This window comes from Thunnus maccoyii, chromosome 3 (genome assembly GCF_910596095.1).
Source record: "Thunnus maccoyii chromosome 3, fThuMac1.1, whole genome shotgun sequence".
Lineage (NCBI taxonomy): Eukaryota > Metazoa > Chordata > Actinopteri > Scombriformes > Scombridae > Thunnus > Thunnus maccoyii.
Genome location: NC_056535.1, coordinates 5,171,239 through 5,293,134, shown reverse-complemented (window position 1 = coordinate 5,293,134; position 121,896 = coordinate 5,171,239). Strand labels below are relative to the sequence as shown.

The window sequence follows — 121,896 nt, the reverse complement described above, 5'->3', positions numbered from 1 at the left end:
AAATCTACAGTAAGAATATTGACCAGACTCATCATGTGCAATTTATGTGTAATTGTAGAACAATGAGGACATGTCATCAGTAGTGACTGTACAGCTCTGAATGCAGCAGACTGTGATTTAAATAAGTGTGATGTTACAGTGTGAGGTTGAAAAGGATTATTTTCATAATCAAATAAATATGTTAATTATTTTTCCAATTATCGTTTGATCTACAAAATGTCAGAAAGTACTATAAGAGTTTGCACACCCAAATCTATCAGAATGTTCTTTCAAGGTTTTGTGTGTTTGCATCCATGTTCACCACAGCATATTTCATCTGTGCCTTCTTCAGTAAGAGCATTTCTGGTAGATATGTGCAAAGCTTTTTTTGCATGTGTTGGACTTTAAGTAAAGTATATAGTTATATACATTGTAGCTGCCTTTTTGTCTTTCGTAATGCAATTTGTATCTACAAATGTCCTTAAATAATGAAAAATGTCCATCTCAAGTTCCCAGAGCTAAAGATGATGTCCTCAAATTATTCAGTTTCAAACAACCCTACCAACTAATTTTTTTTTTTAATGATAAATTGTTTTGGCACTAGTTCTGCTGCATGAATTTATTTCCAGTGTGTAACACGATATTTAAGTGTACCAGTGGAGGGTTATTCATGTGGTGTAATTATGGTCTAGTCATGCCTAGGTGAGTGAAACTAAGATGCTGTCTTTGTTTAGGCTGTCAGGTGTGTGACAAGTGGTGAGGTCAGGGTGGGGAAAGGTATTTCCGCTGGGAGTTGCTCAGTTTCCTTGGAAAAAAAAAATCACATTTGACTTTCAAGTGACTGTATGTTTGTGGCAATGGATGGAGTCAGATTAAATATCAGGAGTCATTTTACTTTTTTTTGTTGCTGCTGCCACACAGGTAGTGAGTCAGCTCCACTTAAGCTTCATTCTGGTTAAGGTGCAAATTGAAACCCACCATGACTCATTCAGGACTGTTATGGTTTGTTTATGTCACATTTCAGCAAAGCCCTAAATCCCTGCAGATGATATCATTTATCTCCAAAACCCGCAAACCCACTTGTATAAGCAAAATCTTACTGGGCATTACATTACATTTCATCTGATGATCATTTATCAGACAAGATGGATTGCTCAGTACTGTCTGTGGAGGAACGTTGAGAGAGATATGGTTTGTAGACTACAGTATTTTGTGGCAACACTTGATATGTCAGTATCAGTAAATACTGAGCTTGGAAAGCTGTGATCCACTTTTTGTAATGTCAAACGACCACAGCGCCAACATTGGCCTCACTTCACTGTGAAAAGCACTTCATTGGTACTGTACAGTCACACACACACACACACACACACACACACACACACACACACACACACATGCGGTTGGAGTGTGTGCACAAAAAGGGTGGAGTCGGTGGATTGGGACTTTTTTTCACCCGAGGGGATCAGATCTAGACTTGATGCGCCGGAAAGGAATCTAAGGTGAGGTTACCAGAGAATTACGCTGCAGCCCAGCGGAAAGCGTTTCAGTTTAATTCAAGATTGAAACCATATCCGGTGCTAATTCCTGTGACCAGATTTTTATTTGGTAACATCTAGAGGAGAAAGTCCATTTATGTACAGTCATGGAGCGCGCCGCATCGGCTCTGCAGTGCGTCCAGCCTTCGCCGCGAGCAGCGCGTAAAAGCGAGTGGCTACGGAGCGCACTGGCCCATCACCACTGCCCCGATCCCGGCGTGGAAAACGAAATCGTCGTCTTGGCCACTGGAATAGACCAATACCTGCAGGAGGTCTTCCACCACCTTGCTTACACCAACCGGGACGATACAGTGTCGGCGGAGGATTTCACTGCGCTCTGCGCCGTGCTGGGGCTCACCGGAGCCGAGAAAGGAAAGAGGACTGTGGATGGAGAAACTGGAGATGTAGAGAAAGATGAAGAGGACGAAGAGTTTAGGGATGTATGTTCTGGGTTGCCCTGCCAGCTGTCCTTTAAAGACTTCCACTCGCGTCTGTGTGGGTATTTCCGTGTGCGCAGTACACGCAAAGGCACCGGGGACTGTGCCTGGCGACTGCCCGTTACAGAGGACACGGAGCTGGTGGAGCGACAGATCCGGCTCCGGTGGCCGCGAGTCAGGCGGAGAAAATGTGTCAGTTTTGATCTTACGAGGGATCAGAATGGACCAGTTCACAGATTTATTAAAAGTCGAACCACAGAAGACCGTGAGTCAGGTACTGATGTGTGTTTTATACTGTATGTCTTACTGTATTTAAATGCCTCACAAAACATTGAGGGTTAAAATATCACTCATTATAATAGGACATTGTTCAGGGATGGTTCTGTTGCTACCTTATTCCAGCCGTAGCCTGGAACTTATTGTGGCCCACTTGCAATTTTGGACCGTGGACTCTGGGTTACACCCTAGTTGTAAAAGATAATAGTCGTGTTCTTCTTATTCATAAACTAATTTGACTGCCTACCTGTAATCTACTCGTTATTTATTGATTAGAGATACACAGAGCAGTATCAGTTGTCTTGAGACAGTGTGTAGAGGGTGGAGGGAAGAATTAATACTCGAATCAAATACAGAAACTTATTTATTTATTTTTTTTAGCAACACGTTACTTTCTCCACTTTATTTCAGTTTCACTCCTGATTTATTCTCCTCTTCCATCTCCTGCTCCATCTGCTCTACTGCAGTGCAGTATCACATGCTCTGAAAAGCACAGTGGTGGAGGATGAATTCAGATCATTTACTAAAGTAAAAGTAGCGGCATAACATGTTTAAAAGGCTCCATTACAAGTAAAATCCCTGCAGTCAAAAGGTCACTTATGTGAAAGTATTCAACATAGAAAAATTACTCTGTAATCTACATTATGGTGTTTTTGTCACTACATACTATCACCATATGTTTTGTATGTAAATTAATAACCAGTTACTACAGCTGCCAGATAACTGACGTGGAGTTTAAAATGCAATATTTCCCTCTAAATTGAGTGGAAGTATAAAGTAGCATAAACAAGTGAAGCATAAATGCCTCAAACTTGTACAGTACTTGTGTGTAGTACTTGAGTAAATGTACTTAGTGTCACTGAAAAAATAATATAAAATACTTAAGTTAACCACTGATGGTTTATTGAAGTATTACAGCTGGGACATAAACGTCAGAGCACAGAGAATTTGCTCTCATTTAAAGTCTGATCCTGTTCTGTGTTATTGTGTTTAACTCAATATTTATCCTAGAAAAAACATACATACTTAAGATGAGCAGTGATTTGGTTTCACTTTCACCACAAGTCTAACAGTCTCTTTCTTCTCCAGAGGAGGCAGCAGCTCTGAGGGAGTTGGTGGAGGACCTCCGCTCGGCGCTGCAGGGGAGCGATGCTCGCTGCCTGGCCCTGGAGGTGGCCCTTCGACGGGAGAGGAGCCGCACCCTCCCCTCTCCCTCCGGTTTTAAATCCACTGTTTCAACTCCTACAACTTCCATCACCCTCGTACAGGGAAAACTGGTGCCAACTCTCAGAATTAAAGGACAGCTGAGTGCTGCTGGAGGAGACGGGGTGAGGAGGTTGGTGAGGAGACGGGATATGAGAGACCCCCTTTTAAGGGAGCTGAAGCTGATCCGCTCCTCACGTGATGGGCAGCTGGAGGAGGCCATCAAATTTAATGAACGTCTAGAGGAGGAGGTGCGATGGGCATACCAGGAGGTTCGCAAGCTGCAGGGGGTGGAGTCTGCACTGAGGAAGGAGAACGCTCAGATCAGGTTGGAGTTAGCATTTATTACAGAGAGTTTCATAAAGTTGACTGGATGATGTTCGAATGGCAGAATATATACATATTAGAGAAATAGTTTGATGATCTCGGATGGTCTCCATCAGGAGGCGAGCGGAGGAGGCCAGGGAGGCTCTGAGCTTGGGGCTTCAGAGGGTTCGGATGATCCAGGAACAGGCCCAGTCTGTGCCGCAGCTCCAGTCCAGGATCACCCAGCTGGAGACTGAGCTGCACCAGTACAGGTACAAACACTGTGTGCGGTCTCATGCAGGAGTGTGTTTGTGCATCTATTTACACATCATTTGCCTCTGTGCTCTACTGATTTGAAATTCAATACACTAAAACCAACAGGTTAAGTTACACTCAATCAGAATCGGAGTGTTGAGATAAAAGCAGATGGAGTTAATGTGGTTTCCAACAAATACCACTGCATTAATGTTTAACAAAGACTCTCTGTCTAAACCTGCACAGTGACCAGATTGTGCTCAGATTCGACTCATTTACACCCACAATGCATCAGAGATAGTTCAAACCTGCACTGAAGAATGCCAAAGAAACATTTGACATAAAAGAAACAAATATTAAAATAGTCAAAACCTCCCCTCAACTCTACAGCTTGTTTCTGGCATCTTTCAGCTTGTTGTTTTGGTTTTACAGCCTTTACTGTTTTGGTTCACTCTCACCGCTCTCATCAACCTTGTGTGAAGCTGCAGGCAGATGTTTGAGCACCCAGCAACAAACGGCTGACAGACAAAGTTAGCAACTAGCTGGTGAACATAGTATTAAGCAGCTAAAGAGCCAGATATTTAGAATCTGGAAGGAATTAAAGTCACTTCAGAGTGTGTTGAATTCAATATATGTCCTTCAGATCAAGAGCTTGAGTTGGTGCGTTTTAATGTGCAAAACATGATACGACAAGTGGCAGATTATATTCTTACTAACAGATTAGAAAGGGTAAACACATAACAGCACCCAGTGTGTGTTTCAACGACTAAATTAGCTTTCCATCACAGGGCAGTCTCAGGACGGGATCAGAATACATTATATTAGCCTGAAAATGGCCTGATCCAATGGAAAGTTGTAGAATTTAATCTCATGTAGTGTGTCGTGGAAGACAGCTGATTCTAAATGTAGGATGCCCCATAAGGCTCAGATGGAAAGATTAGCATGTTTGAATATTTTACCTTCTCCTGCCTAGTTTGTCAACATCTACAACATACTCTGTGACGCTTCAGACACCATGGTTGGTCACCAGTCAGAAGTTTGTCTCTGGCCTCTCTTGCCGCATCACCTTTGCACATCATACAGAAAAAACTACAAGCTATGACTGCTTTGTAGTCTGACATGTTTCTCAGTTAGGGATGGGTTCTGATAGCCGTTCCATTTTGGGTCCAGTTCACAGCAAAATACCTGTATTTGTAGAGCTCTGATGCTAATGAAGCTCTTCATGCTTTTATTAGCAAAGAGCAAATGGAAAGCACACAGGTAGCAGGCTTCATTTTTAGCCAACTGTCACTGTCTCTGGTTAAAATGACAGACATCACCAGCATATTAGATCAGCTGTTGCTAATTAGTTAATTCTGTAACAACTAAAATAAAAAGTTAGCATGTTGTCCGATTAATGTGCTCTCTGCAGCTGGTGTCTGTATTCAGACAAAGATTGTTTGTGAGTGAAGAGACACATCACTCTGTAACACCACTGTACAACCGTCACAGAGTGGAGACTCATGATCAGCTGATCACCTCAGTCACTTTAAAAATCTCCCATTTAAACTTTGACTCATCATTTATCATGTCAACATTTGAATCTGATGAGTTTCATAATTCTGAAGCACTGCGGGCTAGAGATGCTAATTAAATGTGTCAGATACATTTAATTAATACTTCATGTCTCATGCTGCTCATCTAATTTTCAGATTGTAGCTACAGGTTGTGAACGTTTATTAGGCTGCCATTAAAAACTGTTGTGTTTCTGCCAACAAACAGTGAGTAGACATATTTGAGTTGTAGTTATTCTAACCATTAGCTACCTGCAAATGTTGAAAGGTAAACCTAATAAGATTTGATAAGGGATTCGAAAGGATTCGAATTTGATAAGTGGATTTGAAATCTGATCTGAAACATCACCGGTTTTCTCCTGTAGGACAGGCTGTATGTGTGTGTGTTATTATGAGACGGTAGCCAAAATAAAGAACAAAGCTGGGGTGTTACATAAAAAGCGTTTGCTGCTAGCAGCATGAAAAAGGGAACGCTTTCATCAGACAGGCCCGAGCCTGCAAATCGAGCTAAAGGGAGTACGCACACATGCATCAATGAAGGAAAATTGGTTCAAAGTATTAGATAATTGGCAAGATATTTAAGGAATATTTTCTACCTTTACCACCCTCAGATCCCTCTGCACCTGCATCCCTGATCCTGCCCGTCAACATACTTACTCAGTCGGAGAAGAGACCTGCAGCAAGACAGGTGAGTGATTGGAAAACTGATTAATGACTGCTAATCACAGCTCAGGAGTGTGAACTATAGTTTTTCTCCCAATAGTGCGCAACATTTTGCAACACTTGTTGCAACACACATTTGCTCATATTCGGCATGTTTGTCATGGGTGACTGATATATTTCAAGCTTTGCAGTAGGAGACACAGAACATTTTTCATTCACTAATGCTTTGCAACAGAACATTAAACCACTGCTAATATTTTTTTACAAAATACCAATCTACACCGGTACACATGTGAGGAGTCTTGTACACTAAGTTGTCGTTGGAGAGCAAAGGCAAAAAGTTGGTTTGTTTGCAGATGCAGAGTGTCTGCAGAGAGCAGTGGAGGGGAGAGCTGCTTCTGATGAAGAGGAGGATGACAGGGGGATGAAGGAGGAAGGACAGTGCTGCCTGTTGGAGGTGAAGAAGCACATCAGCCGACTGCACAGCTGTGGCAAAGGGTTAGCTGATTTCTAACACATATTACTACTTAACCGTAAAGGACTATTCTTAGTTTTTGGTTGTTTTGTAAACTGATGACCTCATCAGGATATGTAGTATTAGTATCAAATCATCCCCGGATATCCAGTAGATACCTTTAGCTCTCTGTGCTAACGTGTGATGGAAATTTATACTTTTATGATATGACTATGTACACTGTGTGACACTTTTCCTTTGTTTAATCCTTGTGTGAGAAGCTCCTCAACTGCTGATTCCCAGCAGGTGTGGAAATATCAAAGGCGAAGCTATGATTCAGCCTTCAACTGTTCATTCCCAGCAGATAGAAGCAGAGGAAGAAACCGCCCCCTGGAACGAAACATACAGCAGATTGAGCAATGAATGAACAAAAGTATTAATTAAAATATAACTGTTAGTCTCTGAGGTTAACAAAATACTCTTTGATGTGTGAGATTGTATGTACAAATATGATAGCTGAACTTCATTACAGCCATTTCTCAGCCTAGCAAGCTGGAAATCCATTTGCATTTTTTTGCACTTTCATTTTTATTGCAGAAACAATTCCCACCTCACATGTTAACAGGACCACAGTATCCTAGCTGCTACAGTATATAACCACCATTATGTTAAAAGTGAGAAAATGCAAACTTACAAAAATCCAAGATTTTCCAAATAATCCACTCACAGACACCTGTAACTCTCCCCTCTCCTCTTCCAGATGTCAGAAGCACGTAGTCCATCAGCTGCTCTCTCAGAGCCGCCTGCATGACAAAAACCTCATCAGCACTTCTAAGGACAGCAGGGAGCACTGCAGCTGGAAGGAACCAAACCAACAGCATCCAGAAGGCTGCAGAAGCTGTGAAGAGGAGAAGGTGGGTGAAAGAGACAATAATGAGAAGCTTGATTAAAATGCCTGGTTTATAACCATATCAAATGGGTTTTTGTGGGGACTGAGGCTATAAATATTGTTGAAGGCAGAACAGCCCTGGAGGCATAATGTCAGATTAAGAATTAAATAATAATAATTTAATAACAGAGAATAAATTCTTCTTGTCTGAGCAGCAGCCTGATCAAAGAAAACTGTAACAAACAAGTAAAGTCCATAGTTCCCGGAACACCACTTTAATGACTAATGTGGTTTATCAGATTAGTCATTTAAAGATAACACTGTCAATTTTACACATCAAAGACTGTTTACATGTGTTTGGGAGTGCTATTGCATATGTGAAAAAAGTTATATAAAGCCTTTGTGTCTCCAGAGGGAGCTGTGTGAAAAGAAAAAGAAAAAAGTGAGTTAGTGGAGTTAGAAAGAAGTGAGGTTACCAGACCTCGCAAGTCCAATAATGTTATAATGTAATGCTAAATCAGTGGAGTCCTCTTTTAAAGAACCTCATTGTTTCATATTATGGTACATTGTGGTTAATTTAGCTGGATAACCTAAAGTTTGATTGATGCCTGGCAAAAAAAAACAAACAAAAGAAAAACAGTCAGGAGTGGTCGTAGATGAGGAGGATGTGTGGCCACATGTCCTTGCTAATAACTTGAGTTTATTTCTTTGACCTCAACCATTTTAAATCAACCATCATCATGTTTCTGCCTCCAGAGCAGCTGTCATATCTCATAAATGTTGAACTCCATACTCCTTTCCAATTATTTTCTTTCTGGACCAACTCAGAGCAAATTCTTTATATATTTTGATTTCATCACTTTCTTCTCTCTGATTAACATGTCAGTCAGTGTGGCTGATATAAACATGTTAGGTCCACAGAATTGACAGAAACTCAACTTTTCAGGAACTGTAACAAGTGATTAGTTTGTCCTCTGAAATGTGTAGTTTTAGACTGCGCTCATTAATCTGTTAGTGGGCTATTGTGTTGACAAGGTCATAAAATGTTAATGTGATGTTTGTGGAGTACAGTACAGAAGAAAGATTTAAAAACCCACTTGACTCCTGTTACCAGAGGACAGAGGAAGAGGAGGACAAGACAAGGCTGGAGGAGAAAGAAAAGACCCATCTGTCTTTACTGGAGGAAAAACTCAGAGACACTCTGACATTGCTGCTGCAGCTACGCAACAAGGTGACATTTTATACCATTCACCTCACTCACACACATGCACCTCTACAGTGCCATCTAGTGTTTATTCCATCCATTGATTTTCTGCTGCTTATCCAGGTCACTGTAATGTATTGTTGGATGCTTTGGGCAGCAGGCTACACCCAGGACAGTTAGTCAGAAACAGTCACATTTACAACATGATTTTAGCTCATTATTCCTCTTTTTTGCAGCAGATTGTAACATTATAGAGCACCAAACAATTCCAAATCCCCTCTTTCTCTCTCTAGAACGTGTCCCGCAGGGTGCTGGGGAAGATTGTGATGGACACTCTGGATGTGTACAGTAGGAGTGGAGATGGTAGGTGTGTTTTAAATATTTCAGTTGTCCAGGTATTCAATGTTTTAGTGTTGCTCACTGCTTAGCTTTCTCTCTGTACTTTTTTATTTCCCTACTCAGCTCCATCTCAGGTCCTGCAGGTAGCCGACGCCCTGTGCATGCGCTTATCCTCCAGTGATCTCCTGGCAGACGAGGAGGATGATGGAGGGGGAGAGAGAGGAGGGAACCTCCTGGTTCCACCTTCAGGGTGTCAAACCAGCGGTGTCAACCCTCTGCTCATCTCCTGTTAACTAAGCTACTACTGTGGTACCTACAGTATCTATAATGGTACGGAACAAGTGCTGAAGTGCTCTTTTCTCTGTTTCTCCATTTATCTCTTTAGCTATTTTTGCACCCATAGAAGTTCTACAGTTCTATATCCCAGATTTTGAAATTGGTTAAATGTATTTAAACGTAAATTTTATATTCTTTAATGTACTAGTGTTCTATTTTGTATCTATTTAATTGTATTGATTAAACGTTTTTGTCCAATTCTTTGCTTTGTGCTTAACAACATAGACATGATAAAACATCTTGTCTTCAGCATCATTGTTGGAGGTCAAAGTCTTATTTCACTGTCTGCAGACTCTGCAGGTTTCTGCTACATGGTGTTTTTCTGGTCAGACCAAACACTATTTCATGTCTGCAAAGCCACACACAGTTGGATCTGGAAACACATATGTTGCAATAAATATATACATTGTAAGTGGATGAACTTTAAGGTCTAACCAGAGACTGACAGTATATAAATTTGGGGATTTTACATGGGAAATCTACACCGAGGCAGTGACTTAATAATGTGTAAAATTGTATTTTGAGTGAATGGGAATTATAAAGGAGGGAAATAGATAAAACACACAATGCATTTTTTTAATTTATTCATTTATTTTCATAGTTTTTTGGTACAATTTCAGATTGTCATCTCTTAAATATAGCCCAAATCTTTGAAATTATAAATGAAATTAGATGAAGACTGAAACCAAAAGTTTGGCTATGAGCCTGATGTTAGTCATTATAACATGGTGAGTGGACTATGTGGACTACAAGTTTTCTACCAGCTCTTTTAGTTTCATCCAAATATCTGCCTTCATGCCTGGTTCATCTGTATTAGATTAAAATGAGTAAAGTCATGTGAATACTTCTGGTGCAAGAAGGACAAAGACATCAAGTCTTAAGAGAAGAGGGCTCTGCAGTCTTAATTTGATGTAAGTAAGTGTCAAAATAAGTCGAATTACCTTCATCAGGACAAATGTGTAACAAATAAGTAAATCAAATAGAGTTCATCTGTGTTTGTTCATACACAGCATTCCATGTTGTAAGCTCCCAAGGTCAAAATACATAGGAAGCTCCACAGGTACAACATATCACAGGACTGAGGATAAAAAAGGGATCGAGGGATAAAAATAATATAAATACACATGTGAAGTATGTAAAGAAAAAGTGGCGTCCTTCTCATAAAAGTCCATATTAAACCCACAGGATGTAGGGAGCATACAGTATAGCTGTTTTTTCTGTTTCCTGCTGTCCCACCATGTTTTTTCCCATATCTCTGCAATATTTCCCTCAGTTTTCTGCTTATTTACTACATACTTCCCTTTATGATTTACTGATTCTGATTTATTCTGAGTTTCTGTGATTTGTTGTATCTGTGGAGCTTTCTATGCATTTGGACATGGCATGTGGATATGTCTAATGTGATAAATGTAAACAAATTGCTGTGTTCGCATGTAAAAAACATTATATAACGTCACAAGTTTGTTATGATTTACTGCTGTACATTTAAAGACCTGTGGTCTACAAATTAAATGGAGGATAACCTGAGCAAAGCCTGAGTAAACTCAGGTGCAGACATCTCATCAGATTATCTGCACACTCAGAAGAAACAGACAGTACCAGAGAGGAATGATATGAAATAATATAGTCCTTTATTTCCAGCAATTTACAAAGTCCTGCAGGGAGAAAGCCTTCCTCCAGCCTCACAGAGGGAGGGCTTTTACAAGAAGAACACACAGAGAATGCAAAGACCTCGGCCCCGGTGACACTGCACATGTTTTTACATCATTAATCATTACATGCAGCAGATCTGAGGGTGACAGGTGGAAGTCAAAGCTTAGTGTCTGAATCAAAGGCTCAATCTCGATGTGGATGTCGGCAGCCTGAGGATCATCCTGGTTCCCTGTGAGTTTGAGGGGCTTGGGGGTCTGAAGCACTGAGGTTAACAAGGCAGTAGATGGGTGAAGGGATTTAAAGGCTGGGCATGTTAAATACAAGGGGAAACCTCTGGAATCAGAGGGAGTGACGCTGCATTTTTGTCATGCTGCACTTGTTTTTGTTGTTTCTGGGGTGTGTTTATGGGTTGAAATCTTACTTCTGTTGGTGCTTAACTTGACTCCAGACTTTTCAGATGCCCTGTAAACCCAACCTGTTGAGGTTTCTTTCAGCCTTCAAGTCCTCATTTTTGCAAAAATGTGTGAACAAAAGCTTGCAACTGATGCTCCCAGCCCTCCTCTCCACCACTGCATCATATAAAGTCATTATTACATTACACATCATAATCAACTCACTGTACATCTTTTATTAATCAAAGCTAATTAAAGAGACGCTACTCTGTGGCGAACCAAGCTCCTGATTGGTTACTCTGAGTTGAGCTTGGCTCTGATAGGTTAAGGCCATTCTATGTCTTATAAGTATGCTTTCCCTGTGTGAAACAGGGTGTGTGTGCATATGTGTGAAGTGTGTATTAGGCACCGTGCTATTCATTTGCCTCACCGCCATTCTATTGCGGCAAGCGCCAAAAAAAGCTCTACTGGCCTTTTGCAAAGAAAAGAAAAACATAAAGGAGAAGAGAAAAAGGACAACAACATGGTGACACAGAAACGGAGTCAAAATGAAATGACAAAATAAACAACCTTATATATAGAATAAATATAGTATGTACAATTTGCTTTGTGTGCTCCTAAAAATAAATAGACAAAGCATTACCTGCCCCCTGACAGAAGTATTCACAACTTTCCATTGACATAGAGGCAGAATGCTGGCACCTGGTCAGTAAGAGTGGAGGATACAGACTGAGAGTGAACAGATGGAAGGATGCAACTTTTACAACAAGTCAAACGCTGTAGAAAAGAAGACAAAATAAATGTCACACTGAGTGGACGTATATATGTTGTTTTAAATCCAGAGGACACAGAGATGCACAGAGAAGTAGTACAGTTAAAAGAATCCCTGCGGTGCCCTCTGGTGTCCGTTTTATAGATTACAGTACTTTGTACATTTGACCAGCTCGGAGTAGTTGCTTCATCTTTACAGTGGTTGTCTTCTTGATGATATTCATGACACAAAACAATAATCACAAAGAGTTAAAACGATTAGGGAAAGGAGGAAAGGAATAGAAAAAAAAAAAAATCACAATTTGAACATAACTGACATATTTTTAAAAATCAGTCACATTCACAACAAAAGATTTTTAACATAAAATAATCACGTTTTGCACATTCACACTATGTGCCCTGCACATGCATTCTGCTGGCCCCTTCGAAACAACACAGAAGTCTGACAAGCGGCAGATAAGTCAAGCATCACATGCATGTTACTCCTAACACACTAGGCTTTGCCTCTGGGCCGACATCTGTACTCGGTACAGTCTGTCAAAATGGCTGTTTGCAGTTTCTTTCACTCACAACTTCCTTTTCATTCTCCTCCTCACCTGTAAGTCCTCAAAAACAGTCAGCTCAGGTCAGCTGAGTTTCAAAAAGACAGGTGGCAGATATGTGTGTTAAAGGGCACGTTAGATCAGTGCCTCACTAAGATTTAGCCCTTTGATTAAACATTGTCCAATAACGGTCAGAATCCCCCACAACCAGATATAAGTGTTATTATTAGTTATTTTATCATTTTTATGTGTGATCAGAGAAAAAAAGCACATTTTTTGAGAATTTTACACGAACTCACTCTACAGCGTCTGAAAAAAATCCCTGTAATGAAACCCACCTCAGCCCAGCCACACCAGAAACTAGTACTGTGAAATTAATTGTGCATCCTCGAGAAGTAGGTGAAGCTTGCTGACTGTTGAAGAGCAGAGACGTATGAAATTAGATAGTGTAGCATGGCTAATATGACAGGCACCTCCCTGTCGCTACACTACTGTCCAAAAGCATCATGCCAAAGTTCATCAGATTTGAAGTCAACACGAAAGGTATGTGGCCTATGCAGATAATGCTGGCTAACCGGAAACATACTAGGACAAGTAAGTCACAATAGCTCTTACACATAGTTTCTTTCAATTTTCTCTGTACTGGTCCACTTAATTCACCTTGGCGTTTTGTTACCAGCATTATAGATAATTCTATTAAATAAAGAGTTACTTAAGGGAGATAAAAGCTCTCCAACTGTCAGTTAACAATCTCTTTAGCTTGGTCACTAACAGGACAATAAATTCATGAGGTTTATTCAAAAGACCTATTCTTCCATCAACTCCTGTCTGTTAATGGTCTGCAAAACATTCCTCTTTTGTGAAGCTGTTTATACTCTAACTGAGGTTAAGTAAAAGTGGATGGTGCAACACAGCTAATGGTAGCTTCCTCCATTTTGGCCTCTCTATTCCCTCAAAGGTCAACACTTTCAAGACGGCTTGACAAAAACAATTGCGCCCCTGCAAGCGAATCCACTGATTGTGTTGATTCCACTTGAGTGAACTGATTTTACTGCTAATGTTGCTGTTTTGAACACTGGTGTGACCGGGCCTTTATCAGTGCTGGTTGACTGGGCCCTCAGACAGCTTCAAGAACTACACTGATCTTTGAATAAAAAGCAACACTGGATACTTTAAAGGTTTACCACAACTTCCTCTGGTCAGATAATGTGACTGTTAACCAACCTCAAATTTAGAGTTCAACTTTGTCCTAAATGCTTTGTGAGAATCAAAATGGTCAAATCATAGATATAAAGATATCAAATATCCACACAAATTATCAGCGATCATTTCAACCTTTCATCTGTATCAGTTGAACTCTGGTGAGCACATCCTGGCTAAGGCCACTTAACACACTTTCACACCATGTGTGAACACAATGCCGTTCAGTTGGCTGAGCTCTGCAGGGTTGTTCCAGTGCGTGGCAGCATGTTGAGCCTCTTGTCACTTACTGTAAGCCTTGCTTGGGCAACAAAACAACAACAACAACTAGCCTGCTCCAGTAGAGAGTTGGAAGATGGTTTCAGACAGGGGGACTGGTGCTATTCTCACCTGGAACAGCCCGCAGCAAAATAAGACCTCTCTAACCTCCTAGTGTCCACAAAAAACCCCACAGTGTGTTGCAACAGTGAGGTGTGGGTTTTTGTGTGTCAGGTACAGTGACACATTCCTAACCGACAGTTGTCTGGCCATTTTCGACATACTATTTTCCACCGTTTCTGTTTCTGACTCCGGACATTTCAGAATGCCAGTATTTAGTAGATTGGGCCAAAAAAATGGAAGTAGCGTGACCTTTGTGGACTCTAAAGGAAGTTTAAAGGATAAAAGACAGGCTATTGTGTGAATGAACACAGAAACTTTTAAATAGGCTTTAATAGGCGATTCTCAACTGCCAACAGAATCAGAGGTAAATCCGTTCCTGTAGTGGTTGACGTAAGCGTTTGTTGGACTGCCATCTGACCTCAGGTCTGATCTTCTAAATTCTCAAAGGGCGGGAATTCCAACCTTGATTTCCTGTCCCTGTTCCAACTCAAATTAAACCACCCGCTGATGTGAGCTGCGCCAAAAAGGGATTTAGGTTGTTACGTTTGTGGTCCAGTCCCCTGTAGTAACACCCCTCAACCCTGTTTCCTGCTGTCGCAAGGCCAAAGCAAAACAGAGAGAACAGCTACAGCAGCCCTATGCACTCTACTAAAGAAATGAGACATATTAGATTTGCAATTCATAGAATATTCATTCTGTATATATGACATAGCACTTGGTGATTAAGCATTCTAGGCATGTTTGGGTGTATTTTTTTTCTGTGTTTTTGTTGTCTTGGTTTCAAGTGTTAAAAGTTGATCTTTACAAACAGGAGGGCTAGTGTCCCCATTGAAAATAATGAGGACTGGCCCCTCACATAGAACAGATATCGATTCATATCAAATGCATTATTCACCAACAATAATAATCATTGTCAATATAACAAAAGTAGTAGGACTCTGTTATTAAGTAAAATAAAGGAGGAGAAGTGGAGTCTGTGGGGTTGGATCCATCATAGGTAAAGTTTTGTTCAGTGGTAGAGGTGGAGATATGTGTGTTTCCATCCTTTCTAAGGTGAAACGTAGATACTGCTGTGGTTCTGGGTTGCTGCTGTGGTGCATCAGTGTCCTGATATCCTGAAGATGAAACACTACTGCCCTACAAGAGCACTATACTGTCAATCAGAGTCCTTCAGGAGATTAGCCCTTTCATTTTAAATGTTGTCCAGTTTCAGATCAGGTTCAGGCATACAGGTGATATTTGTCACTGTCCGTGCGTGCAAGCGAATGTGATTTTTTTTGTGTGTGTGTGTGTGTGTGCGTGCGTGTGTGTGTGTGTGTGTGTGTGTCTGTGCGTGCATTCAGTTGCCCGCGTTGCTGTCTCTGTCCCCGATGAACCAGCGCATGTGGAAGCAGAGGGCGAGGAAGCCGGTTCCTAGCAGGTCACCCAGAGCAGTCAGGTAGGGGATGGAGAAGTTGTCAGGGTCCATCCCGCGGCCCCACATCCAGTGCACCATCCAGTCTGCCAGGTAGAGGAGGATGATCACCTACAGGACAACAGCAGACATTATGTAAAGGATCCACAGAGGCTTTAATCTTCTCAGAAAGCTAATGAATGAGAGATTCATATTACTGACTATGCAGACAGGTCAGTTTTGAGGGAACGTCTCTGAATGCAGATTGTGAGCTTATAACCTATAAAACAGTTCCTTCCAGAGTTCACGATCTTGCAATCAGAAGAATTAATGCAAATAATAAACAATCCCATAACGTTTGCAAGTTCTAGCCATTCTTTTACATCCTTAGAAATTTTCTGCAAAAAAACTGGAAAAATGCATGCTATTTGAAGCAATATTATATCATTAACTTTTGAAAGAGGAAATAACATAAGTATTTCTCTTACTGATGAAAAGTTGAACCATACACTATAACTCAGCCTTGCTCAATTCAATACACTTTGCTGCTACAACCTTATTTGTTTTGGTATGACCAGTAGCCCATGGTGGCTAATGATACCTATTGTTAACAAAATTAAGTTCGCAACTGCCATGTAACTGACATTAGTGAGCCTGTTCAGCAACTTGTCGACTATTATCTGTGCTACTGTTACACTATGTTTTAGCATTTACCATTATCCGATAATTGTCACTTGTGGCCACAGTGACCACAGTTCAGGAAAAATTATACAGTCTTTCTTTAAAGCACTGCAATCATTTGGTTTAAGGAGCTTATTGTCTGCCCGACATGGCACTGTAAGAAGCACTAATGTTACCTCATAGGTTGCATTCGGGGGGGGGAATTTACTGAAGCATGTTCAACTTCATGGCTAGCTAAATGCAATAGAGGCTACTGACAGAAATGCCTACGGAGCTTCATCCTGAGATGCTACTCAACCAATTTTAACCTCACTGGGAGCTAACTTGCATATTATGAGTATAAGTAGGTTCTTTAAACAGTTTTTTTCTAATATCAAAATTGATGCAGCAGAATCAGAGAAATCATCTCTTTTATTCCATGCATTCCTTTTTCTTGTCAAAACATGGAACCTACATCACCCACAATGCAACGATTCTGACCTGCAAGTAAGGAACCAAAGGTAAGTGTGTGTGTGTATGTGTATGTACCTGCAGTAGTGCAGCAGCCAGGTAAAAGGTGATGAAGATGGGTGTCAGGGTGGTGTGTCCTCCCCTCAGGGAGTTGATGGTGTAGAGGAAGACTAGGTGACCTGGGGCAACCAGCAGGAAGAGCACACGAGCCGAACGAGAGTTCACACCTGGAAGAGAGACAGGGTTTACTTTTTAACATGTCAAATACCTTTACTTCAAAAAAGGAATTTGATAAGATGTAACTGAGTTAATTCTGCATTTGAGATAAACTAAGGTTGTGTTCTTTTACTTTAAAGCTCCATTCAGCAACACAATTTACATTAAATCAAATGGTTCACTGTTAATATCCACTGTGGTTTTTGCTAAACTCAATCAGTCATGCCACTCATGGAAAGATCTGTTTTTATTAGATAAAACAGGGAGAAAAACGGCGGAACATTCCGCAGCCACCCAAAAACTTACTGGAGCCGAAGAATGAGGTGCAGGGTGTGGGGCACTTCCTGGGGGTGGGGTTCGGATCCCCCATGGGTAGACCATTCATGTGCAGATAGGTGGAGATACGACTGGCCTGAACTGCGACCAGGTTACCTCCCACACCTGGCACACACACACACACACACACACACAGGGTGAAAACATGGAAAATATTGTTAATACAAGTTCCAATTCTGGCTGTTTTTTATTTTTGAATGTGAAATAAACAACATGAACAGCTATAAATACAAATTTTACTACTAGGACAGATTTTCTTTCTGTAGCTTATTATGTTCTCTGCTGCTGTGGCCACTTTCCCCAAAGACATCATTAAAGTTTCATCTAAATCTAAAATCTACTCACCGTTGATGACTGGAGTAAAGACAGCCATGCCGACATAGTTGGGGTTGGTGACAGTCTTGTCAAGGATCAGACCACCAACACTAAAAGACAGACAAGAGTGAATAACTGCAACCACTGTTTTCCGTTGAATGTCATCTATACACAGGAAATACATTAGATCCATCACACAATAAAGAACCTGGTACATCTGCAGGAAATGATGTGTAGATTTTGTTTACTTGTATGATTTTGAAGTATAACATATATATGATATTTTACATAAATGCAAAAACAATTGTTTTTTTACTTGTGGTATTTTTGAAAATACCTTAGTTTGCATAACTGACATACAGTATGTTGATAAGCAGTGGAATAGTTTGTTAAAGCCTGAATGTCTGAGTTCTGTGACTTCTGATTTCATAAAGGTAAATAACATGAATAGATCCCTGTGTGATCTACCTGCTGATGGCCATGGCGATGATAACGGGCTCCCAGCCGGAGTAGAGAACTTCTCTGGTGGATGGGATCTTCCTGGCTATCAGCACCCATAGGGGGCACAACGCCACAAACACTGCACACACCAGCGGGTTGGCATAGTCGTTGAACTCTGTATGGGAAGAACAGAAGGTGGATTTACACACTGAACAAAGAAAATTGTGGATAATTTCTTTAGATGCACTCTTACTGTATACTTCATCTGTGATTATTTGATGTTTCTGTTTTGTGCTGTGAGTCATTTTAACGTCACCTTGCAATTTCCATGTATAATCAGCAGCAAAAAAATGAAATCATGGTCAGGATAATTGGAAATCCGTATCCCACAGCAGTAGTATTTGTCAGTATTAGTGTACCTCAAAAGTAGGACTGCATGTCCCATAATTCCTGTTGTTTCTTGCAAAGAAAAGCAGTAGATTTCCTGCCAAATTACACTTTGTGTCACGCAATGGAAAATGTAGCACTGAAGCCGAGAATGAAATCTCATTTGTCTAGTAATTGTCCAGATTTTATGAAAATAAAAATAAATAATTTGATACATAACATAATAATGTAATATAAGAACAATGTAAAAATTTACGTATGAGAGCCTCAAATGACTTAAGTCTAATATAAAAGCACCTAGTAAAAACTTTTGAATCTTGACTATAATACAAAAACAGTTTTAAGTGAAAGGAATATAGTGTAACTGAACAGGACTGTGGTTGGACTGACAGTAAGTCCCTGGTCTAGCCTCTAGGAGGCAGTATTACTGCTACATGGACACAACAGGAGAACTGATCCACCACAAACAAAACATTTAAGTAGACAGACTGTGTACATACACCCAGACGACCGCTGTGTTTTTGAGCCAAAATAACCCAAATAAGCTCAATATAATACCGCACTGTGGTATTTAAATTGAGTAAGACTGCAAAGTTTCCAGACAGAGGGAGGAGTTATGTAATTACTACACACTCTGGTGAGGATGCTTTCATTGCTCACTGTGTGTAAGAGTTTGTCAGCGTTGCCAGATGTATGATAATTATCATATTTGTACAATAATTTTGCCCTCTGTACGATGTATAATCAATGACGCTAAAAGTCCCATAAAGTACAATAATTTGATCATTTTGTGAAATTTAGTATTAGTACAGGGCAACCTATGCGTGCTATGTCCCGCAAGTTGCATCTATTGCTGCCTTCTAGTGCTGTGGGAAATTAAAAACTCACATCTACAGCACAGAGGAAAGACTCAACATATTGAACAGTAGCCTAGATGTCTAGAGCAACATCTAAACATCATATTGTCTAAATAGCTTCTAACATGCATGTCTTTTTCTCCGATATGCCTCCTTTGATAATATATTTTACATCAGTAATTTAGAAATGTTTTTTGAGTCGTATTTGTGACCATGCATCTTCAATGTGGGACTTAATGGTGCATCCATGAACGCAGCAAATATTGCAACCAGCGCAAGCAGCAGCAGCAGACAGTGTTTTCTGAAATTAAACATTTATACCTATTTGTTCTCTTGGTTATGACTCACGTATGATAATTTTCCTAAAATACAATCATTTTAAGCCTCTGGTATGATAATCTCTCTCTCTGGCAACTCTGGTGTTTGTCCATCTGTGTGTCTGTGGTATGGACGATGGAACAGTGGGGAGTTTAGGGAGGCTGGGTGTGGTGGTGGTGGTGAAGATATTATCACATACTGTATCTAACAATAGAGCCGAATAGCTGTGGAGTTTCTCGCCCTGAAAACACAGTAAGCTTAGGTGTGGGCGGCTTTCATCCTTATTTACCACTCGCAGCCAGATGCAGAGTCACATTACACACATTTCTACACGTGCCGCTCCCATTTATGATAACATCTTTCCAAGTAACAGATGCTTTTGAAACTGAAATCTAGTGACTGTGATGACACAATTGAGTTATTGGTGTATGACTTTTGTGAAGATTATTCTGTCTCTGATTGTAATTTGGGAGTTACAAGTAGTTAGGAGCTTGTTGTTGTGACTGCTGTGTTTGTGACACCACATGAGTGAAAAATGTACTGTTCTTGTAATTAATGTGAATGTAGTGAAGACCAAGGATATTACATAAATTGAAAACTGTTGACGTACAAAACTCCAGTGAGCCCTAAGCACATTAACTGAGCATTACATTACATACTAAATGTATGTCAGGTGATTTGTGAGTGTATTATTACCTAGCTCCTTGTACAGTGCTGTTGAGATGCCTGCCAGCAGGGACAGGGTGATCAGGTCTCCGAGGCTAGCAGCGATAGGTGTGGCCACGTTGTCAGGGTTGATGCCGACTTTCCTGGATGCGATGATCACACCGATCATGACAAGACCTGTGGGATGTCAGGTCAGAAACATCTCAACATGAAGACAGCTGAAGACCCTTTCACTTTCATAAACTTTATTCCATATTAATATGTGATGTGATATGCAATGGTCTACAATGTAACCATCTACCATCGGTGTTCCAGGTTAACCTTGTGAGGGAGGGAAAAAAAGACTGAATGAGTGGAAAATGTTGTCTTCAAGGGAGTTTTTCTAGAAAAATGGATTGGAATTTTTTTTGTTTTCCATTAGGAAAGTTGGAACAGGCAAAAACAAAAAGTTGAAGGCAGGAAACATATAAAATAAAGTGAGAAGAACAATAACAAGAACGATGATTAAACTAAACCAATTTAGCACTGCACTCCAATAACACTGTTGGACAGGGTCAGACTGGCACAAAAAAATGGCCCAGGTCTTTTCTTTTACACAGACCAACATGGCCGATGGGTGTTGGGTGGGGGGAGGGGGGGTTGGGGTTGCTACTGCTGTTGCTGGGCCGATGATGCATCGCTCTTGCTCTTGTTTTTCTATACACTGCTTAAGCGGCTCACATAGCGAACGGCCCACCAGGATTTCTCCCGGTGCTCCCGATGGCCAGTACAACTCTGTTGCACAGTTTGAAGAAAAAAAAAGTACCAAAATCGATACAGCAGAACCAGACATATCTTCATTTTTATTCCACACATCCTTTTTCCTTCTCAAAACCTGGTGCCCTCAATTCTCACAATGCAACTTGAACAACGACAGTGGGGTCGGAAATTCTGGTGTGTTATGCTAGTAGTAGCTAATGTAGCCTGGAGCTGCTAACCTCAAGCAGAGATGAGGAGCGGTGGGCTACAAAGGTCTGGTAACTTCACTTCTTTCAGATTTTTTATGTTTTCAAACTTGTAGTCTTCAGCCTCAACTCACACTGACTCAAGTGACATCACTTGAGTCAATTTGTCAGACTTTGCGCAGCTCCCTCTACAGCCTCAAAAGGCTTTGTACTACTTTTTTTCACACATGCAGTAGTCCTCCTTTACACCTGGAAACACACTTTGATGTTTAAAATCAGTGGAATTCCCCTTTAAGGCTCAACATTTTTGCAGTTTTTGCAATTTCTCAGAAAAAACTGGATTTTTGAGAGGAAGATATTTGTTCTGGAACAGGGAACTATTTACTGCAGTTTACAATGAGTAAATCAAGTCCTCTCATGGTGAGGTCAGCTCAGAATGTACAGTACATCTACTAATAGAAAGTGATGCAAAAATATAGGGAGAACATGCAAAAGACTGGCTTTTGAGTCAATGGAAGTCATTAAACACATGGTGATACTACAGAATGTCTGCATAGCAAACAGTATTTTTCATCATCACAATTTCAAGTAGAATTTTGAAGAATTGATTTTTAAAATCAGATTTTGACCATTTTTTCATACAGTATTCAGAATGAGCCCTGAAAATACCAACACTTACAAATGTTGGAATCGGGCGAGCCTGGCAGAATATCAAATAATAATAATAATAACTCTATTTGTGGCTACACACATGAACTTGATCTCATTTACCTGGATGGCTACAGAAGGTTAGAGAGCAGGTTTGGTCAAGTGGCATTTATCTTGCAAGATTTGGAGTTCAGGTTTGCTAACTTTAGCACTGGTACAGAGAGTCAAATGAAACCCAGACATGCCTGATGCCTGTTTACACTGTGAATATCCCTCACAGCCTGTGTAGTGGTGTACTGTACCTAGCAGCAGAGAGGCGATGAAGGCAGTGGCCACACTGGAGGCACACAGCAGTACCGCGTGGCCCAGCCTGAAGTGTCCCTCTGGGATCCAACCGAAGATCACAGCAGCTATGGAGGCCAGGAAACCCACGACTGTGGCCTGGACCTGCATACAAACACACATGGTTTATGCATCTATAGATTACAGTCAACATGTATACTCCAGATGAATGTGAGATATCGTGTTACACCTACTCAGTTTTAAAATTCAACACACTGTTGAAGCTTACATGGCCTTTATGCATTTAGTTTTATTTACAGTTACCTATTTAACATCATGGACCCCAGAAAACACCTCATCCATTAACTTACTCACAGTTATTGGCTTTTAATTCTAGGGGAACACTAGGGGAACACAGTGTCACAGCGTGACAAATATCAAACTACACAAACATGTAATAGATACAAAGCTTCAGAAGCTCCAGTGTATAACGCCCTTAATGAAGCACCAGTGTGACCCAGCGTGAATGCACGCTGACCCCAAATAGGAGGTTGAGTCAGCACCCTGCCAGCACTGGTTTATAGTGTTCCAGGAACTATAGAGTCGCCAAATATTACATAACAACCAGCCCACTACAAATGGTAAACCCTGAGAAGAGGTGACTGATCCACTGAGACCAAACGGAGGGTTAATTTGGCGAAATGAAATATTGATCAAATACAGAGGATACATATAGGTATGTAGATAAAGAAATATGAACAGAAAACAAAACATAAAATACAAGGTGTTTGATGAAAAAGTTGTATATCTGTAATTTACAACTTCCAGTCTGCTTCATCTACTAGTTATTTTCAGCCTTTGCTGGACTGACATCTCCTCCTCTAACAGTTTTATTGGAGGAGATGTTTACCACCTGTTACAATTTAAATTGATATCATTCTGAAGGTCTGGTCAGATCAGGCAATAAATAGAAACACATGCAGGTGATTTGTGGGTGTGTAGCGACTTTAATGATGTTTTTCCCTTTGAATTGTGTGTCACTTTTTGAGTGCTGGTCTGAATGCTGTGTTCCTCCAATCATTTGCAATGAGAGTTTGCGTTGAGGAGCTGTCATATAGTATGTGAGTGTTACTAGGGTGTGCAATAATGATCAGTCACTATGTTTACTGTACACACAGCACACAAACCTGATTGTTCCAAGCTTTTGGCAGTAATGTGACCTCCTGAAATGTCTTGTAAATGAGAAACTTTCCTTTGTTGAGTTAAGAGATGAAGAGAAACCTGAGTAAAACAGGTTGAGTTCTGCAGGAAAAACATGATTATTTGGCCGTGCAAACCCATTAGGTTTTCAAAGGTTTTTTGATGCATGTGCAACAAGGTCGGGGATAAGGATCACATTTCCAGGACAGAAAAGTGATGGGAAACATCATTACTAGTCGTGTGCATCCTCATATACAAAATATTTGAACTGAAACCAAAGAAACCTCCAAAGAAACCTCTCACTGTGCCGTCAGTCAAAATTCAAAAATTCAACAACAGGGATAAATGGGGCACGAATGTAGGACACAATGAAGTCAGAGGTTCTTCAACCCCCCAAAAAGTACAGATATGTTATTTTCTTAATTTATATACTTGTAAACTTAAATAAAATTAATTAAATTGGTTATTATGCGTTCTGTAAAAATGGTACTAAAAGTCAAGTAAATTGCTGTATTATAACACACATATAAAATCAGCGTATAACTTCCTTGATAAAGACCTTCATGATAAATAATGTTATGATGTAGACCAAAAAAATCAAATAACTATTTCAAATGTCAACAATGAACCTTAAAACTCAATAAATGTTTTATTTCAATCTTTACTACAAGAGCGCTGTCTTTTACTGCATTATCTCTGACTTCTGGCATCTGTAAGATTAAATTAAATTTGAAAATGCACAGGATGTAAAGGCTTTTTACAGCCCTGAGTACTGTCTGCAGTCTTCCTCACTGGCAGCATACAGCCCAAACAACTTCCACCAGGATGAAAGGGCTGTGTGTATGTTGCCTGAGAGGCAAAACTCAGGGCAAAAATATTCAGTCAACTAAGGACATCTCTCTTCTGGATTTTGGTGGCTGGGCAGTGAGAGGACACTTGTTTGAGGTATTTTAGTAAATGAAACAAACTGACACTGTGAAATTAAAATGGGGAGTAGAGGTGAAATTTGATTACTAACCAACTTCATGTAAACCGAGTTTTTGAGTAATTAGACTATTGAATTAAAGCACATGTAAGCTTGTTTCTCTCCGTAACCTGGTTTGCTAAGTGCATGTAAGCATGGTCAGAGGTGCTCTGTGACACTGGAGTTGAGAGTATCATCCTGTGCAGATGTGATTCATTTACCTGGATGAGGGCCAAGTTCCCCATGATCATCTTCCACATGTCCTTGGTTGTGTCCATCTGACCAATATTAGCCTGAAAGACAGACCAGAACACATAAGGTCAACACAGTGTGTGTGTGTGTGTGGGTGGGTGTGTGGGTGTGGGGGTGGGTGGGTGTGCAGCGTGTGTACATGCTGTTGCCTCTTGGTCCCATCAGAACAATACGATGTCAGTTCTCTAGACAAAGATACTCTGATCTCTGATCCCCCACCCTGCGGCCGACTCCACTTATCTCATCTCCCCTCTTTCACAAACACACACTGATGGTCTCAAGTGTCAAGTGGCTGTGGCTACAGTGGGCTACTGTGTGTCCAGAGCAATGATCCTAATGCTCATCCACAGTGATAGGACACAAACAGAGGATCCCCTCTTCCTCTCTGCCCCCAAACATTTACATATGCAGAGGGAAGGGAAACATCTGGACAAATGAAAACACATACAAGTCTGCATGTGAGCATATCCGTTTCATGCATGGGTTAAATAAACTGAGTGTAAGAAGTGAACCACACAAGATGGAGGTAGAGTCTGTAACTATGAATAAATACATATAAATACATATGAAATTATTTCTGTGGTTTGAATGTTTCAAGGATAATTTGGGTCTGTTTCTGTAGTTTTGCCCATCATTTCTATCATTATAATATCATTATACTCACCAAGGTAATACAGTAACTGAAGTATGGGAACAGAGCAACATATCCAAACTCCAATGGGGATAAAATTGAAAGTGAGCACAACTAAAATGTTGGTAATAATCCCTCGTTTCACAGGAAAAGTGTGTAATAAAAATAAATAAATTTGGCTAAGCTGTTAGGTTTGTCATGTCTCTTGCCCAATTTTCTTTTTTGTAGCAATGTCATCATGTTCCTATATGTCAGCTTAATCTGGTGAATACAAAGTTATTATTGCTGATAGAGATATGGCCAAAGCTATTGGAAAAAAAATATTGTAATAAACCCAGAATTATCCTTTAAGTCACTACGGTAAAAATATCCAAAAGGTTAGTGTAGGTTAGTGTGTTTAGTCACTATGCCTTATTTTAGTAAACAAATGAGAAAAAAAGTTTTCAGTTTAACATACTGATTTACAGATGGCTGACAAGGCAGGTAACGTTAGCCAATTTCAGCAGAAAAGCTCTGACCACAGTATGCTACCTGCCTATCCCCAGACTAGCTAGTAAAGAAAGTCCAACATTTAACGTTAGCAAAACTGAGCTAAAGGTTAAGTGAATATTGGACTTCAATTTGTCTGCAGCCTGAAACAAATCCAAATGAATGACAACGTTGCTCTGTGTTAGCTAGTTGTGAGAGTAAGCAACAGCTAACATGTTAGCCACCCATGGCTGTCTCTTAGCTTGATTTTATTAATGCAGCTTCCATTTAATGAATTTTGCTTAAAATGAAACGTTGGGTAATCCTTCTAAACCAACTGTATTTAATTTTTTGGGGGGTATTTACTTATATTCTCCAAATTACAAATGCAACAAATAAATATTAAAAGGATTAGAGACACTAAGGTAGGGCAAAACATGCTGTTATCATCAGTGAAATAAGAACTATCAAGACTGAAACAGAACTTTTTTAGAAACAACCCATTGCGCATATTATACATAAAAGTTGATAAACTGATAAACTGAAATTATTATAAGTATAGAAAAACTACAAAGGTTAGGCTACAGAAGTACTGTCAGAGCTGAATAATAATGAAGAGCAATAAGGGGATGGTCTCAATGACTGGGTGTTAATATTATTTTTTTCTATGAGTGTGTGCGTGTTCTCACAATCTAGCACCATTCCCACATGACAAATATAACTAGCAGCACGCTCACAAGACTGATATTACCATAACGTGTGTAGGACTGTAACTTCCGTATCTGCCAGATAAACAGCATTACAACCACGCAAAGCCATCAAGGCCATGTAAACGTGTGTGGATGCCTCCTGCTATGACAGTCGTGATGTTGTTCAGTGAGGGCACAAATACAGATAAGAGGGTTTAAGGCAGACAGATAAGAGAAAGCCAAACATCTGTGCAGAGCACTGGGGGCATCACAGACCCACAATAAACTCCTTATGTAAGAGAAGCATAAGGTTCTTTCAGACAGAACTTTTAAAGGAGTCATAGTTTTATACAATAACGGCTGAACAGCTTATGCAACTTGTAACATTTTTTTTCTTTTAGCGCAACATGTGAACCAATTCAGTTCACAGAAAGAAGCTCACAGATTCATAGAAATATCGCGTGGTATTATGTGATGATGTGTGATGATGATGCCAAATTCACTGCTTGGGTGTGTGCGTGTGTGTGTGTGTGTGTGTGTGTGTGTGTGTGTGTGTGTGTGTGTGTGTGTGTGTGTGTGTGTGTGTGTGTGGGCGACTGGATTAGTGGTGTTTGGATCATCACAAAGATGGAGCACAGCGAATTTTGTGAAAGTGAATCATAGTTGACATAAGTTGCATGAGAGGCTAAAAAAGCAATAGATTGAAAAGCATCACTTCATTTTCCAGTTGAATAAAAAATGTTATTCATTTTCAACTTGTGCAACAAAGAGCAAATCTGTTGTTTACAAGGTTGGAACCCGAACATACCTGAATGGTGTATGTTGAAACCTCTAATACACAGAAAATGAGGATAAAGTAGGCTTTTGTAGTAATAGTAATCTCTGATTACAGTGTGATCTATACTGAGTTTTTTTTTGCAACTCAGAAACAGTTGCAATGTAGGTGCTGCCAAGTTTCAGTAATCCACAAAATATCATTATCCAAATACGCACAATCAATTAGGCTCAATTAGTTCACTCTTATGAAAAGGGATAAGACAAAATTGAGAAAACAACTACTTATTTCAGATAAACGATGTCAGATAAACAATATAAACAATGAGGACGAGCTTCATTTCAGTGAAATATTCAAAGACAAAGGAGGTTAAAAAGACCAAAGAAAAAAAATCAAAAAGGAAACACGGTCATGTGAACTAAAAACTCCTACAGCCAGCCAGTACTAGGGATTACATTATTTTTTTCAGTAATAAGCGCATTAGGAAACTTACAGTGGTCTTAATCTTCTCATAATTAGTGGCGGCGTGGAAAGAAACGTGGTCCTGCTGGGGCCAGCCAACAGAGAGCTAACAGTAATGTCTCAGGACAAGCTCCAGACTCTGGCCTACTTTGTGATGATGGATGTGAGAATCATTTTATGCGGCACTGAAAACTATGCACATTGACAAAAGCTTCTGGGACCACAGCAAAAAATATTAATATTAAAAATTTGTTCTGCTAATAAGTCTTAAAATAACACTTCTTCTAAACACAAGTTGTGGCAATGTGGTTTAACAATTCCATGGGAAACCAACTTATTTATTAATTTGTATAACTTGATTCAATTTAACTGTTACTTATTGTAATTACTTTAAACAGTTTCTAAATTTCTAAATTTGCTATTTTAGCCAGATTTCATCCCACAGCTGACACATGGTTAAATCAGTGTTGAAACATTGTTGAATCAACCTCCCAATCTGACATTAATTCACCATCACCTCTGCACCCTGAATTATTATCAAAACAACACGGAAATTAAAAGGTGCAATATACAACATTCAGCCACTAGATGTTGCACTAGAGCACCAGCATCTCAGACCAAAACAAATGTGCGCGTCGTTTACTCAATAAAGTTGGAAAAAAAAGAAAGCAGCATTTGAACACACACTGCTCATGAAACTCAGATCAAACTGTCAAACTAGGCAGTGTTGATCAAATATGGATTAAGATTTGGTTACTGCATTGCCTGTTTCTTGTCTCAAATGTTTTCAGAAACATGTTTTAGTGTACTGTGTAGCTGTAATGTGAGAAAGTAATATTTTCAGTTTTGTAGTATAAATGTGGATAATATGTCAACTTGCTGACAATCATGCAGCAATATGGCATTCATCAAATTCTATAATGGTAGTCATAATTACTTCACTAATACACAACTAAATTGACACTAAAAGGAACTGGAAAATTGGTGGGCAATGTGGTCGTAGTTTAGAGCCGAATGATTAGCGTGCAATAAAAAATTTCTAAGACAAACTGCAATTACGAAGACATAAATGTGTAGTATTTGATCCCTGTGTTCTCTTGTTTCAAGACTTGAAAAGTAATTCTAAATGTCTTGTTAGAATAGATTACTTTTGAAGTGTGAATGAGTTGAGCTCTCCATGTCGGGTGGGTCCCTGCTAGTAATGCTAATAAGCTTCGTCACCTGTTTCCCACAGGCCAGTGGAAAGAATGTGAGGATTGCTGTGCTTAAGAGCAATACTGGGCTAATTCTCTTATGGCTTCATAAATGTAGTGTGTGCTGCTATCCTCTGGTTAGCAATGCTGCTAGGTCATTGACCTCGCAGGCAATACAATGGACAATGGTACTGTTAGCTCAGAGAGCAGCATTATAGCCAAGAGCTCAGTGGAAATGTAAAAATGGATAGCCAGCTGGATATCGAGCTATAATTATCCATGAACCTCATCATAGTCGATTCAAGAGAACATGTGATTTGAAAAAGCCAGTTAAAGACATGATGCCTGTTCTTCTTGCTAACAATAGCTTATAGGCCTACTAAGACCTTCAATATCTGCTTCAAGCAAACAAAGTTAGCCTTTTACAGGAACAGACATCATGAATGTGAGAATCTAAGCCAAAAAAGCAGCAGCCCATTTTTATTTTATTCTCTACTTTAAACTGTTTGTCAGCTACAACAACAGCAAGGCCTTTAGTTTGGCTAAACCAGCAAAAAGCAATACATTGTTCCAATTATTTATTGCTACTCTGTGAATGTCTGAAATGAGTGACATCTTCAGAGAAAGGTTTTAGAGAGGGAAAACTTTAGATACCTCCTTTTAGGTCAGTTATGAACAACTAACAAGCCTGCGTGGTCAGGTGAATAGGCTGGGCAGGTGAAATGTTGAAAGACAAAGAGGAGTGGAGGAATGTTGCTATCACTTTTTTGAAACCCAGGTCACATTTGGCAATATGACCTCTAACCCCAAGAACAATCAGCTTTAATGGGCCTGACAGTGTTTGGGTTGCCAGGTAATGAGACTACATAGATTGAGCAACTTTTGAATGGGAAACACCTTACACAGTCACACAGTCAACAAAAACTCTGGAAATTCTGCAAGCTGGAATTAGACAATGAATTTAGTAGTTATACAGAAATACCCATCACAAGTCACATACATTCAAAGGCAATTTGAATAAAAAAAACTATAGACAAGACTATTTTATTGACAGGATTATTTTATATAGAATAATGAAATAGAATACAGTCTTTGGCAGCTGTAGCTGGACATACGGTAAACTTGGGACTTCATAATGGCTACCCGTGATGAAGGTAAGACCAAACCAACAATCAAACACACACACACATCTCTTACCGCTGTGGAAAGTCTGGAGGCCAGCGTCATCTCCAGGTTGCCTTTGAGCCCCAGTAGTGCTGGAACCAGGATGAACACCTCTGACACCTCCGTAAACACTGTCCAGTGCTGCAATGACCACAATGTAATATCAGCAACACAACATCAATGTAGTGAACACACTGCCATATTGAAATGGGATATATCAGATTCACAGAGACATGGTACACTGTCACCTATACAGATATAATTGTCCTTAGTTGGGTGCAGGTCTCTGTGACCTTGATTGAATATTGATTCACTGGTGAAACCAGACCTTTATGATGGACCAGATAGTCTGTCTCTACAGACTTTTCACACAATGTATCATATCAGCTCTCCTTTAACAAGAACAAGGTCAATGGGACTTGCTGAAATGATTTATCATCCTCCGTTTCTGTTCCCATTCTCCCCTTTCCCTTGTGGAATCCCCCTTTCACCTTTACCTACCAATCGTCATCTACAGCAGCTTAAATACAAGGACCCTGAGCTGTCTAATATCTCACTATAATCTCCATAGTATGTATACTACACATCAACAGTAATGCTAAAACTGTTATTACTTAGACAAAGATTAATATTTCTGTCAATAAACGTGGGTAATATTAATGTGAACTCTACATCTTAACTATTAATGTCAAACTTATTGTACCACTAGAATTCAAAAATCAAATGAGACTGTCTTACTGACTTACCATGTAAGTATTAAGTTCTTTTCATTTCATATGGTTTTAGAGTTTTGTAAAGTTTCTTGCCTGGTTCCAGACCTCTGCATTGCCATCTGCATATTAAATTAGTTTAGCTAACCAAATAGCCAGCTTACTAACTTGCTACCTAGCTACAGCCATATCTTTTTGATGGTCATGAAAACAACAGCAACAGCTACTGCAGCTTTCATGTAGACTAAAAGTTCCATTGTCAGAACTCCCACTTTCCAAACAGAAATTGGTTAACATCATGTCAGGTTGAATGAATGAAAGGAAATGAAATGACAATTTAATTTTATTATTTACCATTAGAGTTTCTACATAGTGGAAATAAAAATGAATAAATCCAGCAGCCTACAATATGACATATACTTTATCAGTACCCTGTGCCTCAGGATGCTTCAGCATCAGGAAAATCATCACCCATGTGGCCATACTGCCCAGCACCTACCTCCTACCTAAGTTTTTCTGTACGCATTACCTCCAGAGTCAAAGACATAGTGTGAGACTAAGTCAACCAAGAGCTAGGACAGCTAAATCTAAAGGACAACCTGGCCACTTGGTGACCATTGCCTCAGAGACATATAATAAGCAACAAATTATGTTTAGCACATGCAAGAGAACGTGTCTGCTCATGCTTCTGGTCTCTAGTGGATGGCCTTTAATGAAATGTAGAGTTGGTGACATCAGACCTGACCCTCGATAACCTCCTCCTTGGCTGCTGTCCAGCCCTTGAGAGGTGGGTTCCCTGTTAGTCCCTGGGCTTGTCACTGTGGTGAAGTGCCTCTCTCTACTGTGCCTCAATTAGAGTTCATGCAGTGATAGCAGGTTTGTGGTCCACTGTGGCCAGAAACAAAGCTATTGCTGAGGCTGAGGCCATCGATCTCTCTCCAGTAAAAGTGCTTATCTTTGGAGCCAGTCCCACAGGCCCCCAGCACTTACAGTCCAGTCTGCCCAGAGCTGAATCAATATTCACCAAGGCTGGCACAGAAAAGAAAAGAGAAGGAGAGGAGAAAATAGACGAGGGGAAGAAAATAGAAGAGTAGCTGACATTGAAGCTACATACAAACACTGTTAGCACGCATTTCCCTCACTAACAAGCTGTTAAACTCTGTTGCTCACACTGTGCATCCAGATGTACAGGACTGATAAGGTACAGTTCAGTTTTTTGTAGTATCAGTAGGTGTGGCACGAAAACTCCAGTGGGGGTTAAACTACTTCTGTCTATCCCCTTGCTGTCATCAAGCCAAGCAGAACTCCTTTCAAACAGCCAGCCTCTCAGCTTGGCTCTCTGCCTTCTGCCAACCCAGCAGCCTTGTGAGCACCTCTGTGAGCACTCCTCTCTTCTTTCACAGCCGCATGTTTTCAAGCTTACTCTCTCTCTCACTCTACTTCTGTCTCACTCCCCTATCTCCCTCTTTGCCTCCCCTGTGGTGATATATGTTGTTGTCTCCATGGAACACTGGCTTTGAGCCAAACAAGCCCTCCCTCCTCATGGCCACCTCCTCGGTTCTAGGAACTCGACTGGACAACCCCAGTACCTCTGTGTACAGACCTATAGGAGCTCTGGTATGCAAGCCCCACAAGGGTCAGGTTGCCCAGTTAAGTAACATGGCCCCATTTTATTTGTGATCACTGTACTTGCTGTACTGAGTGGGAAGCTAAAGCTCATGGCATGCAAGTCAACGTAACTCCAACAGCATCACAGAAACTACATGAGGTGGTGCCTATTTCATTTTCCTGGGTTTGCAGCATAGATTGTACAGTTTGGGTCCAGCCTCATTCAAAAACACATGCCATGGAGGGTCAAATTAATGTATTTATGGCCAAAATTATTGGACATACTGAAGTCGAACCTGAAAAATGAACATCAGCTATACAACAAGATGTTATTGGTCTGAAATTGATGAACAAAGGGGAACAGGATTTTCTGATTTCAACTGGGTTCTTTCAGTTGTGTTGGGGGATAAGAAGAGGTCAAATTTCCTAGTGCCATTAAAATTCTAAAAAGTTTTCAGACACAAAGTTGTCACTGCAGTTCCAACACATGCACACAAAAAGCACAATCCAGCCTGAGAGTCCTAAAAAAAGCCTGAGATGTGAACCGTTGGTGTCCCAGGACTAGATGAAGGTGAAGGCAGGGTAAAGCCGGAACTATCTGACCAGAGGGAGTGCAAATAAGCAACCTGGGACCCTCCAAGGGTAAAAGATTAGCCAGGGCTTGGGGCAACACAAAAGCATTCTAACCCACTAATCCTTTCAAACTATATCAATCAAATCCTAACCAAGTAGCTGTCTCAAATATTGTCAGGTGTTAATAGCTGTGGTCTGATATGTTGTTAATGATTGTCAGGGCACAACATCTTTGGTTGACGGAAACGACAGACCAATGTGAATAGCATGTCTCAATCAGCACAAAAGGAAATACAAACGGTTGAATAGCACAAGACTGAAAGTGGAGGGTTTTAGAAATGCACTCAGAGATTGTCATTGTCCAGTAAACAGAGCCAGGATTGAAGGCCAGTAGTTGAAATGATGATTCAGTTTGAGGGAATAAGCCCACGCTCTGGTTTCTCAGTGGCTCCTGTGTGAAAACCAGGCAAGTGGATGTGGTTGGACCAAAATGGTGTCTGGTGGGCAGAGAGGGCTTGGCTGGTGTTAAATCTTTGTGTCGACTACGATTTCCTGTTTACTGGTGCCAGTATTTTTAGAATGTTTGTTTTTGAGGCTGAAGCTGTGTCCCACTTCTTTGCTTTATTTTGGTGTTTAAGTCTACGAACTCCACAGCATGGGACAGGCAGCTAGACTCTGAGGCAGACAGATACTAACACAGATGGTGAGGACAATATACTGTACCAATTTTTTTTGCATTCTGTGGTTTGTGGTTTGACAGAGGAAGGAACCATGTGTGATATAATATGATACTGTGTCTTGTGATTGATAGCCAATCATTCATTTGTATTTGACACTGGCATTCCCAAGAAAACTTGCACTACATGACCTTTACAAAGCAAGTGTACCGTTTAGTTCAAGTGAGCTGGTCACCCTCAGAGTACAAAGTTTCTGGCCCTGGTGGTGAGAGACAGACAGTTTTAGGTTTTTCTGCTGCCAAGTCACTAAGCAGAACTATGCAGAAGTCTCACTCCTCCATACCAGCCTGGACAGTCCTTTCTGGGCCAACCTCGAGTGGGAATGAGGCCAGAAGCTCAGTGTGTATGTGTGTATGTGTGTGTGTGTGTGTGTGTGTGTGTGTGTGTGTGTTCTGTAGATAGTCAAAGTGACCAATGTTAAAGAGTTCAAATTTCAAAGAAGTCTTATGGAGAGTAACGCAAAAAGCCATGTCATGCACCAGTCCAAGCCGCAACTTCTAATCTCAGGCCAGGGAGACACTTAACTAAAGGCTCCAGCACATTAGAATTTTCAAGATTACTTTTAGCAAAGGAACTGGCGCAGCCTGATTAAACCAAAGAGAGAGAGGGAGAGAGACTAAGAGAGAGTTAGACAATTACCTTCCTGCAAGGACAGGGGGGATTAGCTGAGTTAGCGTTTCACAGTGTCATGGAGGGGGAATTAGGCAGCGAGACAACCTGCTAGACGCTCACCCGAACTTGCTAGAAAAGTTGCTTCAGACTGACCGTCAAGCCTCCCCTCGCATCTCACCACAAGCATTTCTTCAAGATTTGCCCATGATACAACTAGAGGGGAGGGATAAGGCCCTGTACCTTCTCTGTCTCCTCTTTTCCAGCCTCACCTCTAAAGCAATGGTGTGCCGAGTGTTTTGGAAATTAGAGAACCACAGCAGCATGGTGCCTAATTTGAGGCAGCGTGAAAAATTTTTGACCTCAAGCCTCTGCATTCCTGGTTTAGTGGAGATACCTAACCAAACAGTAATGGAGGCTTTGACACTACATTTTATTTTGTTTTCATTTTGACACTAGCTCAACTGTAGCGTGCTGCCATTCCAGGTGCTTAAAGAAAGTACACTTTTTCTTTTTATTCCCCAGCCTCTTTCCCTCCTCTCTTGTGCTGAGTTCCTGGGGTCCACCATGTTGGCATCAGTATGCATGTACACAATGTGCCCGGACTGGTCTCCTGGCAGCCTGACACCTCCACAGCTTTATCTGCATCACAAGCTGACTTTAAAGAAATATGTGACCTGTCAGCATGGCTTTGGCCTGCATTTCTACACTGCACATACACAATATAAAGCACACAGTGGCATAAACTCTATGATATAATCAGAGTACGAACGCAACTACAGTGAGTCAACAGGAAAAAAGGGCAGGAGAGTGATTATAATTTAAGATAGGCTATATTCTTTTCTAGTAGACAGAGTGGATCAAGCAGCTCTCTGGCTGCACACTGCACTAGAATAAACACTGTCTATTCTTGTTTCTATTGTACCAAAATATGTCAGATTTCAAATAGAAGGGTGTGTGACGGATCATTAGAAGACACAATGTTTACCAGCATGTGCCCAGCCCTGGGGACAGGCAGGCAGGCAGGTAGAGGAGAAAAAGGTTATATAAATACCCTCATGGTGTCTGACAACTGCTCCATCCGCCCATCCTCAAAGGAATGCCATCAGATAGGGCGACAGCACAATGACAGACACATGCTAAGGCGAACAGGGCTTGCTAAACCAGTTAATTCAAATGCTCCAGGGGCAAGCCCATCCCTCATTGTGACTCAGTACATATGGTCTGCCTGGAGCATGCTCTGCTCAGGAACATGACTGTAAGATGAACTTTACAGTAGGCTTTTTGGGAGTAATTTACACCGACAAAACTCTTTTAAGTGATACTGGTGGATATCAAAGGCTGAGGCACCTATAAATGAAGCCCCTGTCGTTTTCCAAAGGTCCCTGAATAGTAAGAGAAGGGGATAAAGTTTAACTAATTAGATTAATGTCTGAATGAGTGTTTCTACACATTTCAATCCAGATTATCTTGTGATTCTGTTCTCCAAATAAAGATGCGAATATGTTGGCCCATAATGTTCCCAACATCCCATCAGTTTCAAAAGGAACCAAAACCTTCAATCATTTTTATAAATATATGCTGTGTGTTCCCACTATGTAAAGAATATGTTGGAATTGCTCACCTGGACAATGTCTAACACCATTCCCGCTGCCACTGTCCCAAACCCGGCCAGCAGGAAGGGGAAGACCACCTGCAGGCCAATGGAGAAGGAGGTCTCCTTGAGAGGCGCTGGTGGTTCTGGGCTCTGGTCGGTGCTGGTGTCATCGCTCTCATTGCTCTGGCTTGCATTCTCCAGGAGAGCATCCTCCTCCCGCTGTCCTTTGGCATTGGCCCGGCAGTCCATCGTCACCACAATCTCCGACCTCTCCTCATCCTCCCCAGTCTCACTGGGCCTCTCTGTGAAAGATGCGACCTCTGTGAGCTCAAGCTCGCCCCCAGTCCCTGGGCTCACCTCCTCAGGTCCCTTGGTGAGGATCACTGGGTGGACAGAGCAGTTGGAGTTGAGGAAGGCCGGTGTCAGGGGGCCTCCCTCCTTCATCTCAATAGCCCCAGAGGACATGTCGATGTCGGGGAGTTTGTCTTGTTCTTTCGACCAAAGTACCATGCGGAAGCCTTTGGAAGACGGTGGGCTTGACAAGAAAAGGTCAGGTTGCCTTGGCCTTACAGTTTTGGGGAAGTCAGAATGGAATTGACCACCTGATCTGGTTTTGGACCTGATCAGTCCAAGTGATTTATCCCATTAAAGAGGCTTACAGGGTGTGATGGTCACTATCAAAGACCAGGAGAAAACTGCTCTGTGGGAAAAAAGCTGCAGCAAGGCACATGCAGCCGTGCGTCTGCAGAGCCCGTGTTCCTGTCGGTGCTTCGGGAGCAAGACCAGTATGTTCTCCATTCACTGCAAGGTGCTTAGGGTAGGCCGGCAAAAAAAAGAAGAAAGCATACTAGTTCAAAACAGAGGGGAAAAGAGAATGATTGGCTCAGGGACTCACCACAGAAATCCCCTCCAGTCACTTGTAAACAGTCCCTTTTCTTCTTCTTCTAAACAGCTTGACTTTTAGCTAAGGGGAAAAAAAAGTCAGAGGTCTGAAGTGGCCAGATTGCAGTGCAGACTGGTCAGGCTCTCAGTCCACTGATCATGTCAGACTGGTCGGTGTCTCACCTTACACCACGTGGATGCTAGGAGGTTTTTTCAAGGGAGATATTTAAAGATCTGCAGTACGAAGATTGAATTACCGGCTGCTGAAAAGTACCTCTCCAACCAGAGTGGGCAGTCACCTAGGAAAAGAGCAAATCCATTGATTATTAAATGTAAACATTCTCCAGCCCCATTCCAGGTTTATTTCTAAATCAGTAGCTGACAGTCCAAGGCTGTTTCCTGACAATATAATTCTGATAAATGTGTCTATCCATAAAAAGTAGCCTATTAAATAGCAAGACAATCTTGAGTAGTGATAGTATTAGTAGTAGTGGTAGTAGTAGTGGTAGTTCCTATTAATTAACAAAAAAAGAAAATTTTCCTTATCAGAAAACCATAATCCTCCATGAATGTAGGCTTAAATGCACATTTTACAACAAGCAAAAAGTCTCTGAATGTAACTGAAACATCACAGCAAATTTTTTTAAAGGTCAAAAAGCACCACAATAATGTCATTCAAATGCCAGAATCTTGAAAACAAATATCTGGTATCAGCGCAGTAGATGATGGAAAACTCCTTAAGCACAAAGACTTCACTTTGTAATAAACTGTTAGAGTATTTAAAAACCATTAAACAGCACTTCACTCTGTGCTGATATTACGGCAAAGGTGAACAGTGACCGACAGTTTCATTCAGCGCCAAATTTCCTCCCGGCAGCTAAAAATATTCTACCATTAGCCGACGTGCTGCTGCGTACATCCTCTGGAAACGGAGTCCCACTATTGTCAAGACCACAGCAATATAAAGACAGCAGTTCCTGCCATACCTTTCAAAATAAACACCCCTTCCTTTTTTTTATGAGCATCACCTTCGTTCCAGTTCCAGGAAGAGAAACTTATAACTAATTTTAAGAACAATTGCAGTGAACATAAAAGGTCAGTTTAAGGAAGCAGCAACACAAACATATCCTTTCCACATTAGAAAACAAACATACACTACACAAACAAACATCATGCTTTAAACTTCATAACAAGAGACCAGTTTCCAGACTTTGCCAGTTCATAGAGCCTACTTGGTAGCCTACAAAAAAATTACACATACACTTTTAGTTTCACAAATCTTAGCTGTAACCTGTCACTTCCTTCTATATAAGCAAAAATACATTGGCCTACATCCTTACCTTCTAGAAATGGATTTAAACTGCAATCAGAGGCACAGTCCAAATGAATGTGATTAAAGATGGGGAAAAGCCGCACAGTTCAGGAAAATCTGTAACATCTTCATGCAAACACGACCCTGGACATTTCAATTCAATAGGCCTATAGAAAACGGTGGTGAGTCTAGCACATTACCTCTTCTTTCCTTGATTCCATTCCCTACGCTGCAGAGAAAACACAGTCATTCACCATAAAAACTTCTGAGGTTTGTTTAACCTTCAGTGGGTGATGAGGTGAGCAAAGTGTATTGACCAGTAAACATCGTTTTGATTACAGGTCAGGTACAGGTGTCCCATGCACCTGACTACATCAGTGTGCACAACACTTTTATTTTCCCCAGAATTAATTTTTAAAAAGCACTTTTATTTTGAAGGCCAAGCTACTTGCTTCTAGTCTTATTGTTGCAGACTTGACGCAGCTTTCCTCCGCTTGCATGTTGCGACATCCACACAGACTTTCCCCGCTGAAACAATCCTCTGTTTAGTAGTCAGGACCAATACCACCCGAACCCAACATGGCAAAGGCGTAAATTAGTGCTCCCCTGGTCAGGATTGAATAGACGAGCCCTCCTTTTCTATTCTACTGCTCATTTCATCAAGGGCAGAGGGCTCTCTGTTCCAGCACCGGGCTAGAGCCCATGTCACTGCCACTATCACCACGAGTATTTAACTCATGAAAATGAAAGACAACGCACTATAATTTTTCATTCTTAATCATTACCACACAAATATACCCAAAGACACAAGCTGTACTTTAACAGTCTGAGTCGCTAAGTGATACATTCCGTCAGATAAAGGCATTATGTGAATATCACAGCCGGTCACTCATTGTGTTATATGAAATTACAGCACTAATGTCCAGCAGGTAGTCAGATAAAAAGCTCCTCGGCGGTGGTTACCTTTTAGTGTCAGCGGTCCAGAGAGGAGAAGCGGACAAACCGGTGTGAGGATCAGTAACTGAGGAAGGACTCCGTGTGGCTGCCTGGCTGCATGTATTCTCCTCTTGGTAACGCGCTCAGGCTGAGGCGTGGACGCCGGTGCGCACGCCTTATGTATGGTACCGGCTCCGCACAGTTGCCTTAATGGTTAATGGTGGTTAATGGTTAAACCCTCCCTCCCTTCCGCGCGGTTAAGGCTGTGTCCCAGTCTCTCCCGACTCGTCACATTGCACCCGTCCTCTGGCCCCCGCCGCCCGGCTGCTTGGATGCGCATCTATAATACACCCGTCCGGTGCAGGGGGCCAGGAAGCCACAAGGCGGGCCCTCCCTACGATACATACCCCCCCCCCCCCCCCCCCCCCCCCCCCCCCCACCCCTCTCATCTCCCCTCCATCACCACCCTCCCACCCCTTCGTCTCCATTGCGCACAAGTACCTCTCCTCCCTCTACCCCATGCGTGTGGAAATTTGTGTCCGTGCGGTGCCACTCTCCTCCACAAGCCTACTAATTTACTACCAGCGGGATGAGACACATGATTAAAAGTTTTAATTTAACAGTAGGTCTAGATTCCTGAATGAATTGGCACACACGCATGTCTGTACAGTATAACTGAGCTGGGGCTGATTTTAGTCACTGATCCACAAACACACAGAATAAATAAATGCAAGTCTTACATAAGTGACTGTTGAGATTACGCCATGCGCCATGCGTGACCTGAAAACACAAGAGGTGAATATGGTCGAGTAGAAACTTTATGCACATTGCATAATTGCATTGACAATAAAGATAGAAACACATATTGATAATAATATTAATTTTACAACAATATTCCTTTAGGGACCTATAGTGAGTCCCTATTCATCAGAGTTTATCAAAGAGACCCAGTGACCTTGCCTGACTTTATAGGGTCTTCCCCTTATAGGGACTTTTTTGTTGCATTTGGTTTATAGTGGGTTTATAGACGTACCTGTGGAGTTCCCCAAAGCTCAATCCTTAGGCCTCTTTTATTTAACATTGATATGTTTCCATTAGGCCAAATGATGTAAAACAATTAATCATAATTATGCAGTAATTTATTAGTAATTTACTTTGCTGTCATCTAGGGACAGTTCCATAGATTCTCTCTGCAAGTGCATTGAAATAAATAAGGATTGGATGTACTTCCTTCGGCTAAATACAGACAAAACTTAATTATTTTCATAATTGCCTTTTTAGAATAAAGGTATCTCTTCTGGTCTCTGTCTTTGAAAACTAAAAACCAGTTAACTCTAACAAGGAGAACTGAACAAAACTGAACTGTCTCTGCCTCGCTCATGTGGTAGTGATGTGCTAACTGAAACAAAATATTGAAAAGTAGCACCTGTGCACCACAGAGCTGGAACAATTGCTTAGAAAATAGAAGACTTGCTCCGCCTTTGATTACATTAAATTATCAAATGAATAATTAGACTTTTTTTTTTTTTAACTTGCTTATTTCCTCTCTTGTCTTTTCTTCTTGTCTTTCTTGGGATGCAGTTAGCTTAGCTTAGCATAAAGACTGGAAGCTGGGGGAAACAGTCAACCCAGCTCTCTTCAAAGTTCAAAAATATGCCTATAAGCACCTCTAAAGCTCACTAATTAACACGTTGTACCACAGTTGTTCAATCCATACATAAACACAAATGTAAAATCAACACGTTTTGGTTTTAGGCAGATTTACAGAGAGTTATGTGCTGTTACTATGTCTTGGTGAACAGTTGCCAGGTGCAGTGACCTCTTTGGAGTCTCCTTTGGTTGCTTGGTAACCTCACAGTGAAGACAGGACATTTCAGCAAATGGGGGGTTTTTTTTGTTTTGTTTTGGGGGTTTTTTTTAACCAAAACTTCAAGCTATACATTTAAATGCAGTTTATTATATTAATTTTCATGTTTTTGATGCCATGAAAAAGGATATTTTTTATTATGTGTGCACAAGTTATGGATCAAGTTTGTTTTAAAATCATTTTCAGGAACTTCAGAGGCTCTATATTTAACTGAACCTTAAGAAATCATTGTTTTTTGCACTTACATGTTGACTTGTGTCTTTTTAATTTGCATTGTAAATTTTATGCCGTATTATTTTTTGTATTATTTACTATAGGAATACAGAAGTTTTTTTCATCAAGGGATTGCAAAGTATGTCAGTGTTTTGTTTGTGTGTGTGATGTGCGAGTTATCTAACAGACAAATTGCACGCTGCCTCAGCCTCCTCATGCTGTTCCTAAGAGAGCAGCAGCTCTAACAACGTCCCCAGAGGACCTGCAGCTTTATTGTGCTGTTCGCCTGTTGCTATACAGCCGCTCGGCTCAGCATCAGCAGCCCCTGCATCGCCCAGAGAGCAGAGGCTACAATCTATCCACATCCCCCCCATGCTGGCACTGTGGTGAGCCGAGCCAGTTTGCACACAGCGTAAACATCCAGTAATGACAGGGGAATGAGAATCAGTCACACTGTGGTCTGTGGGTGGATGTGTTTGGTGGTTTTTCCCAGACTTGTAGGGGAAAAGGAAGTTGTGATTTGCTTGCAGTTTGTGGTCATATAACTCACACTGAAATTAGGCTTATATTATTTTGCATATTCCTCCAACCTATACAAATATGAGCTGCACAAGAGCAGTGAGAGAAAAAGGTCAGGCAGAAGATGTGCTACTAGAAGTCGGAGTGTCTTTCTGAGGATCACTTATACATTGATGGATGAATCCTGTGGCTGACTGCCAAATGGTTTACTTGAAATAAATCTTAATGTCAAGCTGTATTGCACACAGGCTGAAGGACATCAAACTGCAACTGAACATTTGGATTGAGTATATACTCTGTGATAAATCATCACCTTTTACAAAGACATAGCTTGTTATTCATTTATTTTTTATGCCCCACTTGAACATGAGTGAATATTTACTATTGTTCCCTATTTCCAGATGTAAGAACAGGAAAGTCTTCCTGCAGCTTATTTTCTGTAGAGGATGTCTACATGCCGTACAGCCTGTTCCAAGAAGCAAGGGTGGTTTCACAAATGATTGTCATTCACAAATTGCAGATTACTTTGCAAGTCCTACAGGGCTCTCAGATGCTCATGTACAGTCTGCAGGTACTACTTTTGATTACTGAAAAGTGTCAGAATCAACAGGAGAGGAATATGTGTTTTATGTGGTGATGATGCAAGTGGCAGCTTGCATATTCAGTGAAACAGGGCCCAGTCATCAAAGACTTCCAGAGAACTCGGTAAAACTGCTTCCTGGAACAGATGTGAGTTCACAGAGTTAACATCACAGGAAAATAACACTGCAACAGAGGCGGATTACATATACATGGTGTCACGTCATTTCCAGTGAAGCAGTTTCAGGCCGATAACAGTATATTTAGGACAACACCTGTGATTTTTAAAATATTTTCTATCAATTTAATATCAATTGTGGCATGTTTATATACAACTTACACAATAAATATATATTTGAATCCATATGTCCAGTATCTCAGGCTCATTTATTTCCATTCAATTTTAAAAAAAGGTGACAGCAATCAAACACTGTGAGGGAGAATTTGAGCATTTTCTTTTGAAAAGCAAAAAAAAAAAAGGTTTTGATTGTAGTCCTCCTGTTTCTCGGTATTATAATGATCAACAGAGGATCCATGCTCTATTGATCGTTTTATTCTTCATAAAAGAGTTTTATGGAGATGTTTTTTTTATTGTGTGCTGTACAGACTGTAAAGCCCTTTGAGGCAAATTTATGATTTTGGGTTAAATGAATCAACTTTACTTGACATGGCTTGAATTGTCTTCACCAAACCACATTTACATTCATAACAGGAGATACTTTAAGGCACTTTTTCATATTCCTGCACTCTCTGGAGAACACAACAGGAGTTGAGACAAGATGAGAGGCCGTCACATTTCTGTTCTTTTTTCTTCTTCTCTGATCACTCCATATGATTTAAAACTATTTTTATTACTATCTCATGGTTACTGACAAAGACTGTGTATGGTTACATGTCTGTGATCTCCTTTATGTCTTTACTGGATTAAAAATACAGCAGTAAAGGTACAAATCTAATGAAAAATGAATGAAACCAGATCAGTTAAATTATAAAACCACTTTTTATTGGTTTTAGTTCGTGGATGTTCAGTAATCACTCTGTTGCAGTCCAGGATGGATTACTTTGAAATTTAATACATCGTGGAATCATAATGACTTTGTGGATTTGTATCTAGTGCCAGCAACAGCTCTGATTTATCAAGTGCAACACTTGAGTCATGACTGTAACTCGAAATCTTAAGCCAAACTACTAAGAATAGCAAAGTTGTGTTCAATGTTTCATCTATCTGATAACTTTGTTGATGATGGTCAATAAAGCTAAGCTTATCTTCCCGGGACTGAATCTGCTTTTTGCTGTAAAAATATTAACTCCAACACACACAATCATTTAACGAATATAAACGTAAAGTCACATTTGAGCTGAGACTCTGTCATTCATTGATCGGGCAGGATTTCTTCTCTTTTTTTTGCAGCAAAAACTTATTGTTTTACCAAAAAATGTTACGACATACATTTACTGGCAGTGATTCAAAGTCTAACCTACAGTTTTATGTCTTTTTAAAATTTCCCCTCAAACAGCAGCAGCACAGAGCTGAATGAATATATAACTAAATGAGGGAACATGGAAGAACAGGATGTGATCTGTCAAACTACATGGCAGTCATTACATCAAGCTGCCATCTTACTATACTTTCTTACATAATGTGTACAAGAAAGTTGGAAAAAATGCATTTCTCTTGTGTCTGTCTGTCTGGTCAACATGTTCCAACACTATTACATAATATTAAAGCCTAAATACGGAGTAATACAAAGCTCTTAGCATAGTTAGCTGTTTACAAATGTCACATGCAACCATGTCTGTTGATGACTGTCAGGATGATACACTATCATTTATTTTAAAATGTGTATTTAGCCATATTTTAATGTAAATATGAGTGTGTGTTACATATTAAGCATGCAGACAGACACAAGAGAAGTGGATCATGCTGTAGTGGTTTGAGAAGTTCTACAGTCCATTATTTCAGTACATCCAGACACCTCAGAATGTTTTATTGCACTTACAACAGGATGTCTGTGCTCCTAATCCATGGTTAGATTATTTTCACCATCGAGTTAGATTAAAGCAATAATCATTGTTGCTACCTGGCCATCTTTGCAGCATCAAAGATGGCATACTGCAGCATCAGCAGCAACACACGAAGTTCAGTAATGAGATGCACTTTGCTGATGATGCTGATGGTTTCTAGGTAATTAAAAAAAAAAAAAAGATTTTCCTGAAAGTGCCCAGAATTGCTTTAAAGCCCATAGATGTATGATTTGATAGTACGTGACAGTGTTGTCACATTGTCTTATTCTTGCAGAAACAAAACGCATTGTATCAGAATGATTTTAAAGATGATACTATAAATATCATTCTCATTAGGGTCTTAAGATATTCTGAGTGGAATGATAATTTGTGCCCGGTATGGATTTTCCTGAATAAAATTTATTTTATTTTTCATTTACCACATAAAAATCCTTAAAATGACATCTACTCCTTCTCCCTCATTGAAAAAAGTCCAGAATCTATGAATATGCAAACACTGTTCATCACAGAAGTTTAACTGCTGAACACAAGATGACTAATAATTCATTGTAGAGTCCACATATGTACACCGGAGGCTTCAATATTCCACATTTCACTTGAGTAAGTTGCATACTGGACCACGATTGGCTCAACTAGTTGTGATGTCACAAATTTTGCCTGTTGGTCTACATCTGAAATTCAGATCTAAGATGAACACAGAGATATTTTACCTCCTTCAGCAGATGAATGTGAAAACAAACTCTGCACATACATCATTCTGTAGAGTGAAGCACAAACATCCAACAAGAAGCAAAACACATTTTCGAGGGGGGGGGCTTTAAAATGGCTACTCTTAGCGACTTCAGGGCATGTGTTTCCAGATGCTATAAGGGCTTGGTGGAGCACATTGACTGTAGCCCTGCAGGAATGCAAGCTGGGAGTGTGGAGACTCACGGGTTGACCTTAAGAGGATTCAGGAGCTAAGAGGATTCATTCTCAGATTCAGTACACATGATACAGTATTTAGTAGACGAGGTGTGAGTCTTATTATATTCATCATTAGCATTTCTTACAAAACAAACAAACGGAATAAGTTACTGGTGAGATTAAAAGATGTGTCGTAAGCTATGGTTCACTATAAATATACTACAAGTTTTCAGTCTTGTATTGAGACACAACTCTTGTGCTTGCATGCACATATAGATTCAGGCCTTGCACAGGTAGTTGTGGTTCTGGCTTGATACATTAAAGTTAAATAGTCTCCAAAACCTCTAATACTCCTCTGACAATGGTCATTTGAGATCAGAGCAAAGCTTGAAAACAAAGACACAATATAAATCAGTTATAATTTATGAGTGTTTAGTGTTTATTTAGAAACTGGAGAAATCCTGAAACAATGGAAAATTTCCCAGATGGCAGCTTAAATTATTGGATTTGATTATTTTATAAACATTTTAGTGCTTCTTCAGAACACCAGAATTGAATCATTAAACCAGATCTTCCCATCATCAGTTAGAGGACAGTACTCATCCAGTGAGGAGATATACGTTTTATTCAAAAGTTACACTGTAAGCTGTAGTCAGAGACAGGATATGGAACAATGTGTGCCCTTACTCATTTGGCAACTGGTCCGTGTAACTACTTGAAATATCTTTTTTACAAGTGAAGAAATCTAATCTTCCTGACAACACTTGAATGGATGTTTGCTTTAGAGTGAAAAAAGTAGCCATATATAAGTAGGTATATACACAGGTATTTAGGTAACTGAATGGAGACGTGTCCTGAGGTCTGGTTACATGTGGACATACAGTGTAGTATGGGGCACTTCTGGTGGTTAATGATCCTCCAGCCTCCTTTTCCAAACCAGGAAGTGAGGTGAGAACGGACGACAAAACAGCGCTGGGCCCCAGCAACGCCTCGGCAGAGTGGCTGTCCCTGGCAACGCTGAGGCGGTCTGTGCCAGTTTTGGGCCACTTCTGTCCCGGGGCTTCTTTGAGCTCAGAAGAATGTCGGGGGGGAAGATTTGGAAACCTTCCCTCAGCTCAGGATGAATGGCTGTCCACCGACCACACTCCCCCCTCGCTCTCTCTCTCTCCCATCCCCTCTAACCTTCCTCCTTCACACACAGAGGACAGGCAGAAAACTGCGACAGGCCTAAGTTTAAGTTTTCACTTCTTCTCCTCATTCCTCATTCTCCTGAGAGTCATTACATCCCCTGGAGAAAGTGCTGCCACTAAACATCATCACATCATTCCATCAGATTCCTTAAGAACATTTCTGGTTTGTAGTTTTAACCATCATTCCTTCCGGTATTAATCACATTGCACTCAAGTTAATTACTGAGATCTGGAAACAAATTGCTAAAAAGAAGTCAGATGGACCAAAAAACACGAGCATTTAGGCAATCACAAAGTATCAAACAAACTCCAAAGTTAGCTAAATTATTTGCAAAGAAATATTCAAGGCAAACTGTAAAGTATCACCCAAACTGTCCATCACAGTTTACAGGAGACTCTCTAGGGACCACTATGACCTCTAAGCCATTATGACCTCTAAGCCGAGCCAGTGCAAGCCGGTACTAGCATTGCTAGCATATATACTGTAAGACAATCACTGATAGTTGTGCTAATAGTACTGTGTTGTTCTTATTACAGTAGCATTGTGGTTGGCAGCGTGCCCGTTAACGTAAGGGAAATTTCTGTGGTTTGTTCATTGAATGGGTCCTTAAATGTGGATTTCAAAAGCTGACTAACCAGAAGTTGTTTACATGAATATTCATGAAGGGTGTCATAATTTGGAGGGACATTGGCCTGCCACAAGTCTGAAGGAGGTTGGTTTAATTTTCTCATAAACATAATCTTAGCAGTCAAAAATTGAAATGCCGCTTTGTCAAAACTAAATTTACAAGTTTAGTGCCTTTTCACCCATTTCTGAAGTGTTTTACATTTTTTTGTGTTGCCATTTCTCTACAGTATATATTCGTAGCACAAATAGCTTGGCTAGCTAACAGGTGAAATCGAAAAGTAGTGTGATGCCTTCATCTGTCTTTTAGACCTGGTGTTAACATGTGATCTGTATCTGGATACATTATCTAGATGATGACATCTGATTCATGAGTCTTTGCATTTACACCTGGTGTTAAAATGTGTTCTTGTTTTCTCAGTTGTGCCCACTTTGTAATTGGATCTCAATACTCAAGTGAGGTGGTGCTGGCAGACTTGTCAGTAGACACCAAGAATGAATGTTCAATTTTTGCAAGGGAAGACTTGCTAGCTAACTGTTGCTACTTTTAGTTTTTGCTGGGCTTGCTTTAGCTGGTAGGAAGAAACGGAGCAAAGTGACCTTTCAACTTACTGGGACGATTTTTTTTCTTATGAATGTGGTCACGCTGTACAGACTGTATTTACACCTGACTGAGATCCAATCACAATCTGTGTAAAGGTATAAATGGAGTATAAATGGAGTATCTCTGTTTGTCATGTGACCCTCACTTTGCAGGTCATAGGAGACTTTCAATCTACTGCTACAAGAGTCACATAACTGACGCAGACAGCTAAAGGCATCAGAAGGCTAATTTTTATTGGCAGACAAATGTGCTGGTTTGTTGCCCATTAAAAGACTTCCAATGCCTCTGTTCAGAAAGTCTGGAGAAATAACAGGTGGCACAGTTCAATGCCAAAAGACAACAAAATGTCATTTTCACTTCCTACCAAAATGTGTCTACGGTAACATTTTTGTTAGTAAAAACTCACAAAACATTGTCATGATCACATTAGATAACACTGTAATCGCTCGCACAGTCAATGGTGGTAGTGTTAGTTTGGCTATCCCCTTCAGTCACATGACCCTCGCCTTGCAGCCTGTGGTGGTGGTCAAGAGTCTCTCCATTGTTTACAGACTGACATCCTTGTTCAACTTTGAATACTTTTGTATGCATGGTGAGGTTATGGAAAAGAAAAAAAACATGTCTTCCTGATGGGATATTGTTGGAAAATACAGTTGCAGATTGTTACTACCTATTCTAAAAACTCAGTGAACTTTGTTTAGGATCGCAGAGTTGTGACCCCGAGCTCTTGTAATGAATGAGCTGTGACCTTCCAAATGGTTGTACCAGCAGTGAAACATGACATACTGCCAATATTCCAGGTGGGAAGATGTGTACGTCAAACATAGTAGGAGCAAAAACATTACTTATTCAGACAGAAACTCTGCAGCAACGAGATCTCGCTGTCAATGGAAGAAAGGCGTTAGAGAGTAACAAACAGCCTCACAGATTAACTGCCTTGTCCTCATGTGTGCTGTTGTGTGTGTGTGGGTGGGTGGGTGGGTGGGTGAAGAGTAACCTCCTGCAGGCAGCACATAGCTCACCCATTAAACAAAACAGACATCATCATCACATCACAAAAATAGTTTGTTTCAGGTCAGAGAGAAGCATGACCTGCCTTGCCTTAAAAGACCATACCGGTCTTTAATGTGCTCTTTACACTACAGCATGAAAATGAACTTGCAGAAACTTGAATGCTGAGTTTGAGTCAAGTTTGAAGTAATGTTAATTTTAAGTATAATAGACAGAACATAAGCGAGAAGTTGAAGAAGTATTCAGATAATTAACTTAAGTAAAAGTACCAATACAGTAATGTAAAAATACTCCATTACAAGTAAAACTCCTGCATGAAACATCCTACTTAAGTAAAAGTACATAAGTATTATCAACAGTAAAAGTAGTGGTTTGGTCCCTCTGACTGATATATTATTATATATGACATCATTAGATTATTAATACTGAAGCATCAGTGTTAGAGCAGCATGTTACTGTTGTAGCTGCTGGAGTTGGAGCTAGTTTCAACTACTTTATATATAGTTAGCTAGTTTAGTCCAGTGGTTCCCAATCTAGGGGTCGGGGCCCTCCAAAGGGTCACCAGATAAATCTGAGGGGTCATGAGATGATTAATGGGGGGGAAAGAATAAAAAACAAAGTTCTGATACACAAATCTGTTTTCAGTTTTTGGACTTTTTCTCTAATCTTTGATTTTCGGTGAAATATTGGATCATTTGAACATTTATTGAAATGAAAGCATGTGAGAAGTTTAGAGGGAAAAATCACTATTTGGTGGAGCTGTTAACAACTCATAGACATGTGAAATGAGACCCCGACTACACACTGCTTTTTGTAAGACGTCAGAAGTCAAAAAGGTTGGAAACCACTGGTTTCATCTTTAACAATGTGTTGTATTTTAAAAGCTTGTTATATTATCCATTGTGTCAAATCTTCATCTGAAAAGTAACTAAAGCTGTCAAATAAATGTAGTGGAGTAGAAAGTACAATATTTCCCTCTGAAATGTAGTGAAGTTGAAGTATATAGTATCATCACATGAAATTACTCAAGTACAGTACAAGTACCTCAAAATTGTACTTAAATACAGTACTTAAATGTACTTAGTTACTTTCTACCACTAACATAACGTGAGACAGACATTGGAACATGGCTGGCAGTAATGTAAACATACAAAAACATCAGAACGACCTTTCAATCATATCAATAAGTGAGGGCTGATGAAGGGGTGGCTTTTAGCTGCTGTTGAGCATGGGTGTGTGCTTCCATGTGACCATTATTTATTTATCTTTGTGTATATGTGTGTGTATTCGAGTATCTAGGCTACTCATTATTGTTATAAAACCAGAGAGACTTGTTTTTCATTTGTGGATTGTTCCAAACACTGTATGTTAACATTTACATTTGGCAACATTACGAAAAAATTTTATGAAACATTACAGAATATGTAAAATATTTCATATCTAACACACATCATTGCACTAATATGGTATTTTTCTGGATTTACTTTTGTATTTTAAAATATCATTCTGCTTAAATTATTATTATAAGTCAAATGCAGGGAATGACAAGTTAGATCCCAGCATTCAGCATGTGCTGTACTTTGACCAGACTATTGTCCTTACACCTGCTACCATCCACACATCTTCTGAAACACACACACACACACACGCACTTTTGTACTTTCCTGCTAAAGCAGCATTTGACTGTACAAATACTAATGTTCCCACAACTTATGCAACAGTTGGTTTGGAAACCTTGTGTAAAGATCAAATATGACCCATTGGCAGACAACCAGAAAAGATATATTATTATCCATGTGCCGTGTGATTCATTCTTTTAAATTCCACCCTGTATAAAAGATGCTCAGGTGATATGAAGCTGTTTAACTTTAAACATTAACAGCATAACCTGATTCCCTCAACTGGCATTTCATTTTGGAGTGACACACCCATTTTTTCCACAAAGACACATAAGAGATGAATTTATTTTCTGTGTGTCATGGTCATTTACTCTAAGTTTATCTTCTCGGTACCTGGAAAGGTTAAGTGAGAGTCACCAGTTCAGGCCAATAACAGTCCCCCTCTGAGTCTCCCTCTGCTGCGTTGCCGGGGCAATTAGTTTGACCGACTTAATGTGGAAAAAACACAGAGAGGAATACAGCAGCCAGAGAGAGCGCTCACAAACACGCAGCCAGCCTCACTTGAATGCAATCAACCCATTTTAGACTGGATGATGCCTAAAATGGGTGTGTGTGTGTGTGTGTGTGTGTGTGTGTGTGTGTTACCTCTTTGGGACCTTTTCCGGTATAAACACCGACCTTGTCCGATCCAGTAGTCCTCATGGGAACCAAAGCCTGGTCCTAATGAGGCAAAACATCATATCTAAGGTCTGGTTAATGTTAGGGTTAGGCATAAATTGGTTATGGTTAAGGTTAGGGTTAGAGTTAGGGGTTAGGGTTTGGCTTTCCACAATGATTGGAAGTCAATGCAATGTCCTAACAAGAATAGCTGCACAAACTTAAATCCATAGTTGGCAGCAGAAAAAGGAAATCATGGTAGATGTAGAGTGAGCAGTGAATAAGCATTACGGAGCTTTCTATCACTGAAAAAGACATGACATAGCAATTTGTAAATCTCAAATTTCAAAATAAAGTGCTTGTCCTATATAGAAATTTCCATTTACAAGCAGCTGAGGTTGTTTGCTCTGCAGAGGGGTAGCCTGTTATGATAGTTTGTTATTTTCATTTCTGGACCAAGTTGCTGGAAACCTGTAAAATTACTTTTTAGAGGTAAATTTGTGTGTGGCACTCCTCCTCCAGTTTATAGAACTTTCTTTACTGCCACACGTTGATACAGTAGACATCTGTCAGCTCTAGACAGCTAACCTGGCATATTTAATTCCAGTGAATTGGCAGCTAGAAATGGCAGCTAGTAGCAGTAATAATGCCAGCTAAGCTCGTTGGTTAGCTACTACGCTATGTTAGCTCTACAGGTAGAGAGAAATAACCTGTGAAAAGGGTCTCAGGGGAACTCAGGACTCTACATACCAGTTTGAATGGATCCTGACCTGCCTTACTTTAAAACTAGTGTTTCTTTCTCATCAGTTTCTGTGCAAAACTATCCACTGCCTTATTTGAATCAATGGCTCTGACCTGATAGCTACTAGCTAATTATGCACTCCAAACTTAGAGGGAGTTTTCCTTCTTGGGATATTGAATATTTCCCACACATTACTTTTGAGATTCGTGCAGTTTCCTTCCAGACATGATATAAAATACTCATCTTTGAAAAATAATGTGGTTGTTCCACAAAAAAGTTAAATTAGCTCGTTAAGATCTTCTCCTTCTCCTTCAGTGAAAAATCCAGAATCTATGACAATGCAAATCTCTCCTACTTCACTGTAATGTCTCATTGTATGTGCACTGGAAGCTTCGAGTTTCTTTCAAGTTGCATAATGGACCATGATTGGCTTCTGAACTAGATGTGATGTCAGAAATCATGCTCATAGGTTTTAGTCTTGAAGTCAGATTTAAGGTGAGCACAGAGAAACTTTCCTTCTTCAGCAGATGAATGTGAAAACAAATTCTCTGCACATACATCATTCTGCAAAGTGAAGAGAACATCTAACTGAAGGAACACAGAAAAGTAACAAGAAAAACACCACCTCATGTTGATCTCCTCGCTGGCTCACAGTCACTGTTTGTTTTCGACCCCCCATGAGCATCTCACGATGACGCGGCTGGGAAACCCATCTACAGTACGTCATAGTATTAAAATAAGAAGAGTCAACAATGATATCCTGTTAGCAATAATCATTATGGCCACTTAAATGGCCAAATATTCCATTTTCAGAAAATACTCATTTATCCTTTTTCCTCTCTCACCCTATTACAGTATTGCTTATCATAATGTACATTCAATGTTTATGATTTGTTTTAAGCTTAAGACTTTCTTAACCTATTTAGTTTAAGAAAGTGTGTCATTAATATAAAGAAAATCCACTCACCTAGAAAACATATCTGCTTATGTAACAATATACTGTCAATTTGTACTGATTCACATACTGAGAAGTTAAAATTGTGCCATGAGTCAGTGAAAACCTCACCAGCTCTCTCGTGCAATGTAATCACTCCCATCTAGTGGTGAACAAGTGCAATACAAACTACAGATCCCATTTATTCCACTGAACATGACTACTCATATCCTCAATATTACATGACATAATTGGGTGAAGGACAGAACAGAGATGGGTCATATTGTAGGATGAAATCAAATCTTCAGAAATGATTTTTTAGCACAATAACATATTTCTTATTCGTCTCTTACACAACAGTCTCAGCCAAACAGACAAGAGTTTGGCTTTGGCTATAATGACAGCAAACATAATACAGGTCAGTAGAAAGTCACAAAAACAAATCTGTAACATCACAAACCTGAGTGAAGTGTTAATAAATGGTCATTATTACTGCACAGGACATGTTGCAATAAATGAAACACTGAAAAGACAGAAAATGTATTGCTGCAGGAATAAAATGTACAATCAGTCAAACAAGATCATTTTCTTTGCCTACATCAGTCTGGTAATCACAAACAAACAACATATTATCATTTCTTTTCATATATGCAATAATAAAATCATGATCATACCCACACATGGGAACTGTTACAGCACAGATGAGTGATAGTACAGCATTCAGTGTACTTACTAGAGCTACTACAAATGATCGATGGTGAAATAAACTCCCAATCAGTGTTAATCGCTTTACTGCAAATTTTTTTTACAGTACAGTTTATTCACCAAACATTACCCAGTTTCTAGTACTTTTTTTCTAGATGATATTAAATAATATACAAATATTGCAGTCACATCATGGAATTGAATTAAAATCTTATGTGTAAATCACACTATCTGCAGTACAAATGCTCAGTTGTTAGCAAGCAGCACACAAAAAACACCAAACCAAACAAAATGAAATACATATATGCTATAAAATACTGTAAATCCTCCATATATTTCTCTGTCTACAATACTAGACGTATAAGCTACAAAATATTTCTTCTCCCCAAGTATGCACTACAACGTACAACGCAGAAGTCTTACATACTAAAAATTCTCAAGAAACAGAAGTCGGTATAAAGAAAGAGCCAGCTCCTCCATTGTGCATGTGTGTGCTTACATGTGGGGGTCTCAAAGTCATCACAGCCCAGCAGGGGGCAGTGTTATCTGTTACATTACATTAGAGAGTCGGACTTGCACTTCCATTTCACTCAGTGTTTTTGATGCTGCTTATGTATTGCACTACCATCTGATTCAGGAGGGTTGTACAGAAAAAGAGGAAGCGGAATCACTGATTTGCTGCATTCATGTGGTGTCAGTCACTACAGACTACAGATACTCCTCTTCTTTCACATACAGGATCTCATGCGCCGAGCTGGGAACCTGAGAGAGAGAGAGAAATAAAGAAAAGATGGATGGTGAAAGGCTATTAATTTTTTCAATAATGACATTTCATTCAATACTAAGCCCATAAGTAAATGAAAATGCTTGTTTCTGATTGGCTGGCAGGTGTTTGTTAAAACTTAATATCAGTTATTGAATTTTAACAAGAGCAGGTAATCACCATAGAAACAAAACACTCTTCTTTTCGTTCCTTTCATAGTGACCGTGGTATGAGAATAATAATGCACGCTGATGTGTCCTGATTTAGAATATGTCCAATACTGTTCATCACTGGATATGAGGCACCTTATAGAAATAGCTTAAAACTCACAAACTCAGTCGGTCAGTGTTAGCAGACTGCAGATTGTCCACAAGGGGGAGCTGTTCAGTCATTCTCAGATCAGTTTATTCATGTGTTGCCAGCTATGAGTTTAACACTCCTTGCTAGCTGCAGGTTTATTGTCTTTATGTGTGTGTTTCAAGGGTTAACATTCTTGTGTCACATTATGCCTCAGTGAATATTAAAGGCCCTAAAAACATATGATCTCATTAAGCTTCTTTCTGTGAGTGATGTGGTTCTGAATGGACACTTTTCTGCCAAAATTAGAACAGTTTGGATTATTTCACGAGAGACGTTTCTCTATTTGTGTTTTTTTTGTCAGCGCTTTTCTCATCGGTCTGACGTGGGTGGGGCTCAGTTAGAAATCAGTGATGTCACGTACTTCTGTGCACCAGCCGCTGTCAAACTGATCAAACCACACCAGCAGAGTCTTGACGAAGCAGATTACATCGTCTTTGGAATCTTAATAAATAATAATTAAATAATATGTGAGAATGTTTGTTTTTCTTTGAATTTCCATGATATCTATTACAGAGATATACTAAAAATTTTAAACCAATTTTTCAAGGGCTATATAATACAAAATCTTCAGAGCTTTAACATTATGCTCTTTCAGGCGCTCGACTGTCAGACAAATTACGTCAAAGTGTCAATTGTAGAAATAATACCCTGTCTAGAGCAAAGTGTTCTATCATTAAGCAAAAGATACGTAGAGCTTGACAGTTCTTTCCTGACCTTGGAAACAACAGTCGACATGGTCCGCCTACACACTTCTTCTGGAGCTTTCAACAGTTTCACACAGTCCTCATCATCAACAGACTGATTCTGAGCACCATGGAAAGTTTGAACATCGGCAGTTTCTTGGCAACTGAGCAAACTCAGTCTGATGAGTTTCAACAGATATGGCGTTGATCTCAGTTTGTAGTTCAAACGTTCAACACACAGAGCTCAGTCGACCTGCATGCTTGCTTGTTGATGGGACATATCTGAACTGCTGCTGCTGGTGCTCTCCTTGCCGACAGGTGGTGCAGGTTGGACTAGAGCTGCAGGTCCAGCACTGCAGGTCTGAAAGTGCTGACACTGTGGCTTTGTAACTGGATGATAGTGGCTGGGCCTGCTTCCAGGAGCTCTGCATTAATGACACTGTGTTTGCGTGTGTGTCCTTGTTTTCTTAAGCTGGGACACCTTGTCATACAGTGTCACTTATTTAATGTGCACTGTATAAGGTCGCTTTTTGTATATCAACTGCTTTAGGTATTAAGTGTACAAATGATTATACATCAAATCCAATTACCTTCATACAAGATGACAATAAACTGGTAGAAACTGCATAGTAATCCATTTATTTTGGATTCTTTCCCATTATGATGGATTCCTTGTAATCCACAGTGATATACAGTATAGTGCACTATACATTTGCTTGTTTTCTGATTATCAACCCTATCTATCATATAGAGGTGATGAGCGGAGACTTGACTGTGACTGATTTAGAGTTTGAGGAGTCAATATTGAGACATCTATAATCTAAGAGACCCTGAAATTACACATAAAAGACACCAAAGACACAAAGTCTATGTTTTAGTGCATATTCCACTCATTACTCTAATGTAAGTAATTATGTTATTTCTTGATTTATTTGGGTTACAGCATCACATCTGAAGACTGAAATCTTTTTCTTTTTTTTTCTCTTGTAAATGATCACGACTAGCAGCTAATTATGATGAATTACAGTATGATGAACACTAATTGTGGGGGTAGGATGAAGCTTTTAGATAATTCAAATGGAATCTGATATTTAATAGTGATGATAACGAAAACAATGTCTTGCTTTTATGCTCAGCAGACAGGGGATCTGATCCCAGTTATTGCTACTGCTGTCAGTAGATTTTCATGCGGTTGCACCACACCGATTACAGATTTTTTCCCCTTTTTTTCACATTTCTTTGTAAAATGCTTGAAAAAAACAGCTTGTAAGCTGCACTTACAAGTGTAAGTGCAGCTTGTCGGCTCTTAAGAAGCGGCACATTAATGATAGTCGAGTGGTATTTTTGGTAATTTTTATACATACATTTAAAAAATAATACATGAATCTGTTAATTACCGTGAAAAGCAGCACATTACTATCCGACACTGTCATGTGAAATTTGAAATGTAGCAACAGATGAGTGTATGTGTGAACCTGATGGACAGACAGCTAGGACTTCTCACTGGCCCTTCTTCCTAATGGAGAGTCATTCCCCATGGAGTCACACTCCCAGTTGAGTGCACTTCACATTAAGAGCAAGACCATACATAAGCAACGCACTCCACACTCTTTAAAATGCTAATGACACTGATGAGATGTCTTACTCATTCAGCTGATGAGGTGATGTAATTAAGTGCTGTTTAGAAGAAAAGGCTGGATTTTTTTTCTATATATTTCTAATTCTCAACAAATCTCATGTTTGGAGCCAAACCAACAATGAACTCATCATACTTACAAGTATTATGTGTGTATCCAAAGCCTGATATGTCTTCCTCTGTGCTGTAGACCTCAGTTGTTGTCAAAAAACTATTACAAACACTTGGATGATCATGTTTTCAGCCTCTGGAGAGTAGTTCTGTGTGAGGCGGACGCCTCTGAGCATGCACAAGAACTGTTCTGTTTACAGTGCTTCGCTAGAGATTTGTTGACAATTAGAAAAATATAGAAAATCACCAGCATCACCCTTTAAAATGAGCACTAGTTTACCTGGTTGACTCCTCCCACCACCAGGAGGCGGTCTCTGATAACGATGGAGGAGGCGGAGCATCGGGGGAAGGTCATGGGAGCCAACCTCTCCCACTTCTTCCTCTGAGGATGAAAGGCCTCCACTGTGTCCAGAGCCGAGGGCTCATGACCTAGAGACACACACACACACAGATATCAGACATATCAGACACAGGATGTTTCTCAGGTGGATGTCATATTTCAGACTTCCTACATTTTGACATCATCCACACGGTCATCATCATCAAACCTGTAGGTACATTTGATCATATAAATGAAACAAACAATTTTCATTCATTCATTCATTTTATAGTTACTTTCTCACTGGATTTGTTCCTCCGTTGTTGACATTCCAATGTTTTATTAATTATTGTGTGAAACTAGTTCGTTATTCATTTTTTTCATATCTGTCAAATATGAAAAGGTGATCAGAAGCAACCAAGGTTCACAGAAACTTTCAGCTATGAAGTCTTGGCAGCTTCAAACAAGCCATGTGAGGGCTTCTGAGTATGTGCTTTAATCTATCAGTTAGTCTTGACATGAATCATACATGAATGCAGCTAAAATAACTTTTAGTTTTCCGCTCGTCTCTCTTACCAAGCCCCCCCGCTACTACCATGCGGCCTCGCAGGAAAGCAGCGACGAAGTCCGCTCTCTTTGTTTTCATCGCCACCGTCTCCTCTGACTTCAGCCAGGCGCCTGCACGAGAACAAGAGACGACAGCTGGAGTGAGCAAATGTGTGTGCTTGTGTGTGTGTAAAAGCTTATAAGAGGTGAAGTCAGTGGCATTGTAGTCCACCTTCAGCTGGACAGGATGCTGCTGAACTTTTTATTTTTTTGAGTGTGACCCACACAAACAGGTCACGGAGAATTCAGCTGCAGCAAGGATATGTACGGCGCGCGCACACACACACACACACACACACACACACACACACACACACACACACACACACACACACATACACGTGGCAAGGACACAGAGAGGTTAAAACAAGCAGAGACTAACAGAGATAGAGAGGGGAAAGGAAGGTTAGTGTCAGACTACTACTAGAGTGAGAAAGCGGGGATAATGTTGCTTGTTAGTGACACTATTTTCAAGGTTGAACTTTTAACTGGTGAATATTGGGAGACCAATATGGACAACTCTATTTCTGGGAGTGTTTTCTATTTAGTGTGAGATGGAGTGAGTCATGGGTATGAGGTGGAAAATTCAGCTTTTTACCTGCAATCTAAAGATGAATGAAGAAAGTCAAGTAAATGTTTAAACTTTGGAGTGATACACTTGATTAGGTTTTGTTATTTGTTCCAGTATAAAACTGCAGTGATGTAGAATCAGACCACTCCAATAAGCTGTGGTGTGACATCCAATCACAAACAGATTTCCAATGAAGGCTTGCTTCGGCCCAGTAAAAGACATCAGTGAAGGCTGCTGGCCTCGTGTATCCTTGCTCAAGCCTCCTCCAGTATCCGACGGTCACAGTTTTTAAATCTTGTTTTTGTCACATCTGCAACAGTAAACTCTACATTCTCGGAGTTATTTGCCATGGAAATGGATACATTTAAAAAATGAGGTTCTTCTGGGGTTATTGTGTGTATTTTAACAAATCCATTTCAGTTTGGAATGGGTATACATGCCGCCTGGGGACATCTTTGTGCTTGCTCTGCTGCACACAGAGTTGGAAGTCAAATCTTTTCACCAGACAGCGAGGAGCATCAGCAATAGGGTCTTTGGAGCTGCAGGTGTAGAAGACATTACAATTTTAATTGGATCTCCTTCATTACCTGACATTTAAAAGACCAGTGAGTAGAATTTAGAGACATCTAGCAGTGAGGTTGCAACAAACTTAATTCCCCTCCCTCTCCACTTCCAAGCGTGTAGGAGAACCTACGGTGGTCGTGAAACTCGCAAAAAATGCAAAAAGCCCTCTCTACAACCAGTGTTTGGTTTGTCTGTTCTGGGCTACTGTAGAAACATGGCGGTGCAACATGGCGGCCTCTGTGAAAGAGGACCCGCTCCCTATGTAGATATAAAGGACTCATTCTAAGGTAACGAAAACACAACGATTCTTATTTTCAGCTGATTATACACTAATTAACACATTCTTATGAAAATTATATTCCATTTCTGCCAAGTCGGTTCCACTAGCTGCCACTAAATTCTACACATTGCGCCTTTAAGATTCACAAAGACGTTTTCTCCAATACTGTTGCGGTCTGTGTAGAGGTTCCACAACACTCAAAGCTGAAGCACTCCAGATGATAAAGGGTGTACTTGAGAGTGTAGGAAATGAAAACATAGCCATCAAAACCATGTTTCTCTTTCCCCAACAGATTCTGTACAAGTTTTTATTTCTACTTCCAGGTTTTGTTGCTGCCAAGTCTTGTTTGTCAGAAGGAAACCCAGACTAGAGAGAATCGTGACAGAGGAAGAAAGATAACTTCATCAGGGAGTGAGGGAGCAAGAGAGTACTGGAAAGAACCAGAGAGTGAAAGTACAAGAACATTATCTTGCTCCTTATCTTTGTCTATCTTCTCTTTCTTTGTCTGGATCTCTCTATCATCTTTAACTTGTTTTTCTCTTTTTTGCCTTCTCTCTCTCATTCTCTTGCTCTTATTGTCTTCTTCTTCTTACCCCTTTTGCCTTGCTTTTTCTCTTTCTCCTCTATCCTCTATCTCTCTTTTAAATAGGAGGCAGAGACGACAAGGTCGAGAGAAACAAATAGAGGTAAGAGAGATAAGTAGCCAGATGGTGAGCCTTCCTACATGTTGCAGCAGTGTGTGATGAGGAAACGTGTCCTCCTTTCCAGCCTGGTTAAGTTACACTGAGGAGAACAGAGTGCAGATCACAGCTTCCACTCTGCTCTGTTCTCTCCTTATGTAATATTTACCATGTTTTTCCATCTCAGTTTAGCATGTTAGCATGCTAACATTTGCTAATTAGCAGTTAACACAAAGTACAGCTGAGGCTGATGGGAATGTCGTTAATTTTGCAGGCATTTTAGTTATAAAACAAAGCACTGGTAATATTGAAATTTTGACCTGATGGTGGCGCTAGATGAAAAATCACCAAAGTTATTACAATTGACAGTAAGAGACTGGTGTCACCTGTCAGAGGGCTCAGTAGATTTATGACAGCACAGCCTCTGCAGGGCCTAGTGATATGACACATACAGTTTGATCCGTTTGGTCCAATTAAATCTGGCAAGTTTTTGGAAATAGCTGTATCATTAAATTATTTTATGCCATGTGTGCAGGGAGCCAACAGGAAGTCAGCCTGCTCAGCCAGAGAAAGTCTACATCGTACTCCAGTCCTTCCCTCCAAAAACGTAGAAGCCTGAAATGTTTTTTCAGTGTATGCACCCGATTAGCAACTTCCATACTAATGAATGGGATGTCATCTTGGAACACCGTATCTAGTTTTTCTTAATACAGCCACGAGAATAACAAGCTGTAATATGACAGTTTTAGGGAAAGAGATTATGCTACCTAATCAACATTATTTGGTAATTTAGTCTCACGTTACTGGCAAGTTGTTTTTAGGATTTTACATGTAATGTCTATTGATAAGTGTTGACCATATTCCATTTTAAGTGGCTAACATATGAACAAGCTAGTTTTGTCATTTGGTTTGGTCAGCAATGCAACCAGTGAGCAGTTGCCGGGTGTTAAAATATATTTTATTTAAACATCTATGTAACTTGTTTGTGTGATGCAGGCTGTATTTATTCAGTGATGCATAAATGTCCACTTTGAAAACATTTCAACTAGACAAAATTTGAACTTATGAACAGCTAATACAATCAGCACCTGAACTTATTACATTCAGGTGTTTTCTTTTAACATGCAGTCAGAGAATTGCATGCAAATTTGTGGCTACATTCTGGTCTATTGAGGCTACTAGTGGTGCAGAAATGTGAAAACCTTTCTTCTCTGTAATGGATTTACCAGTAAATAACTGCTGACATTTATACAAAATGGTGGCTCTAGAAATAAACTACTTCTCCTTGAATCTGAGGGAAATACACCAAAACATTGTGTTCTAACTTCTATTATACCTACCCACCAGTCAACAAGATGGATGCAGAATACAAGATGCAACAACAACAACAGCTCTTTTTTTTTTAAACAGTGCCCCTATGTTACAGGCTGGATTTTCTTCTTTAAATTACAGTTGTGTCAACACATCACACTACAGACTTATGGTCCAGTCCTCTGAGACCAAGTTGCGACTGCAGGCCTGATTCCTATTTGATTTGGAGGGATTACACAAGTGTTCGCTCCAAGATTTTCTTTGTAGGATGCAGGGAAAACACCAGCATACATTATTCTACTCTGGAGGGAGAAGCTGAGGAGAATAACAAGACAGAGAGACAGAGAAAAATACAGAGATAGAGAATATAGTCAGAGAGAGGGAGTGACAATAGAATGAGGGAGATGAGGCGATTCTCTGATGGCTGGGCTTTGTAGTCTGTCTGGTGGTAATTTTGTCCACAGCACTCCTCTGTAATTGTCTCTCATGATAAAAACTAGAAAAAGGATGGTGATTGGCTCTCGGCCTTTGATGGATTCTGTCTGTCTGTCACGTGTGAAATCTTAGACACTGATGACCACCTTCAGATGAGCCCTTTGAACGAGATCCATTATGTTCTAGCATTTTTTAATCATTACATATTGGCCCAAGGACGCACATTTGCTCTACTCGCATTTCTGCTTTTGCATTTTGGGTAATTTTACTCTCATCTCAAGCAGGATATAAATGAAATAAAGACAACATGGGAATACATTTTGGCCTCAGGGGGACTGCATCATTTGTGGTTATTGTTACTGTTGCCAGAGTTCTTTTTGTTCAGGCAAGAGGGGCTGATGAAAGTCTTTCTTTGTTGTACACACCAGAATTCACTACTCTAGTTGAGAAGAGCAACTGAAATAGAAATTTTTAAAAGGCCTGTTCGCCCAAAGCACAAAAATTTTTGATCTGGAAATAGTTCCAGGTACTAAGAAACCTCAGGAGCAAAACCAGGATCTCAGTATAAACAGTTTCCTGACTGTCCAGCTGCTAAAATCTATGCTGAGAAGAGACGAGGGTAAAATGTACAGTATGCAAGTGAATGATTTTGCCTCTTAGGCAACATAGAGGGAGCTCTTTCTTTTTGGTAGAGGTTGTTGAGGCTGTATGCAGCCTGACAGGAAGACTGCTGGTATTACTCAAGTGTATGAAACTCTAGTAACATAGTTTAATTTATGTATTTACGATATCAGGTCAAAAAACTAAACCTGATTACAGGGTTAGTGCATGAATAATGTGCTGATTTACATTCCATTTCAGCTTTCTTGTACTACTACTATTATCATGCATTTTCATCTTATTATTTACGAGATGGAGGAGTGGGGGCGTTCAAAGAACTCTCCCTCGATTCACACACTCTCTCTTTCTTTATCTTGCCTTTTAGACATGTTAGGAAGTCAAACTACATTCAATGAACACCACAAGAAATGTCCGTCCCTCATCCTAATTTAGATTTTACTGGAACCCAGTGCTTCCCTACTGTTTGATTTGAACTCTGCACTAGTTGCATCAACCTCAAGGTTTGTGTTTGATCAATGAGTGACATTCAGCACTGCAAACTCAGCAACAATAGTTCATGGACCATTAGAAAGTACTACCTCTAGAACAGGAGCCTATTTTGGGGCCTTGAACTGAATTTAGACCCTGGTTCCTTTGATTGAAACTCAGGTAAGGCTTGTGAGTTCTTAAAATAGTTTCAGGACCCCTGGAAAAGATGCTGTGGTGGAAACAGGCTAACTCTGCTAGCGGCGTTTGCCCAGGTTATGCGATACCTGAGGTATCTGCTTCCACCTCAACATAATGGAGGTGAATGTTATTTTGTTTGTGGTGGTCACTGTATTGTGATAGAGGTGGAAATTTTGGAGACGAATACCTCAAAATCTGAGCAAATAAAACTAAAATTACCCGCATGAGTAGATACCACATGAGCAAACAGACAAAAATGTTGTTTTTTTTATATAATTTGGGTGAACTGACCCTTTCAAATGATTTTCAAAAGCCACAGTTTTTCATTCTACGTGTTTATTATCTTTCACAACTCCAGTCTTTGTGTTTTCGGTTGTGCTCGCTGCGGCTTGCCTGCTGGCGTGCATACAATACTGAAACTCTCGCAGAGACATTACCTAACAGGCGTGCATCTTAATACTGGCGATACGGAATGGAACAGTAATAGAATATCACTGTGTGACAGCAGATTGCATGACCACATGTGTGTGTATGTGTGTGTGTGTGTGTGCGGAGAGATATTGCTGAAGATAGATAATAAAGCAATCTGTTTCTGGATCTTGTAATTTAAAGCGCTTCTCATCCACAGCCCTCCCTCCGCAGCTCATCTCACGTCTCATCTCCACCAAAATTAGATTGGAGGAACGGGCTACGGCTGCCTCCCCCGTACATGTGTGCATGTGCATCAGTATATAAGTGGCTGTGTTTATGTGTGTTGGAAGGCCTTTCTCCCCTTCTTTCTCTCTCTCTTACACACAAGGCAAACTTTCTCCCCCTATTATCATACATTAACATTATCACTCCCGTGTTCTGCTTTATTTGGCTTTCATTCGACCGATCCCGATGTGTGACCGCATACCCGGCTGTCTAAAATGACTTATCGATTTTTGCTCTCCCGTTTCTCCTTCTGGTCCCTCCTCAATTTGTTCACCTGTTACTCTGGGGTGTCTTTGCCGGATAGAGGGATAAGTCATTTCGCTGTGTTGTGGGACACAGAATGTGCACAGAATGAAGAGAGGAACGAGCCTATTGCAGTAGAAAAGTATTTCTTTCCACAGCGAGGTTGATGTTAATGGCTGCTTTGTATGACAGTGAAGTCAAAATGAAGATGCATGCTGTCAGTGACAAGAAGATGATGAGACATTTGCTGATACCAAAAACAAAGTGCCTGTGTGGTATGTTGTCAAAGGAAAATCTCTTGCTCTAGCATAATAATTTTCATTTTTTCTAGACTACAGACTTGATAGACAGGTCTCTTATTGTTTAGAGAACTGCTAAAGGAATACTTCAAATGTTTAGGAAATGTGCTGACTTGCTTTCTTTATAAGATTGGCATCAATCTCCTTGTATCACTCTGTCTGTGCATTATGTATGGAGCTAGATATTTAGCCAAGCTTAGCATAAAGACTGGAGGCTGCTGGAGGGGAACTAGAGGGGAAACAGCCAGCCTGAATAAATGCTATAAATGTTTAACTTTGTGTATCTCGCTTGTTTACATACAGCACTGTGCAAAAGTTTTCAGCACCCTAGATGTTTAGATTCTTATCCATTATGCAATACAATCAGGGAGGTGTCTGATCGGCCCCAAATTTATTCATGACATGACAATGACCCCAAGCATACAGCTAGAGTCATAAAGAACTGTTTTCAGCAACAAGAAGAATGATGAGTCCTGCAACAGATGGTATGGTTTGGCCCCCCATCATGGAGTCAATCTGGGATTATATGAAGAAGCACCTGAGATGGGCTAAATTAATAAATCCACAGAAGAACATTCTTTCTCCAGGACGGTTACAACAACCTACCTGCAAGTCACCATGAAAAACTGTGTTGAAGTGAACCGAGGAGAACTGCTGCTGTTTTAAAGGCAAAGCTGCTCACAGCAAATATTGATTTCATTTAGGTTTCTGCTGTTTACTCGACTTTGTAGGAAGTTAATTGATAAATTAAAACAATTTATAGCATTTTTTTTGTAAGCATTCTCACTTTACTTTTAGTGCCTAAAACTTTTGCACAGCACTGTATGTAAAAATGACAATTTGTGATTTCATAGGGAGCTACGTGCTTGGTGAATGACAGACGGGTGCATAGACTGTGTGAGGCTTTCCAGATTCTTGTTTTCATAGTGACATCACCAGGTTTGGTACCATCACATCTGTACAGAGACCAGAACCAAACCTGCACACACTTGAGCTGCAGACACTGCAGACTAGTATTGAGCGGATGGATAAACAGCATGTCTGTCTGTTTCTTATGGGAGTTAAGCAAACAAGATACATGATCTACAGTAGACAGCTATGGATGTGTTGGTTGGTGTATTTTTAACTTTCACTTTTTTCTGAGAGCCAGGCCTTCTATACTCCCCTTCCTCCAGTCTTTAGCCAGTCTTCCAGGCTAATCATGTGCTGACTCCAGCTCTACAGTCTCCTCATCCCTCTCTCAGAAAGAAAGCATTATGCATATATCCCAAAATGTTCAACTATTACTTTAAAAGCTATTCCAGAATATGCCAGCTATATCTTTCCAACAAGTTAACAAAACTGAATATTTATAGCAGGCCACAGAGCAACATTATGCATACAGTGCCCTCAAAGCCCTCAACCCTACTTGATATTTTATAATCATTCCAACTCTCCTACATCCTGCATATACTGAGTGAAATATTCAAACTCATGATGACATTTGTTGTATCTGCAGTTCCGGCTGGATTGTTTTATACACATTACTGTGTGATTAATCCTGACATATCTGACATCTTTCAAAACTTTAGAGTTGTGTTGTGTGTGTGCATGTGTATGTGTTCTTATTTGTGAATAACGGCGAAACAAGCGGTGCTGAAAAGGTGAGATGTGTCACTGGAAGATCATTAGAGTTTATAGTAAAAATATAGAACTTTTATCTTACTTTTAAAAAACTTTTTTAAAAGAAATGGAAACCTCTATAAGTAAATGTGCACAGTATGTTTTTGTACCTTGGTTGGTGTCAAAAATGTTGACGTTCTTGGTGAACTTGGAGCTCTGGTGTCCTCCTCCCTGCCGCAGTCCTCCCAGCAGACACAGCCTCCCAGCTGTGTCCCATATCACTCCCCCATATGAACGTTTACATGGCATCATGGGTAGCGTAGTCCAAGAGCGTGTCTCTGAGTCGTAAACTTCGAAGGCTTTCACCGGTCGCTTACACTGACGGCCACCTAGAAGATTGTGTAAATACATCACTGCTTGATATAATCTTTACTCAGCTCATATTGAAACAGTGAGAAATCATTTCAGTTAATTTTATTTTCCTCTTTTCTTTCCTTTTTTTCATTTCTTTTCCTGTATGTGTGTAAACTCTTAATAAAATATTGTTTAAAAAAAAAAAAAAAAAAAAGTACAGCGAACACACCCACACCAGTCTGTTTGTACCTGCCACGTAGAGCTTGTTGGCTAGCAGATGTACGTTGGCATCATACCGGGGGGTCGGCATGGGAGGAAGTAGCGCCCACACGTCCTTCCGAAGGTCGTACTGCTGCAGGATGCTGCGAGGGAGCAGGTCAGCACCCATTCCCCCCACAGCCAGAGCCCGGCCATCTACACACACACACGTCAAAGTTTCCATCTGAATGCTTGTAAGCATATTATCATGTGTCAGATGAGCAAGGTTGAAGCTGAGAGGGTAGATACATTTGTCTTTGAAAATGGTGCTAAATAAACTGACACCAAATAACAATAACAACCTGCTCGATAAAGATTACTTTATGAAAGATCTTTAAGAAGTTAGCTTGTGATGAGGCAGGAGACTGTGACAGACATGGGAAGCTTGGGGAGTACAGCAGCAGAATAAAAATGCACAAGTCCATGTCTGGCACTTTGGCATAACACCTCTAGCATAAGAATGGAGGTGGGTGAGGGTGCTGAAGCAAGAGAAAATATAGCATTAATTATCAGAATGAAGAGAAAAAGAGCTGCAAGGAAACAATCTACATGTTTATTTATTTATTTATATATCTCATTTATTTTTCTAGCTTCTCAATTTACCTGCCATTTACTTCCAGTTAAATCCGACCTCAGTGCATCCATGCTACTAAAAAAAGTTTCCAAAACACTTTGTATTCATTTTGGCGTAGAAGTAAAACTCATTACCTGAAGTTCATTATCTAATATCTGAAAAATAATGATTCTTCAAATATCCATAAAAATGACATCATTTAGTCAATTGGGTGACTGACTATCCTTTTAAAAATACCATATTTGTTTTAATTTGGCTCTATCGATCATTTTGTCAGACTATTTGTCTCTTTTTCAGCTAGTTGGGATGAGTTTTTTGGGAGGGGGGGGGGGGACTGTGAGCAAAGGGCCAAGGATCGAAGATTGGTCAGGGAGATGGAGAGAGCAGCACAATGAACCTATACGCAGCAAATAAGTCTGCGTGTATACAACATCTATCTGTGTTCAGGCAGACACTGACAGATGCCCTGCTAGACTGAACACAAACTCACCGCGGTTGAAGAGACGCTCTTTGAAAAGGCTTTTTTATTTGTATTGACTGTTGGACTGATCTTAAGAAGTGAGTGTGAAAATATTACTGCTATTCCCTCATATTGGAGAAACTATGTGGTTCTTGGTTCAAATGAATAGAGCGTATTGTAGAGTTGTTTTTTAATCTGTTTTAAAGAAAAGTGAGCACTACAATTTCAATAATAAAAATAAGATCCAATTATCAATAATTACATGCAAGTTGTGGTATATGTAGTTAGTTTGGTTAATGTTATATGACATCAGGACATCGTTCATCATTTGAATCATTAACTTCTGATGAAAGTCTGGAGAAAAAAACAAAGTTAACATATTGAAGCCTGAGGTAGAGAGTATGTTCCATTACAAAACTTAAATCATTTTTTCCCATAAGACATGAATGCACCATAAAATGCACATTGATACCGATAGCAAGAGGAATCAGTGTGTCTCTCTGTTTGAATATACAACACCGATAGCTGCCGCAGCTCTCTCCACCGCCTCAGCCTCCTCCTCCTTGTTTTTGCTATTGTTGATTTAACTAAGATTTAATGTTCATGTGTGTGTGTCTTTAAGGGGGGGGGGGGGGGATTAGCTCTCCCAGAGGACTCCTTGTTGCTGCTCAGATTCTTTAAGAGCTCCCTCAAAGAAAAGAGCCTTTTACACTGAATCTAACTGTAAAACCTTTTTCATGAAGCATTTCTCTATGTGAGGTTTCCAAATGTAGATTTCAGTATGCTTCCAAAGTAGCAGTTTGATTGACATCCATCTGTGCACAGCTTGATTTTCCTTTCAGTACATGCTGCTCTAGCACATTTAGAAGATTTATTTATTCTCAGAGGTGGAAAGTAACTAAGTACATTTACTCAAGTATTGCACTTAAGTACAATTTTGAAGTACTTGTACTTTTCTTGAGTAACAGTAACATGCTGCTCTAACACTGATGCTTCAGTATTAATAATCTAATGATGTCATGTATAATAATATATCAGTCAGACCAAACCACTACTTTTACTGCAATACTTGAACTATATCAAGCTCTTACTACTTATGTACTTTTACTTAAGTAGGATTTTTCAAGCAGGACTTGTAATATATGGAGTATTTCTACATTGCTGTATTTCCTTAAGTAAAGGATCTGAATACTTCTTCCACTACTGCTTATTCTGCGTTGGCTACCAACAGAGTATATCATAAATAATATACATGTGACCTACTATATGCATCCCCTAAATCATCATGACTCAGTCCATACCTTTCACAGTGATAAATACACCCATCAGGGCCTCCCGCAGAGCGCTCCTCTTCCTCCACCTCCCTTCTTCTGTGTTGTACATCTCCACCACCTTCAGGGGACTCTGGTCCTCTCCCACTCCCCCCACCACCAGGATCTGCTTTCCGAGCACTGCTACAGCTGCTCCAGCACGAGGGGTGGGCATGGGGGCCAAGCTCATCCACCGGTCCCCCTGCGAACAGGGACGAGCAGCTTCAGTCAGGCAGAGCAGTTACATACAAACCCACCGACCACGAAGGACAAGTCTGCTGGTTAATTTTCACTTATATGATTCAACTAACTTGAATGAGGTCATACTGCCAAGTACACATTCCCTGGTTCATCTGTGACACACTTAATATGTTGATGGCAAACAGGGCAGAACAGATGTTTCATTATCATCATAATCATTACAAATAATTAATTATTACAATCATTACTATTAATACTCATTCTCAGCAGCAGCAGCCACTGAAGTTTTCTGTGCTTTAAAAAGGTAGAAGTTTTTCTAAGTTTTTCTTTTCTTACTTGGTGCACCTCTTCTGTGCCAGGATTTGCTTTATATTGAAAGCTAGTTTATTTCTAATTTAAATCCATTGATTTGTGACAGTGTCTTCAGGGGGCTTAGATCTCATTAATGTTTAAATAAACCCTGAAACATTTGCACAGTGGAAATTGAAATACAGCTGCATGTACTACTTTGCTGTTGATTTGCCAAGAAAATTATAAGTCTAATATTCTAGTTTCATTTTCCCCCTTTCAGTGTATTCAGTGCCTTGTGAAAATGTGTCATTTCATTTGAGCATATGTCTGAATGTTTGTTAGTTCAAACTTTTAGGGCTCTATTTTCACAAAGCTAGCGCGGTCTTTGTGCAGTATTCCTCGGGCGCAAGTCTATTTTTTTTTGCGTCTGTGCCTGTTTGGTCATTTCCGTGCACCAAACAAAAACGCCCCTGCACTGACGTGGGAGGAGAGGCGCAGCTCAGGCTGTGTTTATGCAGATGATGCAGTGCAATTCTGGGGGTCATTTTGGCATGAAATTGTGTTTGCGATAAAACCTGCTCAGAGCACCTCTTATCACACACGCAGACGCAGGGCAATTTTCATGGCTTCAGCTGGCAGAGGCACACAGACGTCTCCAAAATCACAGAACTTCTTTCATTTATGTTAAGTTTGCTCCTTTCAGTTTGCTACATGTTCTTTCATCTACTGCAGATTGACATGAGAATAAAACACAAGTTTGTTTTTAAGGAAGATTCTTACCAATAATATCATCCTCATGAGCATAATCTAGTGACCCGGAGTTCAGAAATATGCTCTGTTGGATGAGTTTCCCACAACAACTTGCAGAATATTGGATCTTTTCCATGTTTATTAAACAGCTGTAGTCATGATACACGTGTCTCATCTACAGTCTCTGATATGAGAGAGGGGCTGTGCATCAGTTAACATGTGGATGACACAGCAGAGGAAACCTCATTAATTATTTAAATCTTCAGGATCAGTCAGTTTTTTCTGTCATGTCACAAGGATCATGACTTTTCAGTTTTGCTACTTACAGTCACGTCTCAAAATACTCGCAGTAGTCAGTTCTGTGCATTGACGGGTGTTTCCATATAATCAGTGTGTAAAATAGCCTCTGACAGTCGGAGGTCCTGTACTGTGCACGTTCCTTCCTAAACTGAGTAGACCTACATGCCTGGCTGAGCCTGGTCACTGATGGTCAGGAAAATTGCAACAAATTGTTGGTCATAGCCGCAAGCACCTTATTTCAAGAAAATAGAGCCCTTATTGTTTTACCATAATATTGTTGACTGACATCACCACTACCAGTTGTATCCTTACTTGGTGTAAAAATTAAACATCAGATACAGTGTCCGAATGGCATTTATCTCATACCTCAGGGGAGTAGAGCTCCAGGCTGGGGCAGGGCCTCCCTGCAGCGTCACAGCCCCCCAGCATGTACATCTGCCCCCCCACCTCAGTCAGAGTGTGGTAGACACGGCCACTGGGCAGTCGTGCCAGGCTCTGCCAGTGAAACTCCTGGGCTGAAGGTACCGCCATGGCCTCGGCACCTCAGGGGAGACTGAGAAGGAACAGGAAGGAGGCCCACAATCAGGAAGGTTTTGGGGGTGGATTGATTAGGGGAAGCTAAAAACTGAAGAGATGTGGGAGAACTAGGAGAGTGAGGACAAGGCCCCAGGGTGAGGGGGAGGTTCTTAATTGGAAAGGTGAAGCGGAGGTAAGGGGTGGGAGTGTCGGATTAGTTGAAGGCCAGGCTGAACTCTCCTCCCCTGTGGATAGTGGGCTGGGCCCTGGAGAAGATATGAGGTGAAAATGGATTTAGAGCTGCAATACACTGAGAGCAGAGCAGTAGAAAGTGAAATAAATTGGAAGAACTTCAGTGAAGAGCAGTGTGCGCATTTTCTGTTGAGTGGACATTTACAGTATCCTGTAAGATGTGAACACAGCAAAGCAAAGATTAAGATGAAGATGAAGAGTCTGTCATTAGAAACATCTCATCATCGGTGGTGCAAACTCACTCGGTACATTTACTCAAGTACTGTGCTTAAATGCAGTTTCAAGGTACTTGTACTTAAAGAGGACATGACGTGCTTAATGTGATTTTCTGTCATTTACATACCTTTATGATGTCAGATGTTAGGTGGTGAACATATGTAAAATGCTGCCTTCAAGTCAAAAGCCCAGTGATCAGTCTGCTCTGAACTCTCCGTTTGCAAAGTTACTTCCCCATCGACCTGATGTCAGATTGTTTGTGCGCGCCCACAAACATCTGTCTGTTCCATAGCATTTGTTTCTAAGGTTGTTGCCAATGTTTTTCCATGTGTTGTTTGCGTCGTCCTCTCTCATATTACGGATCGGATTCTGACTCTAACACATAAGAATGTATTTGAGAAGACCAATCAGAACAGAATGGACTCATCGAGAGGGGGATCTTAAAGAGACTAAAGAGGCTGAACTGAGGGGCTGAGTAAAGGGCCAGTGTAAGATCAGTAGTTTTTAACTGTAAATCATACTAAGATATTCCAGTAGAGCCTCAGATTAAAACTACAGACATGTAAATGTGCATGTTATGTCCTCTTTAAAAATGATCTAACAGCTATTACTACTTACTTGCCCAACAGCAAAATTAGCATAATTAGCTCAAGATATTTACACATTAATGCATCTGAAATGATGATCCGGTACATGATATTTTTAGTATATTTTATTAATGATACTTCTGTACTTTTACTGTACTTAGGGAGCACAATTGACTGCAGGACTTTTACTTATAATGGAGTATTTTTATATTGTTATATTGCTACTTTTACTCCAAGCTGCTTAAATCAATATTTTTCTGTTAACAATGGATCAAATGACTGTGTGTGTATGTGAAAAATGTCCCCACCAATAATTATCATCCAACTCTATGGTTCCCCTCAGTTCCGCGGAGCATTTTAGTGTCTGTCGGCTGAATGTTTTGGTTTTACTGTCTGCAGATTTACTGTTCTGGTTCAGGGTCACCGCTCTCATCAGCTTTGACAGCAGGCAGTTGTTTTCAGCCAGCTCTGCTAAACCCACTCTACACTACCTGCTCAGCAAACAGACAAAGGTGGTGCACATAGTGGAGCATTTAGCAGCTTTAGAGCCAGATATCAGTCTCAGGAGTGGGTGGAGACCAAAACAGGGCTAAAAGGAGAGTGAATTTTGGACTTACATTCACCTGGTGAACACAAACACGACTCCAAATGAATGCTAATGTTGCTCTGATGAATGTGTAAATAGGCGACTGTTTGCTAACACATCTGCCATATCACCTTTATTAGAGCTTGTTGCACTGCACCAAAGTGGCCCAAAAGTCAACGAATAAGTAAAGGTCTTGAATACTTTTTCAAGCTGATGCATGAACAGACGAGTATTTCAAGAAATACACCTATTGCCTGAACTATTGTGGTACTCCTCCAAGGTAACGGTTTTCAAGTCTTACATTAATGAGTAGTACAAAGAAACATAAGCTAACACTGTCAACAGTGTCACTGTCAACAAAAGCCAACGACACACACCCAATTCTGGTGTAAGAATTCACTTTTTATGACATAAAAATCTGCTGTCTTCAACAAGTCTGGCAGCTTTACAAGTGTCTCATTAAAATGACTCATCCAGCCTTGGATCTCCTTCAAGTTCTCATCTTCTCACTTGAAGAATAACGTTTACTTGACTTACTGGATTGTCTGGTCACATGGCAGGACAAACTGCATAAAAGATGTTTACTGTATGATGATCAATCACTTCAAGTTACAGTTTCCCTTTAACACTACATCACTTTGCCCGCATGTAACTGTGAATCTGCCATGCTCCCCTAAGATGAGTAGCAGCTGTAGTCTAGTGGAACTGAACTGACACAGCGTCTCTCATGTATAAGTTTCCTTCCTTGTCGTTCCTATGTCAGGCACCGCTGTTGTTTTTTCCTGTGTCATCCCTCAGTAGCTTTCTGTTTCCTGTGTGTAACCCACATCTCCCGCCTACGTATAGTTCCCAGCGAGGAACAGGGGAGGAAGTCTGTCATTGACGTGGGAGGGAGCATCCAGAATAAACCCACGGTGCACTGAAAACCTAATTCTGACTACATTACCTTAAATGCTCCCTGTATCACAGCTTTACATGTCACACAGGGAGACATAACTGTGGTCATTACTGTCAGTCAGGTGTGTTATGAGGAGGTCACAGGGAGTAGATTTAAGTGGAAATGTGACTACTGTTATAATACCCAGCTGTGATTTAACACAGCCTCTCAGCAGTTTATCCTTTAAAGCTTCACATCTCTTTTTAACACATACCCCCACCCCTTCCCCTTTTTTCTCTCCCTCTCTGCCCACCTCCCTCCGTTTTACTACCACGCTTTATCTACCTGTCATACCTTTGATCATCACACAGACGGAGGAATAAAGAATGGAGGGTGAAGATAAAGAGAGGACTGCCCTTCAAAATAAAATCTTCCCCATTTTAGTGTGCGGGGTAGGTTGCCATAGCAACAGTTAGGCTTTTCCCAAGAGGTTCAGCTTTAGCTTTTTTTTTTTTTTTTTTGCTTTTGCACATGATTGCTTATCGCTTGGTTTGCAGTTAATAATGGCTTATGAAAAAGGATGAGAAACCAATAAAAGCACTTGCTCTCCTATAGGCTGACCCCGGCAGGCGTGCACTTGCTAACGAGGCAGGATAGCTCTCTCTCGGCCGGCTCACGGAGTGCATTAATTGCAATCTGTAACCGATTTGGTTCGCCACATCGTTTTTTTTAATTAACTGCTTGAACAGCTTGAGATCAACAGTAAGCCCACCAGCATCATCTGAAGTCATTTACAATCAGCATGCCTCCAACTTGAAACTTTTAATTAGGTTGCGTAGTAACTCTCCCTACACTCCCTCCGTACAGGGAGTGTCTCTAAATGTAAAGCTTCATTCATTAAATGAAGCATGATGAAGTGTATGTTAATTTCATATCATCTCTTATCATTGATTAGTATCTTATCAACCTTCCATCCGAGTTTGAATGACAATAAAAATAATTTATGATAAACAGGTTGTAGTGGAGGAGGAACATCTGAACTCGGTCTGTTGGTTGTTCTCCTTATGGATCTTAAACGCATGAATATGCAAATACTGAGATTGCAAAACCTAACCTGAAGCCAAGGAACAAATCCAGCCAGTAATAACATTTAATACAACAAATTGGAATATTTGAGATGACTAAACTGGATCCAACTGCACCGCCATGTCAGTTAATCCCTTATTAATCAGACCTGGAAGCATTACTCTTCCCCGGGAAAGACTAACAGAGAATCAGATTGAATTAACGCTCACATTTATAGTCCAATGTTATTCATTTCTCATGAGTTTGTTTTCAAATGTATCGTGAAGAACATTTTTCAAATACATTTTCTCCAGTTAAAATTTAATCGAATTACTTCAATTGAAAGAATTTCTAGGAAAACACGCCAGGCAGTGACTTTCACTTCAAACGCTACGAGTTCACCTGATTGGATGGCTTTTAGTCATTGTTTATTAATGGGAACCAATCAGGACCAAGTCTCCTTTTCTCAGGAGTTAACTTCACTTAAACTAACCATTATTCCTGATCATACATATGTATGATAGAGACAAACAGTGAATATTATATTGTACACTAATCTGTATAGTAAGAGAAGGTTTCAAGTCTTGCAATGCACTTGACTGCCATGCAACTGCTCATTTACCTGAGATGCTAAGCTACAGATGTAAAGTCCAGGAGATCACTAAAAATGCTGACCTAAACTGACTAAACTAAAAAGACATTAGTTTTTGTTGACTAAAACCGGAGATTCAAATGACTATTTGACCAAAACTAATACACATTTTCATCAAAAGACTCAAACTCAAACTACATCAAAATCAGAAATGAGTACCCTAAATTACTGCATAGCTCTATTTTAGGGAGCTGAATTCATCGTATCAGTGTTCATTCTGGATAATGAACTGTCAAGGATGAAAGTAGTAAGTAGTTACAGTATGATGCTACCTGGTTGCACAACATTATTAGACATTATTCCTCAGATGTGTCTCAGTCTGGCTACTCAGTTACATTTGAAACTGTCGTTGCATCACAATGTTGACATCCAGATTGCAAAGTAGCAGGCTGTGATTACAGCTCAACACGTGACTGTATACAGCAAGAGTCTCCTCGGTCCTTGATGTCTGTTTGAGTGGAGGACTGTAACAAGATATTCCTGTGGCATAGACTGAGACATATTTCCATCTAGATGGCAGCTTGTTGTTTTCGTTCTGTGTTGAAAAATCACACCAGCAGTTAGAATACATACACACATCTAGGTTGTTACCACAGCAACCGATGCAGAAAGTTACAGGATGCCTGAAAAAAAATATCTGACGTGATCACACATTACAATCTGGAAAGTCATTCCTATACATTGGAAATCAGAAAATAAGATTCGCCCACAGTCTTGAATGCAGTCTGTGGTCTATAATTTCCTGAAACTGTGCAGAAGCACAATCACTGGTGAACGAGGGTGTGATCAACAAATTCTTTCTATATATCAAAAAAGAAAAGAAACCTTAAAGATATTGGCATGGGCTTGGAGACTATGAATTTATAACAGAAAGCCTGCATTAGAAACTGGGGGTGTAGAGTTTGGGTGTAGATGCATAAAGGGTCTAACACCTTGATTCCACCGGGCACGGCTGCATCGGTTCCGTCATTTCAGAAGCGTCACAGAAGCGGCTCTTCACTCTGCTATGCTAAGCATACGTGCCTAATCTATTTTTGATGTAAGCCGTGTCAAGCTGCACAGAGTAGATCCAGCCAGGCAGGAAGTCAGACACAGATACAGCATAGAGCATCCTGTGAATTTTCAATTTTGAAGAATCCCAATCGCATATCAACAATAAACACAATTAAAACAGACAAATAAAGAAACCATTTAACTATGTAGCCTACCTACCCATGGTAGAAGCACAAAAATCAAAGAAAAATGACCAAATCAACAAAATCGGAGCACGTCAGCAAAATCGGGAAGTTCAGTTGCGTTGCTACTGCGGTAGTTACGGTATACTAAAGGTGCTCGTTAGGCTTTGACCTAGGCTGCCGTAATTACTGTAGTAGCAGCGCAACTGAACTGCCCGATTCTGTTGACATGCTCTGATTTCCGAACAAAACTGCATTGCAAATGGAACGTGACGTAGCCATGCCCCGTGGAAGCAAGATATAATGAAAGACACTACTGGGTTGCATTATGGGAAATGTAGTATCCAGTGATTTGGAAACTAAAATATTTTGCCCCCTGCTGACTTGATTCTGCCAATTCTTTTTTTTATTCTTTCTCCTGCGAGTCCTCCGACTTTATGGAATAAATCACTGGAGTGCCCTTTTAAATGTGAATTAACGTATGCATTAACATGTTTCTTTCATCTTGTTTTTTACAAGATTAAATCCATCCTGCATATGGGCAATAAACAGCTTTGAAATTAATGATGAAAAGAACCATAATCGTGGCTACTGCTTTGACCGCCACATTAAAGCTTCAAAATACAGCAGCAATATTTAACCTTCTATATGGTTTGAATATTTTAAGAGCAAACTCCTTGCATGAGTCTCCTTTAATCCTCCTCTCAAGTATGCTTTACATGTTGGGTTGTGATTTGAGAGGGCTTCAGTAACCTCCTACACCAGGTTGTTTGTAGTGCAGTAACCTATTTTTTTATTATTTAGAGGTCAGATAAAATGCTTGGTGAGCTTTATTCTGATCTAAAAACAACCCTCCCTGTACTCTGCTCTCACTCTCACTGTGTGTGCAGGCAGTTCAGCAAGGGATCGTTTATTGACTTGTACTTAATTAGTCTGCAGTATTCAAATAGAGCATCTGTGCTGCAGTCTGTAGCTGACCTCAGTACATCACTAAAGTTGCCAAAATTTGTTAGCGCTTATTTGGATGTGTGTATACGTGTGTGTGTGTGTGTGTGAGAATGTGTGTAAAAATGCCGGAGAAGGTTGCCAGAGCTTTATCAGACTAACAGCTTTTCACACTGGCCTGGTTTTAACAATGCTGAAATCATTCCCCAGAGCTCCAATAGCAGTTCCACCTCCCTGAGTCTGATACAATCAGCACTGTTTTGGCTCAAACAAGTCTTATCTGGTGAAGTTCAGCAGAGGCCAACTACTTCATGGCAACGACCCGCTATTGATACAGATCCATTTAACTTTAGGAGCAAGAAAAACTTTGGAGAGTGAAGACAGATGCAGCAAAGTGAAGACGCAGCAGTTCTTCTTTATTACTAAAGGCCTCTGAGTAAATAATATGGGACATTTTCATATAAATAAATGTGTTTTGTTACTTTTTATCTGTTCAATGAGAATAACACTACTGAAGTTCAGCCTACTGAGGTTAACAGAGTGCCATGCACCATACGGAAGGGCTGAGGCGATGCACCAGGTCCATAAACAACAATTTCTAATTCATTGTTTTTTCCTGAATCAGTTGTGGGGCTGGTTTCCACCCTCAGACCACTTGTTCCCCCTGAGCTCTAAAAGCTACAGTAAAGTAAAGATAATACTATATCGCACACCTGCTAACCCCAACCCTGCTCCTGTGTTTACATTCCTATTAATAGTTATTAATTACATAACAACAAATAACAGCAAAATCTTTTTCTGCTGATCGCTGATGCAGCCTGTGAGAGAACAGACAACGCTCTTCTTCCTTCACATCCTTATTTTCCAACTCACTACTGTTCTCTCTCTCTTTCTGCCTCCTCTCATGCACCAAGTGTCAAATATCGTGCAAGCACTGGCGCTTTCCACAAATGTCCTGTCATGGATGAAGCCGTAGGAAAAAAATGACAAAATGCCATCGCATTAATAGATATATGAAACTAGCCATGTTCCATGTCTGAAAAGTGCTTTACATGCTATCAAGGTTTCTTCCTGCCAGTATGGAGCCTGTTAGAGGCTGTGATAGTCAGTCCCTAAAAGCTTTGATACAACTGTTGCAAATATTTGGTATCACGTAGGGCCTTCTTGAAACTCTTGAATCACAAAAAAAGATGTGATTTCTTTGGAACCAGTAGAAGAACTGGCAGTATAGCTGCGATGCACAGAAATGTAGAAAAGCCCAAGCTTCATCTAAAGTAAATGCAAGGAAAGAAGAAGTGCTACCCATACGGTTTCATTGATAGGTAATCTCTAGGAAGTGCAGAGCAGACATACCACAGCAAAGAGCTGAACAGCGACAAGGGAGTCAGCAAGTAACAGAGGAACTTGTGGATTGCTTTTGGGTATGATTTGCCGGGCAGCAGGCCTTGTTTCCTCTGCACATTACACTCTACATGACAATTACACAGCCTCTTATGGCAGCTTGAGATGCGAGAGCTCTCCTTCACCATGTGAACATACAGCACATTCCGCTGTGAATGCATTGAGCCTCTCTGGCTGACAGATCCGCAGCTCAACTCCTCTCAGCCAACTGAATCACCAGCTTGCTCCCAGCAGCAGCTGCAGACATCCTGCTGGTTGGTCAGCTCCAAGATTAGATGAATCTCCGGGTTACCTGGCATCCCAGCTCCAAATGATCTAACGGTCCAGACCAGATTAGGTGAATGTACTGCCTTAAGAGAGCCAAGCAGAAAGCTAAAGTCTCAAGGTTTGTGAGCTGCTTAGTCGCTCAACCAAGACTCTCCTTTGAGTCTGAGAGCTGACCTCGGGGTCAATAGGCCAGAGGGAGAAACGGCATCCCTCAGTCTCCAGAGGGCAAAGAGAGCCAATGGCTGCTCTCCCCTCTAATCTTATCTCTACTGTGCACACAGAAAGGCACCATGTGCTATCTGTAATAAATCACTCTCAACAGACAAAAAGACTAAGGCGAGAAGTAACAATGCTGCATAATAATGTTGCCACAACTCTGCAGCAGGAAAATTACCTGCTGTTGTCCCCGGATCTTCTTTTAGCTGCTGCTGCTGCTTCTGCTGCTGCTGCTGGCCACCTCACTGTGCATGTTGTCATTTACATATTTTACAGAAGATTGAAATGACAAAACGCTCCAGCCCAGCTGTTACTGTGTCTGTGATGGTACTGATGAAGTGAATTAGCAGGCTGAATCTGGCAACGCAGGGTCCAGGTCCTATAATGAAAGAGCTGAGGCTAAATCAGTTGTGGCTGATTGCTGGCCGAGGCTGACGCAGAGCAGTTGGCGTTTCTCTTATCTGCCTTTAAAAGACAAACAATTCACTCTTTTCCCCTCTCCTGGCTTGGTTTAGCCGTCTACATGAGTGTGTTTTATTTGTGTGTGTGTGTGTGTGTGTGTGTACACGCGTTTGTCTGTGTGTTCAGCTGACAGATGCTGTAAATGTACACTGTCACCGTAGCAACTCAAGTGTGCAGTCATGTTGAGGAGGAGAGAACAGAGCACCTAATTCTTTCTCCTGCTCTGGTTTTCATGTCACTCTGTGTGTCCATTAGATGAACTCACTGACCATCTATCAGCCTGTGAGGTCCCATTGAGAAACACATAAAAAAAGACAACAATATATTGAGGGCAGCAAACACACATAACTTGAGATTACCTGCCAATTAAATGCTGACATTATTCTTTATCAGGTGGAGACAGTAACATAGTTTCTTTTGAATTTTTGCTTTGTCTTTACTGCCTTTATTTACTGGTTTTTAGCAGAGTCACTATATGTCTTAGATATAGGAATGCCATATTGTTATCTCACTGAATAAATTAAAGACATATATGATAATATTTTATATAAATGTACAGAGGAGAGTTTCAGTGTTGCAGGGATTTAAGAACTATATTGATAGGTAATGTTATGTCTTGGTACTGTCTATTGTACTAAAACTCATATTGGGGTTTTCTTCCATTTGAGATGAAGATATCTTGAGTTTTGGCACTACAGTTCCCATCATGTTTGGGGTGACGTAAACAGGAAGTTTGACAGTTTGCCAACGTTGCCATGGAGTCTATTCAGTTAGCTGGGGGCCTGAACAAGGGCTGTGCAATATACTGAAGATAATTGGATAAATTTGATTTTTTTTTTCCTCCAATGAGTAAAATGTCTAAATTGTGCAAATCAAATCACAACATTCACGAAACTTTTAGTCAAGAAGTAACCTAGATGATAGCTGCTACATTAGCTGTCTTGAGTCACGACACTCCTGTGAACAATGACGTGAATAGTTACACTTCATGCACACCTGCTGCAGTTTATTGGACTGTGATGACTCCTGGTGGATATCTTATAGTGAATTTACTGGTATCATCTATAAGAAGGGCGCACTGAAAATGATTGCACACTGAACTGTGCTCTTGGTATGTTTGTCGACAAGGCATCATCTCTGGTTACGAGAGCTGAAGCTCTGGGGGTCGACATAACGATTTGCACATTCTACATGTGCAAATTGAGATGATGCCCAGTCTGTCCCTCCCTGCGAGGTAGCTAACGCTAGCTAGCCAGCAGTCTGTAGATATCAGGCTGATATTTTTCGAGCAGCAGGTGAATTAGTGAGCAGACCTTTCTGCTCTGTCTGTGCTGAAGCTGGTCATTAAACTGCGTGTTTGTCCTTTACTTAGCTGAAGCATCTGGTACTGACAGTCGAGGGCTGTGTGGGATAAGCTGTATTTCATGGATAATGATGACAGCATTGCAGACTGTGCAAGTCTTATTATTCTTGCATATGATGTCTTAAAAAAATATGGTGTTTCACTCCTGTATTCTTCAGGGGAAAAAATTGATCCAAAGCTTGAAAAAAATGTTGATTTTATTTTTTGGCCATATCGGCCAGCCCTGATCTGAACCCTTTTTCTTAGCCTTTATGTATTTATTTGATCTGGAAGATGATAATGCTCATGTGAAAGCTGAAGGAAGGGGTTGAGGACCCTCCTACATAGAGTAGGGTTATCACTTATTCAAAGCGTCAAGTTTAAACAAATTTGAACTATCAAGTAGTTTGTTCATATTAATTCAAACTCAACCCATAAAGCCTACCGTAATGTTTCTCAGATACAATTTTGCTGTGACTGTCATAAGCATATATGGCCAGTGATGTCTATTCGTCAGCGGTCAGTCTTTATATTTTCCTGTGTGGTGTCATACATCTGCACTATGTGTTTTGAGATTGCACTGTGTCTTTAGTAGGCAGTCAGACGCGTTGTAGAATTGATGGTGCTCCACTCATTTGATGCCTCTGCTGCCTCACAAAACAAAACAACAATACATATGCTCAAAGCCTTTGGCAATAAAAGCAGGTGGCTTTAACTTGATGCCAAGTGGGGCTGATTGCCTGTTGCCCCACTGCTATTTATTTGGCTCTATTTGCTCAGTAAATTGTCTCATTTGCTTGTAGTTAGCGGTTAGTGTATTTCTCCTGGAAAATTACCTGCCATCATGAACAAAGTGGATTATCTTCTAGAACACAAGTTTAAAACTCTGCTTTTTGAATAAAAGTGTGAGATTAAATGCCTCGGTGCCCACCAGCCATGGGGCATTGTTATAAACCAAACCACAGGCAAAAATAATTGCATATTTAATTGCTTCTTTAGAAAAAATGAGTCCAAGAAGGCACTTTTTTGCTTCTTGTATGTGTTTTCAGAAAGGTCAAGAGCAGGTTTTCAGGATCTCAAGCATCTTTCTGAGAGGATTATCAAACATGAAAGCAACGGGAGTCATCTAGACTAGGAAAGTGTGGTAAAGTTGGGCTCGGCCAAGTAAACATAGCTTAGGCTATAAATTGACAGCACATACAAACAGCAACTACAGGATTTTAACATCAGAGTTATTGAAAAGTTTGCCCAGAGGAAGAACTGCCATGCCTACTTTTTCTTTAACTGAGCTTTGAAATGGTGAGAGAAAGAATTATAGTTTATCTTGCTGTTAAAGCCTGGAATGCATTTGTAATGTTGTTCCATTAGGTCATTTTTCTAATGGTTATGGTTGGATTTTATGGTGGATCAAAGGCTTGGTGCAAAACTCACTGCTGCTGAACTGTTCAATCCTGTGAATAGTGAGATACTTATTTGTCATTTTCTATTCTCCTTCCTGCATTTTCTTAAAACATGTTCCCCAGAAAATGCCTCCTCCTATTACTATTCTTCAGCCTGCAAACAGCTTTTTATATTGACAGTCACATTGCCATATTTTATTCTAGTCCTGTAGTGTCCTGTAGTTATGCTGTAGAGGAGTGAAAACATTATTATTTCAGGGAGAATATGAAGCATTATGTCAAAAGTATTTGTTGTTGCCCCACCATTTTTCCCTCTTAAAACGCCATTGGTTGTCGTTGTTGAGTACAGCAGCTGCTTTTTACAAAGTTGGCAAACCTACTATGTGTAAGCCCCGGTGTGGGTACCAGATCAGCTCAGCCTGCCAGATCAGCTCGGGGTCTTGCTTTTACAGATGACGTCACATATTATGATTGGCTGTGTGTCGGGAAGGGTTTATCATTGACTGTACGTCAGAAAGTGTATGGATGCCGTGTGTTCACACCACAGACAACCATTTAAACAAACAAATCTTGATTGTGTGATTGTTTGTGTAGAGAAAGACGTCCACATCTAATAAAATGTAAATGCCAAACTAAGTTTACTATGTATATACAGTATATATACATACACTACATTATATAGATAGATGTACTGCTGCAGTCTGGGACTGCTTCATTATTTATTAGAAAAAATACAACAACTAATTCAATGTACAACCCACAAATGCATTTCAGTAAGGCAAAAATGCTGAAAAACTGTGACAAACCAGTAGTTTGCCATCTTGACAGAGGAAACCTCAGTTGTTTCTCCAGCATTCAAATCTCCTACCAACTGTGTCTTAATACAATATCCTAATCAACAGTCTCTCCTAGAACCATGTACTGGCCCTGAACCATCATGGTACGGAGATTACAGTTCAGTGCATGCAGTCATACAAAGAATACGCTACGACCCAAACAATTACTGTCAAAGTAGTTTAATAATTCACTTACTCCAACATGTGGAACAGTAATTCTAGAGCGTGAGTTCCACCCAGAACATCATGGCAGTGCACCAATTAGCTGTAGCATTTATGCTAGAACCCAAAAAACAGATAAATTATCCACAACAAGACACAATAACTCCAAACAAACAAACATAACTCATGGCATTATGTAAAAGACGATATTGTTAAGTTAGATTAGTTAGCCAGTTAACGTATGCTAACGTAGCTAATGTTAGCTAACAAACGAAGACCACAAGGAAGTATGTCATCACTACTCTGTAGAACACACAGCTAGGACCCTGAGCCCATCTGGCAAGCTGAGCCAATCTGGTAGCTACACTAGAAATACCTCAACACACGGCTTCTCAGAAGCTCCAGTGTCATGATTATCCGGTCAGCACGGCTTTGCTCGCAAGTGTCCTTATCTGCTTTTATTTATTAGCTTAGTTTACTGATAGGTCAAAGAGAAAGCAATAGGTCAAGCTGATAGTGAATTTTAAAAAGGTACAAGGCAGTCTGTTGCACTTGCAGATTATAAATTTTAAAGGTTATTAAAGTTTGAATATTTAATTTTTCACCATGTTCGAACAGGGGTTAGGGCTCAAATTTCAAAAAAGAAGTGACAGCCCTAACATACAGCAGAACATCTTATAAGTGAGGAGGAGGATGGGGAGTGGTAGATGGAGCATGTCCAACAGTTGGATGATGACAATCCTGCCCTGACTAAAGACCAAATCACCACAAGCATCCTCATGGGACTCCCCTATGTGGCTGAGCTGTGAGAACATCTAGCCACAGTCTTCAAGTCACAAGCAGTCAACACCTACCACAAACCATTCCACAGCTCAAGATCTCTGCCGCTCTCTCTATATGAGCTAAGGGTTAAAAACAAAAATGACTGCTTTTTCAGATATAAATAAATAAAACAGGCTTTTCTTTGTACTACAGGGTGGAGGCCTCTGATGATCACCGACTGGAGGTCAGAGTTGAACCACCTTTTGAAAAACAATTATACAGTATACCTACACGAACATACACATTTACACAACACACACACTCACACTTCGACGCACAGATGCACAAACATCTGGATGAGTTGTTGGAGGCAGCTGAAGCCGAAGAGAAGCTCATCAGAAAACATGGCTGTATTTTGCATGTTGCTGTGCCAGGAGCCATGGAGACGAGACGGAAATAGATACAGGCGCTTAGGAAAAATCAAACATTTGCAGAGCTGAGAAAAAAAACGAAGCTTGATGCATGCACGGGCATGACATGCTTGCACCGAAGAACGTGCTTGGTTACATAAGGGCAACGTATATTCACTTTCCACCATACTGTATTGTGTCCCTGAAGCACAACCCCTCCCCTTCTAACACTTATATTCAGGGCATAGTGGTTCTGCTCTCTCTCACCGACTGCTGTGTAGGAGTCAAATTAGAGTGAGCTGATCCAGTGTGGCAGTGCTGTGAAGGCTTGAGTGGAGAAAAGAGCAGAGGAGGAAGAAGCGTAAGAAAAGAGGGGGAGAAGGGGGCAGGAAAAATGGAGGAGAGGTAGAAAGAGGAGGGGGAGTAATGGTGAGGAGTGGGAGAAGTGGGATAAGTTAATGGATGGAGGATATTACATAGAGGGGATAATGAGAGGGAGGGACAGCTTAATGAAGGGGGTGATAGAGACGGGGGAGCAAAGCTAAAGGGTTATATGGAGCACAAGCTCTATTACAGATGGGAGTTGGGGACATCATAATCCCTGTGGCCTTATAAGTAATTACTATGTGATAGAGAGAGAGAATGGTAGGACCTATCTACTGTCAGCAGAATTGGAATTAACTCCCTAACGGTCCCTTCACTGCTTTTATGTGTGTGAGTGTGTATCCTGTACTTGCACTCCTTTAAGAATTGAGTGGTTGACTTTTAGAGTGAGATCATTTGCGCATAGTGAAGGCATTTTCTGTCAGGCTTCACATCCACCGGAGAGTTATTCAGGAGGTGTGTCTATGGGTAAAGGAATCTATACAACACATAAACTGGGTGTTTCCCTCTTCTGTGTGTGGATCATAAATCAGCAGGAGGTCTTCAAAGCGTATTCTGAGCCTTTAACACAGCAGGCAGGCTGACTTTCATCTACCTGTCCCACAGATACACAGCGAATCAGGCTGCTCATCCTCAAGCTGGTATGAAAACACTCACACTGCTAAAAGTGGACTCTACTGATTTAGTATTGCACTCCTCTAACACTGTTGGACTCACGACGGACAGTTAGAAAAAAAAGAAAGAAAGAAAGAAAGAAAAAAGGATTAAAATCGATGCAGCAGAGATATCACATTTTTAGTCAATGCATTCTTCTTCCTTGTCAAACCTGGAGCCAGGGCAGGAAATTTACTTTTTTTTTGCCTTCATGAAATATGTTTTGGTGGCATTTTGGATGATTTCCAGGGTTTTTTTTTTCAAATGATGGGAAATACCTTTGTTCTATGTTGCTTGACAGATGAGTCTCATTTAAAAAAGCGAAGGGAGCAGCCGAATTTATAATGCAAGAACAACTAATGGGGAAAAATACTCACACTGAGTTATATCCTAGCTACAGATTATAACTAAGTATAAACAAAAATGTTATGTAACAATGTTGATGATTGTCTGGCATGTTATGTACGGTACTCTATGTTCCAAAATAACGTGCTATGAGAGCTTTTTTAGGCACAGGACAGATTGGGAGAGGGTCAATGACTGTCAAGATTTCTAACATACTTTCATTTCGAACTGACTGTGACTCAGCTGGAAGTGCGACTCCATGTTGGTAATGTTACTGTTAATAGCCATCGCAGCTTCCTCCCAACCTTGCAATGCTCGAGCAGGAGGAGGGGGTTGTGCGGGAACGGAAGACTAGCTGTCCCAGCCAATTCTGAGTCGCAGTTTGAATACAGAGCAAAATCTAGACACACTTTGCAAAACAAAATAAGTCTGTTTAACTGTTTCAACTATTTTATAAGGGCATTTAAGAGCCCCCGTCATCCCACTTCCAAGGGCAATTTCACGTTTTTTAGAGGCGTTTTGCTCTGAGCCCCTGTTAATTTCTGACCCTGCCTGGAGCCTACATTACCCATAAAGCAACTCAACTCATTTCACTCAATTGTACAGATTCAGGTGTGTTATGCTAGTAGCAGCTAATGTTGCCTGGAGCTGCTAGCCTCCAGCAGAGATGAGGAATGATTAGGATCATTGTCATCTGCATAGGAACCACCTGACCAAATATCATCACATATAGAATAACATATGTCTTTTGTGTGTTTTTTCTGTTTTTGTTTATTTATTTATTTATTTCAATTTATTGAAGAATAAAACTGATTCATAAAATTGTTCCGGGGGCAGAGTTACAGCAACATACTAATGATTGACTCATGACTCATTAAATTTCACTACTCTACATTAGGGGTGGGACAAAGAAATTGATATTGCAACATATCGCTATATATTTCAACCTGCCGTACATTATCGATACACTGATGACACTTATCAATACATTTTTTTTAAAACATGGGACCACTCAGAATAGATTCAGCTACTTTGTCTCACCACTACCAGAGCACCATTACCCTCTGCCTCCTTATGAAGGCGTTTAACAGACCGGTGACGGTCAGATGGACGGCAGTTGTAGGTGACAACGAAGAAGAAATGCAAGCAAAATGACCAGCCATGAGCAGCTGCTGTCAGATTCTCCATGTCCACGCTAGAAACACAGAGAGTCCGCTGGAGCTTTGACAGTCACTAGAAGCACATTCATGGACTTTTGTAAAAGTTTCTGTGTGGTACCTGTGTTATAGCTGAGCGAGCGGCTCAGCACTGAGAGGCTCTCCAATGTGTGTGTCTGTGGGGGAGTGTCAGTATGTAGCTGTAGCCCTGCTGTTTATGTTACCATTGTCAGCCTGAATATCTTGCAAGGCTCTGAATATTGCACAGTTAGTTATCGGCAGGTCGTGTGTTGTTTTTACTGCAAGAGTAAAGGAATATTGGGTTATTAGTATAACATCGCCTCTCTATTGTCTCTGCTCAGACTTATTAACGCTACCAGCAGCTCTGTAAGAGGCACAGACTGAGGCTAGTTATCAGTGCTCTGATATCTATACTTGGCGGCATTTGTTTTGTGAAACTAAACATTATCTGACTATATATATATACACTATGTGAAATATTGTTTTGCAGTCTGTTAGAGTACCACCAATTGTGTTTGTGAGAAAAAAATATGTTATGGTGAAGCAGGCCAAAACAGTGTTAAACTGTGTTTGAATTTACAGGCTACCTATGTAATGTGCTGTTTTGCACTCAAAGGAAATCGTGCAATGTAACAATGAGCAGAGCAGCTGGACCCAAATGTAGGAGACAGAGGGCACATGAGCTGAAGAATTTATCTTCATTTACAGAAAGACTCAGGAGTGCAGGCAAAGCAAAACTGAACAGAACAGAGGATCCAACAAAGACTGAACTAAACAACAGGACCTAGCCTAAATACAAACTGAACTAACAAGGGAACAGGAAACAGGTGACTGGGCAGGAGAACAGGTGAGGAGCTGATTGGCTGGGGTAAACACTGGGAGCAGGGCAGGTGTGGAGGGAAAGGCAGGCTAGAGAAGAGTACAGGAAACAATAGGAGCATGGCAGGACTGATGAGGCTGATGCAGGGCAGGTTTGGAGGGAAAAACAGGCTGGAGAGGAGTACAGGAGGCTAGGGACTACAAGAAAATAACACAAAAAAGATAGGACAGTGACGGGATCGTGACATGCAAAGCATGTGCTACCAGACGTCAATCAAACTGTGACTTTGGAGCATTGCCGGCAATATAAAAATTGAAAATGTCACTTGCCTTGTCAGAGAGAGATGGCCCAGCATCCCAACGGCACTGACAGACATATAGTATATCAGTTTTAAACTTCCTCCTAACTTTGACAGGAAGGAGCCTCGTCCTATGTTTGCCTTAAGAGCAAATGAGCAGGGTAACGTTACGCTAAGGCTGGCATCGAACTGCATCGATTTAACATAACTGCTGCTCACTGCGCATAGCAAATGAGTGAAATGGTATTTATGAGTGTGTGAGGAAGGAAGTAATCAATGCTCGCTAAAACAAGAAAGCATGACGACAGGAAGTAAAAGGTGAGGAGGGAGAAGAGAGAGAAGATATAGGAGGTGAGGCTCTTTTCCTACAAGAAAATGAATGGAACTACTGTACCTTCAGGTTGAAATCCCAGACAGCAAACCCGGGACGATTTCTCAGCGCTGTGATTTAATTACCTGTGAAATCAAGAAGTTGACACTATAAACTCTACACCACATTATATTATACATATTTCTAATCCTCAAAACTCACTTTGTTCCTCAAAAGGTTCTCGGTCTCCTAGGAAAGTTCCTTTTTAATCCTGATGAATTATATACGTAATGCTGCATTAGATTCATTTTAACATTGACTCAAATGACACTGAATTACTCTTGAGTATTACCTAACTCTGCAGCCACAACTCGGGCTGGGTATCAACATCAGTACTTTTTGTGGTACCGATGAAATATGTCAACAGTATTGAAGTCTGTCAAATATCATATATATTTATATGAAACAGCAGTTTACATTGAGCAGTGTTGCAGCATGTTTCTCCCCTTATGTTTCTAATGGAGACCACTGAATATACTTTTCTACTTTGTTATTTAATTGTAAGTTAAGTTGAAAATGTCCAACTTTGGAACAAAGTGTCAAAGTAGACAAGAGTGACAGCCTCCCTCGGGTAAGAAAGAAGGAGAAGGAAATGTCATTCTTCCTCCTGTACATCTGTGCTGAGCCTGAACCAAGACGGACTAAAGACAGACAGACAGACGGACAGACAGGCATGGGGAATATTGAGTAAGTGACCTTTCAGATAAGGCCTGAATGGTCTTTATATTCACTGTCATCATTGTCATGAGGACTGTAACAATAGATCCATCATCATCAATCATCATTCCTCGGGCCGGAGAGGGTGTTAAAAAACCTTTTGAAACCTATGTGACAAACAATTCAATAAAATTCAGACTGGGATTTCCACTCAGTTGCTAGTTTATGAGATAGACCTCGCTGCAATGCAATGTCATAAATCCTAGACTGTCATGAAGATTATAGTATACAGGTCTTGTTGAAACTCTTTTAGAGAGGTGTTTATTCATCTTTATGGTTACTATGTCACCCTATATCAACAAAGGTAGACTGAATATTAGAAACACCTTCCTAAAGTTATAGCCTACGAGGGTAGGAGTTTTCACAGGCTGTTGTATTAGATTGCATTAGTTGGTTTATCTAACATACTGTCAAGTGAGTGTACAGTATATTATATTTGTACTTTAATACTCAATTATGAATCTGCAGTACAGTAACCTTACAGTACGTCATGGTATTTTCATTATTCCCTATGTTATCACTAAATTATAGCTTAAATATCACTATAGTGTGTCTGTGGTAGGCTAATTAATGGTGTGTGAAATGGTACTCAAAGGTTTTGTTTTTTTTAATGTCCTATCTTATCACTAATATTCGTCAATATTCGACAAATACCTTACCATAGACCCTAGTTTATCATTAAGTTTATCCTAATATTTGTAATAGAAGCTGCTAACTTATCACAGTTTAACACTCAACGTCAATAACAGGAGCAGCATTTACACTATTATGCCCCACTGTAGTGGCCTTACAGTGTATTAGGCTTGGTGTATTGACTTCCTGCACTGTCATGAAAACTGCATCTAGCAATAAAGCAAAACAAGATGTCACCCTTCTCTAAAAATACTTTTAATGTTAGCTTACATTAATCTTATCGCGCCACTAGCTTAATGTGCGTTAGTCTCCTCTTACAGCCGAAGTTTACGGTAGAAAACAGTAACTTTCTGGATGTTTCCTGACTGCTGGATAGCCTAACGTAGGAGCAGTGTAACGAAATACTGCTAGTCCAAGTACCAACATCACTTTTCAACTGAGCCAGGAGTCGTGTAAATCTGTTTAAATGGCTGCGTTTCCATTTATTTCCTCTCTGAAGCTACTTACTTTTTCCGTTTTCCGTCGTTCCTCGTTCGGTGTGTATGTGTGCCGCTTCTCCTCCTTCTCCCTCCTCTCCTCTCTCTGGATGGAGATGGAGAGAGGAGAGCAGTCGGGTCCAGGCGGAGGAAGATGGGAGGCGAGGCGAGCCGCTGGAAGCCCCTTGGCCGCGGAGGAGGGGAGAGGAGCCGGCTGCAATACGACAGAGCTCCGCTTAAAGAGCCTGATAAATCGCCATTATGTGGGTCAGAGATGAAGTGTTCATCTCCGGCTTTCATCGCACAAGTCACAATTCATCCCTTCAATGGTACAATCCGGAGAGAGAGGGAGAGAGCCTGTGTGTTGTTCTGTGTTGTGATAATAACCTATATTTGGTAAAGGGGAGCCCACTGACACTATTTCGAGTATATGAATTGAAAGATGAATTTTTGTGCTGGTCTTTCAGCTCATTTAGGTCATAGTATGACTATTTTAGAGATGAGATGAATCTAAAGGTATGGGTTATAAGGAAATAGGAATTATACTGGCATCACATACAGAACAGTCACTGTATTGCTATAGACCACTGAACAGCTCCACAGACAACCCACTACCACCACAACTCTCCCATTTTAACACCATTTGTTGTAGTAAGACAAAATATTGTGTTAAATTATCAGTTCATCTGAAATGACTCCAGCCAGTGAGCAATGCTGTAACCAGGATTTTAAAAATATTGAGGTTATGATACCAAGTCCCCCTAATGTATCCTCCCAGACACCAAAAAGATAGCCTGCAGTTTTCTTATACGGTCATTTACTGTTTAATTCCCAACATGAAGGTCTAAATGCTGTTTCAAAGCTTTCTCCATTCTGCTGCTAATAAAGTAATGGTAAAGAAATACAGAATCTTTTTTTAAATTTATTGTTGTAATGTAAGAGGTCAAATTTCAATACATTTTCTCTACAAATATTGAAAGCAGCCTTTAAAATACCCCTTTGTGTCATGGTGTGCAGCCATCTGCTTGAATAGCACCCACATACACCATGAACAGCATTTTTCAATTCCTCAATGCAGTTTTAAAGGCTTAGTAAGATGATACAGTGAAAGCCACATAAGAGGGAGGTCTTCTTGATATGAAAAATGCTTATCTGCACTTGAGTGACTGCACCAACAGAAACAGACTTCACACACATTTTAAGGTGGCTGCCATCTTCCATTTTTGTATGGTTGTGACTATGTAGGTATCTTTTCATTTATTTGAAGAGAGACACTATTTTAAAACTGCAAAAACAGCACCACATGTTGGAGGAACCACTACTTATTTGGGAGGTGGGGGGTGGGGTGTCAGTCAATGTCTTCTTCAGTCACTGATGAATTTACTGCTATAGGCTAGTTCAGTACAGAGTCAGTTTGGATTTTACTCTTAATTTCTGACTTCCTAAAGGGGAACTTTATTTTACACATCAAAGTGTGTTTACGGGTGTTGAGGAGTACAACTGCATATTTGTAAAAAGTTGTATAAAGCCTTTTGTGGCTCCAGAGGGAGCTATGTGAAATAAATAACAAATTTGAGTCAGCGGGGGGCTGAAGACTACAAGTTTGGGAGAAAAAAAAAAAGGGAGGTGAGGAGTTAGAAAGAAATGAGGTTACCAGACCTCTGTAGCCCGCTCCTCATCTCTGCTGGAGGCTAGCAGTTCCAGACTACATTAGCCACTGCTTGCATAACACACCCAAATCTCCAACAGAAATGTCAGTAGTTGAGTTGCATTGTGGGTTATGTAGGCACCAAGTTTTGACAAGAAGAATGCATGGAATAAAAAAAAGAGGATAGCTCCATCAATGTTGATGTTCTATTTTTTTTTTTTCAAACTGCCCATCATGGATCTGATGTTACTGGAGTGCAATGCTATTGATGAAGTACTCTTAACATTTCCTGAGGGTAAGCATACATAAAAGTAAATACAAGTACTTTCTGAAATTACTCTCTGAAATATTCTTCAAAAGACTGAAAAAGCATCTTTATATCTTACTATGAATTTTTACAGATTAATTAGGAGAAACTGATAAAATAAGTCTTTATTAAGAATGAATTCACAACATTGCAAAAGCAATGATTAATAAATGTACAAAGGAAACATGTTTCATTACAAGATTTACAGACGGTGCCTTGTTCAGTGAGAAACCACCAAGGACCACATTACTGGCTGCTATCATCCCCGTACATCATCCTAAGTCCAAATCTACACTGTGTCAATTAGGCTGATAGACCGTCCAGCGTGTGTGTTACTGCAGTTCCTATACCCTCCAGAAAATCAAGCCTCCCCTATTTTCACTGCATTAATTTCTTTGCCTCCCGTCTGTGCTTCCACCCCCAACCAAGCTATTTTTTAAAGTCTGACAGAAGGACTGTGGCCCAGAAATCCTGCTCTGAAGATGGGTACCAACTCGCTGTCAGCGCTGCTGTCTGCCCTCCAGGGACCTAGCCTGATTACAGCACCATCATGCTCTCTCTTTTACTTCTGGACACACACACACACACAGAAACACACACAGTTGTGCCACTGCCCTCTTGATGCACATCTGTTCTTCGCAGCTCATTGAATATGCCTTTTCAAGGCAAACTAGCGCATTATTTTCTTAGAGCCTTGAGTCCATGTGGTCTCCTGTCAATTCATATTCTGGTTCTCTGAAGCCTCCAGGCCTGAGACAGAGATGACTTTGGAGATATTGTTGCCATTGACAGCTGGCCAGTCAAATAATTGGCTTGTCGACATGTCACTCTTTATCACTGATGTTTCCGTCGGAGCAGAACACTGGTCTGGGGGAAAGGAATCCACTGCTACATCTATAATTCAACTGAGATTCCAACCGTCTACAGCCAGCAGTTTTTACTTGCCAGGATGTTCTTTCAGATTGTGCAAACCAATTGCTAAACCTTACTTGTACGAGTATTCCCAGTTTTATAGAAAATGCTCTATTGTTCAACTTACATGTTAGTTTTTGAGAACTCAAGCACCAAAATGATCCATCTGTCCATCTGTAGATCACAGGTTCTGGTGCTTCATGCTGTTACTTTCACAAACACTTAACTAAGAAACAGTCAGCTCATGAAGAACTGTCTACACAGTGTTTCCCATGTTCATTGGTATGTATGGCTGAATGCTTCAGTGGTTGTTTGTAGTAGTAGCAGATGTTGTAAACAGGAAGATACAATTTAGCTTTTTCCTTGAATGCCTTACTGTTTTCCTTTTTTTTTCTTGTAACATTCTGATTCAGTTGCATTTTGAATGTTGGGGGAAAAAAAAACCACACACATCAGAAGAAAAAGATGTGCAGTTCAGCGTACAAACACATTTTACCAAGCAAGGAAGAAGCTTTGCAGTCACCTATTTTTATACAGACATTATGTAACCGGGCAATATAGCCAACTGTCTTTTATAAATAATACAATCAGATAAACTTGTGGCTGCGCCATACACTGCACACTCCAACAGATATTTATAGACTTCATAGTACTTTCCCACACAAAGAGGAAGCTGGAATAAATTCCATTAGTCTGACCACACACACAGGGCAATGTCACTCGTTAACATTGGATTGATCGACCCTATATCCAGGCAAGAGGGGCAACGTTGGACGATTCTGCAAAACCTTTTAATGACAACGTCTTCTTATGCCCAATGTCAGTTCTTTGTCAATTCTCGCTGTCTAGAATATTTGCACATGACAACTAAAGTATGGAAATACTGTCATTATGGCAAGTAAACACTGGTGTGGTTAGGGTTATGCAACTAAAGATTTGGCTAAAGCTAGGGAAAGATCGTGGTTACAGTTAAAGATAAAAGTAGGCATACATTTAATCCAGGTCTGGGATGGGATGCAAATTTGGTCATCCTGTATTCTGGGAACTCTGTTTCCTGCATTTTCAATGAATGATGGCATTGGAGTTGTGGAATAATCTAATATGGAGAGAAATCCTGGGCTGAGTGTATCCATACAGCAACACCTACCCTGTGTGTCACTGCTTCAGCTCAACTTTACATGATTCAATTAAGGGCTTAATGAGCAGAATAAGGAGATTTCCCAGATCAAGGCTAACTTGAGAGTGTGAAGGTCTTACTTCGATCATGAATGGAGAAGTGTAGTGAACACACACTATACGGCCTTAAATATCTAAATAAACCTACGTTTGTGTTTTTTTTTGGTCTTGGTACTGTTTGTGGTTTTGGATAAGCTCCTTCCTTCAAATTAAAGGATGAGAGTTGGATGAGAAGACTGATACCACTCTCATGCCTGCGCAAAGTGTACCGCTAGAGCAAGGAGGCCATTAGCTTAGCTTAACATAAAAACTGGTAGCAGGGGAAAACAGCTAGTCTGGCTCTGTCCAAAGGTTAAAACATATACCTACCAATACTTCTAAAGCCCTACTTTAACATGTTGTATCTCATTTGTTTAATGTTTATACAAAAATGAAAAAAGGTAGTGACTTTCTGGAGTCTTGCCTGGCAACCTCACGGTGACAAGAATCTGGGAAGTCACTGTACCTGACTTGTGGTTGCCAAATAGTTTTATCATGTAACTACCAGTAAAACCACGATTTGACATTTTTATATCCATGTGTTTGTTACGGATTAAACAGAACAGATACAAGGTGTTAATTAGTGAGCTTCAGAGAGCCAGGCTAGCTGTTTTCCTCACTTTCATTCTTTGTGCTAAGCTAGGATAATCATTCCTGGCTCTAGCTCCATAGTTGTGAGAGTAGTATTGATTGTCTCATGTAATTCTCAACATGAAAGCAAATAGGCATGTTTCTAAAAATGTAAAATGATTCCTTTAAAGGGAAATTTCAATGCAACAGCATGCCCTGATATTTTGGACAATAGAATGCTGCTGACTTTGTGACAGTTTGTATTTCTCACTTTCCCGTTTCAACATGACAATACTCCCTTGCACAAAGCCAAGTAGATAAAGAAATGGTTCTCCCAGTTTGGTGTGGAAGAGCTGCACAGAGCCCTGACCTCAACCCAATCCAACACCTTTGGGATTAACTGGAACACCGACTGAGAACCAGGACTTATCACTCAACATCAGTTGCCGACCTTACCCCCTAAAAACCAGAGTAGGTTTAAGTCGGCACTCTCAGCAATTGCAGTCAGGTTTCAAACTCTAGTGGAAAGCCTGAAACTAGAAAAGGAGGAGGATAATACAAAGACTTATAAATGGCCATAGATTTGGAATGACATGTTCTCTAATCACACAGTTGGGTGCAATGTCAATGTGTCCTCATATGTCTGGTCATGTAGTGTAACGTGCAAAACAGGGTGAATATCCAGCAGCAAAGAAAAAAAGACACTTCACTGAGTTTACTAAGTAAATGTCATACATGACCATAAATATGAAGCTAAAACCATTTTTTGCAAAGTTGCAGAATGCTAATGACAGGCTATAAAATGTTAAAAAGCATCACAGCCACATTCCATTTCTCACATGGGACCATTGCTGAACTAAGATGAGGCAGGAGGGGGCATCATACTTCTGATAATGTATTCACCTCAGACATTTATGTTAGAAGCCCACACTATATAATCTGTCTGTATGGGCAACGTTTAAAAAAAACTCATAAAAGTTACTACTACTACAACTACTAAGCACAGCAATCAGTAAAAGTAAAGCTGGGGAAGCTGAGGCATGCCGTGTGTGAGCTACAGACAATGCATATTCTGCAGAGTGAAGGGTACAAGGCAGGGAAGTCTTTTCCCATGTACAGAACACAGTGAGCCCCAGGCACAGCCTCACTTCTGGGCCCGTCTTGCTAACTGCCTGCCTTCATCCACTTTGATCACGGAGGCGAGCTGAGGAAATTCAGGAGAGCTCGACTTCAATCATCCAGCGGAGCCCCGTCTGTGAAGAGATTCAGTGTAGTGGAGCGTCTTGTGCTGGGAGACTTTTGTATGGTAATTTGTTATGGAGGTGGGGGGCGAAGGAGGGCTGTTTTTCAAAGGAACCCTTTGAAGTTTGCCAGAAGTGTACATGGATGCATAGCAAGATTAGAATATAGAGGAGTAATTGTTCTGTCCCAGGCAGAGATGAAACAATGAATAAATTCTTCAGTTATGACCTTCAAGTTTGAGTCAAACAGCTTTTGTTCCAATCTGACTTGAGAAAGTAATTTGAGCGCTGAGACTACTCTGTCTTTCCCTGAAAGGACCGACAGACACGGCAGGCTGAGATCTGATGTCCTCCATTACACAGGAGCTGTCTGGGTGTCTACACCTCTTAGAGATATTATATGTAGAGATTTCAGCTGTTCCTACAAAACACTATGAGTTTATACGCACATAATGAGGCCATGATAATAATTATAGCAAAGCAAACTGATAACTGCAGGTTGAACACAGGGCAGTGTTTAAAAATACATGCATGAAGCAGAATTCACTTTGTCTTGCGTAACAGACTCTTAGCTGAATTCAAAAGTCCATGTTTACATGAGCAGCTACTCTAACAACTCGCATCAGCTTCAAGATCACCTGCTGACTGTTCACCATAACAACTTCATGTTATCACATCCACATACAGACTGTCAACATATCACACACTCACTCTTATTCCTTGTTTTATTTATTATCTTGATCTCATTAGCTCCTGAAGTTGGTCTTTATTAATAATCAGATCTGATTCACAGTTTGATCATTACTAAACTGGTTATAGAGGGAATGATCTTAACCTAACATTTCAATCAGATTCCAAGGACCTGAAACTATATTTAGTGAAAGGTCATTCTCAGCCTTAAAAATAGTAGTTTGATGATAATCTTAACTCAAGGTTTGCTTTATAGTGTTTTTCTGAGCTTTCAATTTCATTTCATGGTCTTTATCAACAGACTGACAACTCAGAAGCTGATGCAGATTTTAAGATGCAGGTGAAAGCGCCAAGAAAGGCTAATAAGTGAATCTCAAGATAAGATTTTGTATTGTAAACTGTATTTTCTAGTCTTGTTCTGGGGTTCAGTGCAAGTCTACATGCTGTTTTAAAGGCTTTTCTACAACAAAAAGAACACAATCATAGAGGAATGAATGTAGCTTGCAATTGTGGAAATCTTTGACCGTTCGTTCAATATGCACTTAATGACTACATACATGATGTCATGCTAACAGACTGAGACTAAAGCTGCATGTCCCAGGCAAAAAGTCAGTAACCTCACCCACTGATGATCCATGCAGAAGACATGTAAATAAAAAAGAAGCACCGTTAGAGTGAAAAGCTAGTTAGTCCTGTAACTAACGAGTTAGACACATAAGTATGCTAAAGAAAGATCAAACTCTTATTTCACTCTTTCATAAGATAATCCTGTTTGGCTGTGCAAAACAGGTGTGCTGTTTCTTTCTTTAAATATCTGCTATTATGGCCTTTTTTTGACTCATTTTTATAAATAGGGTCTATTTTAAACAGCCTAGATTCCCCTCTGTCCCCCAGCAGGCTGATTCCCAAGCTATTTACATAAAATCAGCATTATTAATAAGCACCTATTTGATTGGTTGGAGGTGTGGCCCCCACCTTCACTCCCAGCCAATCTGAATACGACCTAATGAGTAATGCAAATTCCCTTACACCGCATCTTTACCTGGAGTTATGGCTGCTGCTGGAGACGTAAGACAGTACATATATCAGACCAGCACATCTGGTAACTTTGGCTTGCAACACGTCCCCGCCCCATATTCTAAAATAGCAGTACAAAACAAAACCAATAGAAATACACCAGAAGTAGTTTATAAATGACCCAAAGACACTATGTCAAGTAAATATATGTCTACTCTGCCTGCTATAGAATGCGCAAGATACATCTGCAGTCATGTCCCTCCACTCACCGTGATCAGAGGTGTCTTACCCGTACATCTATTTTAGATGTACACCTTATTGAGTCTCCAGATAAGCAAATTACCAGTGTAATATTTTACTTTTCAGTCCTGCTCTACAAATTGTATGCTAGCTAGCAACAGTACTGTGCTCTGACAACTGACCAAGCTATGTTATAGCTTATATATTAGCCTGGTCAGTCTAACCTGAGCCTAGAAAGAACTCGGGCCCCACTACAACCTATTCCTCATATAATGTAGGTTACAGGAGGCTATGAATTTTTTTGCAATTATTAGCTACCTTAATTCTGCAAAGCGGATGAGCGCACACAGTCTCGCTGCCACTGCCCTGCCCTTGCAATATGTACTGTGGCTGACAAGCATCTGTACTCCTAACATTAGGCTACAGCTGTTAATATTAAATTCATGGATTAAAAATGGTTTGTCTTTGCCCCCCTAAAATAAGCTAAACTAAGCTTACAGGGTTAAGTAGCACACAATAAAAACATAGAAACATAAAGTGGCCAGAAGACCTCTCATTAGTGCGCTCTTCTCTGCCTTCTTAATAATCATATTAAAAAATCATGAGCAATAAAAAAAATCAATAATTCCATCTCATCTGTGTCCAAAGCCATTAGAACGTTCCTTTTATTTTCATCAATGCCCTATTTCTCTTTCTGATTCATGTAGCTTGGAGCCATAAAGCCCTTCTATCAGGATATTTATAAGACATGGAAGGGGAACAAATCGGAGATGAGCGCTTTTGGATTTGTTGTTCGTACAACCAACTACACAGCAACTCTTCAGCATAGCGTTATTAATTAAAGTTTGGAGACATATTTCAACTTCCTCTGTTTATGCTGTTGAGGTCTACAGGGGATACAGGATTGTTTCCCCTGAAAAAGGGACGTGGTGATGAGAGCCTACTCTGAATGATGTATTGCCGGTCTGATGTATAGCGGCCTATGATCTGGAGTCTGATTATGAATGAAAGTGAAGAACTTGCTGTTGCACAGGTGAGAACTGAACAGGATGTTTCAGAACTGTAAAATCGTTTCCTAACTGGAGCTGGAGGTTGCTAGCTTAGCTTTAGCACACTTCCAGTGTCTTGCTTTGCTGTCATCTAGCTGAAATGCAAACTCCGACAGAAGTTACGTACGCACTCAGCATAGTGCTGTGCGGCGATGCCTCATGCTAAAGCTTCCTGCATATTTGATTTGTTCTGCTTTGTGTGACATAGTATAACAAGTTCAGCCTCAACACCGCTTGCTCTTGAGCCGTGAATTTTAAAATTTCAACTAAGTTAAAAAGACAGCGGAGATATAAATGAGTAATTTTACAGCACAGGAGGGCCACCATCATCATCCTAATCCATCCTGTAGCGTCCTCAGTGCTAACCAATAGTAGTAGTCAGACACTAACATCTAACTAGGTCCAATGAGCAATTGTCTTTAATAATTCAGGGAATGAATTAATGTACGGTTGAACAGTGACAATTTATTGCCTCAACTCATAAACAATAATACACAAGACTTTCAGTTTTAAAGAATGGAAAATAAAAAATAAAATAAATAAATCAAATAAGAAAATAAACAGAAATAGTCTGTTATGGAGGTGGAAAACCTCCAATGAAATGTTCTTTAGATCACTGAATGTCCCATTAATCCATAGGGACTCCTTATGATTAAAGAGCTCAAGACTTCAGTTCAAAGTTGTTTTGTGTTGTATCTGTTCCAAATATCTAATGTCACTACTATCACTACTACCCGGGTAGGATAATTAGTGTGTGTCTTATCTGTAACCCAATGAAAATGGGTATCACTTTAAATCAGATGTCCTCTGTGGGCAGTTCCTACAGTCTGGCCAACACCGTTTCTCCAACCGGTCACAGGGTCACAGGCTGGGCTCACCATCTCTGATTCTGTCTGGTCACAAAAAAACCAACCTACACAGATAGTGAAGGATAATAAGTTATTCAGGTCTCTTTATGTGTCTAAGATGAGATCTCATTAACTTCTTTTCTCCCTCAGAATATCATACATCATATAACCAACAATTAAGTATATACTTGTACTACAATGACCATATTTTAACAAATGGTAATTTTAACATGAACAATTTACCATGAATTTCTTTAAAACAGATGTCTTTTTAACTTTAACAATAAATTATTTACAATGAATTTTCCCTCTGTCACATCAACATTTGTATTCTTTAAGTAACAGACTGCTTATTATGAATTTCAAAATAATATTTTAACATTTACCTAAATTATTTGCTGTATTGTTACATTTTTATGCACCACTTTAATATACTAATTTAGTAACTTAATCATGAAAATTAACTGAATTATCCTTTGTGATTCACTTAACATGTATATCTAGCAACCAAAATCGGTTAAATTACCATTTAATGGCATTTCAAAACATTAAAGTGCACAATTCCCATTAAAACACAACGATTTCAATATTAGAAAACAGTGCAATGGTGCTTTAAAGTTTTGACAGTGACGGTGGCTCCATTAGCCAGAGCTAGCGATTAGCTTAGCCGTTAGCAGCTAGCGATTAGCAGCTAGCGATCTTTTCAGACGGTAAATACAATGATACAGTTGCACCAAAGCATGTAATAAACATTACACCACATTTCCACAATCACATGTTGTTTTTTTGTGAAAAGTATCTTGACTCAACAGTAAGTTTAATGCAGCCTCCCTTAACAGTGGTTAACAACAACAGACTAGCAGACAACATGGCAACTCACCGGAAGTTGTTTCCTTCTCGCTTACAGATGGACCTCTATTAAAAGAGCAACTTATTAGCATTATTATATGAGCATTAATCTGACTTTTATGACTATTTTGCGGTGTTTCATACCAGGAAATGCTCGCTTTTTCTGTTGTTTACATGAGAGCTGGATACCGGACTAAACATGCCGCCCATTCAGTCCTATAGGAATTGTTCGCCTGGCGCATACGCCAAATAAAGTTACTAGTTTCCGGGTTTGCTTCCGCGTTGTGCGGCCCACTGAATATGCGCAGTAGTGTTTCCCCCGCTGGCCCCGCCCGCGAGCTCCCGCTCGGCCCATAGACTTTACATTATATCTTTTACAATGGTTGTCTATAGGGAAAATCCTTTTTGGGTCGCAGGGGGATTTTTCGCTGCAATACCGCGAGTGGCCACTGGGAAAAAATGGCTGCAAGGCTGAGCGGCGACGCCCTATCCAGTTTTTATTATACATTCATGATGCTCACACACGTCTGCTGTATTTGGGAGTGCTGCTGCGGTAAAACGAAGAGGGCACGTGGCTCCCTCAACATAACAGGCGCACAATGTATATGCGCCCCCTTGTGGGAACTACATGTAACTACATCTCTAAATCACATATGGGTTTTGTAGCCCTATAATCCATGTGGGTTACAATCCCAAAACTCTTTACTTGTGTCCAATACCAGCCCTTTAACATAGCCTGTAAACACACAAAATAATTTACTGTAGTATGAAATGCTGCTTGGCCTTGGAAGTAACCCACCAAAGACCCAACGTCCACAGACTTTTTTTGGGCTAAATCAGGTCAGCCAGTTATGGCCATTATTTATCCCAAAAATAGAGGTTAGCTACGTTTGGGCAGTTTAGTTTGGTCTTAATTTAGTCCGAGATGGACATGTGCTTTGGTCTTCATTTAGCCCAAATATAGCCCACTGTATAAATTGCATCATAAAATTATGATTATGATATCTTGATGAAAACTAGTTATTTGTAAATGATAACTAAACAAATTATACAGCTAACATTGATATTATGTAAGGATTAATGTAATAATGCATGCCATTATAATCGTAATAATCACTGTAAAAACTTTTTCCTTTATTATGAGCTACTTTAGACGATTCCCTATAAATAATTCACGGTAATTTAAAAAATTTAAAGATAAAAAAGTCCTCAGAAGATATTTAATGCCTTAATATGTGTTACTACTTTGTGTGGTAAGCTAGTTAGCCAGACATGCTATCGTTTGAAGCTTACGTTAGACCAGATAAATACACTTTTGCTATTGTGTTTTTGGTTTTGAATAAACTAAAATAAAACACCACGCTCCAAACACTTTAAATACTGAATATCACTATAAAGCCCCACACACGCTGCTTTGACATGTGAAAAAATCCATAGCTTGCCATGCCTTGACAATACTCTGCCTTTACCTTTGCCATCCCCTCCTCTGGTTTCTGCCTTTTATCCTTTGTGCAAAGAAATAAAACCCACCAAATAAAACTTTTGTTTATGAGCATACCGCACTCATCTTATGAAAGTATACATTTGTTTTCTTTCCAGTGCAGGATCTTTCATTTGAAAAGCGCTGGTGTGTACATCAGGAACACTCCCTTCCACTTCAATGGTGGATGTGGATGTTGCTGTAATCCTCAGGATGCTGAGCAGAACCCATCATGGGATTTCACGCCTTCTTCCCTCATCTCCTCATTCCCTCGCCTCCTCGTTCCCTCATCTTCTCGCCTCCTCTCTTTTCGTCACACCTCTGCTGACCTTCCTACCCGGAGCACTTCCCCCATTTCCATTTGCAAGCTGTTGTGATGAGCTTCAGCTTGCCGGGGGCCAGGCTAATCACTAAAACAAGTAAACAAGTGGAAAGGTGAGCAGAGTGCAGTGCAATCAATAAAGGTGCCAGCGTTGATTGGTGTGGAGGTAGAAACACACACACACACACAAACACACACACGTACACACACACACAGGGTCAAAGAGGTCAATCTGAACAAGACAATGAGGAGGTGGGATCAGTGTTAAATGGCGGTTGCTTGACATTAACAAACGAACAGGAATCTCTCAAAGTAGGTCTGCACCTCCTCTGACCTCAATTCCTCATTTCCTCTGCCAATACACACACGGACCTGAATGCGCACACACATAGACACAAGCACATTTGTTCATTTGTTACTGTACCTCTTTTTCACACATTCACACTCATGCACACACACCGACATGCACACACATGGAGTTATTAGCAGTTCCACTCCATTAGGGAGTACAGCTGCTGTTGTCGTGCATTTCGGCTGCTTTACTTGATCAGTTAATGGCACTAATTTCCCAGAAAGAGCCTCCACCTGGCTTCCATGCCACTCCATCAGCCTCTGATTAAAAGCTGAGTGTTAATACCAGCACTCTGGTGATCTGCAGTACTCCTGTGTGTAAAACGGGGCCTCAGCTCGGTTTGGAAGGAGTAGTTTGAATATTTGAAGGAAGCATCTGCAGGCAGCGATTAAACAGCTACCAATAAAACAGTGGTGGGAGAAGTACTCAGATCTTTTACTTAACTTAAAAGTACCAATAGAGCAAAATAAAAATACTCCATTACAAATAAAAGTTCTGCATGAAAAATCCTACTAAAGTAAAAGTACATACATATTATGATGTAGTTTAATGTAGTTTAAGTATTGCAGTAAAAGTAGTGGTTTTGCCCCTCTGACTGATATATTATTATATATGACATCATTAGATTATTAATACTGGAGCATCAGTGTTAGAGCAGCATGTTATTGTTGTAGCTGCTGGAGGTGGAGCTAGTTTCAACTACTTTATACACAGTTAGTTAGTTTAGTCCAGTGGTTCGCAACCTAGGAGTCGGGCCCCTCCAAAGGGTCACCAGATAAATCTGAGGGGTCGTGAGATGATTAATGGGAGAGGAAAGAAGGTTGAAAAAGGTTGGAAACCACTGGTTTCATCTTTAACAATGTGTTGTATTTTAAAAGCTTGTTATATTATCCATTGTGTCAAATCTTCATCTGAAAAGTAACTAAAGCTGTCAAATAAATGTAGTGGAGTAGAAAGTACAATATTTCCCTCTGAAATGTAGTGGAATGGAAGTACAAAGTAGCATCAAATGGAAATACAATACAAGTAACTGTACTAAGTACAGTACTTGAGTAAATGTACTTAGTTACTTTCCACCACTGCAGTGCAGGGAGTCCTTTCAGAAGCTTCTTAAAGAAGTTTATAAAGTGGGTGACTTGAAATTGCTGAGAGACAAGCAGGAGAGACACATGTCGCAGTGCATTGTGGGAGCATCCTCCCCCTTTCCAAATAACTCTTTGACCGTTTGCACGATCAACAACGTTGTATCTCGTGCTTCTTATCTGCAGATGAGGCTGCTCTGGCTTTTTCAAGGTCATCTAGCAACAATTCAGAGCATCTTCATTACTTCTGTCAGCCCTCTGTCGTTCCCATAGCAACCCTACTGAGCTGACAGATGAGAGGCGCGGGTGTTGGCCTCCCACGTAGTTGGAAAAACACATGCACACAGACACGTGTTCACACATTAAAACAAATGCACGTACACAAGCGCACACACACACACATACATAATTATGTCAGGGGAAGCATACGCTGCATTGTTTAAAATAAACCAGGCATCAGAGGCGAGGTGTTGGAGTGAGATTGTCGTACACAAATAGGCCATTATGGCAAAAGTGGAACACAAGGAGTCTCCTATGAAAACAGAGTGTTCTCTCTCTACTCCCCGACTCTCTCTTCTGCTCTCTGCCTCTGTGTCTCTCTGTCGCTCTCTCTGTGGGCAGGCTGAGTGCGCCTCTATGCTCGTTATCAGAACAAACAGAGATGAGGGTGGAAGAATGGGGTACACACCATGTACCAGAGAGGGGAGGATGAAAGAGTAAAAAACACGAGAAAATCAAACATCCGGCATGAGGGAAACACCAGGGAATGGCTTCTATCGGCACTCACCTACTTCCATAGGGAGCTTTACCATTTTAACGCATTAAAGGCGTGCCACGCCAAAACACACAAATATGCGGGATAGTCGGCTGCTGCAAAAAAATTAATTCCAATTCCAGTCCATATCAGATGTACATTTCCCTGTAGGCTCTAAAAAAAGAAACGAGAGAGACTGCAATAGGCTTGTAATGAATAAGACATTGCATCAGAATTGGAAAGACAGTGAAATCTCCTTCCTGTCTGCTTGCTGAGAGACGAGAGATGTATCATTACCGACTCTGTCTTTTCATGTCCTTGGAAGTGTGAGTCCACAGTGTAACGAGTGGTGAAACTTTCCAATAAATCTACCGGACACAGTGCTGACAGAAGTAGCACTATAAAATCCAAATACCAGTCTGGTCCTGAGGCAGAGGACTTACTGAGGATTTGGTGTTTAGATGAAGTGATCGGGTACAAATTCCTGCACACATGTACATGTATACACCGAGATAGTCTGATGATCTGCTGTGTGTTGATGAGTATGACTATCAAGATTCATGAGACTTCATGAAAACAGTGCTGCCAATAGTTACAAAGCAGACCAGTAAACAATGCATGGTGTTTATCTACCAAAATGTTTATAATTAAAATGCGTATAATGTCCACCTCATATTCAACATTTGGAATATAAATTTATATATATATATATATATATATATAAAATTTGGTTTTATGGTAAAGTTTTGGACAAAGTGAAATGTTTACCTGATGGTGGCACTAGATGAAGAGTCAGAAGACCACCAAAGTTATTACAATATATTCTAAGGTAAAGATGAATGAGTGAACCAAATTTCATGGCAATCCATCCAAGATTAGTCAAGACATTTCTCTTAAAATACATATGTCAACCTGTTGGTGGTGCTAAAGGAAAAGCCAGGGGATCACCAAAGTCAGTAGGATTTATCATCTGGGGACCATGAATGCCTGTACCAAATGTGATGGCAATCTATCCAGTACTATCCAATAATATTTCAGTTTGGACCAAAGTGCTAGACTGACTGACCGACCCATTTCTAATCCTAAAGCCACACGGCTGGCATGGCTAAAAATACATGTGGTTAATATTCCAATATTTATAAATTTCTACCACATATTCCTCATATTCCATTTCACATTCAACATTTAGGCTTTTGTTGGGGTTGAGGTGGTTTATGGAGCTGCAAAACAGATGCAGTTGCAGAGCAGATGTTTGTCAATCTTATTTTGGTTAATGCATGGACATTTGTGATTACATTCATTTACTTTCTCTGTGATCTATCAAACTGGTAACCCCAGCCCTGTACAATTATGCTTCAATGCCAATAAAAAATTGATCACAAAAAAACATCTATGCTTTTGTCAACCACACCAATGTTTTTGGTTGTTGATGTTTGGTTGTTGTTGGTGATTCTAATAAATATACAGTATACTGTATGTATTATATAAGATATAAGATATAATGAGCATCTAAATATGATATGCTTAGTCTATGTCTTGGAAATAAGAAGGCAAAAATAAGTGAGCACTAAGAGCTTAAAATGTGTGCATGTCAGTCACGTTTTGATGAAATCTCCCTCTGTGAGTCTAGACTACTTTAGTTTTTGACCTTCAACTCTACAGATGAAGAACGATTTGCAGCCCGATGCCTCATCCTTGGCTGTAAACTGTTCCCCATCATGCCGCGAGGCAGTCACCCATCGAGCTCCCTTATCTCCCGAGGGAAGCACCCTCAGTCCTGACGTCTGGATATCTTTGTAACAACACTGGCTGCCCAAAATCCCAAGCGGCTGACATAGCCTGTAGAGAACAGACAGCTTGGGCTGAAATCAGACTTCTGATAACAGTCAAAGAAGCTTGGGCTTTCATAGCAGCCTTTCAAACACACACACACACACACATACACACACACACACACACACGGCTGGTCAAAAGTCTGATAAAATCAGGTTGATTACGTCAAGACAGAAGATAGGTTTACTTTTCGGATCTGTTTATCCAACCTGAGTCACAGCCCATCTGCATCAGTGTCAAAGTGAGGATATTGTGGCAGTTGCAGTACTGCAAGTTTCCATTTGGTGTCCCTGCTCCACCAGTAACATTAACAGGATGTCTGTGGACTCTGTTGATGAGGTTTTTCTCCTTTCTGCTCCCAGTATGCCTGGGGAACAGGTGAATGGACTGGAAGTCTAAATGAATTCCAGCAGCTTTCTTTTCGATTTATTTTCCTATCGTCTGTGTGTGTATGTGAGTGTGTTTTTGTAGCTCTATCATCAGGAGGACCATATATTCCAGTAGGGCAACAAGCTGTCATAACTAAACAACAACAGAGTTTGTTGTTGTACAAAACAACCCTGAGTGTTTTGCTCTGTGGCACCCCAGACAGCAGGACAAAGACATATGAAACTACTTTGTTAAAGCTGGCTCAATCTATATTTTTATATTCACAATGGATGAAATGACTATGTTTAATGTGAACAAGGTCACTCTTAGTGATGAACCCACTTAGAATTATCACGTAACAGTTGTCCTCAGGATGTTGTGAAACCTGAAACAAAGCTAAAAGAGGAGTGAATATCAGACTTACATACAGCATGTGGACAGACCAGAGCCTCCAATGTTGAAGTTACAATCTTTACGTGTCCAACCATCCTCCTTTGCACGACCTTTGCCTTTGCTACTGTCAGAGGACAGTAAGTATTTGCAAGATTGCAGGAGGTTGCTTGTTAGGAATGTGGTCTGATGAAGACTCCAAACAAAAAGAATATAAATATATTTATCTCATGTCAAAATAAAAGTGAGTCAAACGAGTTATGTGGTTCAGCATCAGTCTGGTCTCTCCCAAAACAGCAGAAGTGGTCGAATCCTTTTGGATTTCCATTCAAGGCAAAGAGTGAATTAAAAATACTCCAAACACATTGAAGTTAAATGATTGCAATGTGGGTCCATCATTCCAATATTTACTTCATTATCCTCTTGGTGTAGCTCATTTACAAACCTCAGGTTGCCCTAGAGTGATTTGCTGGAAGAAGCTTGCAGCCATAATGTGCCCCTTGCATTCTCAAACACCTGGTTTCTTGTGGCATATTCGTGCACATTCCAGTCAGAAATACCTACAGCTTTTTCTGGGAAAATTGGAGAAACACAATGGTGGTTAAATGAATACAACAATATGTTTTTTTACTTTGTATTATGAAATTTGATTTATTGGTAGATAAAGATTTCACCTAAAACTTAACCAAGTATTTTTAGTTGCCAAAACTTAAAACAACTCCAAACTATAGAAGTGGTAGCTCAGAAAAGGCTTTAATTGTTTTTTTGTAGCAGTGATATGGATCATTATGTAGGGCGCTGAAAACCTATGTTGTTGCTAAGGTATGAGACCATAATTGATATTTTATTATAAATATATGAAATGACATCGTGTAATGTGAGTGGCGTTGCCCGTAGTGATGTAGTGATGAACCTAAAGAGAACCGCCACACAACTCTGCAGCTCCTATCGGCTTTACGCAGCTTTATAGTGAGTTTCAGCTCATTCTTTAGCTGTCCGGCTGCTACTTTACAGTTATGGTTCACCGCTCTCATAGTATTATTTTCAGCTGCAGCAGGCACCTGCTTTCACCTCAGCACCAAACTCCAGACACAGTTAGAGACAAGCTGGTGAATATAGTGTAGCATTTATCAGCTAAAGGGACAGATATTTCATTCTTTTTTTATGGAGACCAAAGACCAGAGAGCAAAAGCAGAGCTTAAGACAGTGAATATTGGACTTACATTCCCTTGGTGGCAGGACACATGACTCCAAATGAATGATAATGTTGGTCTATAACTGCAGAACAGGCAACAGTTTGCTGACAAGTTGCTCCATCACCTCAAACAGTGATATGTCAATGCTGTGTGCACAACAGTTTTTGCCATGAAGTGGCAGTGGTTATTGCAGGTTTAAGGTGCAACATGTGCAGCATTTTGCGGCTGTGAAATATAGCTGAAGTCCTGACATCAAGACACCCACTGTTCCTTGTGTAACTCATTGCAATCTCCCGTGAAGAAATGAAATGTGTTCCTGTGTTTACTCTTCATATTCCAGGATATATCAGACTACAACGCTATCAAAATTCCAACCCTTTGTGATTTAAAGTTAAACAACAACTCATTTGTTAGCATACTGAATAAAAAAATGCTCCCATGAAGTTTTCCCAGCTTAGCAGTGCGTGAAATAAGCTTTGCTCCCTTTCCTCCCTTTTTCTCAGCTGTTATCTATACTGTCCAAAAAAAACATCTTTGCCGTTTCACAGTCCTGTCCTGCTATTATCAGTGTTAGCCATGTCTGGACTGGCTGCAGCTACTCAACTGGCCTCTTTTGTCTTGGTTTCCTTTGTTTCCTTAGTGATGGTGTTGTTTTTTTATGGTAAATATCCCAATGTGTTTTATTCATTGTCTTTTATTAGGTTAAAGGATTGTTGACATGAATGGTATATGGGCAGTCACTGCAGGTATTGTAGCAACAAACATGTAGAGACAATGTGTGGGAAAAGACAGACAGCTAGACCCACAGAGAGACGGAGACTGACAGAGACGGAGGGAATACATTCTCCACTACTCTTGTAACTCCCTTTCAACCTTGACGTTTGCTCTGTCGACGTGAGTGAGCCACTTTCTCTCTCCGTTTTTCTGCCTCTGAAACGTCAAAGAAGTTGCTGTGGCTGCTGCATAGCTGCACCGTGTCTTTACAAACCAGAGAAATAGCGGGAGTGTCACTGTAATTGTAGTATGAAGACTACTATTTCTTCTCTCTCTCTCTTTTCATATCTGAGTTAGCAGAGACTTCGGGATGCCAAGGAGAGAATTTTCCTCCTCATTAAAAACCCTGTCAGAAGAGCAGAGTCTGTCAGGTGCACACAAACACACACACACACACACACACACAGATATATGGACTCATACACACACACATGAATACACAAACATAAACACTGAAGCTACATTGAAGGTTCAGTCAAGCTAACGGAACCTGACAGAGCAATCACAGTGACATACACGCTTCTCTCTCTTTCTGTCTCATCTGTTTCATCTCCCTCCCACCTTCGTCCTCACCTTTTCTTCACCCTCTTCCACTCTTCTTTTCCACTGTTGCATTCTTGTTATTTCCCTCTTTTTTCTTAAAATGAAAATATTATTTCGTTTTCGTATTTATTTCAGGCTATTTTCTCTGAGCAAAATGGACACAAACTACGACTATTAAAACAACATCTGGACTGTTCAATTTCCATTTATGTGGTGGAAACATGGAGAATAAAACAAACCATATGGTCATATTCCATGTGGTTTGTCATATAATAAGTATAAATATTGAGTTTTCAGTAATCACATATTCATTAGCCAAATGAAAACAAAGATTGCCCTCCCTGACTTCTACATGATATCACACAATAGTCTGAACGGTGAACAACTGCAGTTTTGTGAGGGTCATGTGATGATGTATGCGGTGCGCAGCGCAGGGAGAAAAAGTTCAACTTGTTGAACTTTGACCCCGGGATGTGCAGATGTTTCTGAGTGCTGGAGATAAAAGAAAAAGTGTTTCTGAATAAAACTGTACAGAAACATCATCCTCTTATAGACCACATTAAAAACGTACATTTCAGCTGTCAGGTTTGTAATAGAATTGCTGTTGGATCAAGCTACTGTGAACAACATTCACATTGTAGCCTGCTGGGCTACAATACAACAAATTTCACCTGATAATCAAACAGATTGAATAGCAAATAGTTATTTTACATTAAGTTAGCTGCACAGACTCCACCACTCCCCCCAACAATCCTGTATGAAACAAAGCAGAACGTGCAGTACAAGGATCTGAAGTTCAGACTTGAATGGAGAGTAGCAATAATCTGTATTAGCATAGATGTATACCAGTGCAATAATATCATGTCTAATGCTAAAAGTTGTGTGTTCCCAAACTTTTTTGACTTCTTTAGACCCCTTCAAAGGACATTTTTTGTCATGGCAACCCAAGACAGCCAACCCCCAATATAACTTTCATAGCCTATATGTACACAGAAACTTATCAGTTTTAACAATATTATATTACAATATATTAGTCTGTATTATATCAATATTAAGTTTAATGATATAAGCTTGTTCTAAATCACTCAGAATAAAAGTCAACAGGTGCTGTGCAGATTAACAGATAAATAATTTGACTTAAAATAAACAATTAATACAAGTAATTACGTCAATATGTTAAATGTACTTCTTTCATTTTCTTCAGTTAAAATGAGATTATATTTAAGATGTACAAGGGAAAACAAACAAACAAACAAACCCCAAAAAGGCTGCGGGCATTTTAATGGGAAATGTGAGAGTGTTGATGGAGGGAAAACAACCTGCGGTCTGACATCTCTTGTCTTGTTTTCATGTATACCAGCAATCAGAGAGCCACATCACACAAATATGAATTGTGGGAAAGTGTAAAACCACACTGAATGTGTGATGGATATCTGTCTTCCATGAGCAGCCAAAACCTGTCTGTTAAGCCGTTAGCCAAGCAGTCTTGTCAGTCGGCTCAGATTCAGTCGTCTCTGTGTTGAGAAATGTGATGTTTCAGCTTTTCTTTGAGCTGTTTACCATCTCAAATCTTCCCATCGCTGCTCTGGAAATACTATGACAACCAGCAACAGTGAGTTGTCATATCAGCTGCGAATACTTGCATATTAAACAGAGTTTTTAATACGGTGATTTTGATATTTATTGCTTAGTTATTCAGTTTTGATGTGCTTGAAAACATAACATTAGTGCAGTTAATGTAAATGTTGCTGATTTTTTTAAATGCGGTGAAACGTTTTTAAAAACACACAGTAGATGAGCAATGATATGATAAATCTTGCAGCACCCTTGGCCGGTCCTCACAGCACCCCAGGGCTCCGTGGCACCCACTTTGGGAACCGCTGGTGTACCATTATGTAATTTGATGCCCTTAATACACATCATACAGACCGAAGAAGTAGTCACGGTGCAGTAATCTGGAGGTGGTGGTCTGGAGTGAATGTGATAAAATTGTTGCTTTTCTGGAGCACTGACCTGCGTATCCTGACGTGTAGACTCGTGTCACTGCAGGGCTTACTGTGGGTTTACATAGAAAACGATAGGTGCAGGTGTTTTGACGTTGCTCTGAAGGGTTCAGATTTCCAAAGACTAGTAGAATGTACAAGTAAAATTTAAAATGCATGAGTGTGAGTGTGTGTGTCTGAACGTTATGCAATAGAACATGCTGCAGCATTTTATAATATTTTGTAATTGGATGCATGCTTTTTTTGTGATCAACCATTTTTATTTTTATTTTTAAAAGTACGGGACACAACAAACACACAAACAACAACAGGCCGGCACGCTAACAATAATTTGAATTTGAATAATATATTAAAAAATAATAATTTTTTTAAAGAATAAAATAGAAGAATAAGAAATAAATAAGAATAACAAACATTCAAATAACAGCAAATAACAGTAGCCTGAAAAGAAAAGAAAAACAAACAGTAAAACAAAACCATGTATTGTGTACAGGCATCCATTCTAAAACTGGCCCGCTCCACGTCTGATATTACTGGGTACGGACGAGTGAGTGTGGGAGTGGGGGGACAGACCTTCTTTTGAGGTATTCCCTCATGGATACAGCTATGTCTGACCATGCCTACACAGTGGCAGGCTTGACTCTATTGAGTCGTGCTGTTGTACACCCGAGTTGCTAGACTCTGGTAAGATGCCATCCAGTATTGAATCAAAGGGAGATTGGGATTAAACCACAGTGTCAGTCTTTTTCACTGCTGTAAGGCCTGCCAGCATTAGCCTACGCTGATTTAAATTGAGAGACAAAGACAAGTCATCATTGAGCACACAAAGGAGGGATTAGGTATTATTGTAGATCCTAATAACTCGATGTCGTTAACAGAACGTAAGTCCAAAAATCTCTAACCAGTGAGCATTCCTAAAACATATGTGTTGTTGTGCCCAGCATCTGATTGTACAGTTAGGACTAGTAACTAGTTTCATCTTAAAACATTTGATAGGTGTAGCATACACTCTGTGAATCATCTTGAAGTGTATGAGTTGATGTGCAGGGTTTTAGAGGTACTGCTAAAGTTAGACCACACTGTTTCCTAATCTAGTTCCAGACTGTCGCTGTAGAGTTCCCTGTCCCATACCCTCTCAACTGCCAGTGTCTTAACAGGACAATCAAGCACAGTTATATATATGCCAGGCCCAATGCACTCCTCCACAGGGTGCTCTGGTAATAGCCTGTTCCAGGGCATCATTGCAGATCTCAGTCTCAAGTAAAGAAAGTAAGAGGTGTCCGGTAAACCATATTCCCCCCTAATATCTTGTAATGAACAGTCTGGCATTGTTAAAAATATCACTGAAAATGGAAACATCTTTAAAGGCTGCCCACCTGATTGAAGGTGATAGTTATTCCATAACGGAGAAGATTGATGAAATAAACCTGTTTTGCCCATCATCATTTCCACTGTTTTACATACAGCTATAGAATTGGTTACGATGCTCATGTATCATAGATGAATGTTTCTGCGCCCCCTGCCTTTTTATAGTAAGAATTATAGTCAGTGTGGCTTCACATGTGCTGCCTCTATAGGCCATCAAGGGACCTCAGATTCTTGGTTTCTCCAAACATACAATACTCTAATCTGAGAAGCATAATAGTGAAGATTAAGGTTCGGGACAGCTAAGCCTCCAGTGAGTTTGCTTCTTTGTAAGGTTTCTTTCCTCTGCAGATCAACTGCGATATGAGGGAATGCATTTCTGTGATAAATTTAGGTGGCGGTGATAGGGGGATCATAAAGAACAAGAAATTAATCCCAGGCAAAATGTTCATTTTGACAGTTGTAACTCTGCCTTGTAAAGAAACATAAAGAGAACCTCGTCTCTTCAGGTCATCCACAATCTTTTTCATGCCCCCCAAAAATTCCTGAACTATTATATTAAGAATGGGGTAAATCCTTATACAGAGATTCATAAAGGATGTATAAATAGAGATGTCAGCAATTAAATTGGTGGTTTTTGCAGTCGTATTCAGTGGGAGAAGGGCAGTTGATTTTGTATCCTGCCATGTCTCTAAATAAATCAGAGTTTTAGGACCTGCGCTAGTGATGTCTGAATATTAGACATAAAAAGAAGGCAAATGGATGCATGCTTTTATTTTATAATGTATGTAAAACAGACACACCACATACAGTTCAATTGTAATTTGCTGTTTGACAGTATTATTTATACACTGAGTAGATTTATGTCATGTTCAACAAACACATCAGCAAACTCCAAATAATAAAAGAAGGCCTACGTTACTTGGTTTCTGTGTTTCATCAGAGTTTGTTCTAGCAAAAACGTGAGTAAGTAACCACTACAAGCAGGCATGTAATTCACAGATGTTTTCTGTTGCTTTCCTCAAACCAAGTAGACTATCAGGTGTTGAGAGGAATTGATTTTGTAAGATGTTACTGCAGAGCATCACTTGAAAGAACTACAGTGGCATACAAAGTGGAACTGGATGTTCCGCTGACATTGCATATTATTATCACTCAACATGGTGTTTGCTAAAGTGCAGCACTGCACCCAGGAGACATGGATGGATTTTTAAAAGTCAACAAAGCCCCCCCACTTCCCAAAAACTGTGAAGTATCGACTGTTTTTCCTTCAAGTCAACAAAGACGTCATATCTCAGCAATTTAAGTTGCTACAAAAGTCTCATCGGCTGTCTTGGATGTTTTTCTTTTCCTCCCTCTGTCTGTGGTGCTGGCTGGGTGGAGGTGGAGAGGTAATGTGATGCAGAGAGGCGACTGGAGCGAGACGGAGCTCTGAGAGAAAAACCCAGGTTCACACTGGGTAGGCTTACACCGCTGCTTCACTCTCTGTTCACATGCACACAAATGAGCATACAAGCATGCGCACACACACACACAAGCATGCTTATTCACTGGTGCACACACATACGGTACAAGTAGAAACACACACATACTCACACACACACACACACATTCAGAACGGCTTATGAGTTGTGCACCTCAATACCAGCCGCTGTATAGCCCATCTGTGAAAAGGTAAATTGAATTTTACAGGCACAAAGCCGACTCCCCTGCGGTCTTTAGAAAAAAAGCACCACTTTGTGAGTCTAAAGCTTTTCTAAAGCTTTCGTCTCTTCATCTCTTTTTTTCCCTATCCTTTTCTTCTCCTCCCTCTCTCTCTCTCTCTCTCTCTGTGGGGGAAATGAAGGTGTGAGAAACACTGATCGATATGCTCATTAAAGAGTTGTGTCTTTGGGAGGCCTGCAGAGGGTCGGCATACAAAGAGCACAGAGGCAAACGCTGCACTGAAAAAGCCTGCCATATCACCACAGCACTGTCCAAAACTGAACAGCAACACTTTTCACAATCACAAAGAGATAAAGGAAAGTAAAAACAAACCCTTTCAATTTCTCAACTCTTCCTCCTCCTCCCTCTCCTCTCTCCTGCTGCCTCTTTGCTTATCCAGAGATGTAGTTAAAGCACTTTTTATTCTGCTTGTGCAGAGGATTTTCCAATCTGTCCATGTCTCTATTATTAGAAGCTCCCATATATATCTTGTGTTTCTTTATTGAGTTAACACAAACAGCTATGCAGCTAGTCACTCTGCCCACACAATTACACACCAGGGTACTGAGAAAACGCAGTTTGATATGTTAAATTCTAATTAACTACAGCACTACCGCCTCCACTGCTCTAGCAAGTGTGTGTGACTGTGTGTGACTGTGTGTGTGTCAGGCAGGTGGGATAGACTGTGACAGGTGGAAAAAAAATTGCCAGTGTGATGTATCCATCTGTGCATGATCCACCATATGCATTTCAAAAACTGTGAGGTTTCCCTGCCAAATGATGGAGAAAGATTGACACTGTTCCATCTGCCGGTGTAGGGTCTATATTTAAGGTGTATAAACAGGGGTGGAGAGACTTTTACAATGTCGCACTCAATTTTGAGGAGCTGTTTGGCTGAAATGTCTCTTGAGAAGAGGAGGAAAAATAGCGCTGGATTCGAAAATGGCGTAAATGTGGTGGTGTAAAAGTCTGTTTAAGAAAAGTGGTGAGTGGTAAGTGGTTTATTCAAAATGGAACCAAAAAGTTGCTCAGAAAAAAATGGAGCATAGTGGAAGTAGGTTTATGTTAAAAGTAATAAATAAAGAGAATAGATTCGATTTTTTTTTTTTTTTTGAATTGGCAGATAAACTACTACTACTATGAGCATGAAGACAACTGAACTATCTCCATGAAAACTCAGCAAACTATCAACAGAGGAAGACCATGAGATGGGGTTGAAAGCTCAGAAAAAAGCTAGTGAGTGGACCTTGACTTGTAAAACTGCTACAAACCTGGCGGAGTATCATTTGACAGCTTGATACTGCTGCCAATACAATACCTGAGTTTCAAACCCTTATTTTCATTTAACAATATTTAACAACACACTCAAATTCTGCTAGCTCCCTTCCTGCCAGCATATTTAAAAACTGCAGCAGAAGATTGGAAGGCAACTACTGTAAGGGGCGTGGCGTCATGGCTATGTAGTGTGCGATGTGGGAGTACAGGGGACACTGACTGACCAACGCTCACTGTAGCATGAACAGTGATGTAGAGCTGGTAGTCAGCAGCTAAACAGCCATGAGCCGCTGCTGTCAGACTCTCCGCATCTGTGCTGGAAACAGAGAGTCAGCTGGAGCTTTGACAGTCACTAGAAGCACATTCACGGCTCTTTGTAAAAGTTTCTGTGTTGCACCTGTGTTGTAGATGAGCTAGCGGCTCTACCACGAGAGGCTCTCTGATGTGTGTGGGAGAGTGTCAATATGTAGCCATAGCCCAGCTGTTTGTCCTGGTTAACTTTAGTTAGAAAACACAGTTTTAATGTGTATTTTTTTTGAAAATCACCTGTTTTAACATCATATGCCAACGTAAGCCATATGTGATTATGTGTACAATGTAAAAACTGGTTTAGTGTGTAGTTAACCTTTAATGCAGCAAGTCCCCCAAAGACAAAATTGTCATCGCCTTTCAAGAGGAACCATTAGAGCATTTTCTGATCTGATGCCACCAACGTTGTTTGTCAGAACCTTCAAAAACTGTTAAAAGTGACCATTAAAAAAATACCACTATGGTAAAAGCTTGGTTGGGTTTTAGGTGTAAGGGGATGGAATGCTTCAAACAAGAGGTTTGTCAGAATGTCCAATATCATAAACTCACTCCTTTTTAAAGTAAGAACTGGCCGGGTGCTGCATCTAAAAACTTTCTGAAACCCAAAATTCGACAAGCATGCCCAATTTACAAAGCACTCGGCCAGGTGTGCGAAACCATGAATACTTTCAGGGAGAGCTTCTCTGAAAGTCTGTGCATCCATTTGATACAGACTGACTGTATCAAATATGCATAAATAGACACAAAGGTCACATATTTCTTAAAGTCACACCCTTTGTTGACCCAACCATCCACCCTAACGCCCTTCCTACAAGCTTTTTTGGGGTCGTAAAAATATCTGCGTTTGTGTCTGATGAAGTCATAGTTCAAAAAACATGAAATGTTATTTTTCTTGTGAGAACAGTTCTGCTCGATGCATCAGTATGAAATTGGTTGAATCCTAAATTTGGCTAAATAAAATGTATTCTAAAGTTAGACAGGTTTCCTGAATCAGCCCAGTATCTTTAAGAATTATGTTCATGTGGTACAATTACGCATCTCATGATGTATGTCCAGTGCCAAAGCAAGATGTAGTCTTGTGCCCTTTTTGTAGCGAGGCGGAAAGTGAAAGTGTGGAGAGCGGGATGTTGGATGAACATGTATTGTGTATGATTTTCATCCAAGATTTGTGTGCTATCACATGAAACTTAGGCTTTATATTAATCCTTACTACAGACTTTCTCTAACCTTAACCATACTGTAGTTTCCATGTGAAGATATGGCGTATATAGAAACAGTGGCTTGGATGGAGGGAAGTATCTGACCAAGGAATAGGCTGACAAGCCTTAGAATCTGAGCAAGGGTTTGATGCCAATTTGACACTTTTTGATTCTTGATTTTACAGACTAATTTCAGTCAGTACTCAGAAGTATTGAGGTTCATTTTATTTTTCTTGTAGAGAGCAGGGAGAAATGGGGTATTTAGTAAATTGAGCAAACTAGAGCATGTGTTTCAGAGAGTAAAATCACTGGAACTGTACATAAAAATGCTGCTCACTTACAAAAACAATTGCAAATCATTCCTTCCACCCTTGGGTGTAAATGTTTGCTCAGACCTGTGAGTGTTGATACATTAGGATGGAGACTGGGAGGGGAGCTCCATTTGTGCCTCTGGTCCCCATAGTTGGACCGGCCAGCTCTGGTTGCCTGGGTTACTGTATCCCTTGTGGATGGTCAGCTCGCTGTTGCTATGCTAATGACAGTATATCAAAGCTATGAGCGGCAGCGGCTGCCTGTCAGTTGTGTACATGTGCGTGTGTGTGTGTGTTTTATTTACGGTCTGACACCACAGGGTCAGAGCGAGGCCAGAGCTTTTAACTTGAAATGTCACGCCAATTAAGAATTTGTGAAATTAAGCAGGCGATATCAAACTTAGCATTTTATTCATTAGGCATGGAGCTGCTGCTAATGGGATTTCTCTCTCTATCTCTATGCTTTGCCTCCTTCCCCACCTCTCCTCTCACCTCCCCTACTGACTCTCCCTTTTTCTCGCTCCTATTTCATTATTTACATCCCCTTCTCTCCCTCTTTTTGGCGCAGTTTATCAGTTTAATCAGCCTGCGTTCGGAGAGGAGGAGGAGGAAAGAGAGGAAGATGGGCGAAGGGAGGGGACACATGATCCGCATCATTCTCGCAGGCTGGTAGTAATGCATCTTTATTAGGCTCCCTACATCAGCCCAGGAGACGAGTCTCTGCTATCACTGTCAATTAGCTGGGGAGCCACTCGGGGGGAAACGGTTTGCTTCTCTTTATTAATATCTCCAAACAACCACACGGAACTCAGATGTATAGAAAGAGGCTTTCTCTTTATTAAAACACACTCAGAGCAGCAGTGCAAACCATACAAGGGAATGTCATCAGGCAGTGTAAGGTGCAGTAGCAGAGCTTTAGGTCTCATTTACTGAGAGAATTCTTTTTTTTTTAAAAAAAGGGAAGGATGGAGGGATGCTTTGCTTTATTCAACACAGGGACAGATATTACATTATCATTTCATCATGGCTTTCTGGCAATATGGCTTTTTCAATCAGCGGTTACAGACATTATTTATTCATAGATGCATTTTTAAAAGGCACACAAGATACAGCATAGCCAATCTCCACAGAGTTGACACAATCAAATATACATGAATATAATATTAGTGAGAGATGGGGGGAGGGGCAGCCGGTGGATAAATTAAACTTTATTCATGTGGAGAACAAGGAGAGGAAATGTGGAATAAAAAAAGAAAAAAAGATTAAAATGGAGGGCGTTTTCTACAACACATTTATTCCCCCACTTGCTCCGTGTTTATTTCTTCACTGAGATTTCTATTCGATTTGTCCGAAGCCGTTTCTGCGTGTGCGTCAGTTTCTGTTAGCCTGAGTGAATCTCTAGTGTTGGTGTTGAGTGTGTGTGTGTGTGTGGTCTGGCAGTATATCCTTGCTGTCTCTTTAATGAGGCTTTGCTGCAAAAGGAGCTCCCTAGGACTCTTGACGTGCTCTGCATTTCAAACACACACTCTCCTGCACCACGCAGACCACTAACACATCCTCTCCTCCATCACACACACACACACAGTACTTTGCAGGTTGGTGTGTGTGTGTGTGTGTGTGTGTGTGTGTGTGTGTGTGTGTGTGTGCTGTGCCAAAGCATTGATTGCTGGATTTCCTGAAGAGAGTGAGAGCTTGTCAATGAGAGACAACCTTTCTAATGCAGTATATGTCTTTTCCCCACCCGCTCTCTCTCTCTCTCACACACGCACACACACACACTTTCTTTCTCTTGCCCTCTCTCCTTCTTCCCTCTCCGTCTTCCACTGCAATACTCTCTGACCTCATGTTTATGTATCTCACTGTGTCGAGCTGTTCCGTCAATGCAACTCTGTCAAAGGTCCCTCCTCCTTCTCTCCGTTTTTCTCTCTCCATCTCTGCCTTGCTTGTTCTCTGCCGCAAAGGCCAGGAGATATGAATTATATAAAAACTCCTTAGAAATAGGAGATAGTAGTACACGCACTCAGACAAAACAGGCCGTTGTGCGGGTTGTCGGGTGTTAGCGAACACAGAAAGCTAACAGGGGTGAAAGAATCTGCAAGATACTACAAACAACAAACACAAAACTGTCAAACAAACTGAAGTCTGGACGCTCAGAGCGCAGCAGCGTTAATGGCTGGATTCTGGAGAGCTTCCAGTGGTTTGCAATGTGCTCAACAGCTTTGGCCGTGTATTGGATGGAAGGCATGGGCTTTTTGTTGGTTTAGACGATATCAGGGGCTTAGTAAACGTTATGAATAGGCTCAAACGGCACAAAGTGTATTTGCAGTTGGAGCAGAAAGGCTCACTGCCAGAGAAAGCAAAGCGCAGAGCTTCCTAACAAAGACTCAGCCAGCGAGTCATCACTTATTTGGAGCTCTGATGAACTAACAGTTTGGAGAATTGACTCAAGATGCGTTCGGGACAAGTGATGTCTCTGCATGTGTGTGTGTGTGTGTGTGTGTGTGTGTGTTCGTGGGATGCCAGGCTTCATTGTTTTTCGAGGAGAATTAAGTGTTCAGGAGCAGATCAGCTCATTAGTGGCCCTGCTGAATTGCTCTTAATGAATGCTATCAGCCTCTAATGAAAAGTATTGTTCTTGAGCACAACTAAATCAAAAGGTGCTTAAAGTGCACGCTCCCGGCGAACGCACACGCACTTCATCAATGAGCGTTTGGCGAAGAAGTCTCTGATGGCGACTCTACACCATGGTTACAGGGGCTAACACCCCCCGAGAAATCAAACTCTCATTTAGACCACAGCCACTGCTCAATACCCGCTCCGGTATCGACCAGCTGCAGGAAAAGTGTGCTTGTGTGTGCGGATGAGAAAGAGTGTGAGAGAGAACAGGAGGTGGGGCAGGATGAAGAGAAAGGACTGAGGAAAGAGGGGGGAGAAATTGATTTATCTCCCATTGATGATGGTGATTTGGCTTCAGATATGTGGGACACTGACCTGTTTACAGCCCCCAGCCAATTAGAAAAGTTTTTCCCTGTGTTCAGTTGAAAACAGCTCAATATACACTCATTTTTTTTCCATTTCCAGACTGCATGGTAAATATAAAATAGCAGTAGAGAGGCTGTCTGAAAGTGGTGTGTGTGTGAGAGCTCAGATAGCCTGGAGCGGTTGAAGAAGTTGTTAAGGGTCATGGAGGATTCCGTTCAAGGAGATAAGAAAAAATAGTGGCCATCTCACCGCGCATCTCCTTTAACCTCCCACTGAAACGGAGGACTGCAGGAGCTTTCCAGCATTCAAACTGGACATAAATTTGATGTTTTGCTGGCAGAACTGCTGCTGCCGGTTTTAAAAAAAACTCTTCCCGTTACCCCAGTTAAATTCTGACACTTAAGACTATTAAGCAAAACTGCTCCGAGACCCAAATTGTGGCAGTGAACCAGATTATTTTCCACAAAGTGTCTCAGTAATAATGTTCCTGGTGAGTATTTACAGAGAGAAAAATCTTAGACTCCAAGCGTTTGCAGCAAATGTAATAATTTTGTGCAGAGGAATAGCTATTATAGTGTTTATAGGTTAGTCACACAGCAAAAAAGATAATCATGGTGTGTCAGCAGTGGCGGGGCAGAGCCGTGGCCAGGATTTTAGAAATATTGAGGTTATAAGCTTGAATCATCCCCTCCCCTGGAAAAAAACAAAAAATAAAATTCTAGAAGAACAGAAAATAAAATTCTGGTGTGGAAACAATTAGTCCTTTATTTATTGGCCGTATAAATAAATAAAGTCTTAAAAGCGCATTAAAGCACATAAAATATCCACTAAAGTAGAATGTAACCTCCCCCAGGGA

At 40.4% G+C, this 121,896-nt stretch overlaps 3 protein-coding genes and 1 long non-coding RNA gene across 9 annotated transcripts; 1 reads left to right on the top strand and 3 right to left on the bottom strand.

Moving 5' to 3' along the window:
* The first annotated feature begins 1,350 nt into the window (after positions 1-1,350).
* On the top strand, positions 1,351-9,580 carry si:ch211-112f3.4 (EF-hand and coiled-coil domain-containing protein 1). The gene is made up of 9 exons (XM_042401327.1): positions 1,351-2,228; positions 3,320-3,761; positions 3,877-4,011; positions 6,159-6,235; positions 6,567-6,708; positions 7,425-7,578; positions 8,668-8,784; positions 9,051-9,120; positions 9,220-9,580. The coding sequence occupies exons 1-9, from the start codon at positions 1,625-1,627 to the stop codon at positions 9,387-9,389; spliced, it is 1,911 nt and encodes a 636-aa protein (XP_042257261.1). The 5' UTR covers positions 1,351-1,624; the 3' UTR covers positions 9,390-9,580.
* A 1,467-nt stretch (positions 9,581-11,047) lies between these two features.
* slc41a1 (solute carrier family 41 member 1) lies at positions 11,048-39,370 on the bottom strand. 6 transcript variants are annotated; one of them, XM_042407120.1, is made up of 13 exons: positions 39,095-39,369; positions 37,003-37,118; positions 36,833-36,901; positions 35,965-36,239; positions 30,137-30,244; positions 24,691-24,762; positions 22,326-22,470; positions 20,462-20,608; positions 18,231-18,378; positions 17,793-17,872; positions 17,418-17,552; positions 16,974-17,122; positions 11,048-15,896 (listed from the first exon to the last, which is right to left on the bottom strand). In XM_042407120.1, exons 4-13 carry the CDS (start codon positions 36,184-36,186, stop codon positions 15,711-15,713), a joined length of 1,392 nt encoding a protein of 463 aa, XP_042263054.1. In that variant the 5' UTR covers positions 36,187-36,239; positions 36,833-36,901; positions 37,003-37,118; positions 39,095-39,369; the 3' UTR covers positions 11,048-15,710. The 6 variants fall into 6 exon arrangements, with proteins under 6 accessions (XP_042263054.1, XP_042263053.1, XP_042263049.1 ...); XM_042407119.1 differs by having other exon boundaries at positions 35,965-36,320; positions 39,095-39,368; XM_042407115.1 differs by having other exon boundaries at positions 35,965-36,901; positions 39,095-39,370.
* A 13,371-nt stretch (positions 39,371-52,741) lies between these two features.
* Positions 52,742-91,143, bottom strand: klhdc8a (kelch domain containing 8A). The gene is made up of 9 exons (XM_042406826.1): positions 90,243-91,143; positions 88,410-88,471; positions 70,574-70,760; positions 68,657-68,867; positions 66,313-66,477; positions 65,880-66,098; positions 57,712-57,813; positions 57,097-57,245; positions 52,742-54,025 (listed from the first exon to the last, which is right to left on the bottom strand). The coding sequence occupies exons 3-9, from the start codon at positions 70,736-70,738 to the stop codon at positions 53,972-53,974; spliced, it is 1,065 nt and encodes a 354-aa protein (XP_042262760.1). The 5' UTR covers positions 70,739-70,760; positions 88,410-88,471; positions 90,243-91,143; the 3' UTR covers positions 52,742-53,971.
* An 8,402-nt stretch (positions 91,144-99,545) lies between these two features.
* Positions 99,546-100,978, bottom strand: LOC121889256. Its single transcript, XR_006093485.1, has 3 exons — positions 100,942-100,978; positions 100,829-100,863; positions 99,546-100,013 (listed from the first exon to the last, which is right to left on the bottom strand). It is a non-coding gene; the product is annotated as an uncharacterized LOC121889256 (long non-coding RNA).
* Between the last annotated feature and the right edge of the window lie 20,918 nt (positions 100,979-121,896).

Coding starts and splice junctions, on each gene's coding strand:
- klhdc8a (XM_042406826.1), bottom strand. CDS start 70,738: ATGGCGGTACCTTCAGCCCAGGAGTTTCACTGGCAGAGCCTGGCACGA. Junction 66,099..66,312: donor CAACAAGCTCTACGTGGCAG/GTACAAACAGAC, acceptor ACAATCTTCTAG/GTGGCCGTCAGTGTAAGCGA. Junction 57,246..57,711: donor GGTAGTAGCGGGGGGGCTTG/GTAAGAGAGACG, acceptor GTGTGTCTCTAG/GTCATGAGCCCTCGGCTCTG.
- si:ch211-112f3.4 (XM_042401327.1), top strand. CDS start 1,625: ATGGAGCGCGCCGCATCGGCTCTGCAGTGCGTCCAGCCTTCGCCGCGA. Junction 2,229..3,319: donor CACAGAAGACCGTGAGTCAG/GTACTGATGTGT, acceptor TTTCTTCTCCAG/AGGAGGCAGCAGCTCTGAGG. Junction 6,236..6,566: donor AGAGACCTGCAGCAAGACAG/GTGAGTGATTGG, acceptor GTTTGTTTGCAG/ATGCAGAGTGTCTGCAGAGA.
- slc41a1 (XM_042407114.1), bottom strand. CDS start 36,447: ATGGTACTTTGGTCGAAAGAACAAGACAAACTCCCCGACATCGACATG. Junction 18,379..20,461: donor AGCACTGTACAAGGAGCTAG/GTAATAATACAC, acceptor CTTCCCATACAG/AGTTCAACGACTATGCCAAC. Junction 17,123..17,417: donor CACCTCATTCTTCGGCTCCA/GTAAGTTTTTGG, acceptor TCTCTCTTCCAG/GTGTGAACTCTCGTTCGGCT.